Raw genomic sequence first — 142,163 nt, forward strand, 5'->3', positions numbered from 1 at the left:
TTTTTGCTTCTTCTTCATTTTTTTTTCCCCCCTCAATCTACCAGGGACAAAATCCTCCGTCCCCACAAGGTTAAAAGGAAAAGAAAAAGAAGAAAACAAGATTTTAGAGTTTTTTTTTTTAGGCGACGCAAAAGAAAACAATCAGCACATTCAACTGAAATAACTAGGATTGATGTGATTAATTAATAGGTTTAATCAATATAATTTTATTTTTTTGGAGATTTGTTTATTCTATTTTTTTACCACCTCCAATTGCTAGCCCCTGTAAAATTGGACCATTTTAATCTAACAGGTGCATGTCCTTGCCATCATGTTGCTCCCTCAATTGCGGTTATCGGTTAACACTATCGTTTTCTCGAATTTGAGTCCTATTATTTTTGGAATAACATTCAAATAATAGAAATGGTACAGAACCGTCTAATAGTTTAGTCCTTCAATTAAACTCATTGACTATGTTGTGTGTGTATATATATATATATATATATATATGCAGCATGACAAATACACATCCAGCAACAAAACATCACAAGCTAATTGAAATATTTTATTTTTAACACTCTGGTTCAGGGCATTTTTTTTATTTTCAAAGCAAACAAATGCTCAAATTACTAGTTATTTTCAGTAAACCTCAAAAGAAAGTAACAAAAAAAAGATGATGGAAGGATTATTGGTGACAGTAATATTATAATAACCATGAAGAGATTATATACATTTAGCCCATGGCATACTTCTGGGTCCAGCTCCGAGCTGTTAATTCATATTTGACCTTATTAGTCTTGAACATATGGGCTATCTCTGGAACAAGTGGATCATCTGGGTTTGGGTCTGTAAGCAGGGAACAAATGGACAACAACACCTTGGATATAGAAAGTGCTGGACTCCATTGCTCTTTCAATATGTCCAAGCAGATGTTTCCATTGCTGTTTATATTGGGATGAAACACCTTGGTCCTGAAGGCAACCTACAAAATTGCGTCCAATAAAAAAAAAAAAAAAAAAAAAAGAAAAATCCTATTATATATCTATAAACCTTCAATCTCTTATCAGGTCGGTATCATAATTTTATACCAAGCTCATATATCAAATCAGCCCAATGGCTGTGATAAGAGATGTTAGTTTAATATTATTTAAATCGACATGATAAAAGACTGATTATATCTGTATATAATGGTAGAAATGTTATCTCTATGTATATAATGGTAGAAAGAAGATGAGGAGTTAAAATTGTAGAAATTGGGTAAGAAGTATACCTTTGGAGGCTTGAAGGGATAATCAGGAGGAAAATGGATATTGACAAGGAAAACACCACCGGTATAGGGACTGTCATTAGGACCAATAATGGTAGCTTGCCAATGGAACATGTCCTCCGCTATTGGACCTGCACTGCATGAAGTTGGTGGGTCTCTTTGCAAGTCCTTGTGCTCCTTCAATATCCTCTTTAAAGCCATTCAACAACTTTTCACTTGCTCAAATGCAAACAGAAAAAGGGAAATATGGGCTGGCAAAATGAAAGAAAACCAATCTACGACACACCCCTGCAAAAATCTGAGACAGTGGTGCTATTTAAAAGAGGGGAAAAGAAGGTGTCGAGGATAAGAAATGGCTATTGAAGTAGAGGACCCTGAACTTCTTTGTACTGATGAAAGTGGGAACAGAATAAATTCTACAAGTAAACATACTATATAAATAAATAAATAATAAAATAAAAAAAAGATTGAAAATGAAGAATCAAAGAAATTTATAGATAATAAAACTCGAATATATTTGCGGTACTGAATTCTTTACCTAAGCAAATAAAATAGTCAATTGGGAGTTTTTATCATAATTTCAAGGTTGGAAACTATCTTTTGCACCATATGACCATTTATTTTCATCATGTAAATTTCATAGAGCAAAGAAAAAGATACTATTACAAATGCATAAGTGGTCATTTTGACAAAGAGACACTACAAGTCACTTTCATTTGGTGGCTGAAATTGAACCGAAAGTTCCCTCGAATACACAATTTTTTCATTTAAGTTCTAGAGACACTACTCCACCTAGGGCAAGTCAGTGGGTTATACCCATTTCCCCAAAAAAATAAAAAATAAAAAAAGAAAGATAATAAATTAAAGATATTCGAGCTTACCTCTAATGGTTGGCCCATCGAGAATCTGGGTCAATTCTGGAAAACTGACTCATTTAAAAATAACAAAAGGATTTATAAATTCTTCCACCAATAAAGTTATAAACCGAATATTCCTTCTACCATTTACATGGTTTTTAGCCCCATTTTATTCTTTTTGTGAGTTCTATGGAATTACCATATCGGTTCTTCATTCCTTTTAAAAGGTCTGTTTTGACCACGAATATTCATCTGTTTTTTACTCGGTTAAAGCTTTTGAATTTACAACTCATAAAAATGCAAAATATTATTCGACCGACTCCAAAGAAATGGACGAAATAGATTACAAATCTTTAGCTTTTGTTCAAATTACTAAAATCAGCTTCTAGAAAATGGTTACATAGAAACAATTTAAAAATTAGAGAGACATTTTCAAAGGGCTTCTTAAAAGCTGAATTTGTACTAACTCAGGTTGAGTATAGGTTGACCTACAGGAGTAAACAGTCTAGTACTTTCAGAGTGGATATATTAGGAAAATCCTAAACCCCAAAGAAATGCTATCAAATCCAATGTGGTGAATCCTTAATATACAATACAAATCATAAAACAGCCTGGAAAGAAGAAGCAGTTGATGCTGAAGGAGAGCCCCCTAGAATTGTCAGTCCAAAACTATGAAACCAAACTGCTGCATCCACGAGTCTATTCAGAATCACAATATGGAGCAGGCTTTCTGTGCCTTTCTCTTCTTTTTCTTTTTCTGCTTAGGCGGCTGCAGAACCACTTTAATCGCCGCATCAAAGACTGCTTTGACATTCTGCATTCACAAAGCAAAGATAACATAAACCTCAATAACAAAGCATCTTTAGAACTTACTACCAAAAAAATAAAAAGCATCATTAGAACTTTCACTCCATGGTTTCTTGTAATGTGGATAGAATTTAGGTACCTGCTGTGTTTTCGAACTGCATTCAATGTAAACTGGCGCCCCTATCAGCTTCCTCAACTCCTCCCCCTTTGAAAAGAAAAAGGAAAGAAAATCAGGCATATATCTTAGTGGATTGCAGCTTGGTGATGAGCAACAAAGAGAAGAGAGCAAGATATGACAAAGAACTTGAAATATGGTAGTTTTGAACTCAAAATGCAGTGGAAATTACCTGAGCTGTGGTGATGGGCACTGCCCCAGGATGATCTATAAAGAACTGCTTGTCATCCCGCAGATCTATAAGAAGAAAAATTTAGCTGTCATCAAAACTAGAAGGACTATTAATAGAGCCCAGATAAGAATAAATTCATTGGCCAAAATAACATGACAATGAACTACCATCAGACTTAACTATTAGACAACCAACATTAGACATGGCTCAATAATGTGATACTAATCATATCCAGACTCCAGAGTATGATGGTATAAGCAGAAGACTTCGAGTGAGCAAGTTGAATTACACAGCACTACGAGACTCTCTCATATAACAAGAATTTTGTAATTTTTTTTAGTAATAAGTCCATGGTAGAATAAAGGAAAATATATATACAGCTAATATTCAGCTCATGAGAAATTCAACAAGTTCATAGGTTCAAATAATTATCAAAAGTTAACCCAGTGATATTCAAATAGTTAACTGAAACAGTCTACAGACAAAAGTTGTAAAATGAAATTTATATATTGAAAAATTCATCAACAGGGTATTTGAAAATGCAAACAAATTGATAATCAAAATAGAGAACATTGTACATAACTATAGGCAATTAAAGCTACAAACCTAAGAAAAAAAATTTTCATTCATTTGACAACTAAAAACTACTGCAGCATAGAATAACAAAAACCACAGATAACTGAAAATATAATTTTACCAGAGAGAGAGAGAGAGAGAGAGGGAGAGAGTCTAACCAAGTTTAGTTCCAACAAGAATGATTGGAATACCAGGTGCATAATGCCTCAATTCAGGAACCCACTAAACAATGAAACAGAAAGACATATTATCAACACATCGATATAAATCAGGAATTATCATTACAAAAAGAATGAGAACAAAAAAGTTATGTGGATAATGCTGTTCTTACTTTCTTGGCCACATTTTCATAGCTAGCCTTGCTTATGAGAGAAAACGCAAGTAGGAAGACATCTGCTCCTCGATAGCTCAATGGCCTTAATCTATTGTAATCTTCCTGCCCTGTTTCATAATTTTTTAAGAAATACCCATGATGACACCAAAAACAAAAAAAAAAAAACAAAAAAAACTTTGACTAGGAGTAACCAAGGATTCTGAACATACCAGCAGTATCCCATAACCCCAAATTAACAGTGCTCCCGTCCACAACAACATTTGCACTGAAATTGTCAAATACTGTTGGCACATAATCCTGATTCCAAAAATTATTGGAAACAAAAAACAAAGATATTAAATTAGAATAAATTCTTCCAAAGTCAATTTCATACATAAGATAATATTTCTTAAAAAAAAAAAAAAAAAAATCAAAACAGTATACAATGACGATTTTGATGCAACTATCTACTAAGAAATTTCAATCAAACAAAAATTTCACCGTTTGCAGATTTTAATTGCAAAAAATCACAAAAACCATATTGGAGGCACCGTTAATATATTCTTATACTACGTAATTGGTATAAAGCAAAAAGCTTTCAGCATGGGATACTGAACCGCAAAAGAACAAAGTAAAGGGGGAAAGAAATTAGAAATATAATAACATAAAGTTTTCTTATTTCATACTCTAACTTATTTACTCGGATTAGTTAAGTGGGGTTCATCATAGGTTCTGTAAAGACTATGACAGCAAATCAAATCAACAGATTAACAGAAAAGATCCAGGAAAACACATTCCCATACAACTTACAGAGACATTGACCCATTCAAGTTTAGAAGAAAACATAGATTCATCTCAATTTATCTTGCAAAAACCAAATTAGATGGTAAGAAGACCAAAATAAAATCAAATGGGAAAGAAAATGAACCAGATAAAGATTTAACTTTTCTAGTCCTTTACTCAGTCCAGAAAGTGCCCCAAAAACCATCTGAAAAGCATACATATATTCTTCAAGAATGGTCGGCCACAACACAACTACGAATAAAGAAAAAGCTCTTAAATTTCTCTTTTTTCATACAAGCAAATTTAGCAATTGGCTCAAATTACGACAAAAACCATGGTAGTCAAAAGTTTTACATTTTAGATATTTCATTCTTTACTTCAGAACAGCCAATTATAAGGGATTCAAAGAAGAAAACAAAGATAAAAGAAACAACACTCAGAATTTTTTTTTTTTTTTTTAAAAAGGCCATATTTTCTACCCCACATTTTTTTGACACAACCAAACAAAAATAAAGCTTAGCAAAACCCATGTTGGGAAAACCTTAAAAGACGCGAAATTTCCAACTTTCTTCTCTTCATTTTCTCTCTTTCTATAAATTTTCTCGGAAAATCAATGCATCAAAAAAACAAACACAAAGACAAAAAATAATAATAATAGGAAAAAGAAAGGAACAAAAAGCCATTACCGTAGGGAAAGTGTTGCTGGTGTAGGAGATGAGCATGCAAGTCTTGCCGACGGCGCCGTCACCAACCGTGACGCACTTTATGAACCTCGAAGCGCTCATTTTTTCTTACTTCCCAAACACTAGACTAAGTCTTTCTTCCTTTCCTAGAAAGTTTCTAACTTTGCTTTCTGGACTACAAAAACCCTAATACGTACTGCACAAGAACCTGTCCTTGAACGCAGGGAAAGTAAATTGGTTAGTCCGAAGAAAGCGCATTGAGACAGAGAATGAGAAATTTCTGGAACTGGAAAGAGAAAAAACAGAGAGAAATACAGAGAGAGAGAGAGAGAGAGATTGGAAAGATTGGGGCATATAGCCAGCTCTTGCCAGCTACAATCATATAACATTGACTCATGAAGATATGTACCATTGTACCCATTAATCCCCAGGCCCCATTCCTCACCCCTCCAATCCCATGACCTTTTTTATTTATTTTTTTTTCAATTTGAAATAATTTTTTCCTAATTAAAAATCATTTTTTATTCAATTATTTTTATATAATATAATTGGTTTTTCATTTATTGCTCATTTGTCTTATTACTTTTTCGCTTTATCTTTGTTGGATTAACCTATAGTCAAAAGTAACAGATTATTGCCAAAACAAAAAACAAAAATGGTCAAAATAACAGAAAAAAAAAAAAAAGTTGAGTCAATTGGGTTAATTTCTTTCGAGTAATTAACAAAATGTTGTTGTAGTCATATTTTATTAATTTATTGAAGGCATCATAAGAATAAAGAAATATTGAGAAAAAGAGAATTGATATAAAACAGAGAAAATTTAAAGATGATATAAGTTCATATAATGTAAAAGAAAAATAAGTTATAACTATTGTAGATTAGTTGTTTTAGCACCCAAAAGCACAAAAAAAAAAAAAAAAAACTATTGTAGATTAGTTCTTTTGTAATGATTGACTGACAGAATGAATGTAACAAAAAATAAAATTCAGAATGAACATGTAAACTGAAATTCTATAATATATATACATATATATAGGAAAAGTACATAAAATATTTATTTAACATACAAAGAATAATAATTAGGAGAATGAAAAATAGAAGAAAAAAATATTTAATGAAAAATAGAAGAAAAAAAATATTTACCTACCTCTTTTTTGTTTTTTTTTTTTTGGGTTATATTATTGATCTACCTCTTCTCCACTTGCAAAGAGAGAATGTCTATATAATTTGATATAGAATATAATAATAATGAGAATGAAAAAGAAAAGAGATGTTGCCCTACCTCTTCTCAACTTGCAAATGTATAATAAAAATAGAGAATTTAAATGAGGTTGTTATTTTGTGTTGTAAAGTTCCAATATATCAACAAGTGGGTTCTTTTATTTTAATAAAATTTTCTAAAGTTGAATTCTTTAATTTACCTTAGAAATTAAACATCAAATATTTTATAAATATTACTCTGAAGCTCATAAACTGGCCCTGATATGAAAATCTAGCCAACACATAACCTATTTACAAATTAACCCTAACATATTTCACAGTGCTAGTCTTCCATTTTTCGTTGACCACAATGAGGATGATATTAGTTCAGGTTTCTAGTTTTTCTTTTTTTTTCCTTTCTCCTTTTTTTTTTTTTTTTTAATAAATGGTGAAGGAAGTTTCTAGTTTATTCGGCTCCACTAATTTCAAAATCTCACTTAAAATTTGTCCAAAAGTCAGAATAATTATGTTTCCGTTGGAGCCTGAAATATTATATTGCAAAATGATATACAATACAGACTGATATTACGAATTATTACTTCTTCTTCTTTTTTTCTGTTTAAAAAACGAATTATGTAACTTCCTTTTTTTTCGATAAATAACGAATTATGTAACTTCAAACATGCAGTAGTTGACCTAAAACATAATTAACAAATAAATTCTTCACTAATACGCATAGGCCCACTTGTTGTTATAGCCTTAAAAGTCAGCAAACAAAAACTGAAAAACAGTATTTATGAGTGAGATATACTCAATTCAGAAGTAGAAAAACTAACTTTCTTAGTCAGTAGCACGTCATAAGATAATTGAATCCAAAACGTGATACTTTAACAAAAATTGTAACAATCTATCACAAATAACAAATACAAGCGAATAATGAAAGCCAAAACAAATAGTGAATAATACATAAATTCTTAGATTATTATCACTGAGAACGATCCTTCAACTTCAAGAATACTTGTAAAATGGGTTTAATGGGATTACCTTCTTTTGTCCATTCCATCTCATTTTAAAAGCATTGGCAAAAAGACTAAGTACATTAAGTGTGAAAAAAGTAATGACTTTTTTAAATAAAGTAATATTATATATGTAACGGGTCAATAGAAAATTCCAATTAGTCATACATATAGTTTTGATCTCTTCTAAATTATAATATTAAATATAATGAGGTAATAACTAATAAGATTGTAATTCTTCCAATTAGATTTTTAATTTTGAATTATTTATCAAGTCTCACCCATATTTTGTATTGCGTCTTCATTACTTCTTATTATAATTTAGAAAATCATTTGTAGTATACGTATATATAACCAGGTTGACATAATACACCTTTCAACTAAGGACTATTATCACAACTTGTAGATTTGTTTGATTGTATTGAACCTTTATTTTAAAAAGTAAATTTAAAGTTGATATTCTAATTAATTTTTTAGTTTAAAATTACCAAAACAGTCGTATGAAAAATCGATCATATATATATATATATATAAAGGTAAATTAGCTAAAAAATACCTTAAAGATGGGTTGAGTAAAATATCTGAGAAGTCTAATATTAATAATGCCATTCCTAGAAGAAAAATTGGAAAGGGCTTGGCTTAAAGAGGAAGGAAATTTTGCAAAATCTAAGGGTGGGGAAGGATAGAGATCCTTGGGTTTGAAGGATATGTTGTACATAAATGATGGAAATGAATGACCTAGGAGATTGGTTAGCATGGCCCTTTAGGTATTTTCTTAGACCTATCCCTTTCACTCACTCTCTAACCACCTTTATCTTTTGGTGAATCAAATGGTGGTTGAGTTGTTCAATATTAATTCCACCCACCACATCATACTCGTATTCAATAACTAGACACATTTATAGGTTGGACACGTACTCACTCTTTAAATCTTTTTGTGAAGAAAACTTAAAGAGGACCAGATGGCATTTCATCATAACTTAAAAATAATTTATGCCCCTTCAAAAAAAATAATAAATTCTATCAATTATGAAATTGATGACACAAGAAATATCACTAGAATTAGAATGTTTAGAACAGTAAAACATTATCTTAAACCAATTTAGTTGTAGTAGACTATTCTGGAAGATATGAGGGATCCAAAATTTGAGTATACCAATTAATGTGGTAAAATAATTGAATATTATTCATAGGCTGAAAAATTAAAATAAATTAAATATGGATGAGTAAATTTTTAACAGGATAAATAAAACTTATTACAAGCCTATAAAGTGATAAAATATCATATATTTTTTCCATATCATTCATAAATAATTTGGTATTCATAGCATTTTTTTTTTTGAATTTTGGAATCTAATAAATTAATTGTCTGTTACTTTAACATATGATTAAAAACTAGAATTCATGATAGAATAGTAATTAGTAGTATTTACCATGTTAATTGGAAAAAATAAATTGAAATTTAAAATTTTGATACAGGACAGGCCTTATCAAGTTCGAAGTCAAGACCAGTCATATACCCTATGTCATTGATTAATCTAAACCAAAGCAAAATAGTGTGTAAGGCAATGATAACCTGTGGGACATAAAATGCAGAGGAAAAAGATAGAAATATATGGAGTTTAGCAAAATGCAAATTACCACAATGTTAAAAAATGATGAATATTCTGTAGTTTAATTAATCAAGAACCAAATTCGAGGAGAGACTATAAAATTTTTAAAACGAAAAATTATTTTCATGAAGCAGCTGAACCTGATTTATTTATTTATTCATTTGTCTATTATTATCATTATTATTTTTTGAAACAAGTAACTCAACCTAATTAAATTAATAAAGTTACCCAATAAAACCATATAATAATAAAAATAAAAATAAAACCAATCTATAAACTAACGATTTTATTATAGGGAAAATTTCATATTTAAATGTCTTCAGTTTTACTTACACTTAGATTATATGTTTTTGCAAAATTTAAACCTATTTACTAATTTTACTAGTTAATTTTAAACATTTAAAATCATAATTATATTTTCATAATATTATTTAATTATAAAATATTAATTTTTAATTCTATTTTGCATTTAACTATTAAAATAATCAGTAAAAATTACAAATTGTTTGTTTTAATATATATATATATATATATATATAAAACTACAAAAGCAGTTTAATAATAAATTTTTAAAAACATAAAATCTAAAAACCGAAGTATAATAAAATTAATAGGATTTAAATGAAATTTATCGTTATACTAGAAGATGTCCTGTTAAAGTCAACCCGTTAGCTGGTGATGTCGTTTTCATGACCAACAACAATAAACCTAACAATTTTGTCCTGCATGGAAACTCGTTTGTATTATATTCTCGTAAAAAGACATAATCTAAATTACAAAATCTGCTAAGGTTTTGGTGCCCAAGCCTCCGGGTCATCAGTCCCTGTCAGTGTTGTTTACGCACATGTCCTCCTTATTACTTCTGTCAATAAAGATTCTCTTTAAGTTTTTTTTCTTTGTGCTTATTATTATTATTATTATTTTTCCCTTCTTCTTTTGATTATTCAATGACAAAAACTTTGTGGAAAATAAGATTATTTTAAACATTATCTTTGTAATAGCCCCCCAATTGCCCTAGTTATCCTTGCTAAGCAATTAGTATTTTTGTCATAAACAAATATAACAAATATGAGAAGTTCTATAATCTATTAGACCTACTCCATGTGAATAGATGACCAAACCATCCTCTCAAAGCCAACTTGTTAATATTATACCTGGCGCTTTGTTCTGATACCAATTGGGTCCATATTCTACACGAATATTCATTTTATCCTCTTCTTCAAAGGGAAACTTTTTCTTCAAATTCCATGTCTCTTTTTCCCCAAAATGTCTACTTTTTCACATGGAGTAGACTTCCCACCAGCTGTTAATAGTGATAAAAAGTGTATCAATTGATTTTACAAGAAAAAGGAAAACAATAAAAGGACATTTGATCTGCTTAAATAACCAAGAAAAAACCAAAAAAAAAAAAAAAAAAAAGGGACTGTTACCGTCTGACCCTATAGAAATTAACAAAGTCATTATCATTTCTCATATAAATTATTTATCCCCCAAGTTATCTTGAGAGATTCGCAAAGTAAATACATAACTACAAAAATGGGAAAAAACCAAGTACGTAAGAAAAAACAAGTAAAGAAGAATATGGATTAAGCAAAACAATTCAAAATAATAACCACAGTTGATGCAAACCGTCCAGACAATTCTTATGTTAAACAATTTCAATTGTAATTATGAAATAAATAAATAAAGATTGTCATGTAGTGTACCAAGTCTAAAGCACGTTAAAAAGCCAAAGAAATAATCATCGGTTTGTGCGACATCCCACGTGCTATAACGAAAAACGTCTATCGAACAACATAGTATTAAAAAAATAGATATCACACACTCAGAAGAAGTCAGAAAAACCGACAAACATTTCGAAATGATTTTTGTAATTATTCTCTGAAAGAATAATACCGTACTTTAGCCTCATAAATTAAGAATGCCAGTTTACAGCACAATGTAAAAACATTTTCAATTCTAACATCGAATTAGTACAAACTTCAACGTCACATAGACAATTTCAAAACTTGAATGATTGTTGGTATGCATATTCTTTACACTTTTTCATTTATGTTAGAAGAACAACCAGAATCAGACCCGAGAACAGAAATTCTGGCTCACTAAATTTAGTCCTTGAAACTTTAAGCAAGAGGAGTGAAGTTGGTAGATACCGATGGACAATTTCCACAGCATCATGTAGGAGCTATAGTTCTCATCCGTAAAAGAACAAATGTCAACTGTATTTATGCACTGCTTAAAATGGAAGTTCGACCACATTTTCGCCAAGACAAATACGTCTAGTGCATAACAGCCTTAGAGCTCTTCATCCGAACTAACAAAATCTAATTCAATCATCTTTCCTGTCCCTTGCTTGGTTTTGTCAACCAAAGGTTGCTTCTTTTCGGTTTTGGTTCTTTTTCCGTTCAGTTGTTGGTTTCTGATTGCGGCAGATGAATCAATGTTCACACTAGGTGGTTTCCTGAAAATGATGCTTGGATATTCATGACAAAGGAAACAACTGAAGCAGCAATTGGCTGTCAAAGTTAACGGAAAAAGAACTCTTATACACAACTCACCTCTTCTCTAAATTAGTGCTTTGTCGGTTTTGTGTTGTTGGCTCCTTATTTGTATAATTTGGACAAGTTTTCCCTGGAAAAACAATAAAAAAGAAAGAAAAAGATTGCTCAAGCAGAAATTGCATAGGGCGCAACGTACAAGATAAAAGAAGAATTGCAATCTTTAACCTGTAATCTCAGTAAGAAATCTTATTCCTTGTGAGTGTGTATTTGTTGTCACTTTGCCTGCATTACTGTAAATAAAGCTTAATCAATATAAACTACGCTTTCCACTAAAGAAAAAACTGTGCATGTAATGCACACCCATATAAGAAATGTCCACTACAGATCCCAGCTTCTAAATAATCAGCAATAACTTGCAATTTTTATTACCTAAAAAAATAAAAAAAATAAAAAAACTAAAACGAAAAAGGCAATCTAGTTGCAATTTTATGTACACTCAAAACCAACTTTTTGGATTTTATTTTTGGTCAAGCATCTTGCAAGATATAAGCGAAAAGGACTTCTATTAACTAGAAGATAGTGGACAAATCAAATGGTGCTAAGTATATTTCTCAAGTCATCTATATATAACAAACCTTAATGCTTTTTTGAGTCCTTCGACAGACAATAATTTAATTGGCTGCTTGGGCTTCTTTAAATTTGTTTTGTCGGCCAGAGGATCAACCAAATAAATCCCTTCCGACATTAAAGGATCCCTAAATGCTGTTCTTATGTTCCTGTGAACAAGGAAAATATGACAGGTTACATTACCGTAATAGGAAGAAGTTAGAATGAATAAGAAAGAGAGATAACTTCCATATATTTCAAAAACGTGAATACTATATTATAGAAGTTCAAATAAAGCTGTACAATCATCACTTACCCTCCCTTGAGCTCAGTTCGCATTGTGGAATATCTCTGTGATTCTTTCTATTTAAATACAACAAAGAGGGAATGATCAGTAAGTTTCAACTGAAGACCAGATTTTTGGCACCAAACAAGATAGAGACAATGCAGAATCATGCTTACTGATTTATGATATTTGCAATATGTCCCACGGCGCCTGAAACAATGGAAGGAATGAATGTTAAAAAATGAAGAAAACCAATATGTAGTTAGAAGAATTCTACTTCTAACTCCCGTGGGTTATTGAAGCAACCATACTACATTGGTGAAACAAGGAGTTACAGAACAGAAAGAAGCAACCTTCTGATGGACAGAATCAACAAATAATTTTATCTTGATTTAAGCTATTTTCTTGTAAAAAGTATCAAATATTTTTCCTTCACTAGGTATGACAGGGAAACTTATTTCACTTTTTTCTTTCTGTCACCAAGCATTTTTAAGGTTAACATGAATATCCTCGGGTACAGTATATTAGACATGCTTGGCCCTTTTCAAAACTTGTATGTTCTACATACTATTAGTTCAACCAAAAACATATCAATATATTTCTGAAGCCCTTAGCTTAAGATATAACAAAATTATAAAACAGAACTTGGACAATTAACATGGCAATCGGTATAACAATCTGAGATTTAAATAAAGTATTGTGAGGCGTTCATATAGCATACTTGTTTATAACTGCTGTACAGACCATGCCATCCTTCCTTTTTCCCTTGCAAACACCATAGTCGATTGAAGTACCCATCTTTAGTAGTTGATTAGGTGCGTACACACTCAAAGAAAAACCTGAACCCTGCACAGAAAATAGAAAAGGTAACGTTTAATTTTTATGACAATCTACAGGAAAAAAGGAAAACAAAAACATCAGTGCATGAAAAGCTTATACCACAGCGTCTTTGCGCACATTGCAATTAAACAATGTAAATACGGTTCCAGCCTGCTCTTTGCAGTTCTTCTGATAAGCATCACCAAACAAGAATACAGATATAGTAGTTTCATCTAAGCAACCAATTTTCCAAATACAATAGCTCTTTCCATTAGAACTTGTCCTTGGAACTCCCTTCTCAGTCACCACTCCAACAGTTGCCCAACAGCCAGAAAGAGTATCCCCAACCAACAAATTCCTAAAAAGGCCAAGATGTGCAATATCACAACGCACATTAAAATGTGGCAAATCCAACCCTCATGTAGTTATCATTCTGGAAGTAAACTCTCTAAGAGAAATCTAACAATTTTGGTACTACTAATCCTAAACCATAGCCTATCAGAATCTTGAAGTTACAAAAAATTGTGAAGAGCATTTACATACTTTATAGCCGATAATCGAACGAAACGAATGTCCGAAAACCGCTCGCTGAGCTCTGCAGGAGTTACCAACTGATTCCTGACCAAAAAGAAAAAAATAACCCAAGTTCAACATAACTTGCAACTTTCATTTCTCCAAGTGAACCGAAGGGAAAAAGCATGGAATCTACCTTATTCGCAAACCCGAAAACCTCTCAACCTCAGGATCACTGGGGGCCCTGTGCCGGTTGGGTTTTGCAGCCTTTTCAATTACTGGGTTGGGCTCGTAATCGAGGCAGTCCTGAACAGCATCCTTAAAGACGGACATGTCCGCCTTCTCTCTTCTCCTTGGAGATTCCTCATCCGAAAGGTACCCTACAAATAAAATTGCATCGAATCGAAGAGAAGCCCAGATAAGTTTTCGAGATTTTGTTAGCACCCAGATCGAATTTCCACAAGAAAAAAAAAAATTGTGAGAAATGTGAGCAATGGCACTAGACAACAAATGAAATAATCAATTGCCAAAAATAAATAAAAAGCGTACCAGGTGAACGAGAGCGAAGAGTGGAGGGAATGGGAGAACCAGGAGGGGTTTCCAAAACTCGGTCTTGAAGAGAGAGAAGGAGATCGAGGTCGTCTTGGCGATTTGACATGGTGGTTGTCTCAGTCTCTCAGTCTCTCAGAGTCTCAGTCTCAGAGGTTTTGGGGGGTTTGTTTTCAAGGTTTCAACACTTCGTTTTGCCGCTTTTGGAGGGAGACTCTCAATTCTTTTGGAGGGAACACAAACAATAAGTAAGCTGAAATCACACGACGTCGCATCGTCAATGTTTTAAAATTTTAAATCAATAAATCAGCATCTACTCTCCCAAGTTTTTTATTCTAAAAACTATATAAATAAAGGCATCATATTTTTTTCCCCCAAATAGATATTTTCACATTTTCATAATTCAAATACAAATTTTGCATATATATATATATATATAATAATTATTATTTAACTAATAAAGTTTATTACCATTTAATTTTACAGAGATTTTTGAATAAAAATTTTAAGTTCGAATCTCCCTTTCATTTCTAGTACGTACAACATTATTTTTCTTGTTTAATTTTTTTTTCTATTTTTAAAGGTAGGCTGTGCTATTTTTATATCCTCTGATGGTCCGTAGCAACAGCAGATTTGCAGTTAATTTGTTTTAAGAAGATCTAGCTAGGTTTGACTCATTCTATATATCAAAAATTTTCCCTATCATAAATTAAAAATTTACAGCTCAATTTAAATTTTGTTTTACCTCTGTAATATGCAATGAATCTTACAAAATTTGTACTTTTTTTAATCTAATTAATATATTAGTGGCAACTTACATAATGAAAAGATAGTCAATATATAATTAGGAAATCACTGAAGAGGATATGATATAAATATATGTATGTGAAATGAGATTACATTGTAAATTTCCTTTTCTTCTTCTACGAGGAATATTCTATCCAAACAAACATGGAAAAAATTTTACAAAACAATCTCCTTTTACTACCAGTAGAATAGAGCTAAAAAAAAAAAAGATTGGATACCAATCATATCATATCAAATATATATATATATATATATATAATGGGAGAGGACAAAAAAAAATTATAAAGAGAAAAAGAGAAAATTGGAAAAATATATATGGTTAGGAAGATTGGTTACCGTTAAAGAAGCCAGCTAGAGCAATAGCAAAATTCCCGCGAGTATGGTCCATATTCAAAGCTCCTAAAGAATCGTCCTCCAAAGACCAAATATAGTTAAAAAAAAGAAGGTGCATATGACTAACAGAGAGACAAATAACACCAAGCTAATGCTCAGACCAACGACAGCCTTTAGATCCAAACTGAAATTACTCCAAAACCGTGTTCCTGTTTTCCCTCCCAACCCTTATATTTACCATTTCCATTTCCTCCATTACAGCAGTCTTTTATGGAGTCTGAAATTCCTCCTCCTTAACTCTGAAGGAGGCATCACACTACTGTTAAACAAAACAAAGAACAAAACATTCAGACTTTCACTCTCACAAACAATATATAGAAAAAGTGACCAAAATCAAAAAAGAACAAAAAAACATAAGCAAAGCAAACAAAGACACAAATGGGTTTACCTACTAGGCTTAAGCTTTTGATTACCCTTTTTTCCCTTTTTGTATGTTCTGCTTTGGGTCATGGTGGTGGTGGTGGTACTGCAGAGCAACTCAAGGGTGTGATCTATGATGGTAGATCTTTAATTATCAATGGCAAACGAGAGCTTCTCTTCTCTGGTTCTATCCATTATCCGCGTAGCACACCTGAAGTATATTTTACTTTTTATTTTTTTTTTCTTTTGGAATTTATTATTCATTTTTAGTGCATATGCATATGCTTTCATTTCTAATATATATATATATATATATCAAAACCCTTTTCAGTTTCATACTGTTTCTGTCACAATATGGATTCAATTAATATTTTGTGCAATTGGGTTTTTGTGTTTTTTTTTTTTTTAAATAATTCTTTGGTGGTTTTCAGATGTGGCCTGACATTATTTCCAAGGCCAAACATGGAGGTCTGAATGTGATTCAGACTTACGTTTTTTGGAATGTTCATGAGCCCGTACAAGGCCAGGTATTTTCCAACTATAAATACTTATACATAATTACCATATTAGTATATTCTAACTTTATTAAAGATGCTCATAAGTAATCAATCCATTTCTGTCGAAAAATGGATATCTTGACTGGTGGGAAGTGCATAATTTATTAAAGCCAGGATGTCAGTGATGTGTTCGGAACAGTATATAATGAATATATGTATGTACGGATTGGTTAGAAGGGTATGAAGAGCTTGTTGATTGTGGGGATTGATTGTATATGTTGTGTAATTTTTGTAGTTCAACTTCGAGGGAAACTATGATTTGGTGAAATTTATTAAGTTGATTGGAGATAATGGAATGTTTGTCACACTTAGGGTTGGGCCATTCATCCAAGCCGAATGGAACCATGGGTACAATTTTCGCTCTCATATTCTCTTAATTTGCTCATTATTGGCTTCAGCACTTGTCCTATTGCTTATAAGTAATTTATGTACATATAAATATGATCTTCAGAGGTCTTCCATATTGGTTGAGAGAGGTGCCAAACATCATCTACCGTTCTGATAATGCACCATTCAAGGTAACCAGATTATATGTTTCATATTAATTTTGTTACTTATGTATAAATGCTATGAGTTTTAGTGTTTAAGAGTTGTAAATTTTGCATGTTTGAAGTATCACATGAAAAAGTACGTGAAGATGATCATAGACAAGATGAAAGAAGAGAAACTATTTGCTTCACAAGGAGGCCCTATCATCTTGGCACAGGTTTATTTTTTTTTTTTTAATATAATTTTGTGATTTCCTTGTCATTTTCCTAGAACTAATTAATTTATGGACTTGTTTCCTTTTGTCCTTTTGATTGGTCTTTTTTTATGTTAATTATTTTTTTTTTTAAATTTCATTGTACAGATAGAGAACGAGTACAACCACATTCAACTTGCCTATAGAGAATTGGGAACCAAATATGTTCAATGGGCAGCAAATATGGCAGTTGGATTGAAAACCGGAGTTCCGTGGATCATGTGCAAGCAAAAGGATGCTCCAGATCCAGTTGTAAGTATACATACACGTCGATATGTTATTATCAGATTGATTTTATAAGAGATTTCTTGTATATAATATAGTTTCTTGTTAAGTCGGTCTAATAGATTTAAAATAAAAATTTCTGTTAAAATTTCTGAATTTGTTTTGAAAGGTAAGATCTGCCCAAATTTTCAAACTAGAAACTAAAAGCAAATCTATCATATATATAGCTTTTTTAGTGTAACAAATAAGAAAGAAGAAAAGAGAAAAGGAAGAGTTGGTATATTATGTTTTATTAGTAGGTAGGACCCTTAAAACTAAAAGGCATTGCATGCAACATTTTGCAGATCAATACATGCAATGGAAGACAATGTGGAGATACATTCATAGGCCCCAATAAGCCCTACAAGCCTTCTATATGGACTGAGAACTGGACTGCTCAGTGAGTATTAAATCATTTTTTGGGAATTAATTAATCATGTAATATTTTGTTTAAACCCCATTTTTGGTTCTTTTTTTTTTTTTTTTTTTTTTGTAATTACAGGTACAGAGTATTTGGAGACCCTCCTTCTCAAAGAGCAGCAGAAGATATTGCATTCTCAATTGCCCGTTTCTTCTCAAAGAATGGAACTCTTGCAAACTACTATATGGTATATCAAAGACAACCAACCTCTTCCTAACTGCTTGTTTAATTAGTCTGGTAAGCTATATTAACATAAATAAATAAATAAAAAGGAAATTCATACTTTATTTAACATCTCTGCAGTATCATGGAGGGACAAATTTTGGTAGAACAAGTGCTGTTTTCACAACTACTCGCTATTATGATGAAGCTCCTCTTGATGAATATGGTATAAGATTTTCTCTTTTTTATTTAAAGATTTCCATTTTCTTCCAGTGCATGCAAGATTACCGGAGAATTTACTCCGACAGCAATCTAAACTGGGTCTCTACTTTTATGCTGGGTTTCAGGTTTGCAAAGAGACCCAAAATGGAGTCATCTTAGGGACTTGCACAAGGCTTTGAATCTATGCAAGAAGGCTTTGCTTTGGGGGAATTCTGGAGTTCAAAGACTTGGAAAGGACACAGAGGTAATAATATTTTAGCAATTACACAGTAAATAAAATTACAACAAAACTCAGCTAGGAAGTTCATTGTTACATAATTAAGCTGTTGGGTTTATGCAGGTTCGGATCTATGAGAAGCCTGGATCCAATCTCTGCGCTGCTTTCTTGACAAACAATCATTCCAGAATAGCACAGACTTTATCCTTCAGGGGTCAAGAATATTACCTCCCTCCACACTCCATAAGTATCCTCCCTGACTGCAAAACCGTCGTCTACAATACTCAAACAGTAATTACTCATTTGTTACTTATTTCCACCAGTGGGAATTAGCTAAAAATCTTTGAATACTTTGAGGAACATTTACTAAGCATCTTTTGGCTTCTATATAAAAACAGATTGTATCCCAACACAATTCAAGAAACTTTGTTACATCATCGAATGATCTTAAATGGAAGATGTCACAAGAGCCCATTCTAACTGTTCAACAAGCTCCAGTCAGTAACAAAATACCAAACGAGCTCTATTCCCTGCTTAAAGATACTACGGACTATGGTTGGTATACCACTAGGTAAGATTAGTTCCAAAACTCCCACTGAAAGAAATTTCAAAATTTCTGCATGAATCAATTTTTTGACACCAAATATATATCACCTTCATAATTAAAACCTTTATCACAACAAATTATGCTTGTAATGGAAGCTATGTTCATTGATGAATTGGTTACGGCTACAAAATTCCGTACCTGGGTGTAATTCCAAAGTATTTGTGCAGTGCAGCTGCTTTTTTCTGATCACTGCTTGAATTTGACATAATTAATCTTTTTTTAATATTTTTATTTTCCAGCATTGATCTGGGTACTCGTGACTTGCCAATGAGACCTGATATCCTGCCAGTTCTTCGTGTTTCAAGTCTTGGTCATGCCATGCATGCATTCGTAAATGGTGAATATGTTGGTAAGCACACAGGAACGGAGGCATATATATGTGTGTGTATGTGTGCATGTGTGTGCGCTTGTACGTGTGTGTATTTAGCTTCCTCTGAACCAACCTAGTTTAAATAAATCCGCTATGTTTTTTCAGGATCTGCACATGGAAGCCATGACGAGAAGAGCTTCCTCTTCCAGCAAGCTGTTAAGCTCAAGCCTGGTACAAACCAGATAGCATTATTGTGCATGACAATTGGACTTCCGGTAAGGAGCTCATGACTTGAAAAGCTACTTTCTTACTAACCCTGATGGATATATCTTAAAAATGGGGCTGAAAATTACTTGTTTATCATTTTGAAGGATAGCGGAGCATACATGGAGCACAGGTATGCAGGGCCTAAAGCTGTCATGATCTTAGGTTTGAACACTGGAACAATAGATCTGACACAAAACGGTTGGGGTCATCAGGTTTGTGAGCATTCACATTGAAATCCAGGGATTGATATAAACGGAAAGAGAGTGATAGATTTTTTTTATTACTGTTTTGAAAGGTTGGCCTGACTGGAGAAAAGAATCAAGTTTACACCGAGGAGGGATCAAAAAAGATAACTTGGAGCGAGTCTAAAGGTGAAGCACCAGCTCTCACATGGTTCAAGGTAAATTTGATGCATAATGGAGATAAAAACACTTTCACTGATAGTTCATTATCAAATCTAGATACATTGAATTTGCATTTTTGTTGGGCAGGCACGTTTTAAGACTCCAGCAGGGAATGACCCTGTTGCTATCCGGATGACTGGCATGGGAAAAGGAATGATGTGGATAAATGGAAAATGCATTGGTCGTTACTGGATGTCCTACCTCTCTCCTCTTGGAAAACCCAGTCAATCAGAGTAAGAAGAAAACTCTCAAGTAGCAGATATGTACATATAGACTGCATGAAGAAAAGCAAAACTAAAATCGGTTTTTTTCCAACTCTGTGTTGTTTATCAGGTATCATATTCCAAGATCCTACTTACAGGAATCAGAGAATCTGCTTGTTGTGTTGGAAGAAGAGAAAGCAGACCCCAAAAACATTGAGATCCTGACCGTAAACAGAGATACAATCTGCAGTTACATAACAGAATATTATCCAGCACATGTTAAGTCATGGGCAAGGGAGAAAAGCAAGATCAGACCTGTTGTGGACATGGTGCAACCAGCAGCTCACCTTAAGTGTCCAAACCACAAGAAGATTGTCGCCGTCGAGTTTGCAAGCTTTGGCGACCCATTGGGAACCTGTGGAAACTTCATATTGGGAAAATGCAATGCTGCTTCATCTAAAGAAATTGTTGAACAGCAGTGCTTAGGGAAACCTAGCTGTGATGTCCCCATGAAAAGGGAGATTTTCGACAAGAACAATGATGGTTGCCCAGATATCCAGAAGACTCTTGCTATCCAAGTTAAGTGTGCTGCTCAGTGATGGATCAGAAAACGGAAAACAAAAGATGGTGGGGGTTTGATTGGGGGAATTGCAAACCATGAAACTGAAATGGGAGAGAGAAAGAGAAAGAGAAAGAGAGATAGAGATTGAAACTTGAAGGGCAATTAAAATAACAAAGTAAAATTTGATGGACCAAGGGGGTCAAGATTTGATTTTTTCATTTGTGGTAATATTGGTGCTTTAGATTCATGATTTGTATTCACCTTTTTTTGAGTACTTATCCAAGCATTTGGTCGATATAGCAATTTGATTTGTTACTGGAGTTGCAAGTTTTTCAGAAAGCTTATATTTTCTTAGTTTTCTTCTCGTAAAATTTTCACAATTTGGACTATGATAATTTGAAGAATCAAACTGCCAAAAATTTTACTAAGAAAGATGAAGATAATCTATATGGAAAAAAAAATAACAATAATAATAAAATAAAAAGAGCATGGGATTAATTAGCCAGGGCTGCCTCTAGATTCTAAGTTCACAAAATGGGTTTACAAACTTATTAAACTAAACAAAAATCAAATCCTTGAAGAAATTAAATATAAAATTTAGATGTAGATCAAAGTACATGTAAGCTTGATAAATCTATTTTCTTTTTAGAAAAATCCACAACATTTCCTTACACCACAAAAACTTTGGGGGTTTATTTTTATAGTATTTAATAGAAAAAAAAAAAAAAAAAAAAAAAACTCTAGTTTTGGTGGGTTTCTTAGCCAAAAAAAAAAAGAAAAAAAAAACTTCAATGCACCAGATGTACATACAACCTCACTCACATAGTTGTGGAATCCACAGTGTCCTGAAGTTTCTCGCGTTTCCATGAGGGATCAGGGTGAATTTATCAATTGCCAATGTGATTTTCTTGTATCATATTCCTGGCAAGTCCTTCCAATCTTTTAGTTCCTCAGTTGAAAAGTTGGTCATCCTTTGAAAATGATGGTTTTCATCGTCTATAAGGATTTTGTTTATTATCCCAAACATTTTACATTAAAAAAAAATAAAAAATAAAAAATAAAAAATAAAAAAAAAAAGAGAGAGAGAAAGAAAAACCAAAGTATATAACAAATAATGACTTTGTCACTAGATTGTTCACTCCCTACATGGTCAATTAATGTCAAGTGCATTAATTTGTAGTTTCATTTACTTTATCATATGTTATCCCAAAAAAATAAAAAAAAATAAAAAAGGAAAAAAGAACAAAATTCATTGAGTTTGCCAATATTTTGATTTATATAAAAGAAATTGCTTTTGTTGTTATTTTGTTGTGAATCTTAACCAATAAGTTAACTAAATAATTAAACAATAATACACTGCAATATTTGCTTATTAAATTAATGTTGAATATCAACAGAGGCATCGATTTTAATATACCTAAATTTTTATTTTTTTTTTATTATTATTATTATTATTTTTTTTTTGGTGAGAAGTTATTACCTATAAAAGTTAGAAAATAATATATATATATATATATATATCTAGTAACTGTAGCTTTGCTCAGAATTAGATAACACTTATACTCACTAATGTAAAAATGGCAATTCTAAATATGACTTATAAATTTTATAATAAAAAATAAATAAATAAAATTGATTCAGAACTATATTTGTAGATTGAATTCAATTAAAGAAAATTGATTGAAAGTTTAACAAGAAAGAAAACAACAGTTTCTTCACTAAGAAACAACCAAGTTATACAAATCTAACTGGATAATGTATAGGACACAATCAGGCCTTTCCTCCATCCATGATTCAAAAGATTCTAACAAAAAAGCATATCGAGCAAGCACATGACATGAGCAACTTGATTTGCTTCTCGATGGGTATAACTACATTTAAAATTAATAAAAACTAGCCAACAACTGTTTGATATCCTCCACTGACAAACAATTTACTCCCAAACCGAACCCATCATCCATAATCATCTGTATATAAGTCTCCACCTCACCGCCATCAATCCCAGCTTGAATACAAAACAATATATAGCTTCCTTAATAGCTCTCAACTCTGTATTAGCTTCATCTGGGAAAATAGGTGTGCTTTGGAGAATGTGTATGTGTTTATTTGGTGGGTTGGTGATGATTCTACCATTACGATTTGTGATGACCAGAGGTTGCCAAAGTATGGAATGCCTTCGAATTTTGTCTTTTGACTCCTACTGCTGGATGGAATTAATTTGAAGCCAATGATATTTCATTCAAAACATAATTCATAAAATAGTCTCATACAGACTTTTATGCATTTAGTCACTTATCATCATTGGTTGAATTTATTTTTTTTACCATTTAATTATAAGTCCTCAATTGATACTTTCTCCAGTTAGATTCAAGGCGGTGAAAATAAAAATTTCAAAAGATATTGAAAATTATTATAAAGTGTCTTGGCTTTTGTTTTTCACTCTTAACTTTTATTCTACACTTTTATTCATTCATTCATTTATTTATTTTTATATTTTATTTAGTTGTGAGTAAAGAGTTAATAGTTTGAAGCTTCTCCATGTTCGAAAGTTTCCCACCAAGTCGGGGAGTGACCCGTACCAAGAAACCACTTAAAAACTACTACATTGCCATTGTCCTGGAAAATCAAATTATAACCATCTGATCCGACTACATTTCATGGTTAAAACCATACAGAATATGGGGTTCTCATCATGCTGCACCATTCAGTGTACTTCTTTTGCAGTGCATTTTTCTTTCTTTCGCAAAAAGAGAAACACAGTACTGGTTTTTGTAGACAAAAATTCATGTAGAAAAGGTTAGAATCCACAACTTGAAAGTTGATTAAAGTATTGACACCGCCATGCAATCCACACACCAGAAAGATAACGAAAATGTTCAAGAAAAAATATCAATAATAATATTAATAACGACATGACCAAAATAACAAAAGGAATTTACTAGGAGGCAAAACAAATATTTCAATTGTTTGTTTTTCCCTTTTTATCATTTTATCGCATACATGTATATTCTAACAGAGCCAATGAGTAGATTGAAAAAAAGGTGAACAAAAAAATATATATATAAAAAATTTCCTATTTATTTACAAACCCCTGCATCTAGAAAAAAGAAATGTTCCTTTTCTGTCTCCTTTACAGCTTCTTCTTAAAAATGTGGCCACCCAACCTGTACAAAATTCAACCCATATTAACCAGAATTATTGAACAATACCCCAATGACTATCTAATAAAACTTAAACCCAAAAGAATATATTTTGGATCCTGTAAACTAACAATAACCAGATAAATTAATACTGACCTTCACAAAGCCACTAGCTTAGGCGGGCACCATCAGAAGCCTTTTATTTTGAGCAACAGCAGGCTACTTTCAACATCAAAATTATCAAAGGTAAAGACAAACGACCTTCATTGTTCTTCCGGTAGTATACACAGGTCCATCAGTTAGACCCAAACATCATGATAAATCAAAAGATCCCTGCCCTTCACTGATTGCATAAAGTAGTTTCTTGTACATGATTTCCTGTACAAAGAGTATCAATGATAAAAAGACTGAATATAAAATCTAAAAGCAAGCTCATAATCAACATATGGACATAAAACAGTACTTTGGTTGAGTACGGAGGAAGCTTCAGGTAATTAGCACATGTCATGACACTCGGCAAGTCATCATCTGCTGATTCTGAAGGCCCAGTACTATTGGTTGCTGTATTAACAGCAGTCGATGAATGCTGCATTGCCACAAGCAAACATTAATATCACAAATAAAAGAAAATCACAAGTCAAGAGCCAGCATTGCTGATGTGAGTGTCATTTGGTATTAAAAAATCCATCAACAAGATGCAATTTAAGTTAGATTTTGCTACACAGTAACTTACATTGATTTCTTAAATAAATCATTTTTAACAAAAAGCAGCAACAGTGAGGTTACATACAAATTTTCTCAAATAGTACAGTTTATTTTGCGAATATTGAATCCACCATCTAGAAGTATGAAAACAGGAAAACAGAAAACCCAAAAACCATGCGAAGTGCCGCAAGCCATCATTAGAAACAAAACCACTCAAGCAAGTCAAAATGAACCATTTTTTTTTTAAGGCGGGAGGGCTAGGGCAGAGAATGACAATATTTACAAGGAATTGCAGCTAGTACATATTTTCAACCCCAGATTACATAACAAAGCCTATCATGGGTGAGTGCATATATTTTCATATCCAACAATATAGAATGGCTCGTCAAAAGAACCTAGCCATAAGTAACACAGCCTCCATGCTACAATATGGATTAGCAATACAAATTCAGTAGACATCTAATGCTGGAAAACTTGTCATACCTTTCTCACTATCGTCAATTTTGGATTCAGGACTGCTAGACCACCAGGTGGAAGTCTAGGTGCACCAGTAACAAACTGGCAGAAGGCCCGCTGCTGTTCTGGTGAGAACTCACCCATAATCTCCAGTAACTAAAAACAGCACGAACAATAAACCACAAGATCTGTCATAAATAAAGCTAAATATCGTTTCCATATAATTTTATTAAATCCAAGAAAGAAACATACATTAACGATTGCAGGGCTCTTTGCAGTGTAACCATGATCAAATTTTATGTGATCAACAAGTGTCTCAGCCTGCATATTCCAGAATTACTCGTGAAGACATTAAATATTTAAGATAATTTGACAAGAGATTACACAAACAGAAGAAAAAATTACCTCCCACATCTCTCTACGACCACAAAGTAGATAGTCCAACTCATGTGGAGTGAAAATTTGTAAAGATGTGATGTCAAAGACCTGAGTGTGATGCAATATAAGTTAAGATTGATTTGAAAAATGAAAAAAAAACCAGCGTATTAAGAAAATAAAAGAAAGAGAAGAGGGAAACCACGCCATAAGTAACTATTAACCTAGTAATTCAAGCAAACAATAAACTCGGGTCACATGCCTGGTATTCCATCCTACCATAGTTGGGGACGTTAAAAACTTCCCAACATAAGAGAGAAACCCCACTTTGTTTTCTCAACCAATGCTTCATAATATTCTTCTCCAAAAAAATACACAGTTGTTCCTTTATTTCTTACCAAATATACACTATTGTTCCTTTATTTCTTATCTCCACAATTGATTCACTTGTCAAAATGCCAATCCTACATCCTACTTTAGCAATCACATCTTCAGATCCAATGACCAGCAAACAACTGTGCTGGCCAGCTCCAGATACATATAAGCCACACTCATTACATGGCATCACCCAAACAACAAGAGACACATCAACAACACCATCAGCAACTAAGGCAAATTTCAGCCTTAATTTTCCAAATTGCGGGAGCTCAAAGCGAGAGGAGTAAGAACGGAAATTACAAGCAAGTTCAAGATGCAACAATTCTTAACGTGTAACAAACTATAAAACATTTCAGATTCCATTGTTACGCAAAAATTAATAAATAAATAAATAAAAGGGTGAAACCTAGCTTAGTGCCATATGCAGCTTCAACTCAACAACAGAAATAACGCAACTAATTGCTGTGCTATGTTGTCAACAGAAGGATTTGCAAAAGTAGCTAATTAGAATCCTAGGAGAAATTCATTTTGCATACATGCACATACAGCAGCATAACTAACACATCATAGCAGAACATAGAGTGAAACTCATAGAGCATCAACAACAAAATAAATAAATTGGAATACTGCAGGAAACAATAAAAGAAGCGTAATCTTTTCCATATTAGAACCTCAACAAAGATAGAAGAGATACTTAACCTGATTGAAACCTGCCCTAAATGCTTCCATCTGCCGCAATATTCCAGTCTTGACAGTTCCATCAACAACTAAGGATATGTACTCCTCCAAGTTGTTAATGTCAACCTGAAAATTTATAAGAACACATCTTTAATCATTAGGATGACAAAAGCAAAGGTTCATAGCAAAATAGTGAAATTAGAAAGTGCTTTATATACATTATCGTCTCCTGGTTTCAAAATGTAGTCCGGATAACCAGGAAGCGTGAAATCTAAGCAGAGATCTTCAAATGGAGCCCCACGGAAATGCAAATCAGCAATGGCATTAGAATTGTCACCATTTGATTCTAAATATTGTTTCCGGCAAACAAGAACATGTAACTCTTGCAAAGTCTTCCCAAGCTCAGCATCAAAGGAAAGAATATCATGTAAATCAAGCTCCTGAAATAGATCAAACATTTAATTTCTAAATCTAAGTAAAACTCAAAACCACATTAACCAAAAGACAACACTCTTAGGCCCAAAATTTTTATTAACTGAAAGACAAAACTCTTTAGGCCCAATAATAATACTACTACTACTACTACTACTACTACTAACAATAATAATAATAATATAAAAGTTCCATTATTCAAATAGCTTACTTGACCCAGCACCAATTTGTAAAATGCTGTTGACAGTGGTAGGTCCAATAGCCGCCCATCCTGAAGAGCCTTGGCCGTTACACGCCCAACCAGCCGGAAATACTCAATTACTTTAGAAAATTGGCTGCCATCAGAAGTATCTGCATATGGAGACCATGGACGAGGGAATAACCCAAGAGGTGCATGGACAAGATCACCACTACCAGCACCAAATCTGAGGTCAGAGCCATTATTGCTTTTGCCATCTTTTTGTTCGTTTCCATCAATTTCCATTGAAGATTTCTCAAACGATGAATTTGACCTCCACATATCAAGTCCAACTTTTTGTAAATCATGACTCAAAAGTGTGTAAAACTCAAGGGTGGGACCCAACCCAGTGCCTACTTCACCAAAATATTCAACTTCAAGCACAGCCTTTTGGCTGGAATACATCTCCATTACTTTTGCAGCAGAATCCAAAATTCGATTTCTTGAAACCCGAACCTTTTGGCGCTGCAATCTACCAACCCTTACCTCTCTTTCACTTGCTGATCCATGACCATCAGCACCTTGCTGTTGCTGAAGACGATATAATGCACGAGATAATCCAAAGGCTGTTGAATAAAAATACTGTCTTCGGGTTTCAAATGGAAATAAGAAAGGACATGCTTTTGTCAACTGGTAGCACCATGAAGGAAGACTTCCACTGCACAATGCAAGGGCATCTTGAATTTGTCTGGCTAACTTCGGAGTGAGCTTACTGTTAAGAAATTCCTCAGGAGTAACCCTAGAACCCATTGTGCTCAAGTCATCTAGACTCAGAACTTTCCCCTCAGCAAAATTGTCTGAAACTATCTGGGCCCTTAACCGAGGTGCAAGTTGGTTCAAGCCCTCTAGTACACGAAGTAGAGCCAATATATTATATGTAGGATTAGATTTTTCCAAATCACAAGGAAGTTCCCCCTGCAAAATGCTGTCCAAAAGTGACATCCGATGCAATTGTGCATCAGAGTTTGAGTTGGAAGCAGATACCAATTTAGTAGATTTAGATGTGGTAACAGAACTTGATCCTCCACCAGAAGCCCTATCAGCTTGACTGTCTGCCCTCTGGTATGTGATGGTGTATATATCAGCCCATAACCTGCTCCCATCACTAGAAACAAAGTCACTACCAGCAAAACGCTCATCATCATCCTCATCCACCACAAGTTGTCGTTGAATGGCCTGATAGATGGTCAAATGCCTATTAAGCTGCTTCCCACCTGAAGTGAATATCAATTTTGGAGGATCACTTGAACTATTAAATAGAGGGCGTCCATGTCGATCTCGGCCTCCCCTGATACCTCTGCCATTAGCAGATCCAAGCCCAGCCATGGCAGCAGCCGCAAATGACATTGCACCCCTCGAACCATAAGAATTACCACTCCTATGGTCAGTTGAATCCGATCCCCTAACCGTTGCAGCTCTGCTACTAGAGCCAGAAGCTGGGTTAGACTGACTATCACTAGTTGCTTGAGCTGCACTACCATCCTCAGCCGAGTCACCCAATTTAACATCATGTACTTTGTCAGGCATGCAAACAGGAAGAGAATCATCTCTTAGGACCTATAAGAGCAGATCCAAGAATGAGAAAATGCCATATAAAAGTGGGCATCATTAAATGCTAATGGGCATATTATGATATCTTATTTTTGTCCTACTACCCTCCAGACCACAAAATGAAAAGGAAATAGATGCCAGAAGAACTTAAATTACTTACATCATCATGGTCATCATCTTCATCATCCGAAATATCATCATCCTCAATTACCAATGCATCATCAATCTCAACAGGTGATATATCCAATTCCTCATCCTACGAAAGAAAACATGATACATAAGTATCTAACAAAAATTACAAACAATAGAAGAGGGAAGACAGCCAACAAGAAACTAAATTTAGATTATCTAAAATGAGAATAAAAGTAAACAAATAGACCACTTTAATAATACCTAAACTACAGTTATTTAACAATTAGAACACCCCTTTTTTAAACCAATCAATTATCAGAATTACATATGACAAAGGAACGTCCACAATAAAACATAACACAGAACATGGTAAAAAAAGAGAGTTGATTGCATTTGCACTTGATCAACACGACATCACATGAAACAAAAATGTATAATGAAACACTAATATTAACAATCATCTTAATTGTGGTGACAGATGCAATTTTCAATAACTGTAATCTAGTCTCCTGTCAGTTATAATTAAACTTAGTGGCATATTGCAGCATTAATTTGGTGTCAATAATCATGGTGCCCGATGCAATGTTCAATATATATCTTCACAAACCTCAGAAGTAGTATCCCCATTTACAGGTTTCATTTGGGCATCTTTATCTACAGCTGCTCTTCTTCGTGCTGCATTTCTTGTTTGAGGTCCCCGTGCCTCCTCTTGAGAAGGCTTCAAAACAGCTTTACCCTTTCCTTTTGATAAGCTGGCACTTTTCTCTGATGGTGGTTCTTTTCTAGCTGCATCTCCTATATTCACAGATGTTCTCGATCGAGAAGAATGACGACGAGTGCCAGAAGCAGGAGTTGATGTAGAAGGAGATGAGGCACCAGCTCCTAAAGGTGTGGTTCCAGATTCTGAGTTCCCACCAGATGCTGAAGGCTTCTGACCAGATTCACCACGCTGAACTCGAGGCCAAAGAAATTCTTCCACGGCAGCTAAGCTTGCCAATGGATCAATCAGCACAACATTTGATGAATAATCGCGTAGTGATTTATCTCCTTGAGCACGACAAAGTCGCAACTTAAATGGTTGAGATAATGCACTAAGTCCAGAAGAGAGCCGTGCACTTCCACCTGATGATCTTGCCGAATGGCTTAGCACAACAGGGAAACGTTCCAATGAAGACAAAGCATTTTGAAGCTTCTGTACTAAAACAGTCATAGGAGCTGTAGTCCCCTCATTAATACTGAAAGGAAGAGCAACAGCAACAAATGCCTTAAATCTTCTAAGCGCTTGTTGGCGAAGCTTGGGAAGGTTAGCTTCTGAAATTCTATCCTTGGAGAAATGCCCACAAGAAAAATAGTTCAGCAATGCAGCAACAACACCACTACCAATAAACTCAAAAGTGGATACACCATCCCCTTTGCTTAGTTCAGCAAGCATCTCAGATACAACCCCAATCAAATATTCTTCCTTATTGGCAGAACTATCGAGCGTGCGAGGTCCAGAAGCTTTTGATTTTCCCTTTGCCTTAGTCTTTTGGTCATCAACACCAGCATTCAACTTCAAGCAGAGACTCTTTAAATGTAATAGATCATCTGTAACTCCAACTTCAACAGACCCAGAATCTGAAGGGAAATATTTGTCTTTAAAAGTTTTAGCACATGCACTGACTGCCGTACGAAGATTAGAATTAACAGATGGAATCTCCACAGAACTAGGAGGTGAACCAATATTTACTGGTGCAGAATTTTTGGATTCATCCAACGAATTTCCATCAGGATTAGAGTTACCACTACGTCGTCGATAACGCCTAGAACGTGACGAAATTCCAGTTGCAGAATCATTATCCTTCTCAGCAGAAGAAACTTGGGAAGGAACTGTGTTTGGTGTACCAGTTATAATAAGCTGGTCCACAGCATGAACCACCCCTTCTCTAACAAACATCTTAGAGAAAGTCCCAGGAAGCTTTTCCATGAGAATCTCAGCAATTTGGAGAGCAGGAACCAAAACATGTGGATCTTTCCATGCTAAAACACCAGCTAGAAAGCTACGGGATCAAATAATAATAGCGTAAGTATATTCACATTCTTATCTTTGAAGCAAACTACGTGACAAAAACTAGTCTATGATTGAATACCTTGATATGTTTGTCACACCTAACAAAGACTGGATCATCTCTGCGGTACTGAAGTACATCAGTTTCCCAATAACAGAGAGACACTTATGGCGAACAGGGCCATTTACACTAGAACCATATATCTGCTTGAGAGGTTGAAAAGACAATCATTTAATAACCAAACCGAAACTAGAAATTAGAAATGTTGGTGCACCAAGAACTGACCTGTATCAAAACTGGAAGCAAATCCATTCCAAATTGCTGAAGAAGCTCAGGCTGATCATTCAATAACTTCTCACGAGCTGAAACCTCAGGGATATTTCCATTTGAATCTTCTGATTTCCCAGAACTGCTAGCTGAAGACTTCTTTATGACAGGCCCTTTCATAAATAAATGGAAGCTAGCTGGAAGGGAGATGGTTCCTTGTGGCAGTGGGGGAAGAAGCTCATTCGCAAGGTTGACTATCTCAAAAATCTACACAGTTGAATAAAAATCAGCGGAATTAAAATCCATAAACAAATAATTGGAAGATTCAAAGACTAGCACCGCAACCCATCAACATGCTTATGAAAAAGCAAAGTTTTGGCATCAATTCAAAACATCCAATCTCGAATTATAGTAAATGTCCAAATCTCAAACATATGATCACGACAAATAAAGTGAAGCACATGCGTTAACAAATATGAAAACCTAATACCCCCAAAAAAAGGGGCAAAAACATAGCTAGCCTACCATCACTTACTAAGATGACAACCAACCATTCATCATTATATCAGCCAGCAAATAACCTCAAATCTAGTCATCTATGGACCACAATATGAAACCTACTCAAAACTGTTATGCTTTTCTAGCTTCCAAGACCCAATCCCTTAAGCAATGATAGCACTAGATACTTTGGATAAAATTCTATGCAAGTACATATGTCCACTACAACACAAATTAGATTGCCTTATAAAGAACTAAAGCCAACATAAGGATGCACTGATTATTGATACAACATTTTCATATTATTCATCAAATTCAAAATAAAGAAATAAACAAAATAAAATAATTGTATTCTACTTATTTGTAAAGGTGTAAAATGCATAAGGAATTTGAAATAGTCTCTGTCCGAAAAGCATATCTAACCTGGAAAGAAGAAGAAATATGAATATTTGTATATGTACTACCACTTAAGTTGGTTTAAAGAATTGGCATTTAAAATGAAGATTGAAGAAGATGCTCTTTCGACTGGCATATTTATTGGAACAATAAAAGGAGAAAACAGTGAGACGTAAACCTAACATAGGCTAATGCTCTTATGATATCAAACAGTCCAAGCACAATGAGTTGACCAAAGTTTAATGTGAATAAAGAAATCTAGGTCAACACATAAATAATCTATAACTACTGATTTTATGGGATTACCACTAAAAAAAAAATACTCAGAGATAACACAGTTACTGATGAGATGGTGAACATTGTTTACTCAAGTTGGCAATAGAGAGCGAGCAATGAGGTGTGTCATTGTAAAGTTTTTCTTTGAATCATAAGGCATTGAAAACCCCTTAAAACAACAATAGTATTAAATGAATTTGAAGTAAAGGTTTCAAAATAGAATGCAGAATCAGCTTAAATTATATAGCTTGCCCACAGCACTAAGTAAGCCATCCATAATAATAGGTACATATTCCGGAGCACCAAAATGTCATTTTTATGACCTCTTAGTTATCATGATTTATACTCGTAAGAGATTTACAAGCCTTTCCTAAAAGAACTTTCCTTTATGCAAGCTTATAGCAGGTAACGAAATAAGCACCCTCGCTTGAGGAACAAACAAAACTTAGTTCAGAGTAAAAGTAATATAGTCTCAATGAACTTAGCCAGCCAATTTTACACTACTTCCAACACAAAAAAAAAAAAAAAAAGAGACAGCATGGTTTTACCAAGTCATTCTCTAACCTACCAGAGACACAAAACCTGTTTATTCACATTGGAAACATCTAAAAATTTTCTTCCAACCATGCATCAGTACACATCAAACTGAAAAATTACATAACATCAGATTGACAGATAAAAGTTGGTTTCTGCCTATATCACCCATTGTAGATTCATTCTTCTGATATATGAGAAAAGCACCCCATATACAAGATAAAAGACATTAACATAAAAGTAATTCAACCTTAACTATTTATACAAAAAATAATTACTAACTAGCAACGTGCAGCAAGAGAGTGAACAAACACTCAAAACCCAATATTTTCTAAAAAACCACCCAGACAAGACAGCAAATACCTGCTCTGGCGGTCTACTTAATGCAGGTGAAACTGACGAAGTAGCAGCAATGCCTGAACCAGCGAGAATATCTTTAAGAATGCCACTGATTCCGAGGAGAAGCAACGTTTTGGTTCCCAACGGAGACCCACTTGCACAAGTGGAAAGAAGTCGGATTAAGCCCTGGATAGATGCAAATGTCAATACTTGAAAACCTTCTCAAAATATAAGCATCAGTTTAGGATGCAAAGCTTGGGCTTACAGTATAAGTAGGAGTACTAAGAGATGACTGTCCACCACCAGAATTGCTGGTGGATATAAGAGATGCGGCTTGGGTAACTAGTCCATGATTACATAGCTCATCTAGTTTATCAGGAGAGGCTGCAAAGGCTTCAGCAATTCGAGTTAAACAAACAGAAGCGTGCTCCAAAACCTATAAAAAAAACGAAGCATACATGATGAAGATGAACAATGCCTGTTGCTAGCTCAACACGCTTAGTTGAAATATTAAACGCCAATGACATTACCTTTGAATCATGATACTGAAGAAGGTTTGTCAACAGTGGTACAGCTTCCATCACAAAGTCAGCTGCATCTGAGGGAAGTTTCTTGCACATATTTGCAGCAGTGGATAACGCAACACGCTGAAAATTTCGTCACTCAATAAGGTCCAGAAAATAATAAAAGGGTCCTGTCTCATGATCTATGATGAACTTATACATTTTCAAAATTCACTAAAATTGGACTACCTGAACTCCAGTAGAGAAGAAATCCAAATAAGAAAGCACTGCCATGAGAGCACCGGCTCGTAGACAAGCAGTTGGATGTTCCTGAGATATTTTCTTTAAAGCTTGCAGAGACTGTTTAAATCATAACCACAAAATCAGAATGCAAGAGGTAAAATGCTGCATAAGCTAACTAAATTTAAATTTAAAAGAGATTACATAGACCATTTTACAGTCTGTGATTATACACACTAGCAAATTTTACAGTCTGTGATTATACACACTAGCAAATGAGAAGTCCACTACAACTCTTTCAGAAATAAAGTTGCAACAATTTAACATTGAATAAATCTATACAAGTTAACATTTTCCTCCCCTTTCAATCAATAAAAATATCAAAGCACGCCAAAGGACCAACCTGTTCTGCCAAGTCCATATACTCTATGGTAAGCAATCTCGCACAAAAGCAAGAAACTGCACCGTAATGAACCACAGCAGCACAAGATGAAGGGAGCACATCACATAGATGAGTAAGCGCCCTGGCAGCAAGTAGCATTATATCGGGATTGCTCTCGTGATTAAGAAGCCCCACGAGCACAGGAACAAATGAATCCACAGAAAACGTACTTAGGGATTCCTCAGTCCCGATGGAAAGCATCTCACAAAGCTGAGTGAGAGCCTCGACCTGCCTACCTTCTTCCCCATCAGCTCGCAACCCAGATAGTATTTTCTTAAGCCGCCCACTCTGGTGCGAAGAAGAAGCCGACCCAATTGCCGAAGAAGGCAGAAGGTCATCCAATCCAGCCCCGATCTTCCGAAGAAGCCCTTGAAGGGCACTACTAGCCGAAGTCAAATTCTGATGTAAAATACCCCCACCACCTTCACTGTCATTATCATCGTCGTCACCACCACCACCACCACCATTACCGCCTCCACTCTCCATATTCAATCCCAAGTTCCGCTCTGCATCTCTATCCCTATCCCTATCCCTAACCCTAACCTCATGCTCCTTCTCTTTCCCTTTATCGGAGCCATCCTTATCGGAATTCTTCGAACGGCGATGATCACGGCATCCTCGAGACCCAGATGATTCGTTGGCAGAAGAGTCCATCAGAGCGGCGGCTGAAGGCAAAGAAGGTTCAGGGACAGTACTAGAGGCGCGAGAACGTGTGGAAATCTGAGCGGATGATACGGTGGCAGGGATGGAGGACGAAGACGAAGACACAGAGAGACGAGCACGCTTGCTGGCACGTGTGGTGGGACCTGACGAAGACGATGAAGGGGCTGCTGAGGAAGCCTCCGCCCGCTTCCGACTCCGAGTTTCCATACAAGAACCCCAACCCCCTCAATTCGATTACTCGGCTCGCCACCGAGCGGCGATCACACCGTTCCCGATCCGATTATATCCTGCATCGGCCAGAACGATGAAAACAGAAGATCCACCAGCTAACTGAGCAACAAAAAACCACCCCTTCCCCCAAAAATTCGAAACCCTAGATTGATTCTTTTTCTTTTTACTCCACAGCCAACATTGAAAAAAAAATAAACAACCAGCCAGAAAAAGAAAAATTACCCAAATGCGCAATCGAAAAAAAGATAGAAAGAAAGTAGAAAAAAGAATTTAAAGAAACGTAGAATCCGCACGGGTCAAAAAAAATTTTCAAAAAAAAAAATAGAACACTGTAATTTCAGTGAGCAATTGTTGATTAAAAATTCCAATTTTCAGAGAGGAAGAGAGAGGAGAGAGAAGTTGAATTGGAAAACCCTAAAATGTGAAGACAGAATAAAAGGGAGAGAGGAGGAGACCTTTATATAAATATTCCTTTTTATCTTTTTCTTTTTTTTTTTTCTTTTTTTTTTGGGGTTTCTTTCATAATATTTAAGACGGTGAGATTTTTAAATTTTAATAATGTGAAATTACACAAATTGCAAAGAAAAGGAAATTTTGCCAGGTAGATGCTTAAATATATATATTATTCCAACGTGGGAATTGGTTCAGTTTCTGGATCTATGCCTTGGGCTTTGCCTTTCGTTGGATTGTACCTTTTTGCTGTTTCCACACGCTAGTTGCTGAAGCCCACCCATTTCACCTTTTGGACTTTTTTTTTTCCATAATAATATAAGTTTTTCTTTTCTTTCCTTTTCTTTTTTTCAAAGCATTTGATTTTTCAGTGTAAATTTTTATTTTTTCCTTTTCTTTCAAATGGGATTTGACGTAAATTCAATACTTCATTTGGATACGTAATGATAATTCTATCTACACCTGTATTGTATTGATTCCTACTTTTATTTTTTATTTTTTAATTATAAGGTGGAAAATTCAACTTCAAGAATTTTTGTTTAGGTATTCGATTTTAACATCTTACACAAACAAAAAATAGTTTAGACACTAGCTTATTTTTAAGTAAGGTGTTTGTGTTGTTTTGAATCGGTTTCATGATAGATGCATGTATGCAGATATGCCTATTAGATATCCCAAAATACATATACTATATATAATATATTAGGTTTGTTATTTTTCATTGTTAAAAAAAAATAAAAATAAAAATTGAAGGTCACACCAAACATTTAAACCAATTAGTAATTAACATGTAGATTTAGATTTTATTAGTAATGATTTTTAATGATAATAAATAGCATTGTCAATAAAAAGTTACTATAACATTTAAACTTTAATCAATATGATAAAAATTTCCATGATAATGATATTCTAAAAACATGTATGTCTATTAAATTGAAATTCAAAAATTTTTAAAATACTCTTTGTTTTCATAATATGTTGAAAAATGACAACATAAGATCTCTTTTAGGAATGACAAAGTCACTGCTAAGATAGCCAATACAATCACTCTATTTTTGTATGATCAACTTTGTACAACTTATACATAATAAACAAAATTATGGTTGGATTGTACTAATTGAGTCAAAATTGATTACTTAGTTAACAATTTCAATATAATAATTAAATAATAATATTCTTATCAGAAGTAATCTGATTAGTAACTATCCATAAAATGACATAGCAATAATAAGCAAAAATTCCACTAATTGTGAAAAGGACTAATAATAATGATAAATTATTATTAACAAGCATAATATGATGTAATATAATTATAACAAATAGTTGATAGATAACAAAGAATAATAATTATAATACAATAATCATATATAATAATGATGACGATGAAAATAAAATAATAATAATAAGATATGTTATTATAAATTTATTTGTATTATTTTATTTTTATACTCAATTTTTTCTACATTTATTGTTGTAGCTATTTACTGTAAAATATTGTATATATAATACGAAAATCAAAACAGTATGGTGTTGGTACTCACAGACTCGATCCAGTGATAAAACCGTCAATAATACATCTCGTGACAAAGAAGAAAAGAAAAACAATATCCAACTCCGTACAAGGCCAATTTAGGAAATTGAACTATATTAGATTGAATCAGACTATCATAGATTTTTATTTTGACCAAACTTAGAATACTTCAATCGAATATAAGCTTTATTTGGGATTGCTTTGGAAACCTTAAAAATTCATTATGAAATAATCAAAAGCTAATTTAGATATTTTGTCAAATTAAAAAAAAAAAATCCAATTCTTCAAAGAATTTAAATGCTATGGAAGTTGATTTTAAGAAATAGTAGGAGATAAGGTTTAGTTTGGTAGTGATTCTGAGAGTTATAAGATCAATGATAAAAGAATTTTTGATTATTTAGGTGTTTTAGAAAAGTACAATAATGTTGATTATTTAAAAAATTTGGTAGCTACGAAGCTGCTTATAGGTCTTCGAGTGACTTTAAAAATATATGATTTTCTCATAATCAATATTGATATATTTAAATTTTTAAAACTCTTAATTAATTGATGTAATATTACATATTTATATTTTATTCTATCAAATAATCATACTTAAATTAAAACTCTTTTAATTAAAATTACTGCCCTCGTTAAGTATCCATTGTTGAGGAAATCATCCGAAACTTAGATCCCAACTACAAGCTTCATCTTTCTCTTCTATACTTGGCACCCAAAGTAAATTAATCCTCATGTTGAAGGAATCATTTCTTCCAGTGTGTGGTGCTGCGATTTTATTTATTTGTTTTTTCCTTTTCATTCTCTCTCTTTCTCTCTCTCTCGTTGTTGGGCTGTTTCTGAATAGTTACAACCAATAATTGATGTCTATCATGTACATCGTTGTATGATAATCTTTTTCTTTATATATTACTTTCATTTTCTCTACAAATTCTAACATGAATCAACTAGTTTAATATCTAAATTAAATGTAATACATATATTGCCTATCTTATTTTATTAAACTGGGGTTTACATTTGAAAATCATTGGATCATATTAAAAGTTAAAATTTAAAATTTAAAAAGTAATATAATATAAATTTAATAATATATTAAAATTTTATTTAGAAAAAATAAAATTAATAAAATATAATGATTAATTATAATTTTATAATTTAACATTTGATACAATCTAAAAGTTAAAAAATAAATATATATATTAAGAATTTTATTTAAATCTGTCTATACATATATATATATATATATATATATATATAAACAAATAATATTTTGACTGTTAAGTATTTATTTTAAAATGGAGATTTGAACAAAAAAATAAAATAAAAATCATATGTTTTAATACAACACTTTCTACCATTCATCAAAACAAAAAAATTTCAAAAATATTTTAAGTTAAGCATTTTTAAAATTGAGATTTGAATATAAAAAATCTTAAAATCAAATTTAATATAATTATTGATCATTTATCGTATATTATTTAATTTAAGTTAAAAAGTATCATAACATAATTACATTAAAATTTATTATTATTATTTTTTTAAAATAACTTATATACACTATGTCTATTTTAATAATTATAAAATTTACATCAATTCAATTTAATAAGTTATTAAACATTTATTTATAACTTTTGCACCTTATAATATTTTTATTAATATAAGTTACTAAATATTTTACTGATTATTTTTTCAGTACAATAGAATTTGATTCTTTATTAAGCACAATTACAGTTTATTCTTTTAAATTCTAAGTATTATCAAACTAAACTTGAATATTATATTCTAATTCTTGCTTCTTCTATTGGCTACAATTAAAGTACCAATTTTTCCCTTGTTCATGAAGCTCATATATATATATATATATATATATACTTTTTTTCAATTTCTATTTTAAATAAATGAGCTTTGGGACATTAACTAATTTTCCCTTTGATATAATTATAGTGAATAAAAAATTATTATATTAAATAAATATTTAATAATATTACTTATAGAAATAAAAATTAAAAAAATTACAATATCATTTTTATTCATTATATATAGTTACATAGTTAAACATTGTTATTCATAAAATGATTAAATTTTGATTTTAGAACTGACAAATTTTAAACACTTATTTACCAAATACTTTATCTTTTTTTTTCTACAACTATTTTTTATTCAACACAGTTAAAGTTGATTTTTTAATAAGTTATAACAACACCAAACTAAGTCTTAGTATGGTTTAACATTTTAAATAGGCCCTAATACAATGCAACGCAATATGATAATTTTTTTATATAATAAAAGTAAAAGATTTGAACTTAGATCATTTTTCAATAAAATAATAAATTTTAACACTAAATTGTCGTTACTAAAACACAGTATAAGCAACATGGTATGCTACAAATATTTTTTATTTTTTATTTTTGGTGGAATCAAGGTACAAACCAGCTATGGACTTATTTTTTGATGGTTTTGAAATGATACTAAAAAATAAATATCACTTTATTATCCCCTGTTTCTCTCTCAATTTTTACATTTGCATCAAACTTGAAAAACGACGGAGAGTTTCATTTAGAACCCTCAAGTTGACGGGGCCTCTCAAAAGAATTAGTTTTAGAGTATTTTTAAAGGATTTTTTTAAAAATAAAAAGTATATTATCTACAATCAAGAATATATTTTTAAATAGGTAGTGAAATTTTAAAGGGAACTTCAATAATACTTTTTTTTTTTTTGTCTTTATCTCTAAACATTTATTACTTTGTTTATATTTTATCCTTGTTTTTTTTTTTTTAAATTCTCTTTAACATTTAATATGATAGTATTATGGAAACTTATACTATATTAAATTAAAATAATATAATATTAAAATATAAAAAACGGATTTAACTCTCCATATTTGAAAAACTAAAACCACTTTTAAATTAAAAAGTGAATATAAAAAACTTAATAAAATCCTCCATTTTTAGAAGTTCTTTTCAAAACAAATAGTTTAAGGTAAATAAAAATCTATTAGAAATACTCTTATTTAGTATTTCATTACTATTTTCTAATCAACCTGCAAACATACAAAGGAAAAAAACATATGAATCCAAAATTACATATTTTTAATTAACATATTCAATCTAATTAATTTATAAATTCATTATATATATATATATATATATATATATATTTGTTTTTGGAAATTATCGCCGCCGTGGAAGTTGTGAACATGTCAAGGGTCATCTTTTGAGGTGGTGAAGTGGGCAGCTTAGCGTGGTGTGAATTACGATGGAGGCACCCCACAATTGACCGTGCTCCTCAGGGGCTCCCAAGAACACAACTCTTTGCCTCTCATAAATTGGTGGGATCTATGTGGATCACTCTTAGAAGCACAATTCCTGCTTCTCACAAATTGATGGGATACTGTGGGATTTACTTGTATGAGTTTTACCAATTTTATGAGAGGCAGAAATTTGTGCTCCAGAGAGGATTGAAATTTTGTTCCCATCTAAAATAGTTTGACATGTCAATGACCATCACCTTAAATGGGTATATTGTTTTTTAAACCAAACATAATGGTATCTCCTGGCTAGGAGATGGTCCTTTTTAAGACATAAATTTGTATTTTGAATTTTTTTTTTTTAACAATAATTTCAATATCAAAAAAATAAAATAAAAAACAACATTGTTCGGTATAAATTTGTTATAGGTAAAGCGAATACCAACCCAATCTGCAACAGCTTCTCCATGGAGTCACTTGTCGTAAGCATATCCAAATTCTATTGCCTAAATATATCACATCAATGGTGCTTCATTTACCTAAGGGATGCCAGAATGTTGAAAAGTGATATCTTAATAAAGTAGGACCAAATTTTCAATATTCCTAAAAGTAGGTACTCTAATCACAATAGAATGGATTCCATGTCTATTTGTTAGAAGAGTAGTATGTACGAACAACATTTTACTGAAGTCCTGTACAAGTTCAGCATGTCTCTATCATTGAAATTTTGCATGTATAAAATATTCTTTGTAAAATATTCTTGATGCAAGTGGGTAAGTAACTTTCAAAGAAAAATCATAAATTCAACCCCAAAAAAAAGGTCCAACAAAAATTATAAAAAGGCAAAAGAAATGGAAAAGCCCAACAAGTTATATAGTAAGAAATTAAATTCACGGGACCAAATGTATGACCCAGTTCTTTTTTTTTTGGGGGAAGAATTTATGACCCATGTTCAAAGTGGCCCTTATTCGGTTTTCCTTCCCATCTAAACCAACGATGAGGATCACCCTTAAAAATAATTTCACACGAATGTTTTACGGCATGAGTCACTTGCAAGTTGCAACGGAGTTTACGCACAACTAAAACAAAATCTTATTAATTATTATTTATTTATTTATTTAATATTCCCATAACTAGCTAATTATGTGTCTCTGCAGGATAGCTAGTGACAAAAATTACTATTTTCTTATATAATAACCCTAATTGGAATCGCCAAAGATAAACACACACACACATATATATTGCTAAACATATAAAAAGAACACCATATATCTCACACAAGCAAGCCAACCAGGGAATGCTTGTGGGTTCTTATTTATTGGACTACTAGAATATTCGAACTGGGATATTCTTTTATTGTTTTGACAACAATATATGATATAAATGAATTGAGATAATCAATTTACATATTTAATACAATAAATTATTGAAGACATTTTTCATATATGTATTAAAGACAATTTAAGCTGGAGTTCAATGCAATTGTTAGAAATTAAAAAATCACATGCAAATTTGTTAAGTATCTTACTTTTATGTCCAAATATATATACATATATGAGTAATATATCAAGTATTAAAATATTTATCATCTATCAAATGCAATATGCTTAAAATACTATTGATTAACATATTCATATAATTTAAACATAAAAAAAAAAAACCGTTAATAAGTGAATTAAAAAAATAAATCAATTAGATACTATCACATCATTTGAAAAATAAATTTAATAAACATTTTAGTAAGTCTAACTTTATTGTGCATATATATGTACTTTATCATATATATGTATATGCATATGTACATATATATATTCATATAACTTAAACTTAGAAAAGTGAACTTTTAAATGAATAAGTCAATTAGAAAAATAAACCAATAAGATGTTATCATATCATTTGGTAAATAAATTTGATGAACATTTTGATATTTTTAACGTTATTGCATATATATATATATATATATATATATAGATAGATAGAGAGTGTCTAGGATAAGGACCGACCGCATGACTTTCATCAAGATAAAAAACGTGATAAAATAAGGATCATTGGATTTTAACACCTGGCATCAACAGTCCAGCTTCAATTGCAACTTTCATGTGAGAATTTTGGCCAAATCTGACAAAAAACCCTTTCATGATGTGTATTTTTTTTTTTAAGAATATACTCAAAGAAAATATGGAAATTACCCAGTTGCTAAAAGAGTGTATTTCCCAAACAATTTCTTTCACATCTCCAAAAGAGGCTTGCAGGTTGTCTTTGTTTGTCCTCTGTTAGCCACTAATTCTGATTTGGTTTGTAGAAAGTTTCTTCCCTATGACCATCACCAAATCCTTTAAATTCATTAATAAAGTCATCATCCATGGATTCCCTTTCCACAAAGCAACTCTTTTTCCATCTTTCCCATCATCCAGTTCTTGTAGATGATGGAATTATGGTAAGAAAAAAAAAAAAAAAAGGAAGAAAAAAGAAAAAAATAAAATCCTTTGTTGCTTCCTCTAAATAATTGTTTTTCCAATTTACATTCATTATTTTAGTTTCTGTTAGTAGTCATTGTCAAAGTTCATCAATTGGAATTTGGATTCATGTTTTTTTAAATTTTATTATTTTTGATGCTTGGTAGAATTGAGGGAGAACATATTTTATGGAAACAAAAAAAAAAAAATAATTTAAACATAGAGTAACATTATTATTATTAATATTATTATTATTATTATTTTCGTTAGAGGTGGAGGGATTCAGATCATTGATGGAGAAAACAATGATTTTTCAAACCAGGCTGTCACTATTCCTCAATTTTAGAATATCTTAATTTCAAAACTTTCAATATTTATATAATTGTAATTTTCATACAATTGTGTTAAAAGAAGAGGTCAATAAAATTATCGTCTCACGTTTAAAACAACCAAACTGAAGTGAAGTCAAAACATAAAACTAGAATGAAAAAAAAAAATTACAAAACATAAAATCACCATCAAAGGACAGAGGTCAAGTCAAAATGAAGAAGTGGAATGAAGCAATGGCAATGAACGGTCGTTGGAACGGTTGGGCTGGAACTAGAAGAGGAGAAGAGGAGTGAGCGGGTGCATTCGCAAAGGTGACAATGGTGGTGCGAGCTGGTGGATTCGCAAAGGTGACAATGGTGGTGTGAGTTGGTGGGTTTGCAAGGATGGTGCGAGTTGGTGCAATTGGGAATTTTGGCAAAAGTGTTTCGAGTTGGTGAGAGCAGGAATGTGAGCTGCTGCAAGTGGGAATGTTAGATTTGGTCAAAATTCTAAAGTGAGAGTTGCAATTGAAGCTGAGTCACTGATGCCAGGTGTTACAATCCAATGGTCCTTATTCTATCACGTTTTTTGTCTTGATGAAAGCCATATGGTCGATCCTTATCCTAGACACTTTATATATATATATATATATAAGAATTTCCTACTACGTTCTTTTCTCTTTGATGATATAAGTGAGTTGAAAATTTTGTAGTCATTAAAAAAAACTAATATAATGATACCTCATATGAAAGGAAAAAAAAATAATTATCTCCAATTAAAACCACCCCCAATAACTATAAACGTACATTTTTTATCCAAATTGAACTCAAATGGCTTTATTTAGGACCTTCAATAGTATATCCTATGGATAAAAAATGCAGGAATATTGGAGTTTCCCGAAGTTAGAGCTCTCTCATAACTTTCTCAAGGGATAGTAGGGCCATTCTAGTATTAGAATTACATTTTAAAAACAATTTAAATTATAATTTGGATCAACAATGAATAAATTCAAATTTGGATTATAATTCAGAAAATGGATTGTCCCTGTATAAATCAAATATGATCAAATTTAAGTATTTAATTCAACATGAATCAGGTCTAAGGCTTAGAGAGAGTGGGAGTTTCTTACCAACAAATGGTTCTTTCATATTTTTTGGAGTACCTTTAAAAATAACACAAAACAATTTTAATTTGTTTTTGGAGTAAAATGTATTTTAGTACCTTCTATTTTTAGTTTTTTTTAGTTGAGGGTCTGTAAAATTTTTTTTTACAGATAATACCCTCTACTATCTAAATCATTAAAATCAAACGGTTTTTGTTAAAAAATTGATCACGTGAGTATCACGTGACAAATAAATTAATTTTTTAATAATTTTTTTAATGGGCTTAAAAACCCAAAAAAATAATCAAATTTATTGTGAGTCAAATCCTCCCTCACTGACCGGCTGAAGACCACCACCAGCCATGGCGACTTCTCCTAAGCTTCGTTCTTTGTTTCTTTTTTTCTTTGAGTTTGGGCTTCCATTAATTGTTGCGAAAAGCTTAAACGAACTCGATTAAAGACTAATTTTAGATGACAAGCAGAGGAAGATGAAAGAGAACTCTCCGGCAACATCAACACTCCTACAAAATGTGTGATGATGAGGAATCTTGGGGTGGATGGGGTGCTTATGAATGTACTAAAAATTCTTCCTTCCTTGTAATCTTTTCTTGATGTCTTCCATTTGTAAATTTTCTACTAAAATTTAGGAAAAAAAAATTGATAGTGAGTGGATCTTCTGAGATGGATGTAAAGTGAAGATTAGAAATTCGGTCAATGCTATGTGATGAGGTGGCACTACAAACTTCTGAGATCTAAAAAATAAAATCCCAAATGTTGCACAAAACATAAATTGTTTCCCCCAACTCTACACTCTGAGCAAGGAAGTTTTTGCACCATTGTCAAAGGTCTTACTAGGGATTTAAAAACTTTAGAAAAAAAAATGCAAAATGATGAGCAATCTTTGGAGAAGAGGCTCGGAATCTTATTCGTCGGATCCTCTAACATCGGCAAGCGAAGCCTCTTTTCTGTATGTTGTTTCTTTCATGTTCTCTTTCTCTTCGTCTTTCTTAAATTCCAATATGTGTTTTTTTGAATCTCTATAGGTTTTCAATTGGTTTTTTGTCTATATAGCTTAAAATTTATTTCAAATAATTGAAGAAAAAGGTATGTTAATTTGTATGTACTATATAGGACTAGTTAGTGTGGATTTTGAAGATGCACTGATCAAATTTAGTCCAAAGGGGATTATATTCTACAAAACTGTTAATCCAATTTATTGTGATTCTTTTTTTTTTGGTTTTTAAGCCCATTAAAAAATTATTAAAAAATATAAAATAAAAAAATTATTAAAAAAATATAAAATTATTAAAAAATTATTTTATTTGTCACGTGATACTCACGTAATTAATTTTTTAACAGAAACCATTTGATTTTAACGATTTAAGTAATAGATGGTATTATCTGTGAAACTTATTTTTACATACCCATAATTAAAAAAGGCTAAAAGTAAAAGGTACTAAAATGTATTTTGTCATTTGTTTTTGTTTCAGTCATATTTGCATAATAAATGAAAATTAAAAAGGGAAAAGTAAGCCTTGGACTTTACATGGGAGTGGGATACAATATGATAAAGATGATACTTGCCTTCATATTACTTTCTTATCAAGTTTAGATTTTATTTTTTGTTTCTAGTTTGCATCGCTGCTCACAATTGAATAGCTACAACATTTTTTAAAAATATTAGCAAATAAATAAAATAAACTAAGTAAATTTTTTTTAAGATAATGTAGATTCTATCATTGATAAGATAGAAATGGAAATGGAAAAAAAAATAACACAAGATCTTCATCTTTAGTAATCATATATGACATTTTATAAGTAGTTTTAATTTAGGATTGTAAATAGACTCGAATATCATGTGATCAGTTCAATTTTAACTTGCTCGAAATTGACTTATAAAAAAGAAAAAGAAAGGAGAAGCTAATCTTGAGTAAAAAGAATTTTGTTATTTGAGCAATGAATCATGCTCTTGAATAGCTTAGAAGCAGCTCAAATTTGTTATTGGTATATATCTATATAAAAATTATATTGAGAATTTAATCAGAAAAATATTTCTTATGCATAAATAATATTTGTTATATTTTGAATTTATTAATTATTAATGTTAAAATTTTTTATTTTGAGAAAAAAATTTAGGAATGGTGTTTTCAATTTAGAATTTGAAGGGTTTTAAAATTGTTTAAAAGTTTAGAGATATTCGATTTAGATTTTAAAGAAGTTTATATGTGTTCAATGATATTTAATTCAAATTTTAATAGATTTTATAAAAGTGTGTTAAAATTCAGATGTATTCAATTAGGACTTTATAATTTTTTAAAAAAATCTAATTTAAAAGATTTTAAAAAATGATGAATTTTAATGGATTTGAAATGATTTTAATAGTGAAATTGTGAAAAAAAATTGTTAATATAAAATCCAGCCTTAATCCCAAAGGTTTTGTTTGATTTTTATAATTTTTTTATGAAATTTATGAAATTTCATAAAAATTCATCAAATCTTTTAAAATCTATAACTCATTTTAAATTCACTAAACTCTAAATTGAATACATTTCTTTAAATTTTTATATTGTAACGAACCAAGTCGAATTAAATTGAAGTTTTTCATGAACAAATAGAGCTGAATTTAAATAAATTATTTCAAAAATTTTCAAGCTTAAGTTGAGGTTAAGCACTTTTAAAATCATATAAGTTGAGCTTAAAAATGCTAACATTAAACTCGACTAATTCATTTACACCTCCATTTGCGGTTATCATAAAATAGATTATAATCTTTCATTAATATGATCCATAGTTAATTTTTTGCTTTTTAAATAATTACTTTTAGGTTTTTTAGATTGTTAAACACCAAAGTGGTAGAATTCATTATTTATTTATTTATTTTTTTATAATGATCCAAGTTTGATCCTTTCCACATCTAGTATGACAGTATAATATTTTCAGGTTACATATAATTATCTTTATGTTAATATGTGGGTACTGTTTTAGGTTCTGTGAATGAAGTTAAGATGCATTTAAATGCAATAAAGGTTTAAAAGACCCAATTGAATACTGTTCACACCTAGCTCAATGAACTAAAACCCTAAAACCAATTGAATATTATTCACATCAAACTCAGTGAACTAAAACCATCAAGCTGACTCTAGCCAAAAAAAAAAAAAAAAAAAACATCAAGCTGAAGAAATGGATTCTCTAATCAAGTCGACTCAACTACAAATCTCTCATGCTTCAGGTATATCTATAAATTGTTAATGTTTGTTATATAACATTAATGGACTTTTGAGCTGTATCCTTCTCATTATTGAAAGAAACATAATTAATCATGGATCCCATAGTATTAATTAGAGATTTTAATTGATTATAACTTTTATTATGACAACCATATATATAAATAACTCGTAAAATACCATATAATAACATAAGGAGAAATGCATTCATATTACTTAGATATTAATTACATGGTGGAAAAAGTCTACACCTCCAAAATGCACTAGAACCACCTAATCAAACTTCAATTACAAAATTATTAATATTTTCTTAAATAATAATTTAAAATTCAAAATTTTCAACTTCAATATAGGAAAAAATGGTCAAAACACTTTTCCTCATTTATAGATTAAAAATTCAATCTTCCTTGAATAAAGAAGAAAAGATTGCTATCAACCAAGAAAAGAAAACATAGTCAAAAAAGAAAATTAAAGTATATTACAAATAATTGTTTATCTTGTTATATCAAAAAGGATGACTACTTTTATTTTTTATTTTTTTTCTCAAATAAAAAATACTACAATAGGAAATAAATAAGCCATCTATTTTGACTTACATTTAGCAGTGGATTGTATATCTATCATGGAAAGCACCTGGAAAGGTTTTTTTATTTTATTTTTATTTTTTAATACGTATATTGATATAAAAAGACAAAAAAATATTTTCCATGCACATTCTATTCTCAAACCTGAAGAGGCTGACATCGAAAATTCGACCACAACAGCAACTTCAAGTCATGTGGCAGTTTTTTAAAGATCCAATGGGCCCCGAATCCAAATCCACTTTACCAAAAAAGGCCTATTGTTAATGTGCCTGTCAGTCAAATTACTATGTACTTGAACGCACTACATAAGTGCTCACAGTAAGAACCTTCCCTAGACTGCCATGTGTCATTTCTGCTAGTTTTCTTCGTCGTTACCAAGATTACGGGTTGCATCAATGATGTTAACCCCTGCGACCGCCACGTGTACTAATCTCTCTAAACCTGATCCGTTTGATTGTTTCCCAGGCGGCTGCCCAAACTATTAACCAAGGAATAGCGTGTTTAAATCGAAATCCACCACATAAACCCACCTGTTTTACACGTCTCCAAAGAAAAAAAAAAAAAAAAAAAAGAGAAGAAAAAAAAGAAAAAAAAAAGAAAACTACCTTCCTTTTTATTTTTTATTTATTTCCTCTGAACCTTATTTCCCCATTTTTATTTTATTTATTTATTTTGTAAAATTATTGGCATTGTTTTCTTTGTTTTTCTTTCATCATAGCTGTACTTACATCATATATATATATATATATTTTTTTTTGACATTCTTTTTTTTTTCCCTTTTTTATAATAGTTGTACTTCCTTCGCTAAATTTTTTTTGACATTTGACTTCTGAATTTCGTTTTAATGGTTTAGGTTGGTCTTTAATCATTTTTTTTTTAATTTAATAACATTTTTGTCTTTAAATTCTATTTTTCTATCATACTTTGTTTTTTAAACTATTTTATAGTTTATTGGACCCTTTTAGAGACCAAAGTAGGCACTTTAATGTTTAAAATTTTAACAGTTAAGAAACATGCAATATATTTAGTATAATAAAATATTGAAATTATGATTATTGAATTAGACAATTCCATAAAGCTCGTACATGTTGCATTTGTATATTACAAAACAGTTAAAAAGTATTGCAAAAGTAGTTTAAAAAAAATTAAAATTTAAAGATCAGAATGCAAATAAACAATAATTTAAATACCAAAGTTCTTTCTTCCAAAAAAAATAAAAATAAATAAATAATACCAAAGTTCTGTAAAAATTCAAATTAAAGGATCAAAATAAAAAAAATTAAAAAATCAAAGTGGAATTATAAATATGGTTTAAAGATTTTTTTCTTTTTGAAAAAATTATAGTTTAATGGATAATAGGATTAATAATCCTATTATTTATTTTTACAAAGAAATAGTTAATCAAATTTTATACTTGGCGTTCTTTCACCGTCAGTGTCTGAAAGTGCAGCGTCTTGTTGGCTTGTTTCTCATTTTCTCTATATTCGGTCGCCATAGATACTTCCAAAATGGTCGAGGAGGACAAATAAATCAATTTCTAATCTATTTTTTTTAATAGAAAAGGAAAAAAACAATTTCCATTTGCCTTTTTTTTTTTTTTTTTTTTACCGTTTTGTTTATTTAATGTTATCTTTATTTGTTTGATTAATTTTCCAAGTGATCTGAGAGGTCGAGGCGATTGGAAGACAGGGGGTTTCAGGAATATTTTTGGAACAGGAAGGAAGGGAGAGAGAAGCTTGATTTGGGGTTTGTTTTGGTTTCCTGGGGGAATTGGAAGTGATATTCGAGATGGGTTTTTTTAGTACTGTATTGGGTTTTTGTGGATTTGGAGTGGGAATTTCTATTGGTGTTGTTGCTGGATATTTCCTGTTCATCTACTTCCAACCCACCGATGTCAAGGTCTGTCCCTTTCTCTTGCATTGTATTTGTATACCATCATTTTCTTTTTCTTTTTTTTTTCAGTTACTTTGTGATAATTACTATGTTTGTTCATATTCTATTTTATCTGTTTATCTGGGTTTTGTTTAATTTTTTGTTTGGTTGCCGAGAAAGTGAAATAGAGCAATACGAATACATAAGTGACGGGATGAAATCAAAGATGGTGCAATTTAATTTGTTTGCTTTGTTTTCTTACCAAACGAACTGTCTGATTTTGAGTATATGCGTTTCTTGTCAAATATTATGTAGTCTTGTAAAAGTGATTGGTTCTGCTGGGTCATTTTGTTTGTTTGTTGTAGACTAGGCAACGCAGTCTGCAAAAAACAGAGTAACTTACAAAATCTGGAAATGAAATGTCAACGATTTTAAGGATGATGCATATAAAATTCTTCATACATTGTTAGCCTCCTTGATCCTATTTAGAAAATATTGTTGAGTATATATTTGCACAAAGGCGTCTCATGTCCTCTTTTTGTTATTATTATTATTATTTTTTAATGTAAAAAATTCAAGTTCCTAGTTGTGCATTTTAAAGCATTGTTTTCATCTCTATGCGGTCGCCTTGTAGTAAATTTATCTTGGCTACGTGATTTTAGATGGTCAAAATATCAAGTATTTTATGCGCCTAGAGACTGGAGTGTAGAAAAGAATCAGCTATGCAATGAGCAACAATTTAAGGTGGCTCATACACTACGTGGCTTCATTTATGCCCAACTTACAGAGGATTGAAACCTGCGCATGGCATGTATGGAGTGGTTTTACAGGAAAAGAACAATCCTTAGCATATCATTCATAATTTACTGAGCTATATGCGCACACTTGGGAAAATCTTGAATAGATGTTATGTGAAGTTTTTCATTTTCTTAAGAAAATTTCAGAGTTATCGTCTGACAATCCAGATAAATTACAATAATTCGCATAAAAGTTTCTTACTAAGAAAGCAAATTATCTCATGCTAAGAATGAGTTATTGTAAGTGTTCAAAACGATAAAGAGAAATAAAAAAAACATTAGACTTGCTGTATTTTGCCAATTTTCAAGAATGATGACATCTGCATTTATTAAAGTTTGATTGGTTGCCTGCGAACTGGTCAGGATCCTGAAATTCGTCCATTGGTTGAACAAGACTCAGAGACTTTGCAGCGGATGCTCCCTGAAATACCTCTTTGGGTGAAGAGTCCTGACTATGACCGTGTATGTAACTACCTTTTTCTATTGCACATTCTTGAGCTTGATGCATTGTATTTGAGATTTTCATTCTTGTTGCTTCCTTTATTTTATTCTTTTTTGGTTTCAAGGTTGACTGGCTAAACAAGTTTATTGGATATATGTGGCCTTATCTAGACAAGGTAATCTTTACGACAGATTACTTCTGAAATTTATTCCTTGATTATTGATTTTCATCAATTTTGATGGATGTTTTTTATTGTTATTTTGTCGTTTGCATTTCCTTACACAGGCAATTTGCAAGACTGCAAGGGATATTGCAAAACCCATAATTGCTGAGCAAATTCCGAAGTACAAGATAGAGTCAGTTGAATTTGAAACATTAACCTTAGGGTCCTTACCACCTACTTTTCAAGGTTAGACATCTGATAAACCTGTTTTCATAGTTTTCTTGTTTCTGGAAACTTACTCTGTGTGCAGCTTGATTTCTATATATGAAAATCTTGTAAATGAGAGCATGATAAATTAATTTTGTAGATGAGCATTGAGTATAGAAGATGGTTTAATGTCCATTAAAGTTTAAATTAGTAGTATTCATAAAATCATAGCTGTACAATGTATACAAGACAGAAAGATTGGGTAAAATTATGAACAGATACATATGACTAGAAATTGCACTTTAAGTTAGTAGTAACTGAAAACTATTGTTTTGCAATCCATATAAGGTGGAAAGAGCTGTAATATTGTTTACATATATATATATATATATATATATATATATAAACTATACCTAGACATCACACTATCTGAAGAAGGTAAATGGTTGGTCAATAGGACATTTTTGTATGTTTTATTTATTTATTTCATAAACACAGAACTATGTATATTTCACTTATAATACTTTTTCAGCCAACTGTCAAACAAGAAAGTTTAATATATGTCATCCCTGCTGCTTTTTTCTCTTTCTAATATGTGACTCAATTTCCCTGATTATTTTCAGTATTCTGTTTCTTTCATAGAATGACAAGAGTACATAAGTGATGCATTTTGATTTGATATGGTTGTAGAGCTAATAGACCTTCAAAAGTTGGTTTTATTTTGTAGGGAAATTTACATTAACATTCCCTTTGGTTATTTATTTATTTATTTTATATTTACCTTTCTTGTTTTTGAAATTATCTCGTTAGATTTGAAATATTTTGTATAGGCACTCCCTCTGTCAGTTGAACAGTGCCACTTTGGCTGTTCAATGCATTTTTTTTTTCTCTAAATGAAATATTACCTTTTTCTTTTCTGTATTAAGGAAAAAAAAAAAAATCCAATTTTTATATGTTTAATGTTGATTAAATTAAATGTAAATATGGTGCTTTCTTTTAATGTAAAAAGTTTTGTTATATAACAGTACAGAGGGGGTTTCAGTACACTTGCATGTAATTGTTGTTCAAGTTGGTCAATATGTTTAATAATGTTAGCTTAACCTATAGCATTGTACAGCTTCTTAGAGACTTGCATCTTCCCAGATGTATATACACTAGGGTGCATTGTTCAAGGTAATGGCCATTATGCTTGTTTCATATTGGAGGTTTCTTAGGGACTCTTGTTTCTACTTGATTTATTTAAATCTTCATTATTTGTAGATCAAAGCTGTTTTGTACTAAAATTTATATGGTTGATTTTATGTATTGTGTATCTTGTAATATTTCTACATATAAGGTTTTTTGGAACTTGACATTCAATTCTTCTGCTCATTTTGTTCTTGCCAGGCATGAAAGTTTATGTCACTGATGAGAAGGAGCTGATTATGGAACCTTCCATAAAGTGGGCAGGAAATCCTAACATCACTGTTGCTGTAAAAGCATTTGGATTGAAAGCAACTGCACAGGTTATTGATTGTTCTGCTGTGGAAGAAAAATGTTTTAATATGGTTTACTTATATTTTGCATTAGAGGGAGAGAGATTCTGCCTGTTGATGCTCACTGTTTTGTTTTAATTTCAGGTGGTGGATTTGCAAGTTTTTGCCTCTCCGCGTATTACTCTAAAACCATTGGTTCCAAGCTTTCCTTGCTTTGCAAAGATTTATGTGTCTCTCATGGATAAGGTATGTAAGACGGATAAAATTAAATAGTAATTTAATTACGTTTTAGTTGCATGATTGCTTAAGGATAGAAAAAGTATCATTTGTAGATATAATATATATGGTTTGTCCTGCTGCATATCTTATGTATCGGTTGTTGGATATTTGCTTTCTTAGGGTGGACATTGAGGGCCAAAGCCCACAAACAAAAGTTGTGGGATAATGTTCCTTGTCTAGGAGTACCTTATTCAAGTAATATGAGTGTTAGAGAAATGATATTTTGGTCCATGATTTTGTGGCTGATTTCAAAATTTTCAAAAATTAGTTTCATAAGAAAGAAGACTTACAGAAATTAGTTGTCACTCAGTGTTCTTGCTTTTGCACATTGGAACTTAACGCATAACCAGACTTCAAACCTGGTACTGGGGTCCTTGAGATATGAAGTTAAATTTAATTTGATCAAATTTATTGTGAGCACTGCCAATGTTTTCAAACATTAGTAAGTGCCCTTGTTAATCAACAGGACATTGTCAATCACTTTCTTAGGACTATAAGATCAATACTTTACATCATGTGACTCAGTTTTGAAACTGTGAGCTTATTTAGATGGCATTCTAAATCAGCTAAATCGTTTCTTTCTATGGTAAATTTGATGCATTTTGTCATTATAACTTGTCAACCCTACATTTAAAACTAAGATATTTTGTATTAAAAAATAAAATAAAATTGTTAAGATGTCTGGATCCTTCTTTGGTTGGAACCTTTTGGTGATAATTCATAGAACACTAATATGAGAGTTCCTTCGCTTATGACTAATTCTTGTATCTTCTTTATTGACTACTTTGTCTTTTGTTTCGCAGCCACATGTTGATTTTGGGTTAAAGCTTCTAGGGGCTGATCTTATGTCAATACCTGGCCTCTACAGATTTGTCCAGGTATGATGCATTGCTGTATTTCTGTTCTATGTGCTACCCCTGCTCTCTCTCTCTCTCCAACAACCCCCCAATGCGCCCCCCCTCTCTCTTTCTCCCCCCTCACCCCCTCTTCCTCTCTTCTTTTCTGATTTCCAAGTGGATATGGAACTGCATAAAAGTTTTTCTTTCCAGTGAGGGAGTTTTATAAATTTTTTCTGCATGGAATTTTATGAAGATACTTTTTTATGACCTAGCAATTCTTCAAATATCAAATCTAATCATGGAGACCATGTGGTTTGCATTCTGCTTCTCTTCACATCAGCTTTGCTGTTGCAATAATTTTTTTTTTGAGCTGCATTGCTGCTTATTGTTGTAGTCTTGTGTGGCACCTACCATTCTAGAGGAATTTTGTTGTTGAACAAAATAGTCTTCTGCAGCTTGCTTAGCACAACATAATGCCGGATTATACATGAATGCAAAAGAATGTTTGATAATTGCAGTGAATATAATTGATGCATTTATTGTATGGTTGTTTTTCCATTTGTTTGAGTGTAACAGTTCAAGTACAAAGATCTGTGGGCGAATGGTCTATGCGTTGGGTATAAGCTCCTTGTTGATTTTGAATATTGGTCATTTTATAATGTGAAGTGATTGCTGTTAAGTTGGATAATAGTATCGAGAATTTAAGGTGTTTCTGTATTTGTATTATGTTCTAGCCCCGTCATTTGAGGAGCTAGTTTAATGATTTGGTCCTGGTGTTGCTGGTTATGTTTTCAGTTTAATTATGATTGTTGTTTAAATTTGTCTAAAAGGGTTTTCCTGCAGGAGCTTATCAAGGATCAGGTTGCCAACATGTATCTCTGGCCCAAAACCCTCGAAGTACCAATTCTAGATCCTGCGAAGTATGTTTTGCATTCCTCTAAAAGATTGATGGTAAAATGAAAGTTACTTACAAGGTTTGGCTGACAAAATTGATTGATGTGTTAGAGCCTTGAAGAGGCCTGTAGGAATCCTGACTGTGAAGGTGGTAAGGGCAACAAAGCTGAAAAAGAAAGATTTTCTAGGTGCATCAGACCCTTATGTGAAAGTCAAACTCACTGAGGATAAGCTTCCATCGAAGAAGACAACTGTCAAGCACAAGAACTTGAACCCTGAATGGAATGAGGTATTTAACTTGGTTGTAAAGGATCCAGAGAGCCAGGCTGTGGAGCTTCTTGTTTATGACTGGGAACAGGTGCTTATCCAGTTTTATAGTAAAAGCTTGTCTTCCTTTTTTTAATATTGTAAATCTGAAGCTGTGTACCCCTTTTTAAGGTTGGCAAACATGACAAAATGGGTATGAATGTAGTTCCTTTGAAAGAACTCCCTCCTGAAGAGACCAAAGTTATGACTCTTGACCTCCTTAAAAATATGGACTTAAATGATGTTCAAAATGAGAAGTCACGTGGGCAGCTTGTTGTCGAATTGACATATAAGCCTTTTAAGGAGGAGGACATGCCAAAAGAATTGGAAGAAACGCAGAGTCTACAGAAGGCCCCTGAAGGCACTCCAGCTGGTGGAGGTCTACTTGTGGTCATTGTTCATGAAGGTCAAGATCTTGAAGGAAAGCACCATACCAACCCTCATGTGAGAATTCTTTTCAGAGGGGAGGAGAAAAGAACCAAGGTATGAAGATAGCCTTAATTTAAATATTTCGCATTCTAAAACTTTTGGTCTGCTAAAATTTGGATGCTCTGGATAGAGAATCTGTTCTCTATCTGTGGGCGGATAAAAGAAACAAGTTATGGAGATAGCTATAGTTAAATATTTCTTTTAAAACCTCCAGTCTGGTTAAGTCTTTGGATGTTCTGGATGGAGAATTTGTTGTCCATCTTTGCTCAATATGATTAGTGTTAAGTTATCACTGTTTTCATAAGCTTTAATCTGTTAGGAAATGGCTTCAACTACGTATATAATGCTATCAGTTGTGAAGTGTGAGTAAAGAGTGATAATTCTACCAACATAGACTAAAAAGAAAAGGTAAAATTTGTTTTTGTTTAAGAATTATAGTTGCCTTTCTGTAATTTTGGTCATTCTCTGTTATCAGCAAAATAAAACTCAAAAGTTATATAGTCATTGTAACCTCTAATGGATGAAAAAGAAAGTAACAATGAAATTATAGACATCCAGAATTCATAAGCAAACATTTTGTAAATATTTTCACTCTTATGTAAAGAGGGAATAAATAAAAACTTCATATTCGTTGATATTGTGATATGTTAAATTGTTTACGAATAACAACTTTTTGCTGCTACAGCATGTAAAAAAGAACAGAGATCCGAGATGGGAAGAGGAGTTCCAATTTATGCTTGATGAGCCTCCTAAAAATGAGAAACTACATGTGGAAGTTGTCAGCACCTCATCAAGAATAGGCCTCCTGCATCCAAAGGTATATAACACATGGCGTGCACCTTTTATTTATCGTAGCATCAAAGAACAGTGCATTAGAATGGATCACATTTCATTGGTCGTTATCATGGATCTTATGGTATACTCCACTAATTTTACAACTGCATGTCTTTGCTGCCTCGAGAATATTATAGGTTATATGTGTGTCACATGCTGTAGGAGGAAAAAGGGTAGTGAAGCTACAAGATTATGGGTAGTGTCTGGTGTGCAAACCCTATCCTCAGGATCATAATGCAAATGATAGTACTTCTTATTGACCAAACTTATTTTATTTTCAATGAAATGACCGTGCTAGAGAAGGGATTTGCAATTAAGGTTTAGGTTAATGCATCAGACACTTGTTATCCATTTTCTTTGCTTTGATTTTTATTCTAATCTTTGAGTGATTTCATGAGAGAAAGGAGTTTTTAGTTTTGGGCCGCTGCATAACTGATCATCTGAGTATAGTATTCTTGTGCTTTTGATGCATGAATTGTGTGCAGTAAAAATAATAGTGATTTTCAGGTCCAGATGTTGGGATGAAATGAAACTTCTCATTCAGACCTGAAAGACCGATTGAAAGAAATCAGATATTGTCAGAAAAAAGAAAAAAAAATAGTGATAAATATCAATAGTTGTGAGTTGGGAAATATTGTCATGTCAAAACAAAGAAACTGGAACAAGAAAATTTAATGAAAATGTTGTAAAAATATTTAATGAAAAACTTAGGAACTGAAAAAAAAAAAAAAAAAAAAAAGGAAATTTTTCTTAATGTACCTTTGAATTGAATTTGACATATACAGTACAGTCATGCAGCCATTGGTGCGTTCTATTGCATAGAATGCAGTTCTTGTTAGGTTGGGAATAAAAGTTAATTGTGGGATATAATTAGTGGTATAATAAAATAGTAGTCGTACATGTTTGGAACTTGTTTCCAAATATATTCTTTTTTGGAATATAAGAAGGAATTTTCCATGACAGCGATTAGCGAGAGGTCAAGAATTACTTTGTGAAATTATGGTTGGTTGGTAGTAATTCTAGAATTGTTTGTGGCTTCTTGTCAGCTGATTTATACAGAAGGTTTAGAAAATGAATCAATAGTTTGCATTCTTATGTAGCTTCTTTTCTTCCGGGGTACGTAAACTGTGTATGTTTCTTATGTAACAGGAAAGTCTGGGTTATGTTGATATCAGTCTTTCAGACGTAGTTGCCAACAAGCGAATCAATGAGAAGTACCATCTTATAGACTCGAAGAATGGCCGGATCCAAGTTGAGTTGCAGTGGAGAACTTCATGAGCTTACAATATGTTCCTTTTTCTTCAATGTCTACTATATCGATACCAATCTGAGAATAAGATAGTGCATCACAGAAGATAACTTTCATCTTTATTAAAGTACATTGATTTGTTTGTTTGTTTTGTGTACATGAGTGCAGTAATCAAACTGATTCAATTCTGTAACTTTTCCTCGTCTTCAAAGATTTTTTATTTTATTTTATTTTTTAAAAGATAACAATACAGAATGATTTGTTTAGCTTCTGCTTGTTGGTTGCAGTCTATTTGGATCAATTGCTTAGTTGTTTTCAAAAGCCTAGTGTTTTCCTGGTCTTTCACATAAAAAATTATCGGTTATGTGATACTTGCTAACGATGGCCACTAGTGGTATTTATATTGGTATGACAGTAATTATTTGAGTATCATATAAATATATTTCTTTTTTGTTAAGAACAAAAATCCTTTTTTCCTTTTTTTTTTTTTTTTTTAAAGTGCAACAAAAATCTATTTGGAAAGTGCACCTTTAATTAGTATGTTAGCAAATTATATTGCTTCTAGGTTTCACTGGAGCTATATGACATTTAATTGCTCATTAACAAAAAAAAAAATATGACATTTAATTGCTAAGATTAAATTTTTAGTATTAATATATTTTAAAAACTTAAATGTTGGAAAAAAAAATGTTTTAGCTACCATCAGTGCAATTTATTTGTAATCGGACAATTTAAAAACTGTTCAAAACTACTTACAAATTAGAAATTTACAATAAAAAATAATAATATCAATATATAACAAAATACAATTAATTAGCAAATTGTTGTGCAGGGTAACAACAAATTATATAATTTTGACATTTTGTGCTTGCTTGGAATTCAAATCGAGGAGGACCGTTGGATGACAATGCAAGCAAAATTGTAGGAACAAAAGGATGACACGTTGCGATTTGATTCAATCAAATCCGTTAAAATCCAGTAATTTGTGGGGTCCATTTAGGACAAGAGAAAGCTGAGTAGTCTAACAAAACCCATTAATGGGGTTGTTTTTTGGGTACTGCTGCGTGGGTGTTACCAATATGCCAAGCCAGTAAGTCCTCCAATTGAATTCAAGCAGAGAGTGAGAGAGAGAGAGAGAGTCTCATATAATTTGGTCTCTGTAACAGAGTCACAGCCCGCAGCTTCGGCGTCGTTTTTCCGATGGCGTTTCCGGTGGTTGACAACGACTATCTCAGCCATGTTGACAAAGCTCGTCGCGATCTCCGTGCTCTTATCTCCAGCAGAAACTGCGCTCCTATCATGCTCCGCTTGGCGTACTCTCTCTCTCTCTCTTTATATATATATATATATATATATTTATCTGTTTGTTTCTCGAGAACTTCCTAGAAAGCCGGAAGAAGAATGTCTTTATCTATTTTATTTTGGAATGCTTGACTTTTTTGTAGGTGGCACGATGCTGGAACGTATGATGCGAGCACGAAGACTGGCGGGCCTAATGGGTCGATTAGGAACGAGGAAGAGTACACTCATGGTTCTAACAGTGGCTTGAAGAAAGCCATTGATTTTTGCGGTATATTTTTCTCTCAATTTGAATAATAGTAAAAAAGTTTTCCCAAACAACCACGCTAACCTATAAATTATAAACCGTCGGTATTTATTAGCTACTATACTCAGCTCTTAGGTAATGCAATGTAGTTTGTGATTGTTGTGGATGAATGCTAATACTATTTGCAGGTTTTAGATACTTAGATGTTCGTTGCTCGTGTCACGCTTTTTTTTTCCCCCCCTTCTCCTCCCCCCCAAAAAAAAAAAAAAATTGTGCATGCATATTTTAGGAATTTGTATGCCCGGCATTTGGAACATTTCCCTGTGTGTTGGGTGGATTTATGCACTACTGATTTGGTTTGCAAGTTAAATCCGCGGTCATTTGGAGTTTGGAGGCAGCAAGTAGTCTAGATGAAGACGGTAGTAATTGTGTTGAAGTCTTCTTATATGTGACAGAGAATATTCAGGTGTTGAGTTCAGGTTTAGGGCTCCGGTTATCCTAGCTTTTAACTCAAAGAAAATGGATTATGGAACTCTAAATGAGATGCGTGCATTAGCAAGCTTGTCTCTGACAATTGTTAATCTGATGTGCATTGATTCCACAACTTGTATACTCTGGTTCACCACCTTTGCGTGATGGTGGGCTATACATGGTTGCCACAAGTGATCTCCCAATCTTGGGTAGTTATTATGTAGTGAGTAATCATTTTTGAGATTCTATTTCTCTTTAAATAAATATATGTATTATTAATAAATCTCAAGAGCTTGTCAAAGTAAAGAGAGAAACTATACATGTTATTATGTAAATACTAGCAATAAATGTTGATGATCTCAAACTGGTTCAATCTTCTTGGTAATTATGTACATTTTGGAAATTTTGAACGCTAAATGGCTTTTGGTATTAATGATGTGGCATCAACATTGTGGAAAAATTCCAAGATATTGAAGTTGAGTTTAAAGTTTATCTCCATTCATTTGGTTCATTCTTATCTAAAGTCTTCCATACATCACGGAGGGACAAATAGAAACCTTGCTGACATAAATTTGTCAATAAATTTAATTCATAGGCATATTGACTGTAATCATTTAATTTAATTTTGCATGAATATGAGTCAATGGATTATTATGATATTCAAGAAATGCAAGGAAGATGCTTGAGATTGTCAAAAGTCAAAACTATTTTTATCTTGACTTACTTATTGTATTATGCAAACATATATGACATCGATTTAAAACTATATATTCTTTCTTTAATTCTTAATTTGGGTTCTTCTTCTTATATATTTGACCAGTGCTTTTCTTTTTGATTTCAGAGGAGGTGAAGTCTAAACATCCAAAAATCACATATGCAGACCTATACCAGGTGACTATAGTGTTCAAAGACTGGTTTTTGATTCTTAAAGCTTGAAAGATAGGAATTAGTGATAGTGTAGGGCTTAACATATAACTGTTGACCAACTATTTCTTATGGGTATTATCAATTATTTATTTTTTTTATATTGAATTAAATATATAGATGTTTCCATACTTTTTGCTTGAAGGGGCAGAAAAAATAGTATTTTATGAAATATTCTCTGTTATAAATCCAAAGGATATATTATATATATGTGTATATATATATATATATATATATGGATATTTGAATGAATTTGTAGATGGAAAGTTTTAGAGAATATTTTAATGAATTTGTAGATGGAAAGTTTTAGCAAGTTTTAGTGAGTCTATTATGTAAGTCACTAAAAGATTTAATTTGTGAAATGGAAGGTCATTTATATTGGGAATGGAGGAAATTTTAAACTGAATTGGTCAAATAACTAATAACCTTATAAAACTACCTTCTTGATTGAGTATTCTCTTCCGCTTTCACTTAAATTACATGATTATATGTTTAATTATAAAATCTGTTTAGTTTCTCTGTTCTAAAGCTTTAGCTGTTGGGACGGACTTGATTATGAATTTATTATACATCACACTTAACGCCCTCACTCAAGTATAGATTCATCCAATATTGAAAAACGTATTGTTCTTATACATGCAAAACAAAAAATTAATAGAAACATTACAAGAAATGGGGGTCACCAGGATTTAACACAAGATCAAACTAACAATCTGACATGTGATACCGTGTCAAGTTTTTAAGAATTTCATAAGCATAAACTATTTGGAAGTGGACTCAATTATGATATCAGAAAACAAAACCCAATGGACTCCTTGAGTGCCTAATCATGAACGTGCACACAGAAGGAGGATCATTCCTGTATAAATACATATCTAAAATGAGCAAACACTACTGCTTCCAAAAGTCTTACATATTGACATCTCGTTTTTCAGCTTGCTGGTGTTGTGGCAGTTGAGGTCACCGGAGGTCCTACGATTGACTTTGTGCCAGGAAGAAAGGTATGTCATTGTGGCTCATTTCAAGAGCATAACTAATATTGTTGTTTCCTTTGGTTTAAAAATTTGAACGATTTTATTAGGATTCAAAAATTTCTCCAAAAGAAGGGCGACTGCCAGATGCTAAACTAGGTGTGTTAAGTACTTAAAATATACTTCTAACTCTGTAGACACCCTATATGAACAATATGTATTTTAGTATTTTGTGGCAAACTAGTTGTAATATGTTATTTTTCCCTTCCATATGCAGAGCAGAGTTTACTTCCATGTATAGGTTCATATTTATAGATTGATATAGCATTGATAATGTAATTACATTTGCTTTATTTTAATGAGAGTTGCATTCAACATGTGTGGAGGACACTTGCATGGATAGTGGGCTAACATCGTTAGTGTAAATTTCGGAGTCTTCTTGGCCAAAGCCTGCCTGTTTTCTGCAGATTCTGTAAAGAAACAAATATATTTTCGAGCGCTTCATGTTGAAGCTTATGAAATAATGTTTGTGCATCTAAAATACATATTTGTCTTTCAGTGTCAGGGTTGTTGCTAAAGATTTGTCCCTTATAGGTGCACTATTTCGTAGAATCTCACATTATGCAGAAACTATGCCTTGGTATGGTATGTGAGGTTGATGTCCATCCTATTTCAGGATTGGGCTGTGGCATTTCTTCTGCTTGAAAGTACGTAAACTTGCCACAGCATATTCAGGCACCAAATCTTAAAGTCTAGGCATTTTACATGGAGACTACATTTATATATTATATATTCATACAGTCAGGCTCAAATAAGGTACAGCTTACTTTTATAAAGTATGTTCCACCCTTATAGCCCTTGAATTCTATCAATGACTGGGCCTCATCTTTTAAATGAGAATCTAAAGGCTATGAAGGGTAGACGATACTTTAAAAAAATAAGATGCACCTTTTTTGAGCCTGTTCCTATGTGTATATAAATGCTATGGTGAGAGACGGTGCTTACCGCTTGGTGAGCGCCTAACACTTATCCTTCATTTGATCCACGGATAAATAAATTAACTCGCATATCTAATGAAAGATACATGTTAGGCGCTCACCCAGTGGTAAGCACCTTCGCTCACAATAGGACTATATATATATATATATATATATTTATATATAAGGATACTGTCAAATGCTTATAGGCAAGTATGTATTGTATATGTACTCATATTGCTTCAATATATATGTATGTGTATATTTTGATAAATCACCCGATTAGCATCGACCGTGGCTGAGAATCTACACTCTTGTGTATATTTTGATAAATCACATTATTAGCATCGACTGTGGCTGAGAACTATAATCTTTTCTACTGGTAACTAGAGCTTCATGGCGGTGAGATAGTTAAACAACTTTTAAGTTATTTAATCTTATGGATGATTGTTGGTCCAATAAATGGTTCTTATTCATGTAAAAGATTGTCTAACATAGGGCAATATCAGGCAATCGTGCATGAATTAATTAGGATTGTAAATTTCTTGAAACAGGTGTATGTAGGTATGTCCCTTTGTCTGGATTTTTTAGTGGCTATCTACTGTCTTATTTCCCAAGTGAAAAACAAGGCAGTTGTCTACATTCCCATAAGCCATACTTCCACGCTGTGGCCATGAGCTCAGTGTACAAATTGATCTAGTCATTAAGGCTTCTTTATGTTGCTCCATTTATGCATACCTTCATCCCTCTTCTTCTTGCTTTAATAACTTGTATCAATTGTATCAGTGTACCAGAGCCAATGTGTTTCTGCGGTTTGCATGTGTACCGTTCATGTATTAAGTCTGAAATCTGTTTTCCTTTTTGGTGGGGGAATTGTTTTGGTAGGTGCACCACATCTTAGGGACATCTTTTACCGCATGGGCTTGTCTGACCAGGACATTGTTGCACTATCAGGTGGCCATACACTGGTAAGTATCTTTTTCAGTTTGATGTAAATATGGTGTTCTTCTATTGGACACATTGTTTTTCCCCATTTGATTTGTCCTGCTATATAGGGAAGGGCTCATCCAGAAAGATCTGGTTTTGATGGTCCTTGGACTGAGGAACCTCTGAAGTTTGATAACTCATACTTTGTGTAAGATTTAAAATTGGTTTCCAAGTTATTGGCTTTAAAATAGATCTTTTTAATGCCTTATCTGATGCTGCCTTCACTTTCACTATTTATACCAGGGAATTGTTGAAAGGTGAATCTGAGGGTCTTTTGAAACTTCCAACGGACAGGGCTCTATTGGATGATCCTAAGTTCCTCCATTATGTTGAGCTGTATGCAAGGGTAATATGAGTTCTTTTTCTTCTTCCTTTTATTTTCTCTCCATTATTTTGCTGCTCAACAGTTAGGTGAGTTCATGCATACCTGGTGATTTCAACTGTATCCATTTAGAACTCATTTGAGTCTATGGTTTATAAATTTTGGCACTTCATTTAGGGCCTATCAAATATTGTAAATACCCATTTGATAGTGGTTACAAAATCTGACCAATCCTGACCTGCCAACCACCTTGGATTAGTAATCAGGTTGAGCCACTGATTAAATCGGTCGCTTCTTTTATTGCCTTGTATCTACTCTTATACTGGTAGGTTGCTTTGGAGCCATTTTATTTTGCCAACTTCAAACCACTAGTGCAATACTGCTTTCTCTTTTCTACAAATCTATTGAGCTGTTAAAGATTTTTCTATGAACTTTTGTGTTTCGTTCCTTATTTTTAAATGAATTTAGGTTGGTTCTTTAGATAATCAATTTAGTCTGTAATGAACCCTAATATTAATGTAGGTAGCCTAAATGCTAGTTTCGTTGCCCAACTTATTTTTGGACAAAAGTCATTTGCAATAAATATTCAACTTCTAAAGTCGGTTAATAGTTGAATTGGTGTCATCTTAGAGTTCCATTATTTGCTTTCTTGAAATAATCTTTAGCTTCAATGCATCTTTACCCACTTCCGTGCCTCGTTTTTTTTTTTTTTTTTTTTTTTTTTTCCTCTTAAATTTATTTCCTCAATAATTTGACTTGTTAGGATGAGGATGTATTCTTCAAAGATTATGCCGAATCACATAAGAAACTTTCCGAGCTTGGATTTACACCTCGTTCCTCTGGCTCAAAGATAATAGTAAAGGATAGCACAATACTGGCACAAAGTGCCGTTGGAGTTGCAGTTGCTGCTGCAGTGGTGATCTTTAGCTGTATTTACGAAGTTCGCAAAAAAATGAAGTAGACATGGCCGGTTACTTTTTAATCCAGTATGAATCAGCAGCATTTGAGTCTCTAATGTGGACGCTAAGGCTAAGAGATACATTACTTACTGATAATAACAAAAATTTCAACATGCCTTAATGGTTTTTGGCAGCTAGATGAACGACTAGAAAGACCCAAGTGAACATTTTTCTCCGTTTTGAAGTAAATATTATAAATGCATGCCTGCCATATTTGTTATATATATAGATATTCTTCTGTTTGGTGGGATCTTGTAAGCTCTCTCTCTCTCTCTCTCTCTCTCTCATATGCGTGTGTATATATATATATATATATATATATCTATGTATATATATATATATATATCTGAAATGGGTGCATGAATCACGGTATACGTGAACCAAAATAGTGGAAAATATTAATGTCGGAGAAGGCATTTTGGAAGCTTTATCCAGCAGCAGGTGGGTCACGAAAAGAGACACGAGGGCTAAAGATGAGAGAACCCCACATGGGGAAGGACAGCCAAAGTGGTAGGTAAGAGTTTATAGGACTGCCCCCACGAGACTTCCTCAATACCTAAGCACATGACATACACGTGATGATGATGTGCTGGCTGTCAACCACACACTTTCAGATAATTGCTAATGCGTACCCACATCCCTCAACTCCTTCTAAGTCCCTTAACCAACCGATTACGTAATTTAGATTTTGATTCCTTCTGCACATTTGTTCTCTCTCTCTCTCTCTCTCTCTCTCTCTCTGTGGTTCTTCCATGTGATTGTGTTTGTGTGTGTGGATTTTTCCACAAGGAAGAAGACCGGTTTGGATAGAGACCATTGTGATAATCACTAGTGTCAAAACGACCTAACTGATTGTGATGATGAGTGCCGTTTGATTTCAACACAGGCACAACTAAATTAATGCGCCCACTTAAATGTTTAAACTCATCAATTCTCAATTAATCTAATCTCAATCTCAACCAAATTTTCTTTTTGCTTCCTTTTCTCTCCGAGTTTCATGTAACCTTAAATGTTTTTTTTTTTTTTTTTTTTTCCTTCCGTTGTGTCTAAATTTCTGGTAAACATAATGGAGAAGAGTCAAAAGAGGATTTTTATTTTTTATTTTTTTAAAGTAAAGTTAATAATACCTTTGTGGGAATAAAATCATAAATTTGTGGCATAGTTCAACATCAAAGTGAAGGTAGAGTTTGGACTGGAGCTAGGAGAGCCAGAAAGGATGAAAAGGTAGGTGAAATACACATTAAAAAAAGAAAGGGAAAAAAAAACATATAATGACATAAGTGGACCTTCTCTCATTGACAACAACTTCTTGTGCCCGTGATCCTTTAACTCCTACCATCCACTTGATTTTCATGATGAGAGAGAGTGCATGTGTGGTGGTGGGTAACAAATTATATGGGCAAATTGGAAAGAGATAACAACAAAAAGGTGAATCAACTTCCCAGTCCCTAACCCTACCCTCTCTGTTTGCCTAAACTTGCACCACAAGGTTGGGGAAAAAAAGAAAAGTGGAAGGTGAACCAAAGCCCACATTACAACCACAACCACAACCACACTCACACTCATTATCTTTCTTTTCCTATTCTCTCCTTTTCTTTCATCATCTTGCCTTGAAACCCAACTTCCCACTCTTCTAGAAACCTTTCTTCTCTCTCTCTCTCTTCCTCTATTGCTTGATTGTGTACCAATAGAATAAAGATCCACAACTACCATCTCTATACTAATGCATAGTAATAGCCAAACCACTTGTGACATTTCTTTCTCAAATACCCACTACAACTAACTTACTAAAATAACCAAAATTTTATATTTACTGTTTTAATCCTTGGATCTGATTCAGGTCATCATCCTAAGCTTAAATTTAGTTCATGAGGATTGATTTTGTAAGCTTCTCTCTCCCTCCAACAACTTCTTCTTGGCTAAGTGATGACACTTGGTAGAAAAAAAATCATAAAAAAAAAACAAAAAACAAATATATATTTTACAAAATTAAACCAACCCAAAATTGGGGAAACAAAGAGGTAAAATTGAACAACACCCTTTCCGTGTAATCACTTAATTTTAGTACAGCATCAACAAAGTTAAAAAGGAAAAAATAAAAAAAAATTTACTTGTATTGGAGTACATGTACCTAAATGGGTTGGGAATGATTTTGAGAGTTAGCTACAAAACTTTTTAAATTATGAATCTAAAAGTTGCCTACAGTTTAGACAGAAAGTGGAAAAAAAAAAAAATATATATATATATATATATATATATATAAAACAGAGAAATCACACCTTGTCTCTTACCTATACTTTAATATACCTTACTTTATACCTACCTGGAGCCCTGGAGGTTACCTCCATAGTTAATGTCCCTTTAACTTATTATATGATTGATGCCTATTATCATCAACTCTCTCACATAGAAAGAGAAGAAAAAAAAAAGAGAGAGAGTCCACCACCAGCCACTCCCCTCTAACCTGTCTCACCAACTCGCATCTAGAAGCAATTAGGCTCTTTCTTTCTCTCTCCTATCTCTCTCTCCTCTCTCTCTCTCTCTCTCTCTCTCTAATAGTCAAAAGCCTATATAATCAAATCCTCCAATTCCTCTCAAGGGCCGGCCTTAATGTTCCAGCAACACAAAAAACAAGGCCACCACTTCCCACACCACCGCTAGTTCTCCTCCAATTTTTTCCCCCTAAAAGCTTAGAAAACCAGAAAAAAAAAAAAAGAGGGAGAAAACAGAAAGCAAAAATATATATATATATATATATATATATATATATATATATCTGTTTATTTTTAAAACAACAATCTCTCATCCCATCTAGCTACTACTTTGTTATTATATCCTACAACTCAAAATGGGAAGGTCTCCATGTTGTGAAAAAGCTCATACAAATAAAGGAGCTTGGACCAAAGAAGAAGACGATCGGCTTATTACTTATATTCGTGCTCACGGTGAAGGTTGCTGGCGTTCACTTCCCAAAGCTGCTGGTCTTCTCCGCTGTGGAAAAAGTTGCAGGTTGCGTTGGATTAACTATCTCAGACCTGACCTCAAACGTGGCAATTTCACAGAGGAAGAAGACGAGCTCATCATCAAGCTCCATAGCCTTCTTGGAAACAAGTAAGCTCTCTCTCTCTCTCTTTATTCATATATATATATACACACTACTTCAAATCGAAATCCGTAACTGGGGTTTTGTTTTTGAGTTCGTTTGCATTGATGGGTTTTCTTAAATTTTAAATTATTATTATTTTTTTTTCCTATAGGTGGTCTTTGATTGCTGGAAGATTACCAGGAAGAACAGACAATGAGATAAAGAACTACTGGAACACCCACATAAGAAGAAAGCTCTTGAACAGAGGAATAGACCCTGCAACTCACAGACCACTCAACGAAACAACAACAACACCACCACCTCAGGAAACATCAACGACGATTTCTTTCGCTGCCTCTGCTGTTAAAGAAGAAGACAAAACGACCACAACAACAACGACGACGACGACAACTAGCACAAGTGGTGGTTCGGTTGGAAAGGACCTCGTCGTTTTGAACCCCCAAATTGTTGTTAAAGAGAGTTGTCCAGATTTGAACCTCGAGCTCAGAATCAGCCCACCTTACCAGAATCAGACTGCTGCTGATCAGCCATTGAAGAGTGGCGGAAGAAGATTATCAAGTGGTAGTGGTGGTCTTTGCTTTTCTTGCAGTTTGGGTTTGCAGAACAGCAAAGATTGTAGCTGTGGGATTATTATTGCTGGTACCAGTACTACTACTGCTACGGGAAACAGCAATATTAATGGTTATGATTTCTTGGGTTTAAAAAGTAATGTTTTGGATTATAGAGGCTTGGAAATGAAATAATAATCATGAACATATATTATTACTATTATATGAGAAAAGAAAATGAGATAAAAAAGAGATTATTGCTATAAAAAAAAAAATTCGTAATTTTGAAGGCTGATCTCTTTGTTTTTCTCATTTTTCTTTTTCTTTCTCTAATTTGTATGACAAAATTAGTTTATACTATAGTATAGTTCAGGTACAGTTGATAAATACTATTTTTTTCCTTTTTTCTTTGAGGCTAAGTTGATAATTACTATTGGTGAATGCCTTTCTTTTTATTTTTCTTTTTTATTTGCCCCTTACAATTATTAGACTATTGATTTTTTGTATTTTTTATTTTTGGGTCTGCAAAAGTCTTTATTTATTTATTTATTTATTTATTTATTATTTTTCCCTTCCATTTTTCTTTTCCTCCCAACACAAAGTTGGGATTCGTCTGACTCTCTTCTGCCAGATCTTCAAAAGCATACGTGTTTTGGTTAAATTGTTAAATTCAAAGCAAATGGAAAGAAAGGTAAACATGTTAAACTAGTAAATATATATTATATATATACTGGCATTAGGGTTCAGGCTGAGTATACAAGAGGAAGAAGAAGAAGAAGGGGGAAGAGAGGGTCGGTGGAAGGTGGAGTTTTTAGAGATTCTTCAGAATCTCCTGTCAACAAAAATTATATACGATGCACTTCTTGCATGAATAACACAAAATAAACTCTTTTTCTAAGATCCCATTATTAGCCATTTTACCTAAAAACAAAAATAATAACAAAAAATAAAAATCTTCTTTGATTGTCAGAAAACCTCTAAATAAATCAAAAGTTGATGTCATCAAATATTCATTCTATCTGAAGGAGGAGATTTGCATGATCTATATTTTCTTCCAATTATTGATTTTTTTTTTTTTTGCTCTTTTTGTTTTAAAAAAGTAATTAATTAAAAATTAGATTCTTTTTGGATTATTTTGTCTCTTGCTGAAAGAGGGGATTGATTTTTGATGAGGAGGCAATGGATAAGCTCTCAGAGGAGGAGAAATAAGGAGGAATGGAGTGGTGGGTAACCAATCTCTTCTTCTTGGTTAAGGCCAAAAAAGAGGGAAAAAAAAAAATAGTTAGTATTATTTAAAAAGCGTGAAGGAACTAACAACTGTCCGTAGTACCATTCTTCTACCAACCTCCAAACATTTATTATGTAAACTACGAACCAACCTACCCATATTTATAGAAATATACTATTTATTTTAGAAAGTAAAAAAAACCCTAACTAGATTTCATTCTTTTGTTTCTTTTCCCTTCTACATAAAAACCATTATGCTAGCTACTATCTAGGTTGCTGGTTTTAATCCATTTTAATTTAATTAGGTTTGGAAGAGCATGCATCGCTTATGCAACTCCATGCTATACTGTTTGTGGAGAAAAATGGCTTTAGTTGTGCACTGATTTTTGAAATTTCGACCAACCACCCTTTTTGGCCCCAAAACTATCTTGGCTTAATTACTTTTTATAGCAAGCAGATATTACTTAAGTTCAAGAGATCAATTTACTTTTGTACTTAATGAAATGAGAATATATAATAGTTGAGTTTGTACCCTAAGTCCTAACTAGCGAGTTTCTTCAATTTTTGTAAGTTCTCAATGTAATTCACATTTTAGTGTGAACTACTAATTCTTCTTCTTCTCTTTGAGTGTCAAGTTAATGAGTATGAATAGTGTTTGTACTCTGCACAACCGATGATTTAGAAGAGGGCATTCTTGTTGACTTCCATGTATTAAAAAATTAGCACTGTGTTACTACATTGGGATAAATTATATAGTTCAGTTGATCATAGAGTTCAAGGAATCTAAACCAAGAAAAAAAAGGCACTTGGTTTAATTAATCAATTTATCTTTCATTTACTTCATTTTTATTAATTTTCTTTTCTTTTCAGAATAACAAGAAGCATAAATCTTTTATCCACATAAATATTTTATTCTAATAAATTTAGAGTTTACCCACACCATATAGAATATTGCCTAGCACATATATATATATATATGGTTGGCAATAACAAGAAGGGATGTACCTAATTAAATTGCAAACATTTAATGATGAAATGGAATTGATCAATCAAATAATATATACCTTATATACTTTTTTTTTTTTTTGGCTGGAAATATATACCATATATACTCTACTAAATATTATACGCATGTTAAATATGCTTTGACTTGGAATTATGTTGAGAGGACATTATATATTTTCTTGGTAATATTGAGAGTATATTATTTAGGTTAAGAAATCTAAAACAGCTTCAACTACTTGCACCTATTTTTTTTTTTTTTACTGTTTGGACCTTTTTAAAGCTGTCAGTAACTACTGTAAAATCTAAATGTAATTTACCAAAGTTAATAAATTAGACAACAGAGTTTTGAAACTTTGCCAAATGATTTTGAAATTGACCAAATTGGGGTCAATGGGGTCACACCCACCACCAAATTTTTATCTACCAGCAATTAATTCATGGTTTTATGTCACTGGGGTCAGAAAGACCATACAAGGACCAACCTAATTGGTGCCTGTGCCTGGTCCTTCAATAGCTAGCTACTTTTGGCTCAATGGCCATGCACCACCAAAGTATTTTAATTAAATTATTTTGAAAATAATAATAATGCATGACAAATAACAATAAGGATATGTTACCAACCTAATCTCAGAAATAATAATTAAAGTTTTTTTAATTGGCTAGCTTGGATCAATATATATATATATATTATAACATTAATATAAAAGAGGGAAGACAAAATGGTTAAAAAGAATCTCCAAAAGAAGAAAGATGAATTTCCATTGCCCCAAAAGCAATCTAAGACACAGATGGGCATGATCAAAAAGGACACATCAATGGGGTATAGCTACTTTGAAACAAGATCCAGATAAAAACAATGCCTCTTCCCACATAGATATATATTAAAAAAAAAAAGTGGGTCACTTTTCAACCTTTCTTTTTCTTCTTCAAAGGTGTTAGGTAGAGACATTGGAAGCTTCCATAAGATATTTTTATCTCTTTTTTCTCTCTCTCTTTCTCTCTAGCTAGAAAAAGAATAGAAAAGAAAAAGAAAAAAAATTGTTTGGCAGGCTTATACTTTCCCATATTAATAATTTTGTATATTGCTTCTCTCTCTATCAATGGTCTAATTATTGTTCTACCTTAAATTGTTAATGGGGTTTCAACCTCCACCAACATCACATGCAAAAGACCTTTGGTGGTGGGGTCCTCGCTGCCTCTGCTTCTATTGTATTTTCTTCTGGATCCATTTCTTTTCCTTTCTCTTCTCCTACCTTACTTAAATGACTTTATAGTAGAGAGAGTTTTCAATTACTAAATTATTACCTTCCAACTTATCTATTTTTTGTTTGGTAGAAAAAAGTACTTCTATCCAAACTATTCTTGGATCACAGTTTGTCCAACTGGATATAGATGACAAAAATGTGTTATACCAAACATTATGGCCAGGGCCAAACCTTTCTTTTCTTTTATCATTATTATTATTATTATTTTTGGAGATGGGGGGTCCATCTATGTGTTAGCTACCTACATTAATAATTGTAAGTTTTGCCTCCATCATGTTTCTTTTATTATTTTTCTCTGCCATTGTTCTTGTCTGGTTATTTACAATTTGTTCTTTTCCTTAGTGACCCCAATGCAATCCGTTTAATTTAACCCTTAAAAAAAAAAAAGGGTTGGATACATATGTATGAGAATTTCATTTTTGTTAACTATTTCTCAATTTATATAATGAAATGTACATGAGTAATATAATGAGGATTAAAAATTATATTACTATGTTGTTCATTATAAATTGAAAATTTAGTTATGTTTCTCTTAAATATTCCGTGATTTTTCTTTGTAGTAAAATTATTTTTAAATGCTTAGACATTTTATGATTCAATATTTGGGTGCAGTTGTCTGAATCATACTTGGGTGCAGTTGTCTTTTTTTGCATTTCACATGTCTAAAAGATAAACAATATTTGTAAGAAACACCTTATCTTTTTTTTTTTTTTTTTCCCCTTCTACGAAAAGAAAAATAAGACATGCAAGGATATCATATAGGTGATAATGATAAAATAAAGAGATAGAATTATTAGATAATTAGGATGGTATCATATATATCCAAAAATAAAAATAAAAATTAGGATGGTATCATGGGAGCACATGATCATGTATTTTGAAAATGAATTATTGGTGTGGGGAAAAACATATTTAAATTGCATTTTAAATAATAATAATGTGTTAGAGTATGTGAAAGAGAAAAGAGCTTTGAGTTTGTGTCCCAAAAGATGGGTAGCACAAGCTCAAGGAAGTAGCTGTTCCTTCTTTTCACAGGAACTACCTCAAATCAAATGGGACCTTTGCTTTACTTAAATTTTTATTTATTTATTTTAATTAATTATTATTATTATTATTATTTTTGGCCCATTTTCATGGATTTCTCAATGATGAGTCAGAAAGTGAAGAAACAAGAGAAACATGCTGTGTATGTATGGATGGTTGGGGTGGGGGAGGAGGAGAGTATACAAGATTGGATACCGATGAGGAATGAGAGGGTGAATGGTAGGATGGTAAATAATGGGAGACAGGAATGGCAAAACGATAAAAAAGGGAATGGACAGGGTGTATGTCCCACACGCTACCAACTCCGCTCTTTTTGGGCGGTAGTTGGCAGCCGTCCGACGTAGGCTCATGTGCGCGGTTGCGGCGCTGGGTCCCAACCCCCTGTCACCTTCCACGCCACGTGGGTCCCTCCTCTCTCCCACCTGGACCCCACACTCACTTCAATTGGATACTTACGGCTACACTGTAGCTCCTCTACGTCTTCATCCCCAACAGCCTCCTTACCCCTTTTTTTACTTAAAACACAAACACTTCTTTTGCTGATTATTAATTGCTTATCCCAAAATAAAATAAAAATAAAAAAAGCAAACAACATTTGCATACCAAACTATAAAATATCTGTCCTTTTTTTTAAAAAAAAAAATTTCTTAATTTTATATGTGGGATAATTACATAATACCTTCCTCAACTTTAGTAATGTCCCCCTTTGACATAATATCAATTTGTTTTCTTTCTAATTTTTTTATTTATTGGAATTTGACAAAATTCATTGGCTAATATTGAAATTGCATACTTATATTAATAAAATATGTGTTTAACAAAATTCTTTTAAAAAAAAGGTTGCTAAATAAATAAACCAAAAACACTATGCACTACAAGTATTATCTTTTTATTATTATTATTAAATTTGACCTAAACAAAGTTTTGTTTAGATACATTTTATTAAATGTAAGCAAGCAATTTCAATATTAACCAATCATTTTAGCCAAATTCTAACCAAACATAAATAGATAAATAAATAAATAAAGCTGGAGCAAAATTGACACTGTGTCAAAATTTAGGGAGGAAATTGTACTAAAATAAGTTCAAGGAGCAAATTGAAACTTTAGTAAAAATTTAAGATGGTGTTAAGTATTTTCTCCTTTATATTTCTATCTCCCTTTTCTTTTATATACCTTTTTTTTTTTTTTCAATTTCTACTTTGTAACCAATATATTTTAAAAAAATATATATATTCCCACTACTTGCACATTTGAAAAAATATAGGATCTTGATTTGATTTGATTTTTTTTTTTTTTCTTTTCCAGCTGAGAAGTGAGAACATTAAAAACCACGAAGAAGTATACTTTTTCTGCTTTTTGTCTTTCTTTTTTATTAATTTTTATTTTGTTTTATATTTTTTGGAGGGTCGGAGTTTCTCATTTATGTAATAAATAATAAATTTGAAATCAGCCGAGGATCTCATTTCCAAATTCCAAGTTCAAAAGTGTCGGTTTTTAATAATGGATTTGTTATATTTAAGGTTAGGACTTCAATTTACACGGCGACCATGTGTTGGTTAATTAGGACTGTTAGTCAGACTCTTAAAAGTTTTCCATTACAAAAAAACCTTTAAGAAGTTAACAAAATACTATACTTTATCTATTTAATAAAATATTCTGAAAAAAGATTTCCTAGAAAGAAAAAGCATGTTTGTGTAAAGATTTTTTCTTATTAAAATGATAATTTGTCATTTGATGTTATACAGATTACATAGAATAAAACAATGTACTAAACTGTACAAGAGTTCAAATTTAACCAAATGTTACATTGTATTTAGCACAATAATAAAATAAATATCTTCCAATAAATTGGTAAAGTGATTTTTTTAGGGACAATTTAGTCGATAATCACTAGTAATGATAATTTCGAATACTATTTTCAATCCAGTCTCGTGCTAAATCTCCTTCCTGGACTTAATAAAATGAACTTTAGGTTTCCCAATCTTGTTTTATTCAAATGTTCATTGACATTTGGTCTACACATTTAAATACAACTTTAAAAAACCAGATGAATGAAAAATAATTTGCATTTATATTATTTCATGTAACTAGGTTACTACTAATTAATTGATACTATATATATATATATATATCAAGTTTATATAAAATAATTAATAACATAAAAATTTATATAGATCTTAAAAATTTTAACTTGTATCTTTTATTTTCCCTTAAGTAGTTTTAATATATACTGCTAGTAGAATTAAAGACCACCTTTGCTGATCTGTTACAAAATTTTAGAACAAATACAACTCTTGTTTATGTGAATACCTATAAAGAAAAAATAAGATGGTGGATTTCAAAAAGCGAAAATAATTTTTTTTAATTATGTAGTTAAAAGAAAATAACATTTACTTTATGTAATTGATTCTAATATCCAAAAGAAAGGCTGATAATTAATTTGAAGTGACTATGTAGATGAATAGTAGTTACATACAGGAGATATCACATAGAACATGTAAGTCATAAGTGTGTGTATATATATATATATGCACAAAAGTAAACAAAACTGTCTTTACAAAGATGATTGAACAATCATTTGAACCGACTTTAAAAAAAAAAAAAAAAAAAAGTTACACAATATTAAGTTTGTATAAAAGCAAATAAATCATATAAAAACTTCATTTTTAATTTGCAAAATAAAGGAATAAAACGCTCAAATAAGTTCAACTTATTGAAGACAGCGTTACTATTTGTAAAACTACTCCGCTTTTTTTAACAACAATAAAGCCGGGTTCGAACATAGGGTTACCTTTTATGAGCAAAGTCACATTTTATGCTAAAATGCTTTGAAATGATTTTCCTGATTTCCCCCCCAAAAAAAAAAAAAAAATATATATATATATATATATGCTTTCGAAAATAAATAAAACAAAGTGCTGTATAATGTAAAAGTCATAAAAACGAGTACAAAGTAAGAATCTGTCCCAAGTCCCAAGACTCCAAACCACTCCAAAACCTTTGGTAGGTTCACACACAAAGCAAAAGAACGTATAACAAAAAGACAAGACAGAAGACAGGAGAGAAGAGGGACAAAGGTGTTTTGGGTGGGCGCAGGTTAAGAAGAAAGCGCAAGATAGCAAAAGTAGAGCTGGTAGGAAAAGTAACAAAGTTTGGTGAGACATAATATATATTATATTTTAATAATAATAATAATAATATAAAAAATGGAAGATAAGATCAAGTGCACGAAGCACAGCATTAGGGGCATAGGATAGGATGCCAAACAAAGGATGTGATAATGTGTGGCTGAGATGCATGGGGAGGGGGAGTATGGGGGATATAGCTTTCAAGTGGTTAGGTGGTGGTCGCTTTGATGACGTTGACGGATCCCCCCAAAGTCAGTCAACTCTCTATATGTCCCTCTCACCTCTCTCACCCATTTCTTCAATAACCCTTTCTTTTTTTATTTTTTTATTTTTTAATTTAATTTTATTTTTCCTCTTTTAATTTTCTCAAAACTAATAATTATGGTGGCTGAATGTGGGGCCTCACTCTTTCTTTCGCTATCCAAGCCACCTCTCTCCCCCCATTCCATGCCATACTTCATCCACATTCATAAATCTCCCTACCTGCCCAACATCTCCTACCATTATCTTCTACACACTTTTATTATAGAATATTTTATATCATTCTGCTACTGTAAATTTGCACGCCTATCATATAATTTATATAATTTTGCTACAGTAAATTATGTAGTAGATCTTACTCAGTTATATTCAGAATCATTGGGATATAAAATTGTTAGATATCATTTGTTAGATTGATATGAATTGTGTAATCTAATGGTTTTAAATGATTGTCCTCTATCAAATAATGAACAATTTCTACACACATATAATTAAATACTTCTATTTTAACTTACATATACAAATTCACTTATATAAGTTCTCTATATCAGAATTAATATTTTATATATAATATATATATATATATATATCTATGGATTTGAATGTCTGTTTTAGGTAGTCTAAATAACAATTGCAATTGATGGTAATCCTCAGTTTTGGTTCAATCAAATTAATTTGAAGCTAAAAAAAAAAAAAAAAATCTATTTCTTCAATTATAATGCATGACTTGTGATACGAGAAAACATTTCATTGGATAACTAACAATTTTTAGCCTTGCATATCAAAGTTGTGTATGCGTGTATATGCACAACTATTGGGTAACAAAGTTTTTCTTGAATAATGGTGATTTTTGGGGTGGGCCAAAAGTTTGTAGAGAGAAAGTTGAAGATTGTTCAATTGGGTGATAATGATGGATATGTTGCGGTGACGACGATGATAAATCATCTTAGCCGTCCATTGGGGTTTGCCAATTTTTTTTTTTTCTGTTTTTTGATGGAGGTTGATGTACCATGTGAGGCATGAGTCAACTTGAATATGACATATCATGTAACATAATGTGCATTATCTTTCCCCCTTGAACAATCGTAAAATTAAATAAATAAATAAAGTGTATAAGAGAGAGAGGATTAGGTGATGGTAACTTGATTGCATCGTTGAAGATAGAGGGCAAAAAATTTTGGAAGAAGTAGGGATATATTGGTGTGTTTTAATTAAAGCACATAAAAGGTGGGTTTTGTGTGGAAATTGTTAACTAATAGGAAATTAGATGTCTAACGTTGTTGAAATATTCTATATATGAAGTGAAATTTAACTTCACTTTTTTTCTCATATTCCATGTCTAAATGTCCATGCATCACACATTTGTAAAAATGTTTCCAACCATGTCTCATATTCAATATAGTTGAATTTTGTGTGGTGGTATTTACAAACTCTTTGGATTTCCTCTATTGCGATAGATTATATTTTGTTTGGTAGGAAGGAAAAAGTGGACGAGAGGAATGGCCAAGACGAAAAGGAAAAAGGATAAAACTTTCATTTTTTGTTTGGTAGGAAAAAGTGAAGAAAGAAAAGGAGAATTAAATAGTGAATCCACATGCACTTTCTCTTCAAATCCCCGAAACCAATCTTTTGAAAATGGAGTGAGTAGATAGTGAAAAGTTAGTTTTGGCTATAGAAAGATACTAATTTTTAAAAATTTTAGTCAAAAGATAAATTTATAACTAATAGTACTAATGTCTAAAATTCCAAAAATACTATTTAACATCTAAAATTTTGTCTTTTTTAATTTTTCTCCTTTCATCCTACACTTATCAACAAGAGAAATAAAACATACAATCTTTTCTCCTTATCATACCAAACAACATTAAGAACTTTATTTCGTTACTACTTAGTTTCCATCTCTGGTATCCTATTCGTCCTCCCTATTTTATATCTTTTCTGTTAAATATAAATTAAGTCTAGAATTATCCTATACTTAGAAAAAAAAAAAAAAAAGCTTAAAAACATCAATCTAAGCAAAGTGATTTTAAAAAAGTATTCAAGAAACAACAATTAGACCAATAAACAAATTTTCATATGGTCAATCAGAAGAATAATAGTGTTAGAGAAAGAGGCATTTAAAGGATAAGTAAAGGTAAAGCGAAAAAACTTGACAATAGTAAAGAATGGTAGTCTTTTAACGCTTGCTTGTTAAGTGATTCATTCTCCTCCTAAAGATAGAGTTATTTTATACATTCTTTTCCCATATGCGGTTAAAACCACTTTTTCTTTCAAGAACTTTTTTTAAATAATTTAAAAAGCACTCTCAAACCATGCTTTAATCAGTCACATGTCAAAAAGAGTCAATGAAACTTAATAGGAAAAAATCAGTTTGTTACCAAAAACATAGTCCATAGCTTCATTTTGGGATTTTCAAAAGGTATATATAGTTATTTCTTCCTTTTTTATTTTTTTTTTTTTAATGACCATAAATAGATTTGAGCTTAGGTTGATTAAATTTCACAAACAGGGACAGTCAATCTATAAAGGAGAGAAACGAGGGAGAGGATGTGCTGGTAAAACAGGAAGAAAATATGTTTGTGAATGACAGGTGGGTTCTGTTTTATTTGTTTATTTATTTTTTAGATATTGAAGGCAGGAGGAATCTAGTTGGAGCTCAATATATGAGAAAACAGTGGTTTTACCACTGGCAGTAAATCAGGTGGATTGAGTGAGAGAGAGAGAGAGAGAGAGAGAGAGAGAGAGAGAGGTATTTATAGAATTTTCCGAAGGACTATTTCGCAGATTTTGACGTTCATGAACATGAATATGAAACATATGAAATGTTTTCCCATGGCTTACATTCAAATTTTAAGCTGTTGTTCATATATATTAATTTCCAACAGAGGCATTTATTTTCGTAATTATTCAACGACTGAAACACCCTGAGATTTCCGCATCATATACTACAACCACTGCTACTATTATTATTATTATTATTATAAAGTATGCTTTGCTTGACCTTGTCATATGGGTAAAAACCAAGTCGTCTTCAAGATCTTTCCGATGATATAGGGACCGGATAGGAATAACTTCTTAGAGTCCCTTTTCCAAACCTGTATAATCATATTTTGTTGATCAAATTATGCAGTCATCTAAGACTTTTTTGTGGTATGGGGCAATACCCAGAAAAGTTTCTTTTACGGAAAATATTTTGGAAAAGTATTTGTTTCTATTCTGCACAATCCGTTCAGAAAAAGACCCCCTGACTTCTGGGTTCATTTTATTTTATTTATTTATTTATTTTTTTGGGAAGGCACTAAACAGTTAATCTTCAATATTGAGGCACCTAGTCAGCAACCAGTCAGCTCTGCTGAGTTTCTAAAATTTCTTACAAACTTCTAGCATTCCTCCTTAAAAATCAAAATTTTCCGCCAAAATTTTCTTATTCAAATCTTTTACCAAAATTTCAGAGCATATATTTGCTTATTATTTTACTTTTGAAGGTTCTTTCACACTGCTTTTCAAGCATGCCATGTGCGAAAAAGGACAAAAAGAAAGATGGAAATTATGTAATAAATTCATTGCGACTTTTCCAATTAATCAACGTGATTTAGAAGATCAAAGAAACTAATTTTGATACGTCTAAATCATTGAAGAGATGAGACTAGAAACTGCCAAGGGCCAACCTAGTTGCGTATTTTCCCTAATATAATTTTTAGGCATGCCAGTATGCAAGAAATCAGTTCAAAGTATAATGTAATATCAGGCATGCCAATATGCCAATATCAAAGCTAACTCCATACAAAGTCAAGCCACCGACACTTTCCATTTGATTTCTCACATTTTCTCAAGGAAATGGTTTTTCTCATTTGCAATTCAACGCAATGAACGATCATGATGAAGACTCAAACCTGATAGTAGGTAACAATGTAGCAAACCAATAACAATCCACCTGAATGACATTTAAGAAAACAGACCATCATACTTATATAAGTTTAGGTATGATATATCATTACTCTGTTTCCATTTTAACCATGTAGTTATAAAGAAATCTCTTTCATTTAGGACAGAACAAACCGGATAAAGGAACTATTCTCCTACTTGTAAGTACTTTCCCAACTTCAATCCATAAGAATCGAATGATATGATGAGTAGGTCCTGCTATCACCCTCAACGACTTCATGTTTCTTATGTTCAAAACATCAGTACTTACTGCCAAACCATAATTTGTCAAGTAAAAACTAGCACGTCGCTTTGATAAATGAGAAAAGAGAAGAACCAAACCTGGGGTCTCTTTGATAAATGAGAAAAGAGAAGAACCAAACCTGGGGAAGCGATGTTTAACACAAAAAGCACTGCACCCGGATCAGTTTTTAACAAATTATTAATGCCTAAAATGTTATATAAATGAACAAACATAGGTGAAAAATACAATGTCAGAAAACTCGAACTGGGTTACTTTTGTTTGGGCCTTCTTGGCAGCCTCAGTAGCTGCCTTCTCTGCTTCAACCTCAGCAACAATGGCGTCAATTTCAGCCTCTCCAAGCTGGCGCTGTCCATGTTCTTTAGTCACCACAGCAGTCTCAAACTTTTAACCCCTGCTCTTGACAAACTAATCAAGTATTAGGGTAAAAATAGAAAGTGGGTTTATTATTGTAGATAAAATAAAGCATGAACACATCCCTTGTCATGACCATATACAAATTAAAGTTGTCAGAGAAATTTGACAAGTAACGGCAATGAAATAGTTTTCCTAGAGTTCCACAAATATGATATCCCTCTTATAGCAAAAATAAAATATCCATCATTGGTAAAAAAAACAAGCACACTATCAAGTCAACTGATGAAGATATGTGCCAAATTCACGGACTTTCTATCCAAAATCCACTTGCTCAATTAGTTGGATCCCTGGATATAGAAAGAAAGCAGCTCATATTTTGTGTAAATGGGCTTTGAAATGTAATGTTGAAGGCTTTTTCTTTTTGAACTCTTGTCATTTTTTTTTTTCTTTTTCTTTTTCTTTTTGAACTCTGTCAATAAATTTTTTTTTTTTTCTTTCTTTCTTTTTGCACCACAATTGCCCTAGACTCTTACTTAGTTAAGTTGGTCTCGGTTTATGTATCCTAACTCCTTACTTGGGCTTTGGTTCTTTTTTTGGGTTCAACGAAATCCTTTTGATTGACAAAAAATATCATAGCATAAGGTCAACCGCCTTGGTTATGTTAGCTACAATCCTAGATAACTTAATATGTGATTGAATTGGGTAAAAAAACTACTGCCATGATCAGTGAATTTTAAACCAGAAAATAATCATTGTCAATAGAGGAAGAATAAATGCTTACATTGTGAAACAGGATGAACCAACAGTTTTTCCCCTTCTCTGAGGTGAAGTGGGCAGTGGGTTAACATTTTTTCCATTTGTAAATTAAGACCTCGCATGTGGGATACATGGCACTTTCTAGACTATATATAGTTCATGTATTAAAAGCTACATATGTAAGCTAAATATTCGGCATATTAAGAGGTTTTAAGTTTTACATGCATTACCACTTAAGAACACAGAAAAGTTTATCCAAAAAGAACTTAAGCTTCCTAGATGGTTCATATACAAAACATACAGCAAGTGAAAATAAGGCCATGCTAAATATGCTCTGCTGTCATTTGTGCTAAGCATTATATCCATATGGAACTAATTTAGCATATTGACCCCACACAAGCATAGACTAAGGGGTATGCTCGGCTTAAACAATAGACAGCACTTTAATTGAGGTCTCACCAATCCATTTAACACGAACTTGAGGTTCATATTTAATTGTCTTAAAAAGTGCTTACACAATTAACGAATTCTATGTGTTATTATAACTCATATGGATAACCAAACAAGACAATATGCAAATTTATGTCAAGGTAGGGTACAAAGCCCACATATAGACTTCTATGAACCCCACATGGAACAATTTCTATTTAAGTTCCTTTGGCTTTCTTGTACTGATATATTACTTTTGAAAAAAGAAAAAGAAAAAAAAAAGACATCTTTTTATACCTTTTTAGGCACTCCATTTCACCATGATAATCAATATAGCACAACTACAGTCAAGCATCAAGACTTGAAGACCACATTAAGATGTTCTCATTATCTACTCCACAAAAATAGTAAAAATAAAGGACAAAAGGGATGCAATTATCACAAAGATATTGGCACACAAATTTGGTGTAGAATCGTTTTGAAATGCTAGTATAAGATAATAACGTGATCCATTATTTCCGTTATCATTAACCAAAAGAATTAGGAAATGGACATAAAAACAACCAAATATTTTCAAAGATTGAGCCACTTCCCATCATTAAAGTATTTAAATTTCATGTCCTAGGGGACCATATAAAACTATATTATAATGTAATTTGCAGAACGGAAACAAAATCAGTCAATTGGGTGCCTCACCTAGATGCATATTAAACTTAGAAAGCCTAAATACTTATTTAGTTTTTATTTAAAGTCACATTACAAATCCAAGCCCAAAACAGTGACAAAAAAGAAGCAATTAGCAACTTATACTTTAAGCAAATCAACGAATTGGTTACCCCGAAAGTTTCTTCCGAAAACCCGCATTAGGAAATTGGGGAATTTCTTCGAGTTGCATTAGCTTCCAAAGTCGGAAAACTTCCAGTCTGAGAAAGATTAACAACGAAGTGTTATAAATCCATTCCATTCCCGATTAATTAAAAATCAAGGTTCAGTGAACCAAATGTGCGAACGTTGTACCTGGAGTAGTGGAGTTCTTCTGCAGCGCACTTGTCGACGACGTCGTTGCAGAGCCACTCCTACGAAACACAAACACCGTGATTGCACCGTCGCAATAGTAAACGGCCATCCTTCTTCTTCTTCTTTTTTCTTCCTTGCGATCGATACTGTACCAGGCAATGAAACTGAAAGCAACAGAACGGGAGCCAAGCCGCAACGTTTTTCACCTTTCAGTCGAAACCCTGGGCTTCGTAGACAACGGAAAACTGGGCTGGGCTGGGCTCTACTAAGCTACTACATTCGTTCACCTTTTTTTTTTTTTTTTTTTTTTTTTTTACAACGTTCATCCACACGACCAGACTTAAAATGGGTTTCATAATTTCTTTTTTGCATCTTTCGGATCAAAAAATGTATTTAACGTTATATCTGATATATTTAATTATTTTTTAAATTTTAAATTATAATATTTAATATAATTTAAGAGCTAAATAGATAGAAAGATGAGATATTAAAATTATCACAACGTTTTAAAATTCACAAATTTCGAACTCTATCTTTTTTCTATAATTTTATATTAAAATAAAGAAATATATGGATTATTTCACCTTATGAATTTTCAATGATCAAATATGTAGGAATAGGAGAAGATTGGTTTGCAAAATGACATACATCAATGAGAATTGGCTAGAAATATTTTTAATGGTTCTGTTTATTAGTAAATCTATTTGACCATATTAGAAAAATAACAATTATTCAAAAAAAATCTTTTCAATAGGTTTGTCTAAACATTCTATCAAATTATTGTGAAAATAAAAATAGGCATTATTAAAGAGATTTTTTTTTTTTTTTTGGGATGCTTTATCAGGTAGATACTATGAAGTTTATTTAAAACAATATTTTTCTTAAAAATTATTTTTTCATTAAAAAAAAAATTTAATATAACATATATAATTAATTAATAAGTATAAATATCCTTTTACACATTCTCATTGGAAAACAATTTTAAAATTAACTATATATTTATACTATCTAGATTTAGACGATATCAATTTTATGCGTTTAAAAGCATGTCTAATGGTTTTGTTTGTTATTAAATTTTTTTTACTATATTAGAAAAATAGCAACCATTCAAAAAATGCTTCTTCAATAAATTTGTTTAAACACCCTAACAAGCTCAAGATGATATATCAAGGAAAAATAAATAAATAAATAATGTCGAGGTAATCTTCTACATTTACAGGATTTCTGTAAAGTAAGTTAAAATTTTCTAAAATATAATTTTTTTAAAAAAATTCAATTTTAAAAAATAAAATAAAATAAAAATTTAAAACATTTAATTAATTAATAGCAATATATGACTTTTATGCACACCACTATTAAATAATAATTTTAAAATTAATTAGATATTTATGTCACATATATTTAGATAATGTTAATTATTATACCATATAAATAAAAATTTACATTAATCATTAGAAATATTCTAAATAGAAATTCACATTCATCACTCGATATACTCTAATATTTTGATTAATCATATTTTTGATATTTAGATAATAATTTTAAATTTGAATTTTTCATCAACTGTTTTTGTCGAATACAAAATCCCACTTTGATGACAATTTCGTTGGCTGTGTGCTCTTTATCTCTTATGCCGGCAACTGGTTCGGGCAAAGTTTAAAACAAAAGGCTAGATTTATAGGGCTGTATTATCTCCGACCAAGTGGATTTTTTTTTGAAAACCCATTGCAATTTATTGGTATAAAACAATTTGCAATGCTGTCCCAATGACAGTGAGCATGGGAAATGAGAGAGTGGTAGGACCAATCCACCTTTGAGGGTGCGTGGACTTGGGTCAAATCTCCTTCAAAGATTTTTGAACATATTGTTTACTTGTCGATTCTTACCAAATTTATAACTGTTTCATTATTTATTTTCACCAGTTGCATAATTCCAATCATGAATTATTATTATGTAATTACTTACAATTTCCACTAGCGACTCATAAATATGCCACACACAGCCAAAGTGCTAAGCATGCTTCACGGGTCAATAAGTACTACTCATTTCCTTTAGCCAAAAATAAATAAATAAATTTCCATTGGCCAGTCAATAATTATTATTATATATAGGTATTATATTGGTTATAATTTTATTTTGTTCTCTTTCCATACGGTAATGAAACATTGCTCAAAAGAAAAAGAAAAAAAAAAAAATTGATAATTGCATAGTGTTTACACTGGAACACTTTATTTGATAAAGTAGAAAAAGTAAAGTAAGAAAAGTAGAAAAGAAGAATCTAAACAAACTATTTGTTCTTCATTGACACTGAACTTGTTTTTACTGAGCAAAAATGGAGAGAAGTTGTAAAAATCTATATTCTCTTTTCGGGAGTTGTACTTCCTTCTCGAAGAAATGGATGGGATCCATGTGGAATCCGTATGTGTAGGTTTCATCCGTTTGTGAGCGATGATGTAACTATCAAATAGCTAGAGTGGGCTCAAGGGCACTCAACCCCTTTTTTTTTTTTTTTTTGTTAGTATTTATATTTATATAGAAAAAAAGGGTGAAAATAAGAAAATTAGAAAAAAGGACTGGAAGAAAAATTGGATAATGCCTAAAACATAGACAATTTTGGATTTTTAAGTGGTTTTCTTAATTTCTTGTTGGATATAAAAAAATTATTTTGGATTTTTTAAGGAAAAAAATATGGGTAGTTAGGGGTTAGAACTATGAAATTTTATCTTTTTTAATTAAAATTAGTTTCATATTAAAATTGTGATCATGAGTTAGGATGTGTGCCCGTTTGATTAGATAAATTGTAGATTAAGAAATGATTGTGATGATATTTTTGGCCAGTTTAAATGAATTAGTTAGAGACTTGATTATTATAATAAGTATATTTTATGTTTTCCTTAATATTGCAAATTTTTATTGTTTCTTTTTGTAGATCAAAGTGTTTTGTTATATTTATTCTGTTTAAATTTAACATATTTTACTCTCATATATATTTTTTTAAAAGTGTTTTTTTTATTATATATTTTTTAAAAGTTAATGTAGTATTGTAGCTATATGAATATTAAGAGAATATGACTCATTATGTCTCATTTTAACTAGGTAGAGCTTTACTTCTCAATTAATAAAATTTTCCCATATCATTGAAATTCCTTTAACCCAAAAAAAAAAAAAAAAACCCAAATACGGAATCCTAGCTACGTCCCTGTATGTGAGTGAAAAGCGTATAACTCCTGAGAGCATTAAAAATTTGCTTGAGACATAGAAATAATTGAGGAATTAAGAATGTTAAAATTTATATATAGCTAGCTTTAATTTAAGAGGATTTGGCCTGCGCCCAATTCAGAGATCTTAATTCCCGTATGATCCCATTGGGTATCTGTATCTAATAACTACACTTTTTACTGTCGCAAAAAGAAAATGAAGTGCTTAGTATACACACACACACACACACACACACACTTAATTGTCAACTAAACTCATATATATATATATATACACAATTAACGTGTTATAAAAACAGTAACATTACTGATGAGTATAATTGAGTTCCATTCCACCAGCATATTGCACCAACCTCTATTTACAATGAGAAGGCCTGTATGGTTCTAGGCGCCAACTAAAGGATTCTAATTAAAAGCAAGATAAAAATAACCAGGATGGGCATTGTTTCGTTTTTTTTTTTTTTTTTTTTTTTAAGCTTCTCTCTATCAGTAAAAACAAATATAAAACCAATTTTTCTGCAAACTATATAATGGTCAACATAGTGACTTTATAAGTATATGATCGACTTAGAATGTGAAAAGTAAATCTTTAGCATTTGTTTTCTTACTATATATATATATATATATATGTTATTCTAATTACAAATTGAAGGTGAAATTTGATGTATCTAAGTCAGAAAGTAAATCTTTAGTATTTTTTACCTTACTTTATATATATATATATATTAGAAATTGAAGGTCAAATCTGATGTACTGAGTAAGTGTCTATAGGGCTTTAATTATAGGAGTCGTATATGATGGTAGGAGACTCAGCAAGCATTAGGCACATGAATAATTGGAAGTTGAACCTTTGAAATGCTTCCGTTGAGATGTCTAAGTCGTGGACACGAGATCATGGGACTCCACTTTTCCACTTCAAGAATAGAGATTTGGCTGGTTTGGCTTTGGGAATGTATCTAACCTGTCCCGTTTTTATCAAACTTTAAGTTCCAGAGTCGTTGGCCTTGAGGAAAAGGAAAAAAAAAAATAAAAAAAATTATACTATATCAATCATTTATGTCATGATATCTCAATATATTATTATTAATAAATACATAATGAAGCCTCTTGTCACCATATCCACTAAGGGAAAAGAACCAACATAATTAATTGTAAATGATCTCTTTCTTTCATTATGAAATTGCACTGCTCTATGGAATATGAGTTTGTGGTTATCTGTTTCTTTAACCATTCACACTACAGTGTGGAATTCCTTGTTAACATAGTATTCAAGGGATGTAATTACATTAGTTTCCTTTCTAGTAATTTTTCTTTCTTTTTGAAAAATTTTCGTTTATTGTAATCTATCATATATATATATATATATATATATTTCTTACATAAATATACATAATACTAATTCCTTTGAATTGCATTTCATTTACAATTTATCTTTCTCTTAGCATAAAATATAAAAATTTAGTGAAAATTTATGAGCTAAAGAATTAAAAGTCCCAATTAATAAAGGCATAATTTCATTCGAAATTTAAAGTAAAATTCAATAAACATTGAAAAACTGATATTCTCGAGGACTCAATGTTTCCCTAGCTATCTAATGAGCATTGGAAATTCTAATTATTTTTCATTTAATTTATCAATGAAAACTGTGCATTTTTTCAGCTATATATCAATGAAAAAAACACGCAACATGTATCACTATGTATCTTGGTAAAAAGTGATCAAAATCTAGGATTTTCTCTATAAATGCTAGGCTTGTTTGATCGTTTACATGCTGTGGTTACCAATCACTATCAGGGTTCTTTTATTATAATGTATTAATAATTAATTAGTGTCTTCATTGATTGTTAACTTTTGGGGATTGCATATATACTATCCTACTAATGCAACATAAACAACTTATTTTATGTAGCCAATTTATACACCTCATGATCATAACTTAAAAGGATGAAAAAGACTTAGAATCCACCAAGAATATTCCATGAAACACAAACAAATTTTACATTATCTCTATAAGCATTTTATGATATTTGATAATATTGTTTTTTATCTATCAATCTATGTATTAATGGATTTTGATTAACCTTGTTTAATTAAGTTTATCTTAATGAGGGAACAGGTGTAGTGCTTACTTTTGATTAACATGAAGATGATCTTGTCTTCACACACCGCACGAATGGGAACCGTGGGCCGTGAAAGCAGAAAGTCATCTTGTTGATATCATGCATGAAGAAGGGGATTTTTCTTTTTTCACTTTTTCGTTTGCAACCAAAAAAAGAAAAAAAAGGAAAAAAAAAAAAAACTATTTGTAAGTGAGAATCATTATACTAACTTCATATGATGTCGATTAACATCAATCCCATAATTAAGGAAATACGGAAAATGCACTAGGAGTTTACAGTAATGCACTCGGAGTACTTTTTCTAATTAACAAAAGGGCTAGTATAATTTTATACCTTCCAAATTATGGCATGTTTGCATTCTCTCCTAAAAAAAAACTATAAAAATTGTCATATTGTGCACCAATCTATTTGTTTTTGTTTTTCTTTAGGCCTCATTTAGAAAGTTTTAAAATTTAAAGAGAAACTTATTCCTATAATTTAGTTTTTTAAAAATTAATTTATTGGAAATTAATTTTCATATTTAGTAAAAATCAGAAAAATTAGAAATTATACATAATTAAATTTAATATTATATAATAAATTAATAGTAAGTTTGTATTTTTAAAAAAATTCTAAAACTATATTTTTGAGATCTTAAAATGACACATCTATAATTGAGAATAACTTTTTCATATATTTTCTCACATAGGAGGGAATCTAATTTCTTGGATCTATACTTTTCTACCTAAAAGGTTATCATTTTTTTAAAGTAATTAAATTCCCACAAACTTTACTAGCTCTTAATCCAATCATGAATTTCTCTGTGATGAATTTGGTCAAATTAGATGCAGATATTGCACAAAAATAAAATAAAATCAAAATGTTTCCAAACAAAGTTACATGGATTATTTATGACTAATTTTAGGGATAATTGCTATAAAATTTTTGGCACTTACTCTCTATACTATCAAACTCCTCACATTACCGTCTAAACTATTACTTTCCTGTTACTAAGTCCAATCATGTATTTTAAATCTTCAAAGATGAATTTAATGAAATTAAATATATACAAAACTCATGTAACTATGTTTTGAAACTATTTAGTATATTGGGATAACTGCATTTCACTACTCTCTAAATTTATGATGTTGCAATTTAAACCCTTAATTTTAAACTCACCAAATTAAGCCCTTTATTTTTCTATTTGGTGCACATTGATCTTTCTATAAGCTTAATACTTACGGTTTTTAATTCCTAATGCAATTGTGGAATATTGAATGTGACCTTACAAACTGAATGGGATATGTTTTAGACTTTACTAACTTATGTGGAGCATCCTAATTATAATTTTTTGTTCGTTGATATTGAAGTACATGATTATAATTGGATCAATATGCACTAAATAAAAAATGGAGGACTCAATGTGGTCTATATTGCAACATTCTAAAACTAGAGGCTACTAGAGTTAATTATCCTTATTATATACTATATTTTAGTTTGGACATTATGCATGACTAATTTTGCCAAATTTACTAGGAAAAATTGTACAATTGGACTAAAATGATAGAAAAATGATAATTCATGAGCAATGAGGTCTTTTGTAGTTTGAAGGGCAGAGTGTAAAAGGTAGAAAAGTTAGAGGGGTTAATTGTAGTTACTCCTTAGTTTTATCAAATTCAATGGTAAAAAATGTTTGATTGGCCTAAAATAATGGAAAAAACAATAGTTTTGAATAGCAATATTGTGAGGGTTTTGTATAGATTGGAGAGTAAATTGCAAAATGTACGATTGTTTAGAGAGCAAAAGATATTAACCTTTTACGAAAACGATAGACTTTAGTCTTGGACCTCTCTTTGCTTCCCTCCAAATCAAAAGGAAAGAGTTGTTCATTGGAATAGTACTATTTTTGTTTTGGGTTCTTACATGAAATTATTCAAATTTGGTGGCATAAGATACTAATCGAAATAGTTGCATTTGGTAACAATTTTGATTACCAAACATTTGAAGATAATGTAGATTGTAGAAACTGTTAAAAATTTATAATGACTAAAAATTATTTCTAAAACATTATAACTTTTGACAGAAAATTACAACTTACATCGTTTCATCACTAACAGTTGTAATGTTTTCCATGTATCTGTCTATATTCCAATCAATGTGTCTTTTTCCAATCAATATGTCTTCTTGAAATAGTGTATCTTTTCTTGAAACAGTGCGTCCTCTCTTGGAACAATATATCTTCTCTTAAAACAATATATATGTCTGAATCATCATGTCCCTTCTTAATATCCTTCTGAAGTTTATAAATATCATATGAGACTATTGTTGAAGGTATTGAATAATTAATAAACGTGTGAGTGTAGAGAATTGAAACTTTATCTAGTTCGTGGTTCTTTGAATTTGAAGTGTTATTATTCAGAGAAGAGATCGTTGTATCCTGGGAGACAATCACTGTAAAACTGTGAGTACTATAACAAAGCGAATATTGTCTTAAAAAAAAAGAGTTCAACTCTTGCCTCGATTATTATATAAATATAAACTTTATTTGGAATATAATACAAACACAACACATGTGAATTCTTTTTCTTTATCGTACTATAATTATTTATATATTGTTTTATATATTTAATATACATGGAAAGATTTATATTTATATTTATTTTGTAGATATAAATATAATATATATATATATATATATACACTTTGGTTTTTAGATTTATTAATTTCCTAACAGAAACTAAACAAGAAATAATGTTTCCTACACTATCTCTATTTTCTTAACATTTCCCTCAGAGCGATGGACAGTTTGCACGCATGGTGTTAAAATCGTTCTAATTAAGATTGCAGATCCATATATGCTGGCTAACTCCCTACTCAACAACACCAAATAATTTACAATAAATTGACTAATTAATTCGATCGGATTCCTTTCCCGATTGTCTATTCACATACCATGCATTCTAAAATTTTCACAGTTCACAATGTACAGAATCATGTACACTCTCTGTTTAAAAGTTGCACTTTCAATTTTGGCTTTGGAAAGAAAAAATGAAAGAAAAAAAAATTTTAAAAAAAAGAAAAAAAAAAGAAGAAAGTTAATTTGGAGGCACCGCGTCTATCTAATGATTATGTATATGTACCTTTTTCTTATAGATATTTTATTTAGACATTTGTTTTTTATTCTAGCTATCACGTTATTGTGCCAACATGTACCCATTTTTGTGGCGTTAATTAGCAGTGTGGCATGTGTACCCATAAACTTTTTGTAGAACTTTGGATCGAACAGCCTCCATTTTCCTTGAAATGGAGGATCTCAATTTGGTTTAAACAAAACTGTGGCATATCCATCATTTAGATTTAGTGGCTAAAATGTTTGATATCATCGTTATTAATTTGGAAATAATTATATTAGTCATTGATTGGTGTTAGTTTCTTTATATAGTTTAGAATTAATAAAATATGTATAATTGATTACTCTTAAGGGAAAAAGATCAAAATATCATATAATATATTTATAATTACTTTTTAATAATATTTATAATTAAATAATAATATAAATTAAGAACAAAGAAATTTAAAACAAAGTTGGTTATTAAAACAAAACATTTTATTCAATCATAACTCTCACTCAAGTTCTTGAATATATAACAAATCAATTTCAGCAGCTTGGCTTTAGACATTTTCCTTTGTGATGGCATCATATGTGCTGTTATTATCTGTTCCAGGATGAAGATTATGATTATGCTGATACACAAAATCAATCACAATATGTTTTCCACCGTCTCGATTAAGAACAATCACAAAGCATGCATGACAACTGGTCTTTGTTTCTGCTCGACCTCTCTTTATATTATAATTCTGCTTATCTTTATCCCGAATTCATTTTTTACAAATCTTCTTGAAGTGATTATTATTCCAGTCCTTTCTGATTTATTGGCATACTCTTTTTTAACACGAAAACCAGCTCTTCTTCCATCATATGCAATTTGTTCTGATTCAAAAATCTTATATATTGATGGTGTAAACTTTACAGGCACTTTTGGAATGACGACCAACATCTTCATAGCCTCCTCCATTATCGAAACTCTTTCTTTATATCCAACTGTGTTTTTAATTTCTTTGCTCTTAATTTATTTTATTATTTAAATATAAATATTATTAAAAGGTAATTATCATGTAATGTAAATATACTAAGAGTAATCAATTAACAATTCAATTTTGAATAGACATATTTTATTAATTAACTTTTAATTTTAAATCATATAAAGAAATTAGCATCAATCAATAACTAATGCGATTGTTTCTAAGTTGATAGTGATACATGTAACAATAATAGTCCTTTGGATCTAAACAGCTCATGTGGCATAATTTTGTTAAGGCAGATTGAGATCCTTTATTTCCTTTAAAATGGAAAGAATCTTTATTCCATTGGATAAACATTATTAGTCATTATCATCTAAACTATTTAGAAAGGAATATAAATTTTGTCATTAAAATGTCATTTGTTAACGTGTTTGTCTTTTGTTTGTATTTTTATTTTTACTAAATTATATATAGTTTGCTTATTTTAATTGATTATTAATATTAATGATAATTAAAATTTATTATACATATCAATTAAGTAGAAATGCAAAGAAAAAAAAAAAAAAACTAAGACAACTTTAAATTATGTTTCATTTGGTATTTTCTTTAAAATTTTGATTAATTAAGGTGTCTAATTACTATTAACTAACATTAACCAATAATAGGAACTATTAGAAAAAAAAATTAAAGTTAACAAATTACACACAATTTAACCCAAAAAAAAAAAAAAAAATCAAACCCTTTAATCATCTGCATCTAATAATAGTATTTTAGAACTCCGGCCTATAGCATACACGTGAGGTGGTGCAATTCAAACTTGGAGGTGGAGAGGATATTTGAAACAGAGAAACAAAGCACTAAAAGGGAGGGCCGTGTGTGACACACGGCTGATTATGACATCACTAATACGCGTCCACAGCCATTTCTCACCCCATTAGCTACTCTCTATCTTCACTTATAAAATCCCCCATACCAATTTTTTCAACCATATTGTATACCATCTTTGCCTTCTTCAGAGCCTTAATAACTGCCTCCTACTCTCTCTGTCTCTAACAATACCAATCTGCTATTTACTTCAAACCCATCATGTTGTCCAGGAGTCGAACTCTTCCAAGCAGAATCCACCATGGGGCTGTAATATTTCACTTTAGCTACTTCTTTTTGCTGTTGTTGATGTTATTGTTGTTGCTTATCTTCTTGTTTTGATATTGAACTTAGACGTGCAATTTTCACTTCAGGTAGAAGAGCGACATGATATCAGGCACTACTTGCAAGTTGAAGCCCAGCCTAAAGCCAATAGTGAAGCTGAAGCAATAATAAATCCTCAGTCCAACTATTCCAAGTGCTTCGATGATGATGGCCGTCTCAAAAGAACTGGTACTATTAATAGGATTATATCATAGATGGTAAAAATGATTAATCATTTGATCTTGTGTTTATATCTTATCATGTAAATTGACATTAAAAAAAAAAAAAATGGTGGGGTTTGCAGGAACATTTTGGACGGCCTCATCGCACATCATCACAGCAGTGATAGGATCAGGAGTGCTATCTCTTGCGTGGGCAGTAGCACAGCTTGGTTGGGTTACAGGACCAACTGTCATGCTCCTTTTTGCCATTGTCAGTCTCTATACTTCTAACCTACTGGCTCAGTGCTACAGGGCAGGTGACCCTGTCACGGGCCAGAGAAATTACACTTACATGGATGCTGTCAAGTCCAACTTAGGTACACTTAATCCATGCTTATATTCACATGATCTCATGCTCTCATCACTCAACAATCTCAAATCTCAATCGTTTTCCCATTTATACAAACACTACTACTCGTTTTGATTTCTGCTTCAATTACCAATTTGAAGATCATCACCATGTGTGTATATATATATATATATATTGCTGCAGGAGGAAAAAAAGTGGTGCTATGCGGCTTAATCCAGTACTTGAATCTGTTTGGAACTGCCATTGGCTACACTATTGCAGCATCAGTCAGCATGATGTCAGTATTCTGACCACAAAATCTAACTAATTATGTATTTTGCTATCTGTATTAATTAATTCACTCCATTGAATTGTACTTTTATGCCTAGTACTTTTAGTTTGATCATTTTCAATTCATGATCTATATGTGTACGAGTAATAATTGCATTTTGGTCCTTTTTTTATTTTTATTCTTTTATTTTTCATATCATATGTACAGGGCTATAAAAAGATCAAACTGTTTTCATAAAAGTGGAGGCAAAGATCCATGCCATATGTCAAGCAATGGCTACATGATAACATTTGGAATCTCGGAAGTAATATTTTCTCAGATCCAAGATTTTAGTCATGTATCGTGGCTCTCCATTGTTGCAGCTATTATGTCCTTCACGTACTCCACTGTGGGTCTCAGTCTTGGCATAGGCAAAGTTGCAGGTGTATATATATATATATATGTGTGTGCGTGTGTGTGTAAAATTTTTCTTGGATGGGCCTTTAACCGCCTACAAAGCGTTAATAGGCAGTTAGACACAACGATCAATGCACATCATAGCAGGACTATATACATATACAAACACTACTAATTAGTTAATAATTTGCGAAATATTTGTAATTTGTGATAATTTCTTGCAGGAAATGGAACCATCAAAGGAAGCCTGCTGGGTATCAGCATAGGAACAGTAACTAAGGCAGGAACAGTCACTCCAACACAGAAGATGTGGAGGAGTATGCAAGCACTGGGAGCTATTGCCTTTGCATACTCATTTTCCTTGGTCCTTGTTGAAATTCAGGTACTTCCAAAATGGATTCCCAAACACACACACACACACAAAAAAAAAAAAAAGAAAAAAAAGAAAGGTATTGTTCATGATTATTTATGGTTCAGAAAGTGAAAGCCGAGTCTTTTGCAGGACACAATAAAATCTCCTCCAGCTGAACATAAAACAATGAAGAAGGCAACTTTATTCAGTGTGGTTGTCACTACAGTGTTCTACATGCTCTGTGGATGCTTTGGCTATGCAGCTTTTGGCGATGATTCACCAGGAAACCTCCTGACCGGCTTTGGATTCTACAACCCCTACTGGCTGCTTGACATTGCTAATGTTGCAATTGTTGTTCACCTCATCGGTGCATACCAGGTATATACATATACACACATGCACATATACAGATATAGTTCACAGAGAACCAGACACAACTGGGTTAAACTCAAAAAACTCTGTAACTTGTGAATTCACTCTGCAGGTGTACTGCCAGCCATTGTTTGCGTTTGTGGAGAAATGGAGTGCTCAGAAATGGCCAAAAAGGGACTTCATAACGGCGGAATATGAAATACCAATTCCCTTATGCGGCGTCTACCAATTCAACTTCTTCAGGTTGGTATGGAGGACAGTGTTTGTAATTATGACGACCCTCATAGCCATGCTCTTGCCTTTCTTCAATGATGTGGTTGGAATAATTGGAGCTTTTGGATTCTGGCCTCTGACTGTATATTTCCCAGTGGAGATGTACATTTCACAGAAGAAGATTGCGAGATGGAGTAGCAGATGGGTTGGTCTTCAAATAATTAGTATTACTTGTCTTGCTATTTCCATAGCAGCTGCTGTTGGGTCTTTTGCTGGTGTTGCTCTGGATCTTAAAACTTATAAGCCTTTCAAAACTAGTTATTGAGGGAAACCCCCATTTATGTATTCGAAAGCTTTATACCTAAATAGAATTTAATGGAATTTCACTAAATAAGATGTGTTAATTATCGTAAAATCTGCACTTTTACCCACAAAATCATTGAGAAAATAGTATAACAGCAAAATTTTACATAAACATCAAAGTTGTTTGTCCTCAAGTTTACAATGTTTTTGTTGGCGAATATATATGGCTCTTAATCTCAAAGCAGGAGTGATTAACTGTACATTTTGCGTATCCAATCAAAAACTTGTGTTTACAAATGTTGTGGCTGTCCAATGGTTTCCACACCTACTTTGATGGCAATTGTTGAAGGGACTACCACAGCCGTGAAACACAGAATACAATCGACATAATTATGTAAATATATGGACATATTCAAGATAATATGTCTATCGTACTTCCACTATGCAGATGCAGCAAAACAAACTGAACATAAAACTTGTATTGCTCTTTTCAACAGCTTAGGCAGCCAACGAGTTGCATTTATATATCAGGTTCATTTGTATTTATCCACTAAGAACGTACTGGAATATAAATTGGTATAAAAAAAATTGATAAAGCAAATTTGGTGACGGCAGTATTCTCCCAGCACATTTCAGGTAAAGCAGAATCTAAATAGCTGAAAAACATTTTCCACTCAAATATCCACAATAAATTATAAATGAACATATGAGTACGCTCACAACTACAAAGAGTAAAAGCTCAATACAAACTTTAGCATATAACATACATCTTTTCCTATATCAGCTATTCATTCACAGCTTCAATAACAGGAGAGATGAAGAAAAAGGGGGTCCCGCTTTCACTTTTTGTGTTTAGCCTTCAACTTGGAAGAATTTGCTTCCGCAGCAACTTTGGCTAAAGTTGTAGGTTTAATGACACTCTTCGGGTTGAGAGCCTTTCTTATTTTGAACACGGCCCATGCAGTTCCAATAGCATACCCTGCTGCATCGAACCCTTCGTTTGTCAACTTTGCTGCTTGTTCTCCATACCTGCAAGAGAAAAATAGAATGTTAGAAGCTAAAAAAATTGAGTTTTGAACATTTCAGCCAAAAGCAATGTTCAGGTCAGGAAAACACTAAAACACAGCTGAAATAAGTTTTCTCAAATAAGTGGGAATCTGTTTTCGCATTTGGAAGCCCATCAAATCAAGCTTCATGAGTACAGATTGTGAAAATGGCACTTGATTCAAGATAAGGTTTTGCATACTCCATTAAAGGCAGCAACCGATTAATTGAGGTAAGGAGATTCCACTAGAATAAAACAGTAACACCACTAAAATTATGCCAACTGCCAACAAGTTGCTATTGATGTAGAAACAGAATGTTGTTAACAGCAAGTCTAATAAGTATTATCACAATATTAGGTATCAAGTGACCGCTAGTTTTTACTATCAAATTGAGAATTACCTCTGTGAAACAAGTCCAGTTGTCACCGTTGATGAGGTTGACATCACGTTCCTTCCAGCAACTTCAACAGCATCACATACCTTGCCTGTCCATAACAATCAAGACACATTTGAGAACAAGAGAACGCTGGTCTACCTATGCAGAGGAATATATTTTTGGGACAAAAAGGAATGAACTCAGAGGAAGATGAGAACTCATATCCCAGCCGAATACTCATATCCCATAATCTTTGGGTTTTATGCTGTTAGGGAATTTCTGTTTCATCTTCTATGTTTTCTTAACCTCCATATTGCTATAAAACACACTTTCTGAAAAAACTTTTAAAGACATCTTGTTCTACATTTCAGCTCCTTTGGCCTCAAAGATCAGTAAAAGGAAAGCGGAAGGCCAAAAAAAGGACACCCAAGGCTTGAGCACTTCATATTCCAATAGGAAGATTTATTTGTAAAAGTTAGCCACCAATCTATATACTGAACTTCTATTAATCAACTCCATATTTTTTTTAAGGTAAGGTAAGAAGACAGAGGCGGAGAAGCTTATATGGATAAAAAAGCTAGGCCACGTAAAGTAACAAACTTGTACAGGCAGCTTTGAATGGTCACAAATTGCAATAGCAGGTAAAGAGACCAAACAAAATATAGATGGAAAAAAAAAAAAAAGGATAAAACTCCAAAGAATGTAATGGCTGACAGACTACCAATTTGTTGCAGCCAAGGTTATAATATACAAAACAGGACGCAAATTTATAAAACACCAAAGCGAATTTGGGAAGTTTAGTTGTTTAAGTGGACTTACTAAATCCATCCAAGGAAGCAAGGACAACTTCTCCAGGCAGGAGGCTAAAGAACTTCTTGCCCACCGTAGAGTTTACTATTGAACTTGTGAAGAATCCAGATACTTTGACAACCCCAGAAAGGATTCCTGAGGCCACTTTTTCCGACATCTTCGTTAGCTTCTTAACCCTGAAATGTCACAGATTGAAGTTATATGTTGTTACTGCATCATATGAGGTGCCTAGAGGCAAACAAGAGTCTGATAAATTATAATACCAACAAATTCAAAATTCTACACATCTATCCCAGATTGATGTTGGTAAAAGTAACTACAAAATAAGATACCATGTTGAAAAATGGGAAACCAACTGCTTGACAATCAAAACAATGAAACCAAACGAGAAGAAGAAGACAAAAAAAAAAAAAAAGAAAAAAAAAAGAAAAAAGGGAGGAAAGATAACAATATCAACTCCATCACATTTCTAACTAGTGCTGCAATGAAAAAAAAAAAAAGAAGCACCAAACCGTGATGGAAGGTTGTGTCTCTACAATCTGTCAAAAAATAAGTGGACGTACAGTCATTTTTATTAACCAGGCAACAAGATTAAAATAAAAAAATATTAAAAAAATAAAAAATAAAAAATAAATTTGCATTGCAAGCACATATTCATCTGACTGCATAGGACAAAACAGGTAGGATAATAGCCTAAGACACGGACATACTAATAGTAGAGAAACAATTTTCCTCAGGAGGATGGATTATAACAAAAAACAAAATATAGATAAAATCAAATCCAGCTTAAAAACATCATATTTAATATCAAAACACTTTTTTTGTTTCTTAATGAAAGAGAGTTTATATATATATATATATATATATATATATATATATTACACTTTGTTTCTTAATATATATATACACTTTGTTTCTTAATGAAAGACAAAGTTTATAAATATATATACCTTTTAATTCTCTTCAAGGCTTCTGGACTAATCTCCGAATTGGAACACGGACCCATCCTTATCTTCAAGAATTCATTTCCCCAATTCAACCTATCCACCGTAACATCACCGCACCACAAAATCCCTCTGATCAGCTGCCCTGACCCAGCAGCAATCAACCTCGCCACACTTCCACTGTAATCCTCCACATTCGGAGCCAAAGTCGACCAGTACGCAGCCGAGCTCTTCCTTATCAACTCCTTCTTCTCCTTCGACTTCAACTCCTCCGGTGAAGTTTCCCTCGCCAAAGACCCATCCAGTCCCTTCCAATTCCCCTCCAAACCCTTCACTTTCTGCACGGAGAAACAGCTATACGTTTCCAAAATCCTATCCAATTCCTTCAACAGACCCTCTTGTCCTTTCGACGCGATCGTCAATCCGTAATTCAACAAATCGCACTGATGATCCTTATTATCAGTGACCGAGATCCCGTCATTATCGTCGTCATTTTCCAGCGACCCATTTACCGGAACACGAAGAGTGAAGAAATAGTGAGAATAGTCGAGCTTCACAGCAGCCTCGTCTTTAGCCAACGGCCACTGAATCTCATCCCCGACACGGGCAAGAACGGCGACGATATTATCGCCTTGTCGGAGTCCGACTATGATGAGGTCGCCGGAAGCGAGCTCGACGCTGTTTTCTTTCTCGATAAGGTGGACTATTGTTCCGGGAATCTTGATCAGAACTTGTTCGGAAGATTGGAGATTCGTGGGGTGCGGCGAAACGACATCGTCGGTATCGGGGAAAAGTTTCTCGGCGAGCTCTTTCATGTCGAGGGAAGGGTATGAGGACGACGAAGAAGAAGTGGGTTTTGAAGTGGGAAGAGAAACAGCTTCTGGGTTGGTAAGAATGACTTCTGGGTAGAGAGATTTTCGGGAGGACTCAGACATGGCGGGGGATAAATTAGGAAGTTGATTTGCATATATATATATATATATATATAAATATTGTATGAGAATACGTAGGGTTTAAGGAAAGGAAAATGGTGAAGGTGTTGAAGGAATGAAGAATATTGATGACAGGTGGCACGCCATGGATTGGCCGCGTATGAACCGTGGAGGAGCTGAAGGAGTTACTCAGCAAATGTCTTTAACTGTTTGAAAGTTGTATGAACGGAGTAGAATCTCGTCCCGCGCTTTTATTGGGACACGACAAGAATTCATTATTATTATTACTATTATTTTTCTTTTGGTAAATGACTAGAATTCATTATGTTTTTAGAGAATCTTTATTTGTTTTTTTTTTTTTTTTTGGGTAAAGTTTTAGACAATCTTTATCTCTTCCAGCTCCTTACCGTTTTCTCAAATTCTCCGTCAAGGGTTGACCCAATTTTTTCAATTGTTTTTCTACAACATTTTTCTTTTATTTTATGTAATTTTTTTTTAATTTTTTTTTTTGAAGCCGTTTCTATGGGATTCCTATATTAAGCAACATTCGACTACTTTAATTTTGTTTTTTTTTTTAAAAAAAATTACATAGAAAATTGGATATTAATTTGAATAATATTATAACACCAACATCAATTTATTTAATTGGAATGTTGACTGATGAAACAATAATATTATTAGCTATATTAAAGAATAGAATTTAAAATTAACAATTCTTCTTCTTTTTTTATTTTTTTCCTGAAAGATACAATTAAGATTTAAGTGATGTAAAATGCAAAAATAAACGAAATAGTCATGCTTATTTAGAAGTTTAATTATAAAAGTTTAAACCAAAGTTCAAAAAATGAATAGAAATGGAAATATTAAAAATTTAAAATACCAAAATATTCATGAAAACATTAAAAATTAACGAATATCAATAAAAATTTATAAAAAATTATAAAAATTAATTTTAAAAAATGAAAATTTTTATTAAAATTTTAAAATTATCTTATTTAATCAATTAATTATCAAAATAATTAAAAAATACAAAAATATTGAATAGATTTTATGTTTCTCTTAATCAATCCATGTATATTAAAGGTTAATAAATCATAAATATAATATTATCAATAAAACATATTATAGGTATTATCTAACCTATCAATATATTTATAAAAAGGCACATATTATTATTTAATTAATTTATATTTAATAATATTTATATTTTTAAAAATTTACTTTTCCATCTTTTGATTTCTTTTTATTATTATTATACTAAGATGCTAACGAATTAAATAATAGTATTTATATTCTTATTAAATCTATATAATATATAAAAGAAAAAGCGTATGCCATGTATCAGCATATTTTTTTTTCAAATTCCCTTTAACAAATTTTTTTTTTATTTTTTTTATTTATTATTATTTATTATTCATTATTCATAATATTATCTTTTAATATAATCAAATATATATAGAATTAATTTTTGATATAACTATCCATAACGATTAAATAATTGATAAAATTACATATGATAATAATTTTGAAATAAATTAAAAATAAATAAAATATTTCATTTTATCTTATTTACCAAGTATATATCTTTATCATTTTTAAATTATATATAAATATATATATATATATATATATTATTAAATAATATTACATTATATAATTTAAAAAGAGGTCATCTATATAATATATAAAAGTAAAAGAATCAGTGAAAATTTTTACCATGTGTCATTCTCATGTTCATTCTGTTCCTTCTAAAATCATTAAAAAATTAAAATTCAAAAATAAAATTACCTTAAAAATTCTACAATCTCAAAATCATTATCATATATTTTCTTTATATTCATTTTATTTCCTTTCAAATGCATTATAAATAATTAAAATCCAGAAATATAATTGTTTAAAAAATTTCACAATCTTAATAAAATTTGAAAGGAATAATTTGATCTTAATTTTTTGAAAATTTTCATAATAAATAGGCATTATCATGACTTTTGTTCTAAATCTTTGCAATAACATGTACAACGATTTTAACATGATTTATATAAATAATATTTTCATTAATAATTTATATAAATAATATTTTTAAAAATAAAAAATTATACAATCTTCTTAAAACTTGGAACAAAAAATTTGATCTTAATTTTTGAAAATTTCCATAATATGTGGGTATGAATATTTTATTTTTGGTGATGGAATAAAGCTTGGCAAGAGAAATTTTTTTCTCTCCTTATTTGGTTAGTTTTTCAATTTTTTAAAGATTAGGTAAAAAAACATATATATAACAAAAGATATTTTTATTATTAAATATATTTCACACAAAAACTCTATACACATACATATTTATACATGGATATGCAATAAATAGAATTTTAAAATAATAAGATTAATATATGGTAATTATTAATGAAATTGATCTACTTATCATAAATTTAAAATTGATAAAGCATTTTTTTCAATATTTTTCAAAAATTGCTCAAAATATACTTATATATATATATATATATGTACACACATGACAAGATTGAATTAATATGGAGTAATATAAAATCAATTTTACATAAAAGATGGATTTCGTATTTAAAAGTCTAACTGAATACTTATAATGTAATAAAAATTATAAAAAACTAATGATCATTAATTTGATTTGTAATTATAACTGAGTTGATTTTTATGATCTTATTCAGTTTCAAATCTTAATTGCTATCTCATGCGGATTTTATATTATTAACAAAAATGATAATATTATTAAATAATTATTCTACTATTTGATTTTTTTTATAATTACATTGTTATGTTCTTAAATATAAAAAATGAATAAATTCAATTTGGAATGATAATTATTAAATTTAAATTTAAATTGAAAAATTAATAATTATCTATAATTTTAATATTTAATATTCGATATTAAATTATCTAATATCTAATATAAAACAAAATTGAAGATTTTTCAAAAATATCTTAAGGCATGAATTTTATTAATCATAAATATATATATATATATATATATATATATATATATATATTTGTACAGGACTTAACTAATATTTACAAGATAAAATGTTCCATATATGGTATAAATAATTATAAGCAGAAACAATGAGTTATTAAATTTAATGAAAATAATTATTTTACAAAAAATATTTTAAAATATATATAAGAGGAAAGATCCCTAAAATCAGAATATATATATATATATATATATATCATATAATGGAAGAGATATAGAGGATAATATCATTTCATTTAAATTAATTTCTTTATCTAATAAAATTAAATATAAGGATTTAATATACAAAAATTAATTATTTACAAAGAATAAGAAATATATTTTAATTTTATAGATAGAAAATATTATATAAATACATTTGAGTTTGACTTAAATCATATAAATACATTTAGATTTGGATTTGAATTTGTAATTTTGTATTTTATAGATGGAAAAAATTAAATAGTAAATATTTTTTAATTGAATTCCATAAATAATTTATCTTATAAGGTAAAAATATATTTATAGGATAAATAATAATAAATAAATAAATAATATTAAATTATATTATTAGTATTTAATATATGGAAATTAATTATTTGCAAGAAACCAAAAAAATACATTTGAATTGGAATTTGAATTCTACAGATAGAAAATATTATTTAAATACATTTGAATTTAAATTTAAATTATATATATGAAAAAATTAAATAAAAAAATTCCATAAATGAAAAAAATTATATAGGTAATTTATATGGGTAATTTTTAAATTTGAATTTCATAATTAAATAATATAATATATAAGTCAAATTTATAGTTCTTATAGTATATATTTAAAAAAAGATTCAAATATACTTATTAGTAATAAAATTTTTAAATATAATTAATTATTATATATTATATTTACCATCATCTATTATGGTGATTATATATACTTTGCGATGCATGGGAATGAATCTAATATATTATTAAATTAAATGGTGTACAGTATTATACACTTTTTAATAACCAATTAAAATATTATATCTACGGCCTCAATCAATAATAATTAATAATGATAAATAATATTTTTATATTTTTTAATATATAAATTAAACTCCTATACAGTGAGGTTAATCTAGTAAGCCTTTGGTTAACACCTCTCTCTAAAATAGAAATTATTATAATTGATTTCAAAAAAATTCGTACACTACAAATATGACCATCATTAATGTCTTTGTCATATCGAATTTGGATGGAGCAAAATAACTAATGATAATGTTATTTATTTATTTTTCTGTTTTGTTATAAAATAACTTATCTTTTATCCATAATTTCCCTGAATCACTTGTTTTTTTTCCCCCCAGACCCTGAAAATTGAATTAATTGTTTGATAATAAAACATGTAATTAAATTAAATTGTAAGAATAATGGCATAAGTATATATATATATATATATTTTTTTTTTGAAGAAGTATAACCTTATTAAATCAATAAAAGAAGATAATTAGAATTATCACTAATGTAATTATGGTGGTGCAAAAAATTAGTATTATTAATTTGATTCTGATATTGGAGATGAGAGACCTGAAATCGAAATCAAATACAAATGATCATCAGAAATGTGCTCCAGTTCTTTTCTGCTTTTTTTTTTTTTTTTTTTTTTTTTGGTTCTTTTAACAATTCCACATTGAATTATGACAATGGTGCCTATCAAAAGAAATAAAAATGAAAATGACATAGCGACAAATAGATTTTTTTTTTTTTCCCCTTTTGGTAACATCTTTTAAATTTAAATTGATTTTTGAAATCAGAATGTTAAGAATAATGATTATAAAAATCAATTACAAATTAATAAAAGATGTATTCATGGGTTATTTTTATAATTTGATTCCTATGAAATTGTTAGTTATTGAAACAACTATTCGTTAAGGGGCCCAAGGCAAAAAAACTGTGGGGAAGAACCTGTTTATCAAGCCCAGTGCCTCAAGCATGATAAGGAGCCCCTGTGCTGTTTACCTGAGAAGTTCGTCATCCTGCAATTTCTATGTTTTCACAGAAGATTAAGCGTGGCCCATTTGGTCTTGTGGGTCTCAAAAACTTCTCTGTTTCATCAAACTGTCCTCCTTTATGCATTAACTTGTATGACTCTTCCAAAATATTGAGCAATTACTTTAAATCCGGAAGGGTTGAAGATGCTGAGAAGTTGTTCGAAGAAATTCCCCAGAAGAACGTTGTTACTTATTCTATCATGATTCATGGGTATGCCAAAAATGGGTTTCACTAGAAGTCAATGAAATCGTTTTCCCAAATGCAAAAATGGGGCTTGCTTCCTAATTCTTTCACCATAGTTGGTCTTCTTGTTAGTGTTGTAGTACCACAATCAGTTCATGGACTAATTGTTAAGAGTGGGTTGGAGTCTGATTTGATTGTGAGCACTGCATTATTAGATGCATATGCGAAGTATGGAAATATTTTTTGTTCTTATAAATTGTTCCAGAGATTGGATAACCCAAGTTTAGTTTCATGCAACGCGATTATTGCTGGCTTTGTATATAATGAGCTCTTTGAAGAGGCAGTCTCATTGTTTAATCGATTTAGGAAGTCTGGTATGGTACCTAATGTTGCAACAATATTGACTCTAATTCAGGGTCTTGTTGCTTTGGGGTTGAGAACACTTTGTGAATCCATCCATGGTTTAGTTGTAAAGTTTGGTCTTTCAGACATATCTGTGAATAATTCAATTCTTGATATGTATTCAAGTTTGAAGGACTTAAGTGCCACTAAAAAAACTTTTGACATGATGGGATGCAAAGATATTATCAGCTGGACTACTTTGATCGGTTTGTATGTTCGCCTTGATTATGCTTCTGATGCTTTTCAGCTCTTTGGTAAAATGAGAGAAAGTGGAATCAAATACGATGTAGTAGTCATTATGTGTCTGTGTTCTGCATGTGGGATTCTGGGAGATTTGAAGAAAGGAAAACAAATCCACGCACAAGCTGTAATTGGTGGATTTGGATCAGAAGTTGCTTTCACAAATTCTCTTATTTCAATGTACTGCAAGTGTGGTGACTTGGGGTCTTCAAGAAATGTTTTTTATCAAACACCGGTGAAGAGTTCAATTTCATGGTCCGCAATTATTTCTGCATATCTGCAAAACGGATGCCCAGGAAAGGGTTTGGATCTATGGATTAAAGTGAGACTGGAAGAAAACTTCTGTCTTGATTCAATAATGTTGGTGAGTGGCTTAATTACTTCAGGGGAACTTGCTGCTCTAGAGCTTTGCCTGCAGCTCCACAGCTATGCTTTTCAAGCTGGTTTCTCTCAATACAGGTCTGTCCAGAATACTCTCATATCAGCATACTCGAAGTGTGGGAATATAGAGCTTGCCTACTATGTCTTTAAGGAGATGGCTTACCTTCGTGACATTGTATCTTGGAATATCATTTTATATGGCTGTGGAATAAATGGTCGTGGAGAAGCTGCTCTTGCTCTTTACCATGAGATGAGAAGTAGCGAGGAAGATCCTGATGGCACAACCTACTTATGCGTTTTAAATGCTTGTAGTCACTCAGGTTTGGTAGATGATGGTTTGATGCTGTTAAGTTGTCTAGTGGAAGAGAATAAAATAAGGCTGAGCCAAGAGCACTATGGATGTGTGGCTGATTTGCTTGCACGAGCTGGCTGCTTGCAAGAGGCTAGTGAGTTTGCTAACAAATTATTAGAAGGCACAGGTCCAAATGTTTGGAGAGCATTGCTTAGTGGATGTCAGCTTCATCATAATGTGGCCCTTGCAGAACTTGCTGCAAGAAAGGTGTTTGAGGAGGATCCACAAAAATCTGGTCAAGTTGTGCTTCTCTCAAATATATATGCATCAAGTGGAAGGTTTGAGGATGCTGAATCATTAAGATGGAATCTGAGGTTGAGTGGATTGGTAAAAGATCCAGGAATTAGCTTTTTCAATGGGATCCCTTATGACTTTGGTTGAGAATTGATAAGTTCAGACTAAAAACTTAACCAAGGTGTTGAAATTACTAGAGAATTGGCCAATGAGCTCTGGCAAAGGCATGTTGGGCTTAGACTTGAATCAGAGAATAAGTGATAAGCGGATGGATTTGCCAAAAGTTCCTGTTCATTCCAGCATTTCCAATCCCGCAGCAAGACGAATAACAATTTTTTACTTCCAATGGTTCCTCGGCTGAATAAAGGAACTATAAGGTCAACGGGTTAATCTTGTAACCATCATTCTAGAACATCAAAAAAGAAGTCCAGATGGTTATTTGAAAGTGCCAGTTAAAGGAAGGTTCAGCACTTTATAATGTAGATTTGATACTTGAGTTTGATCTCAACATGATTGATAGTGTTCTTGATGGAGCTGCCATTATGATATTGGCTGAGCAGATTACAATTTCATCTGGTACACTTGCCCTAAAAGATATGTCCTGCAGTTTAAGTTGAAGCAGAGATAACAATGAATCAGGTCAAGTGGGTAGAAAGAGTAGACAAATTCTTGAGATTAAAATGAACACCATCCTAAACGTAGTAAAAAGATACTTATAGACAGTGGATTTTGCAAAATGGTTATCCAATAAATCATTTTTCTTGTTTATTTCCAATGCAATACATTCTAGTTCTTCAGTTACCGACTACATGAAGATGAGCAATGAAAAATGGGAATCAAGGTCTTGCCGATCGATGGTTGTAAACAATAATCAATCTCAGTAAACTTGGTCCTGCTTTGAGGTATATTGCTTTGGTTAAGCTGATTTTGGAGGATATAGGAGAACTGATTTCTAATCCAATTAATGGTCATCTGATATTTAAATGAGAGTTAATTAAATTTCAGATCTTTAACCAACCAAAAGCTGATTCTTTGTTGTTTTTGTTTCTGTGAATGTTACAAAGTGAAAGAAGTTCCTTGCTCTCTCTTTCTCAACTTTAGCAAAATGGGAGTAATGGCAAGTACAAGGGCAAAGGCAGGGGGGTCGAGGGCCTACCGCTTGATTCGGTTTGTAGACCATACCACATTGATTGGAGATTGGCATGTTGATGTACTGATGACTCAGACTTAGAGCCAGAAAATATCTTAATATTCAATCTACCAGTTGATATCACTTGTGATACTCACTGTTGGATGGATCTTGTTTATGAGAAGAACTTTAAGTGCAACCTAGTGGGGCAAGCTGCGGCAATCTGATTGGACTATATTCAAGTTGCTAGATCTGTTCTCCTCCATTTTCGATGAATCAGAAGAAAGGATTTATATCTTTTCAGAGATGGCGGGGGACCTTGCATGGTAATGGATTGGACAGCACCCACCAAACTTAGGTATATCTTGCTTTAAATGTGACTTAATATTTATTGCCAAGACAGAACCTCCTCTCCACCTTTAAATTCTGAATTCATTAACAAGTTGTCATCCAGTGAGCTTGTTCTTTCCTATCTACATCAGCTTCTCACCCTCCCTAGATCTACATTCTTCCAAAAACTGAGTTTTATTTATTTATTTATTTTCCAAATTGATCTCTCATTTTTTATTCTGTCTATCTCAGCCAAGAAAGGAGTCATTCCTCTTTCTGAGCTTCTTTTGTAACGCCGAAGTCATGAGGATATCAGATAATCTGGCATCCAACTGGAATTACATCTGGTCTTCTAGCTTCTGGATCATCAAGTTCTTAGAAGTTGGTGGTTTTTTCTCTCCATTCCAAGGGTACTCTAACCTCACCCTTTGGATTCTCTCTGCAACAATCTCTTTCTTTCTAATATTCGTTGCTCTTCTCGTAGAGGCCGTAGCAACGCTTGGATCCAAAGTTGTATTTGTTCACGAGAAGACATGCAAAGGAGGAATATGTTGTCATGGTTACCATCATTGTCCCATTGATTGTGAAGAATACTTGAAAGAATTCATGTGGGCAATATAGCTTGGCTTTGGAAAAGATGGTGACAATTGAATTTATGATTTTGACCCTTGTTTTTTATATTCTCAAGGACATAAAACATTGGTTATTGGTTTAGTGATGGCCAATTTTTATATTCCCAGTTTGGTATAGAAGTGTAACGTAGATGGAAACCAAATCTATATTTGTTCTGCTCTAGTTCACAAGGAATTGACTTGTTACTAGTTTGCTAATTTGTCCATGTTATTTTGCAGGATTTTATGGTAATCTGATCAAATTCTTTGTTTAAAATTAATTGAATGTATATCAAAATGCAAGTGAAGTAGTGCATATGCTGTTCCATGGCTTTTAGCTGTGTTAAGGTTCAACTTTTTCCCCAGGTGCTAATTTCCTGGATTAGCCAACAGATTTTGGACCTGATGAAATTTTTTTTATGGGCTGCGTAGGACAAGGCCTCTCCGAACAATTCTCTTTCCAGCCCACCCATTTTGCTACTTATTGGGCTTTTCCCTTTCAATGAAAAGGTCTTTTTCAATGCTTGGATGGCTATTCAACAAAGGAAAAAAAATAAAAAAATAAAAAAGTATAAAATGGACAATTTTACAATTTCCTTGCATGAAAGTTCCTAATTTTTTTTTCTTTTTTCCTGTAAACAATGCAACTAATATTTATTCGAAATGCAGTCTCATCAATATCTAATACCACCGTGGAGGATTTTAGTTCAAATCTGTTAAATGGGAATATGATATTTCTCATATCCAAACTCTTCCCTAAAGGACAACTGGACAAGGTGACATTAATTGAAATTACTGACGGAACAGGTAGAGATAATGAATTAAAGTGAGTGTTAATATACATAGAAAACAACTTTCTTCTACTTGATTCCTTGAATGTTAATCAAAGCTGATTAGAGTGGTATAAGTACATCTTCCAAAACCATCAGCTTCCAGGAAATGGCCTTATCTATTTGGCAATTTCCTATTTCTCAGCTTGTTTTTTATCTTTTCATTGCTTATGAATCATGTTTTTAATCCTCTGTTTTAAAACTCACAATTTCATATCTTAAATTTTTTAAACAATTTAACCTAATTTCCTTTTATCTAAGTGAAGTGTTAACGGCCATCTCAATTAAATCCATAACCAAAAAATTATCCTATTCCTTTTCAACTTGGCTAAAAAACTCAGTCCATAACCCCAAAACAAAAAAGATGGTCTACCTTACAAGTACACACTGGCTCACATAAAAACATCCAGAATTTTTTTGTTCAGTGGGTAGGACATACTATATGGTCCCTAAAACAACACCAACTAATTTAGAAGCTAAATTCTTAAAATTATAAAAGCTTGGTATCAAATTAAATAACCTTTCATCTTAAAAGCAAAAGATTCAGAGATTTACTTTTAGTAGGTGAGATTTGTTACAAGACAACATTTTGTGGGTCCCATACCTAAATTCAACCTCATTAACTTTTCAAAGTATTTATTATTTCTTGGACTTCTTGTCGGAGTGATGTGGACTGTTTTTTTATTTTTTTGTCCTTCCTACAACGGTTTGAACAGTTTATCCTGGCAGGAGTGGATTAATAAGTTCCAACTTCAAAAAATTACATATATAGTCCACAGAATTGGTTATTCTTGGAGCGAAAAATAAATATAAGCTTTTTCATGAAATAAGAAATCTGTTCATTTGGAACGGTGAATATTTTTACAAATTCATGTATAACGTTCAATAATAACTTACAACGTAAACCCCCTTTTTTTTTTTTAATCAAATTTACAACGTAAAAAAAATGGTTTACGTTGTAAATTTTTAACATTATTTGTTACACGTATTAACATTAACAACCTGTGTATTTAAATTTTTAGCCATGAGAAGTCCAAAAAAATCATCTAAGCTAGCAACCAAATAGAATTGTCCAGCTTAACTATATATTTCATCAAGTTGGATAGTATTAATTGCTCTCCATAAAAATGGGTTCCACAAAAAATAAAAAAATAATGTCAATAATAAAAAAAAGGATATTATTATTATAATTTATAATAAAATAATAATAAAACTTACAACGGAATAAGGGTTAGTAAAAGCTGAAGTGAGAGGCTTGAAAACCAATTCTTGACATGGCCTCTACTCGCTTTACAGCAAAACCAACAGAGCAATGTCTCTATCGTACAGCATCTAAAACAAAACCTCTCAATAAAAAATTAAAGCAACGTGATTCCCATCGGTTTTCTTCCTTTTTTTTTTTTTTTTGGGTGAATATTTCCTGGACAACCCATAGACAACAAATAAAGGATTGAGGTATTTTACTCTAGAAATAATGGATGAATACTGGGTACACATAGCTTAATTTGCATGATGTACTATTTATTAATATTGCTTATCAAATTTCTTTCAGCTTTTCTTCACCAAGAAAATCTCTGTCCCTCTCTTTTGCATATGTGCTCGATTGAATCAAGCAACCACAACTAATTTTAGTAGTTGGGTCCTCTTTCTTTTGTGACATATGAGAAGCTAATTAATAAAGACCACAGAAATTTTTGAGGATTATTATTATTATTATTATTATTTTGGAAGGAAACTATAAGATCACAGAAATTACGTATAAAAGTAAAGGATTATTTTTTATTAGGAGGTCCCTACTATCTCAATCAAACTTAAAGACTAAAAAAATAGTAAAACTAGCACTTTATAAAAATTAAAGTATATTTGGAAAGTTTAAAAGCGATAAAATAAAAATAAAAATAAAAAAAGAAAGATAAAACCATGCTTGCTTTTTCTTTTTCTTTTTTCTTTTTTTTCCAAAAGATAATATTTATCAAATGCAACTTTTTTTTTTCTTTTTTTTGGTTCTATAATTGTTGAACAAGTGTGGAACTCGTTCTCAAGTTTATTAATGGTAAAAAGGTGAGAATGACAATAGAAAATAAATCTAAAAGATTAAGAACAACAAAATAAATTAAAATTTAAAAGATTGAAGTTATAAGGATCGAGCTAGCACTATGAACGAGACAAGAGAAAGAAGTGCAACGGCTAGTGCTTCTTTCACATACATTTAATTGAAAAAACAAAGACAGACAAAGCTAGAGGTTCCTTTCCATTCCCCTATAATATCTTTGTAATTATATTAATGAGTAGGTAGGATTAGGAATATTAAAAATCTATATCATGAATATCTTTATAATACCACCATTATCAACATAGGATAGGACTTTATAGGATCCAAAAAATAAAATAAAATAAGCTACTTTGTCTTTTTGTTTCTGTTCATTTATGCCTACAACTACTATTTCCCACTACTAAATTTATATATACATATATATATATATATATATATATATATATATATATATATATATATATCTTGCATTATAAAGTATTTGCAGCTTAAACAGGCAAGATCATGTTTTAGATTCCTATGATTGATGAATATTTATGTTTGGAATATAAATTTGTTTAAATGTCTCACTGCGTCATAATGAATTAAATTGAATTCCATTTGACTGTTTTGGACCAGAGAAATACAAGACCAGATAAAAAAGAAAAGAAAATGATTTTTTTTATTAACAAAAAGGTAATAATAATAATAATTAATAAAACATGAAAAATAACCCAAAAAAGAAAAATGAAAATAGAAAAATATTGGAAGTTATATAGGATGGACATTCTCTTCAAGTGAAGCCCAGGTCTTGCGGCCACTTTTTCCTAGAAAAAAATGGAGGATCCTATACTGTATAATATAATTTTTTGACCTGCAACAAATTATTGATGAAATTCCGTATATAAGGACAATGCTATTATTGTTCCTGCAAAACCTAACGGTCAAAGAAAATTGGGTTCGGTAAGTTTTTCAAAGATTTCTGCCTCTCCAAACAATCAAAATTTTATCAGCCAAAACTTCAAGGCCATTTCAGATTGTCCCACCAAAAGAACACTCAGGCAAAAGAACCAAAGCATGAAAGTCAAATTATATCTGAAATGCCTAGCTGCTACTAGCATTTGGTCAAAAAACCCAATTTATTGCTTTAAACACCATCAATGTTGGTCCAAAGTGCTTGAAGACCAACATCAACACCCTGCTTCTAAAAGCACTCTTCCCCTTCTTTTCACATTTCTAGCAAAAATAAAACAAGCACTCTCTATTATTTGCTATCGCATGGATTTTTTTTTTTTTTTTTTTTTTTTAGGATAAAGATATGAAAATTTATAACATTGAGTATATATATAGACGTCTGAAAAGTCTATAATACACCTTTTAATACATTTAAAAAGGAAAAAAGAAAATTAAGCCCTCCCAAAAAAAAAAAAAAAAGAAAATAAATTATCACAGAGAACTCCAAACCAAAAAAAAAAAAAAGGATTTTGGAAGCAGTCCTTTTGGTAGTCCATTGTTTTTTTCAGACATAGGCTGCATAATCCAAACCATGGAACAAAGGCGTAACACTCATTTAAACAAAAAAAAACAAAAAACAAAAAAAAAAAAGTTAAAAACCTCTATTACTCGTAGCGGCTTCTAACCTACCCTGATCGATCAAAACCACATGATCGTTATTCTATTTCGCGAGTTTACAATGGGTCAATTTGGGTAACCACAATGGGGCTCCGAACCACATGCTTTCCATCCGTCCAAGAAAACGACCCGAACACCGCCCCTGTATCTCCCAGCGCCAGATTCCGACTATCCGCCGTTACCGTCGCGAAGAAACTCCGTTTCTTAACGGCGGGAGAGAACACCAATTTCGACGGCTTCACCGTCACCGTTACACCTTTCGGAGCCTGAACTCCGACCCGATACACCGCATTCGTCTCGCCCACATTCGTCACCGTCCTAATGAACGTCTTGCTCGATTTACCCACCGCAGCGCTCGAGAACAAAGCGCCAATAGATGGGTAATTGAGATTCTCCGGCAACGGCCTTTTCGCCGGGCAATGCACCGGTGATCGAGTAATCACCTGGATCACTTTGGGTCCGTATCCGATGGAGCAGAGGAAGTTTACGTAATCGTCATTCGTGATGTCGTAGACCAGACCCGGATCCATTGCAAGGTCCAGATTGACATGTCCGGCTCCGAAATCATACGGCGTTGCAGGTTTGCCGGTGGACTCCTCCGTCATCATCTGGTTTTGGTTGTTGACCGTGCTAGCGGTGGTCATCATGGCAGATCTTATCGCTGCTGGGCTCCAATCTGGGTGAGCAGATTTCAGTAGAGCCGCCGCACCGCTCACATGTGGGCACGCCATGGAAGTTCCAGACAAAATGTTGAACTCCGTCTTCCTCAAATCAGAATCCAAACCAGTTGGGCCAACGGCGTCGGTCCAAGCTGCGAGAATATTAACCCCCGGCGCGATCAAATCGGGTTTGAGAATCTCCGGGTTCAACCCGTTTGGTCCTCGGCCAGAGAACGAAGCCACCACCGGAGCCGGTTTGATTCCGATCACCGTGCCTTGGAAATCAATGGTAGCCGTTGGACTCGAAGTGGAAGATAGGTAAGCTTTAAGGGCATCGCCTTCATCAGAACCAATTGCGCAAGCGGCGATGATATGAGCATCGCCGACTAACCCCTCGCCGTTGGAAGCTCCATTAGCGAGAATCATACCCACACCGCCTGCTTTTTTCACCACCAAGCCTTTCGCAACTCTCGGACTGCTTCCCCTATCGCAAATCACGATTTTGCCCCTCACGAGTTTGGGATCCAGCGAATTTTCCATGCACAGTGAAGCAGAGAGCAATCCCGATTTCCCCGGATAAACCAGCGGGTACATTTTCCCCTTTAATGGAGCTCCGGCGTAGAGAGAGACTCCTGTGAGCTTGCGACCGTCGCCGAGAATCACCACCGCGGGGAAATTCCTGTCTATCGTGCCAGCTCCGACTGTGGTCAGCCACGGAGCTAAGTTGGTCACTGACATTCCAGTGGGTCCATCATTTCCAGCGGAAGATGAAACAAATACTCCTCTAGAATTAGCACCGTAAGCTCCGATTGCAATAGGGTCGAGATAATACGGCGATGAGATTCCGTCACCACCTCCGATGGATATGGATATGACATCGACGCCGTCATGAACGGCGGCATCGAATGCTGCCAATATATCGGAATCGAAGCAACCGGAATTCTTCCAGCAGACCTTGTAGATGGCCAATCGCGCTTTCGGAGCCACACCCTTTGCGATTCCCGAAGCATAACCCTCCATACTCGCCTTGAAAGCGTACCTTCCAGCGGCAGTCGATGCCGTGTGGGTCCCATGTCCGTCGGCATCTCTCGGTGACCGGAACTCCACCGTCTCGTTGATTCCGGATATCGGGCCGCCGATGGAATTAACCGCCGCCGCCGCCGCTTCGTGTCCTCTGGCGAAAAATCGGGCTCCGACTATCTTCCTGTTACAGTTCTTGGCTGTGAATTTTACACCGGTCTCGCAGACTCCTTTCCAACGAGCCGGCACGGGACCAAGATTCAAATCCGAGAAGCTCCTCCTCTCGGGCGAAATTCCGGTATCAAAAACTCCGACGATAACATCGGAGCCGTAATCGGAGTCGGACCAGAGACCTCTCTGGTTTCTGAGACCGAGAAACTGCGGCGAGCGAGTAGTATGGAGCTGACGGCGTTGATCCTCGAATACGGCCAGGACGGAAGGATGCTTAGTGATGGCGGCAACTTGGTCAGGGTTGAGAGTGGCTGAGAATCCATGGAAAACGGTGTCGTATACATGTAGGATTTGAGGTGGGTCGGCGAACTCGGTAGTGTACCAGTGGTAGTGGGTGGGGAAAACAGAGGGTTTAGAGTGGCTGTCGACCCGAAAAATGAAGGTCTTGAGGTTCTGATCGGAGGACAACGACAGCGTTTGGGGTACGAAATTGCAGAAGAAGAACAAGAAGAAAAAGGATAGGGAAGCAGAGAGTAAAGCAGCCATGGGTTTTAGAGAGCGGAGAGAGTGGGAGTGTGTGATAGTAGCACCAAAACAGAGGAGTATCTGATATAAAGAAAAAAAAAGACTTGGGATTAAGTATTATTATATTAAGTCTGTTTACCGTTGTAGTAATTATAAATTAGATTAAGCTAAAATTTTTTAATTCAAAATTAAATTTTTATTTCCAATTTTTTTATTAAAAAAAAAAAAGGTTGCTTTTTGGGGTGAGTAAAATTTTTGTTGAGAGAAACAGAGAGGGGATGATGAGTCAGCCATTTTGCTGTGCGGGGGGACCTAAATTTTAGATTTATAGATGTTCCCGAGGGGATGCTGTTTCCCGTTTGTCTCAAATCAAATCCACATGCGCATAAAAACGACGTCGGCTATTTGGAATTTTGCCAGAGAAAATTGGAAAACAACTTTCATTTTGTTTTCCAAAATTAACCAAAATTATCGTGGGGTTGAAAGAGGCAGATTATGGAGGAAAAAATCAAAAAATAAAAAAAAGAAGAAAAAGGAGAAAGAGAGTATAAATAAAAGTGACCGATGGGAGTATTGAGGTGGGGTATTTGCCGTTTTGGTTTTTGCTTGTGAGAATTGCAAAAAGGGAAGTTAATTGAGACCGAGACTTGCGGTGTGAAAATGCGACCTTGATATTATTTGGATGATTTGAGGACCGTTTGATTGGTAGAAGTCAAAACATGTTTGTTGGTAATTGGAAAAGTGAAAAATTGATGGGAGTGGGGGATGGGGAATAATTGTGATACCTCCTATAAAGTCTCCCTGTCTGCATTGGCTTTTTAGTTTTTGTTTGTTTAAACCAAGTTACCCAAAAAAAAAAAAAAAGGAGTTTGATAAGGTACAAATCCCACGCGTTTTCCTCACAACATTCTCAGTCGCTTCAATTCTTAGATGCTAATTTCCACTTTTCCTATTGATTTTCAAAAAATGTTCTCTCTATTCTTTTTTTCTTTTTTTTTTTTTTTTTCTTTTATGTTGTAAATTGTAACATATAAGGGGAGAAAAACAAATATATATATATATATATATATATATATATATATATAATTAGTGAATTATCACAAAAATTCCTTTCTTGTTGAAATCATCGAGGAATTCTTGTTTCAAACTTCCAAATAGACTGAGACAGAAAAAAAATTAGTGATTGGTTACATAGATAGTTAAGATAAAGATATTCATGCATTGATCATAACCTTGCTCACACGTGCCATCTTGTATCTTCATGCATTAAATGATCGAGCAACACGAATAAGGGCTTTCATAAGTTGCATGCACATTGAGAGATTTACCTACTGGTATCGTGACAGATTTCATGATGCATATGGATTAATTCTGTTTCACATTTCTCCTTTCGTATTTTTAGTTTGTTTGTTAAGATAGGACACAAGAGAAGTCATAATCAACAGACTCGACCTGGCAGCAACAGGTGGTGTATAAACGAACTAGTGTCGTATTTGTATTAAAATTCACTAGTTCAAACAAGATGTGCTTGATTAAAAGGTGAAAATATTTATATTCAAATTTATTTGTTAACTTGATAGATCATTCATTACATTAACTTATTTACATATTAAATGGATACAAATTAGCCACCATCACTTTATATGTTTGACTCATCGGACCATTATATTTTATATAATATTCTATAAAATATTTTGCATTAAAAGAAGAAAAGAGAAAAAAATAACATTAACCATCAAAATATATAAATATATATTTTAGCAAAAACTACATATATTTTTCATTTTTAGTTGTCTTAACAATATTATATTATAAACCAAAAATAGAGAAATTAGAAACATCTTTTTCTTTTTAGGAAAAGGAAAATTGAAAATATAAATTATTTAAAATCGCTACAATTATAATCATAAAACTAGGTTTACTTTTCACTTATAGTACAACTATTAAAATGTCCCTCTTAAAGGGTAAAATGGATCATTTGTGGATTTCACTCATTATGATTTGTTATTATAACAGGTGTTAATATGTTGATCTGTTATCAATCCAATATTTATTAGTCAAACATGAATATTGAATTATTCATGCAGATTTATATCATATTAATAAAGTATGTGAAATTTTACCAGTTTAATCAACACAGTTACGTTGTTAAATGATCTATTTTCTTTTATTTTTTGCTTTTCTTCTTTGTTTCATTTTTAATTAATCATTGTATGGCCCTAATATAGGAGGATGCAAAATGCAACCACTTTTAAGGTCTAAAATTGCATTCATTGAGCTATGCTCTTTAATCAAATTAACATCTTCAAAGTAAATCAAACTTTAAAAGTCCTCGTAAAAGACCAATTTGACATCCAACATATGTTCACCCATATATTCAATAATAGACTTGCTTGTAGCTCTCAATACAAACTAAGAGGTTCTTTAAACATATAAACAAAAGAATGAAATAGGTACTAGATTAGAGAAGTGTTTTATTACTATTCAATTTATACTTTTCTTTTCATCCATAAACAAGCAGGAATGATACTTTTATCAATAATGGTAAATTGGTAACAAATTTTTGGTATCGTTAAGAGGAAAATTGTTTATGAGGTAAATTGAAACATGGATAAAACTTAGAAGATAACTTATTATTTTTGCGATATTAATCTTTAAAAAAAAATATTATGTTATAGATTTAAAGCTTCTATCACAAAAAATTTCTTTTGACATAATGTAGAACCTGCTCTATACAATAATTTACAGTTTTATATTTATATTGGAATTTGATAAGGTAGATTTCATGAGCGACTTATAAAAAGAGATTCCTATGTGGTTTCTATATGTGCATCGATATTATCCAAATGATAACAGGTCATTGTAATATTTTTTTATCTTTTAAAATTAAAACCTAAATAGGAAGGAAGCAATTGTAAAATGTGTGTAAAACATATATTTATTAGTGATTAATTTATATGATAAATTTTAATTAAAATATTTAATTTTATTATTTTTATAATTTTAAAAGTAAAACTTTTACTTATAACTATTTAAATTGTTATAAAATGTATAAATTCCATTGATGATGGTTGATGACTATGTCTAATAGTATTTTTCAAAGATTTTAACAATTGATTAAAAAAATAAATGCCTGCAATTGATATGACATATGTCCTTTTTCATAAATCCATGGTAAAGTTTTCCCATGTTAATACCCTAACTATGATTATTATAGATACAGATAGATAGTGATAAATGCACAACAGAGTTAACACACAAATTGGATACGAAAAAAACATGACTAGCAATAACTCAGGGTCTGAATTTACAACTTCAAATATCAAGGAGCATCTTAGCCTATTCTTCTACTGCTAAGATAAAAAAATTAATAATATACATATATAAACATAAATTTGTAGGGTATATTTTATCTTGTCTTACTAGGTTTACCCTAATTATAGTTCAATCGATTAAATTTTGAAAATTGTAGCGTGATATTTATAAGGGGTGTGAATAAATCCAATGGTATGTATGAAACAATAGGACAGTAAAATGATTATTTGTTGAAACTTGAAAAAAGATTATTAATATTTTCCAAAACATAATGATTAAAATGTATTTGAGACAAATTTAAAATTAGATAAGATGATATTATACCTAAATATTCATATAACTAACTAGTCCTCCATAACCAGCCTGATCAAATTTATCTTTTGACATGGAGCAAGGTGTGAGACGAGGAAAAGGTACAGGTTTGCAAGATGTATACAACGATTATATATATATATATATAAGATTCTATTTGATATACAGTTTGTAGAAAATTAAAAAGCTAAAAATAGTTTTCAAAGCATAAAAACTGTTTCAGTAAACATTTAATAATTTTAAAAAAATACTTTTAAAAATTAAAAATATTTCTAAAAGGGTTGATAAAATTGGAATGTTCAAGGTAAAATAGGCTGGTAAGGTAAAACCATGAGGCAGAGGACATTTGGCGTTGGATCACAGGTGGATGGGGAGTCATGGGACAGTGAAGGGGGCTGCTTGGGAGCGTGGGATAGCAGTCCTTGCAGAAGAGGGTGTGGTTTTTTCTTTTTGGTAACAGAGAAAAAGCAGAGCAGGACCATGTTACAGTAGAGTGCTCGGCAGGTAGATTACTGTTCCATTCCCAACCCTCCTCATCCAACGGTTATCAGTGGACCGTCATACGTGAATCCATCATTTTGACTGGGCCACCATTTGCCGGAATTGACGGTTCAGATTTGACACCCCCGGATCTTCATTGTCACGTCCCGTGGCAGACATGCAATCATTCCACTCTTTCTTTAGATTTTACATTTTAGAGTTAAGAGAGAGATCTTTTTATTATTAGGGATTCATAAACTAAATATTTGTATTTAATTTTTTTAAAAAAGTATATTTAATTTCATAAAATATCTCAATTTTTTTAAAAAAAATATTATATTGTATTAATAAATATGAGAGAGAATGTGCCAAGTGTAAAAGGATGATTCATCATGTCATAAATTAAGGAAGATGATTTTGATATATATTTTACAGGTGGAAGGTTGTCGGCTGTGAGATGCTGCACTTGTACGGCCATGCCGAGTTGGGATTTTGACTCGGAAACTCCCAAACTCAGTCAAAATGTCACACGCGGCATAATTGCCGCGATTCTAGCTTATTCAAGCTACATGTCAAATCTTTTTCACTCATCCTCCTCGATAAGTTTACATCAAGTGTATTGGTCATATAATTATAAATTATCGGTATTTTTTTTATTTTTCTTACATTTTAATCTCTCTTATTAAATAGTTTTTTTCTACCAATAAAGCTGTAAAACAAAATCTATGAAAATTATTAGTTTTTGAAATTAACAATATGCTTAATACTTATAAGTTTTAAGTATATAACTAAATATGCGTTTTAATATTATCTTTAGATTCAAACTAAAAAGAATATTATTTTTATATTTAATAATTAAAAAAATGGGTTTTATATCATTTTTTATCCTCTACTATGATATTTTTCTTACATTGTTTGTCAACTTATTACTTTTGTGTTGCTTTAATCCAATATAAATTGATAAATAAATTTGATGAAAATTAATTATGTAACTTTGTTTTGAAACAATTTTTTAATATTTTATTTTACTTTTGTGCAGCCCTATATGACTAATTTGACAGGAGATATCAAAATAATCGTCTCACAGGTAATATAACAAAATTTATAATTTAGTTTGGAGGATAAAATGAAAAACATATTATAGTTTGAGGGTACATTATTATTAACCCAAAAGAATATTTATTGTCTTTAGATTTTTCCCATAGTGATATAATAGTTTTTTTTTTTTTTTAACTGGAAAACACAAGTTTCTTATTTAATTTTATTAATTTATTTTTATCAACTAAATTTTTACATAATTTGAGTGTTGAAAGTAATATAAATTGAAAAACCGACCATGATTACAAGCATAGAAAGATTTCACTATAAAAGTTTATAGATTCTTTTTTTTTTTTTTGGGTAATAATTACAAAGTTAATAAAGTGCAAAACAATAATACAACGAGTTCATTATTATTTATTTGTTTTTCCTTTATGAAAGGGGATATTTTCATAGTATGATTGACATAAAAACAAAACCTGAAGAGATAAGGGTTACTGCTTTCGTATCAAATAATTGTTATTTTTTTCCTTTAAATAATTGTTGATGGCAAGGGGTACGAAACGAAGTCAATGTCAATTAAAGGTCAAAAATCAAATAGAAAATAGCATAAAACAAAAATAATTAAGGTTCTCGTAGTCGTTTCACACCATTTTCAGTCCCTAGTGGGTACTGGGTGCACTCAGCAGACCGAACTCAAATGGACCATTGCTCATTGGGCTTAAGTACACCGATGCAACACAAACCCAATATATCCTTCTCTAGTATCGTTTTTTTATTTTTATTTATTATTATTTTTTAATATTGAAGTAGAAATTTGAATAATTGTTTTAAAAAACAATGAATTTTATCACTTGGCTTTTCAGATTGAATTCCTATTTCTGGGTTTTATCACATGGCTGAGTCCAAATGGACCATTGCACATCGCGCTTAGGATTACCGATGCAACACAAACCCAATGTATCGTGGTCTAGTATCGTTTGGTTTTATTTATTTATTTGATGTTAAAATTGTGAGGATTCTTGGTATTGTACTTTTAAGAAGCAATGGCTTTTATTAGTTGGCTGTCAGATTGAACTCCAATTTTTGAACACGGTTGGACTGAATATTAAACATTTGACTTATCTTATTGATGGAATTTTTAGATTGAATTAAATATTGATAAGTTCTTAATCTATAATTGATTTGAAAAAAATTAGCATCTCTAACATCTTTTTATAATATTGTGTCGTTGAATAGCCGTATAAGTAATATTCTTGTGTTGGACTTTTTTTTTTTCTTTTTTGGGATAAATCATATCTTGAATTCAAAACATAACTCTTACCACTATTTGTTATCGTCAATTGAATTATCCCCAATAAACTTTTATTTGGCTACTTAATTTTTTATTTTTTTGTATAAAGTCAATGTATTAATATTATGGTTCTTTTTACTTCAAGGAAAAATGTTTAAAGAAAACCACTTTACTAAATTACATATACTTCGGACATACATTACAAACATTAGTGGGCATAATAAGTTGTCATTAATTGGTACAGTCATTGCAAACATTAGTATATATATAATTTTTCTTTTTTTCGTTTTAAAAGTGAAAAAATTCAAATTCAAAATTATTATCCGATAAAATAATGATTTTAATAGTAAATTGTCTTCAAAATAACTCACAAACTTTCATTCACAAATAAAGAATCTGATTTGAGCAATGAAATATGTTTGTCTTATGCTTTTATCACCATTTCATTTACATGAGATACTATGAAAGTAATTATTTTGTGAAAGATATGTTAGGATATTAACTTTGAATAATAAAATCTAAGAACTATAATTTTATTAGTCACATGATGATGAAGGAAAAAATTGTACCTTAAACTTGACTAATTTGATTACTTTTCCTTGCTAAAAAAAAAAAAAAAAACACCACACTAATCAGACATCTCTAAAGGGACAACTCATTTGGATAAAGTGATGATGCCTTCAATATCATTTATTTTTTATTTTTTATATTGGAAATTTAGAATACATAAAATCAAAATTGGAATCATTCTCTAAAAAATAAAAATAATAACAGGGGATTGTCTTCTAATGATTTTGTGGGTTGCTAAATTTATCTCCTATCAAAAGGTACGATAAATAATACCTTTTATAAAGGAGAAATAGATAAATACATTATTTTTAATTGCTATTATTATACTAAAATAAGGGAAAAATAAATATACATGTTATTAAATTAAAGAGAATTATTAGAAACTATTTTTGAGTTGAGTGTCAATCAACTAAATATTCATAATGTATACAATCTGTTTGGGAATATATATTTTTTATAAATACTTATTTTTTGTATTGTTATTGATCAATGCTTCATAAAATAAGTGCTTTAAAATGGAAAAAAAATGCATTTATTGCTTTAATTAAAAAAATATATATAAAAAATAAATTTAAATGTGTTTCGTATTATGTATAATTAAATATATGCATTTATTGCTTTAATTAAAAAATAAAAATATCAAAAATAAATTTAAAAGTGTTTTGTATTACGTATAATCAAATATTTGAGCACTTATTCAATACTTCTTTTAAAAGCACCTTTAATGCTCATTTAACTTTTTTTACCAAAAAAATACTTATTAATTTTTTATTAAACATGATCATATATACTATATATTTTTTCTGAAGCTTTTACTGAAGCTTGGAAAACACTAATAAACATATGCTCGTAGAGTGCAAAGTCTTCCAACTTGTGTGCCACATGAATAGCAATTTTCCATTAAAATTGCTCTTATGTTTCAATCATGATATAGGATATATTTTTTACATTCAAAATCCCCAATTTAATACATATATAATATGTGAAGAATAAGAAAAAACGTAAAACACTCACATAAAATACTTCAACAAAATTAGTCCTAAGACATTCCAATTAACAATTAATAGAAGGCATTATGTAAATGATAAAACTAAGGTTCCATCAATTTTAAGTCAAAAGGTTTAGAGTTCGAATTTTAAGTGATGTTTCACACCATCAATTCACTAATAAAATATATATATATATATATATATATTAACCAAAAGCAAAATCTCTCACCATCAATGTCAAAAAGAAAATTGAATTGAATTTCTAAAATTTTTATTTTCAGGAAGAATCCTTATCCAATATTTCTTTTGGCTCTACATGATATGTAACGAAATTTCATGGAAGATGACAAGCTGTCATCCTCATCCTGTTTTTGAATAGTACGAGTGGTACAAGACTGTCTCCTAGGGATATTTTTGGGCCCTTGTACAGAATGATGGGAGTCAATGGTGAAAAGTAATAAAGTTGAACATCAACGAATAAAAAATGGACCATTATGGTTAACGCCAATGTATGAGAGAGGGAGAGAGTGGGATGAGGAAGGGAAAATGGGTATATGAAAATTTTTTTTTCTTTCTATTTTTATGAAAACTAATCTAATTTGGTAAGTTTATGCTTTTGGTTTTATATTTTTGTTTTTTAATAAAATATATGAATGACAAATACGTAGTGTGATAATTTGAAGGCAATAAAAGAAAGTATTATGATAGTCATTTGCAATCACAAGAAAACGTTATTTGTCAAAATAAATTTAATTTTAGGGTAAATAACACAAATCGCTCCCCCCCCCCCCCCCAAAAAAAAAAGAAAACTATTTGGCACTTACAAATAATAACAAATAAACCCCTTAACTATGATTATGTATAACACATTGCCCTTTTCAAACCAATTAATTGCTAAAAATTATTTTGATTTGACAAAAATATCCTTTTAGCATATCCATTATACTGATTTTGCAGATAATTAATCCAATTTTTTAATTTTAAATATTAAAAATAATATTTTTTAATAAAAATAGTAGAAATAAATTTTTTTTCAAAATGAATATTAAAAATAATATTTTTTTCAAAAAATAAAAGTAAAATTTTCTTCACAGAATATTAAAAATACTATTTTCTTCACAAAAATATTAAAAATATTAAAAATAATATTTTCTTCAAAAAATAAAATATGGAAAATAAAGATTTTATTAAAAAAGATTAAAAATTAATATCAAAATTAATTAATTGAGCATTATTGTTGAATTAATATCATAATTAATTAATTTATAAAATTTTATAGTTCTCTTTTTAAGTGTAAGTTTTAATACGTTTTCTTTAAGATGTAAGTTTTTAATATTTTAATAAATTTTTTGGTAACATTAGAGGGTTATTTGTAAGTGTTAAATAATTCAAGTTGGTTTGTATAATTTACCCATTAAACTATGTTATAGGTCATCTTTGGAACTACAAATCATAAATAAGAAATTGAAAAAAGAAGAAGAAAGAATTGGGTTTTGACTTTTGAGTCATAATTACGAACAAAGGAGTCCGAAAGAGAAAACTAGCCTAATGGGCCTTGTAGCCAACCACCACATCTGTGTTGCTTCAGAAAACAGGCCTGGATCACTTCTGCTCAAATCAAACCATGATTTTGGGTTCTCTTCCTATTCAAGGCCCATGTTTTACAATAAGTACAACTTACTTGTAACACCACCCACCACAATTTAAGTGAATGAAATCAACCCCAAAAAAAAAAAAAAAAAAGGTACAAAGTGAATGAATCCATGCATATAATTAGAGGTTTTTTACTTGTAACACCACCCACCACAATTTAAGTGAATGAAATCAACCCCAAAAAAAAAAAAAAAGGTACAAAGTGAATGAATCCATGCATATAATTAGAGGTTTTTTCCTTTCTCTATCATGAATAACAATATTGGCGCCAAACCCATGTTAAAATTACTATTAGAGGCAATTGCACAGCATCAGCATATGCATATTACAAGGTAACTAAATTCCGAAATGGCAAAAAGGTATCATTGATGTTTATTCTCCAATAATGTGGACTTTGTGTTCGGCATCATCATCACCATGGTGGGTGAAACACAAATCGAAAAGCTATCATTTTGTGTTTCTTTTCCCTCCAGAAAAAAGAAGAAAGTAATATGGGAATTTGTTACAGAATTGGGTAATAAAAAAAGTTGTATATATCAGCTAAAATTACCCATTATATGTTATATCTATAGACATTATAATGATTTTGTAAGAAGGAGAAGTGGAACCAAACTCGTGTAAATAACAGTTGGATAAACCAGTAGAAAGCGCCTGTGGTGGGAATGATGTTAATATGTGAGTGAGAGTTAGGTGCCGAAACATCATTGACTTTTCAGAGGGTGGGCCATAATATTATTCTTGATTACCCCTTTTGATGCTATTTACATATACATATACATACATATATATATATATATATATATAAGCATTCTCAAAGAATCTTAGGTCCTGCATGTTAGATCCTCAAATTTTTTGTCTTGCTTGTGAAACTGTGATCCAAAAGGACCCAGCATTCTAGCTGTAAGAGAGTTTCAATTATTCATGATATTTTTATTCGTATGTCCCTTGTTATATTATATTATTATATTGTACTTAATCTTATAAATGTAAACCTTTGAATGATATTTATTTTTAGAATCTTGATTGAAGTTTTAATTTGAGACTCAAAACCACATGAATTGAGCAACAAAACATTATTTTTGTAAGTAAAAGATTTTTATATTCTAGGTGAATCATTCACTTTAAAAGAAATTTTATTAGAGCATTCTAAAAAAATTTTATTTTAAAGAGTTATATTTCAAAAAAAGCTTCTAACATGTTCTTTGTATCAGTATTTATTTTGATTTCTAATATAAAAAGTTGATTTAATTTTCTAAGTATAAAAATTCAAAACCATTTTTTATTTGTATTTTATATATATTTTTAATTACGGTTGCACAAGTTTTTACACCACTAACACAATTCTTTATAGAAAAAATCTGTTTATTATTTTATTTTATAATATACACTAATAAATGCTTGTAAAAAAGTTACGAGTACGGTAAAGAGTTTTGTTGGAGCACCAAATAAAATTTCACTTTTTATCTCTGAAAATGCTCTCTAATTTTTTTTTTTTTAAAAAATAGTTTTCAATATAAAGAGACCCTTACCATTGGGATGAGCTTAGTCCATTAAACACTAGCTTAGATTTCACTTAGATTTGCACCCAAATCTACCAATTCCATTTAATGGTACTAGCAACGTTGAGTAGGATCGATATCCTAAGTTGTAAACTGAATTAATGTCTTTTGGCTTAAATAATATCTTTTCCTAAATTTAATCCAAAGGTGCTAAACTTAACGTGCTGTCTTCGCCAGTAAGATTATCACCGAATAGTTCCGTTTGATTGAGTAACAAATTTTGACTATCTTGGTATACCATATGGCTAGACTTAGACTAGTACCAAGCTAAATGAAAATATATTGGAAATAGTAATTTAATTAGTTAATTATTAAGCTTTATCATGAGCCATGACTAATCGGTGCATGCCTTCATAATTGATAATACTAATAATTGATTCTAAAGCATCCAAATCGAGTCGTTTCTACTTAAAATCATATGAGATTATAGGTTACCCATCAAATCATATGCGTACGTACGTGTGGAATTGATGGTAGTATCCAGGTCTTCCATTGTACCTAAATTATGCCAATGATGTTAACACGTTAACCTTCTTCTTACTTTTGTTTTTCTCTTTTGAATTTTCTTTTAAATATTGAGTGCAAATAGGCTATATGTGAAAGACTAACATGTCCAATGCCAAGAAGAAATAGCACAAAATTCACCAAAAAAGAGGAAATAGCATAAATTAAATGATAATTTGTAATAATAAGATCCTTGCATAAAAAATGTGATAATGTCACAAAATAATAAGATGTTTTTTTTTTTTTTTTGGGGTCAACAATGTTTGATGACTATCAATTTGTTATACTATAGTACAACCCTTGTACCATAAAGATTATAGAAGAGTTACCTTATTATTGAATCATCACTAGTTATTTTCAAAAAAAAAAAAAAAAAATCACCAGTCAAAAACATCACTTACTTAAACAGTATGCAATAGAAGTCAAGAAAATTGATAATTATCAATTTACTTGTCAAACTATATGAACTTAAATGATTCATAAAAAAAAAATAAAAAATCAATATGAACTTAAAGTCTTTCTTGTTATATTTCTATGCAATTTAAACTTTTTAAGTACTCTTGCTAGCAAAACTAAACCTAATTATGAATTTCTTAAAAGTGATATATTTTTGAATTTTTTCCCATTAAGTTAATTTGGAGTTTGTTATTAAGAATTAACTGAAGTATGATTATACAAAAGAGGGCAATTCTATCTTAATTAATAAAAGATTGTGATAAAATTCCAATGACAAAAGAAGAAGATCAGGAGCATGTTTATGATGATGAACCATATATAAGTAAGCAGAACAGGTTTAAGGTCACTTATAAGTACAAAGGTGCACTTTGGAAAGTCCCATTAATTTCCCCTTTTTCATCACCTCATAAATGACTAAGGAAGTTACATGAAGATGTGCCTTTTTTCTTTTTCACTAGATTAGCAAACAACCACCATAGTTAAATATTATTACAAATTAGAGGATTGACTTTGCCTTAAATTACTACCAAAAACCTAGAAACCATTAAAAGGGTCACATTAACAACAAAGAAGTGACAAAAAAAAAGCACATCTTGATGGAGTTATTAACCAAAAAGTAAAAGTAAAAGAAAAAAAGGAAGGCATATAAAGGATAGAACATAAATAAAACTTGTCTAATCACATTTCCACATCTCTATTTGGCTCTATCCTTGATCACATCCATTCCCATCTCATCTGGATCGGTGGCCTGCACTTCATAGTGAATCCCATCCAAAACTCTCCTCAACCCATCTTTGGAGGTTGCATAAAGCATTTTTGCTCTGATTCTTGATGCCGTTGGAGCCCTGTTAATGATACAAATTAAACCACCCATTTCATTTTTTTTTTAACCAAAATATTGATGCTTGTGCAAAATTTCCATGATGCATATTATATGCATAATTTTACTATGATAGGAGTCTAACATTCTATTATAAATAATTCTAGTAATATGGTCCATAAATTATATATATAATCTGACAATAAGCTTAAATATCGTCTACGGTACTGTATATATATATATATATAAATAGAATATAGATGAGGGTATATATTAGTAAATAAAATAAAAAAAGTGACTTACCATGCAATGAAGAAGATCTTGCTCTTCCGGCAATTATCAACGGTGACAAAATCGAAATCGAACACCGCATATCGACAATCGTCGGTGGGCAAAGATGCTGCCAGATCGTCGTAGCTCTCGCCGGGACCACCGACCTTATCGACGGTGACTAACTTGGATCCCTCGTCGATCTTGAAAACGATGTACTTGTGAACCTTCTTCCATTTCATCTCATGGAACGAGTTCTTGCACTCGTCTGTCACCCACATTCCGGTAGTCGCCTGTTTTTAACGTGTACATAAGTTGCAGCAGCAACCAGGTCAGCCAAAAAATACATGATATTTCTCGAAAATTAAATTAGAATATATATATATATATATATTAAAATGAAACTGTACCATCTTGAAAGCCATAGCCATGGTTGGATGGAAGGTTGCTTGTTGATGCTGGAGGTGGTTTTTAATTTCCCTGAATTTTTGAGTGTGGGTATGTTTGCACTTTGGTCTTTTTTTATAAAGGACTAAAATAATGAAATGCCATTATTGTTCATTTATATTACAACTTTAACCACACTAGATCTATGCTGTATTATCATATTATCATTTGCAGTGACCAAGTTGCCCTTTATTATTATTATTTTTTTTTGGGAAAGTTTGTTTGTCTTTGAGTTGGAAGCAAGCACCAGAACTTAAATTAGTTACTATCCTCTAATAAAGTATTGATCTAGAATAATATGTTCATGCTTGATAAATCAATGTTCGGCAACTATAAGTAGGTGTTTTGTTCAATCATCTGTACAGGGTTTGATTAGAAAAAAAGTGATTTGTAAACCATGAGTTCGTTTTGAGAATACTATTAATACGATTAAAAGTCTTTTTGAAAGGATAAAAAGGCTTTCAATAATGTTTTATTGAGTCCTAATTAGGTCTCTCAGCATAGCATAATTATATTTTCATCCGTCTCAATGCCAATTAGAGAAAAAAAAGGGTTGGCTTTTTATTTTTATTGTTTTCCCTTTTCCCTGCAATAAGAAAAAAAGGTTTGCTTAATAAATGTGAATTTAATTTTCCAAGTTAATGAAGGTTAGCTGGACTATGTGATAGATTACCTTATATGTGTTTGTTCAATTTTATTTCCTGTTTAGCAAGCCATATTAAGAGTGGTGCTTATCAAGATCCTAATAAATTATCCCACCCATGTCCATTACTTATGCAGTACCTTCTTTGTCCTCTATAATTAGTTCTATTCAATTTTTTTTAATTAAATTTTATTTTGGGGCTTTAGAAAAAAAACTATGAAATTGAAATTCCACCTGCTGAAATTCTGATCGATCAGAGATCCGGATATAGACTTGTTATCCTCACTTTAAACCCAATTGAAGTTCAGGATCAGCTTATTTTTTTTCTTTTGATTCAACTTTTTCTTGCTATAAAATTATAATATATGTTCCAGTTTATGATGGCCATAAGGTAAACAGAAGCACTCTGGGCCCTGCTAGATGCTGATCAATAAGGCTTGGGCGGTGGTACGTATAAGAAAACCTACACCAGAGGGTAAATGTGTGCATAGGTACTTTTGCTTAGCCGGTTTTTAGAGAGTATATATATATATATATATATGATAATTTCATCAATTACTGACCAAATGGTAAAAATGAATATTGAAGAAGAAAGTGACAGAAAACATAAAAAGAAATATCTTAGTCTTAAATAGAAGGTGTAAAATAACAGTTTTGTGCATGTTTTAGTAGGTTAATCAAGATTTTACCATATCAACGTCGTGTACATATATATATATATATATGGATTTATATTATTATTAGGTGCACATAATTGTTATTAAAATAAATCATGCATTTTCATGAACACGAACTAAACCGATAAAAAAGGTGGTCCCATCTCGGATCGCACACCCACATCCCAAATCCCTATCTTCGTGTTCCTCAAAAAGTCTTTGCGTGAAAGCAAAGTAGAAAAAGAGAAATTTTTATCATGCAGGGTAAAAAAAAAAAAAAAAAAAAAGCAAAAGCTTTTCTTGGTATAAATGAGTCGATGTTTAATATCTTTATTAACCCACTTTTTGAGTGGCATTCTGTTTGTTTTATTTTTATATGGAAAACATCATAGCTATTCATTCAGTCATAGCCTCCAGTTCTTCCGCAAATTTGTCTGAGAAGTTGGTTGTGATAAACTGGGGCAACATCCCGACATTTATCCTATAAAATAATAATATTCTATATGAATAATTGAAAATCACAACCCAATTTCCGAGATATGAAATAAACCAGACCACCAGAATAAAAAGAAGAAAACAAAGACTAAGATCCAGCAAAAACAGTAAGCCTAATTGAGAATGCATGGATGTGTGTATGGGGAAACATGCCTTTCTCATGTGAAATGACCCAACCTCCAGACAACAAACTTCACCACCAGCCCCACTACTTGTCAAGGCCATAGCGGTGCTTGCATTGCATCTATATCTTTATCTATATTATATATTACCGTATAATGTACATATATGCTGAAGATTTTGTCATGAATGATGTGAAGCTGCTTTGGACACCACCCAACGAATCCCGGCGTTAGTTCCCAGCTTCTTCTTCATGTCAGTATTTTATTGTGGGAAACACTTGGAGATCCATCTGATATGGACAGGTGGAAAAGAGTGCATATTTTTCTGGCCTTGAAGAAATTCCATTTACATTGGCCACTTAAAATTGACTTGTGGGTGAGAATAATTGCGACTTGTTTTTGACAAATCAAGATCATTTTGTTAATGAGAAAGACCCCAACCAAAAAGAGACAAATTACAATTTGCGGTGGGCCAAATTAGTGGGGAATTGTACAAGGAACGCTTTGGGGCATTGGCAACTGGTATAACTTATGTTGTGAACAATAATTGATCAGAAAAAAATGCTGATCTCTAGAGCAAACTAAATTCTATCTGTATATGGTATTGCCATCAATAAGACAAGGCCAAATTTGTGTTATTCTTTACGAGCTAAGACGGAGGCATTAACGCTCAGATTGCAGGGCAGCCTCTGACAATGGTAATTTTGCGGTTCCCATTAGTAAGTCACCCAAAAAGGCAAAATGGTAATCGAATTTGCTTGAAAATTTTTTAGGCTTTTACTTCGCTTTTGAAAAGATAACCAACCGAAAATCGAATTACACAGCAAATGCAGGCCTACAGTGCAAACTAAAAAGCTTCCAGGTCATGATTATAAGAAGCTATAGTGCAAGATTTAGATTGGAGTAACAATGGCTTCGGATAGGAAACTCAACTAAAAAGACTCTACGCATAGATAATCAAAACCATTCTCACTATGACTGCATAAGCAATTTCATCTGTGTTAGCGTCAACCGATGGCTAATCACTTGGGAGACAATAGCAACCCATTTACCTACTAGAAATACAGGCCCATTCCATGAGAGAACACATTTCTTTACGTTAAACTGTAAGAATGGATGGAAAGCACCACTATATTGCGTTGCATCACACAGAAACAAGAGAGGTAAAAAGGAAAAAAGTAGAAACAGACCAACAAAATTAGTTGTTAAAGCTATCGTAAATTATGCGGAGAACGCCAGAATTCATCCCATTCTACAATGTCTTGAATTTTAACTATGCCACTCACTACAACCTTGTAACATCCAACACAATGTCAATAGAAGAGCAGATAGCATGAAAGTTCAACTTAACTTCCATTACAAACAGTAGAAGCTAATTCTGAATCCAGTCTTGCATCATTCTTCCGAGATATTATGAGCCTTTCTTGTAGATAAAGAACTCAGAGATCAGAAAACTGGGTCAAGTGCAAGAAAACCACCCAATGTTATTTTAAAAAGAAAAAGTTTATCTAGATTAAAACAATCAAGAAATCATCATGAAAAGGTGGAACCAGATATGGAATTTGATAATACCTTGAACATTCAGCACCGCTATATTTAAATGTTCACTTGTTCTCATTTGATGGTTCATCTTCGCTCTTCTTTTGTTCATCTTCGCTCTTCTTTTGCTGAGACTAGAAAGTACAGGGGAAAAACGATTACGATTTGCAAACTTCAATTTAAAAAGTTGGCATAGATAATGAATCAGATATCAACACCATGAGTGAAAAATAAGTTTTACAAACAGGCACAATGGTAGATCCAGTCACAGAATGAGGTTTCACTGTGTAAGGCTCATGAACACACCTCAGATTGATTTTGCAGCGCTGCAAGAATATCTTTTACTGCAGGATCATTGGGGTCAACTCCTGGAAGCTGAGAGAGTGAACATGTCAGACAATAAGAAATATATGCTGAAATTGACCATATTTAGAGTTCAATATTGCAGAATGCAGATTCGACAAGACTTACAGATGCAAGGACAGATGAGACAAAAGATTGATCCTCTAATACTTTGCTTTCATCTGCTTGGGAGGATGGGTTGCTTGTACTTTCTTGCATGGACATTTGAAGAGCTGCAGCAAGATAGTGTAATAAACCATCATGTGCCAAAATTTGATATATTATACCTGTTAATCTATATTTCATTTTTTCAAATTGAATGCAAGAAATAACAAGATAAAATGGAGATTGATATCATCCTTTTAGCTACCTAGCTAGTCTAAGAAATTTCAAAAATTAATCTCTCAATTATTTGGAGAATTAAGACGGCAATCCCAAAAACAAGAAAGAACATCCAACAAGGCAAGTACCAAAACAATTGGGCATGTTCTTGCGACAGCTTGTCTAGAAGTATTAATCAGTCACAAAAATGGAAGGGGAAAAAAAAAATTCTAGTGGACAAAATTAGTTCAGGTAAATTAAAAAATAAAATAAAAAACAAAGCATATGCCTATAAAACAGCTATTCTTCAACCACCGTGATTCTGAAAAAGTTATATATGAACACTATCATAGATTTTCCGTACTTAAAACTTAAAAAAAAAAAAAAAGAAAAAAGAAGAAGAAAAAGAAAAAAGCAACACAAAAAGTTTAATTCAAAGGAAGAAAAGAACTTACCTAAGGCCAACTCCTGATCCTCACTAGTTGTGTCTAACATCTCAGCATCACCCACTGAGTGACTAGAACCAGAGATATTCATTGACATTTGAAGAGCCTGCTTGAGCAAAGCATTTGCATCACCCTATCACAGTATCACGATGTCAAGTGTCAAAGTCAATTCTAATTACAATGATCTTTCAATTTGGATTTTTGAATATGACAAAAAGCAAACTAATAAAACACTCCAAAAACTGTGAAAGGTTAAACACATAGACACAAATCAAGTTGAAAGTTCAACTCACATCATTTGTAATTTTCTTATTCTCTTCAGGAGCTGAAACATTAGCATCACTCATAGTTGCATCTTCTGCTTTGGATGATGGCTCCTCTCCTTTTTCTTGTCTAGAAGCATCCTCAGCGGCCCTTTTGGCAGCAGCTTCCTGCCTCGCTCTTTCCTCTTCCATAGAAACTCTGAGGGCAAGAGCCAGCTCTGGATCCAGGTTGGGATCCACTCCAAAATCAAATCCAGAAGCACCACCAACCGCAGCAGCAGCTGCTGCTGCTGCAAAGCCACTTCCTCCATCCCCATCCCCGGTAAACACAGGTGTACTGCCATTGAAATTGAAAATTTTGAAATAATTACAGAGACAAAACTAAAAGGTTTTCATCTAAACAAGGTATAAGAAACAATTGTACCTTATCAACACATCAGAGAGAGCACTTTGACCTGCAGGAACATGAACTATATGACTGCTGTCATTATTATTAACAGCACCAAGAAGCGCCTCCAATTTGTCTGACTTCCCATCATCATCTTCACCAAAATCAACAATATCAAGAGCAACACTGTTCTTCTTTAGTTTCTTTCCAATCATCTCCAACATTTTCTTGTCATAATTGACAGGACTTAAGACAGAAAGAAGAACCGAGTTAGATGTCAGCAAAAAGGAATCAAAATGATTTAAAAAAATAAAAATAAAAAATCTACCTTCCAGCAAAAACTATAATCCTTTGTTGCTGATTTTTGTTCTGGCGATGCTTAAGAGCTAATTGAGCTACCTGGATCCCAGCAGCTATGTTCATCTCACCACCCATCTCAAGACCTTACATAGAATGGTATTAAAGAGATAGATAAAAAAATGGAGAATGTTAGTACAGATAAAAAAATGCTTGCTGAAATTAACCACTCTAAAGGCTCCGTTTGGTTAATGGTAAAGTATGTGGAATTTGAAAAATCCTGTGAAATTGTTATTTCTAAGTGTATACCCAGTCTAAGGGTCCAATATGCAAACCCAAATACGCACTGAAGCCAAATGTTGATACCTCCTTACACCCAATCTCGCTCAAGATGGTCATATTTTATTTCAAAATTAATCTATTTCAAATTCTTTTCACAATCCCTATGAATTTCAACTTCCATTGGCTATAGAAGAGGATAAACAGCATTTGGGTATAACCAAAATTGTATAAAAACATTCACAAAATAAGCAAATAAATATAAATTGGGATTACCATGCATGCAAGCCAAAATCTTGCCGAGATCAGGAGTGGGAGTGGCTAATACGCGAACCCCTTTGCCTGCCATTGTCAAAATTCCGACTGTGTTCTCCGGGTTTGACTATCAATTTTCAAATGACATTATATAAATTTATGAACCAAAAAAGAAAAAATAACCCCAAAAAAAAAAAAATTCATAAAAAAAAAATAATAATAATTAAAAGGATGAAAAAAAACGAAATAGAAAACCTGGGTTTTGGCACCGCAGATGAGATTAACAGCGTCAGCCTGAGCTTGAAATCGAGAAGGTGAATAATCGCCGTTCCGCATCCATTCGGAATTGTCGATACAGATCATAGTCGCCTGATTAACAAACCAAAAAAAAGAAAAAAAGAAAAACCCTAATTATATTGGAAACTCTACGTTTAAATATGAATAAGAAAAGTTGCAATTTCTAAGATCAAAAATAACTAAGAAGAAGGAAGAGAGGGGATAGGGTTGTAACCTCGAGAACCATGGTTGGTTGCAGAGTAGAGATTCGAAGTGCAGTTGAACAAGTAAAAGGGACTGCTTTTGCTCTTCGTGCTCCTTGGAAATTTGAACTTTAATTCTTATTATTAGTTTTCTTTTCCAGCAAGAAAAAAAGAGAAAAATAAAAAAAATTCGCTCGGTAATTTATTTTATACACCTAAATGATTTATTTTATTTTATTTTAAATGATAACGTTAAGCAATTTTATTTTATTTTTTCATTGGCATTAATCAATTAGAATCGATTTTTAATTTCTTTTTGACAATGCATCAACTCTTTATTTTCCACCTTCAGTTATAATATTTATAATACGCCCCTATTACAATAAATGTATATGTTTAAAAGAAAAGAAACTCAAAAGTCGACAGTTTTCCATAAATAAATATATATATATATATATATATATTGTTTTTATATTGATACAATACAAATAAAATACAACATAAATAAATAAAAGTGGTTTCTTGTCAAGTAAAATATACTTAAACTATAATATCGAGAATATATATTTACAAATTATGAATTCGAAATATTGAGTTCAAGAGAAATGTTATAAATGTAAAATTGTATTATTATTAAAGGCAAAAAAAATAAAATAAAAATGATTCTAGAGGATAGTATCCAAATATTGTACTCAAGTTCATCATCTTATAACTCTTCACAATATTAGAAAAACATGAAGCTTATTTGATCAAAGTTTATTTGAAAACATCTTAAACACTCCTGCTAATCAATATTTTTTGCAAGTGAAAATTTTATTTAAACTTTCTCAATTTTGTGTGTTTTGAAAAATCATATTCAAAATTTATCCGTCAATTTTTTTAATAAATTTTTAAATTAAAAATTATAAATGTACTCATGACATAATTGAAAAAATCTAAATGAAATTTACTCTTTTGTAAAATCTAAGAGAAGAATTAAGATGGTTTATTATGTAATTAATTCATGGACTATCATATCAAATGAGTTCTCCTTTTAAGGTCTGTCCTTTTGTATGGATCTGCATAATATCTATCTGTTTTTTTTTTTTTTTTTTGGGCTATGCCCCCTGGCATCCCCTTCCCCCCCAAGACTCGAACCCAGCTTCCACTGGCCAAGGCTGTGGTGTGCAGCCAAAAGCGTAAGAAACAGTCTACCACTCTTGTCAAAGGAAAACTAAGTGGATCATAAATATGACAGTTTAGATTTGCCAAGGATTGAGAAGTCTCGAGGGCAAGGCACCCTTCTCCACTTTCAGTATCTCAACTTGTTGGACAACCTATTCTTTGACTTCCCCCAACTGTTAAAAGTGTCTAGCTGAAATTTCATACCCAAAAATAAAAATTTGCTGCTCAACCTGCCCCCAAAAATTAGCATCATTTTATTGCAAAAACCTCAAATTGTACAAAATGCAACTTCTCAAAAGTTTATGCACAATCTAACAACAGGCAATCCTAAATTCGTTCGTACAGACAACAAATCAGTGGTCAATAACTAACACAACAATTTAATCAAAGCATCATTTATACACCCAGAGTTCTGGTAACAACATTTGATCTATGGTTCCTGCTAATAGGTAGGTGAACATAAACTTCATGGACTTCCTGTTTACACACCTCCCCTCTGTCCCTGTCTATGGCATAGCACACATAGACGGTGTCAATCACATTATCCATCATGTGAACAAAAAATGCCAGAACCAAGATCAGCAGTGCCCAGGCCAGTAAGGCCACAAAGTATGATTCAAGCCCAAGATCACTTACGGCATTAAGAACAGCACAGACCTGCTTATACACATTACAATCAGTAAACATTAGCAAAAGTGGAGAGGAAAGGGTGAAGAAACCTTAATAAGATTTAGAAAAGCAAGAAAAAACGAAAAATAAAGATGCTAATTGCTAAAATTTTTGTATATCTCTAATAATCACCCTTCCTCCCCCTCTTTCTCTCTGATGGGACACCAGAAGGGGTAGATGCTAATTAATAAAATTATCATCATCTAGTGCAACCGCATCTGTTTGGGGTATCTGAATATCTGATGTGCAAAATATGAATAGTTTCTAACATACCAAATGACAAAAAGGCCATCTAAAACAGTAATTAGCAGAGAGAAAAGTGAATAGAGATTTGAAACACCAACATACCGCAATTGCATATATTGCTGAGACTACGAAAACAATTCCACCCAATAGGCGAGTTGAAATGGTTTCCACAAACACAGCAGAGAGAAGATTACGTTTTAAAAGCTCATAAGTCATCCTTGCAGATGAGCAGTAAGCTTCACCAGTTATTGCAGCAAAGTTAATTGTAAACTTGTTAAGAAAATCTATGGCCGACAGTAAGACATTGACACAGCACCGTAATACAAGGTTCACAATCCCAGGAACCTCTTCTTGTCTTGCAGTATCAACAACAGCACGCACCATTCGAACAACACAAATAAGTAAGCCAGATAGGCAAACTGTGCCAGAAGAAGGGCCAAAAGCATTTCTGCAAAATGTTTAGTTACACATGAGAGATATATACAAATTGTAATCACCATAGAATCCCTCTTTGCAAAGCATTCATCATACTTAGTACTTTTGGTTATCTGTATTTGTATTTCCATTGACTAGAAAATTGGAAAGTACTTTTGGTTATCTGTCTTTGTATTTCCATTGACTAGAAAATTGGAAACATGGTCAAAGGTATAAATAGCAAGTATGGCAACGTGCAAATATAAATACACAATGTTTAAAATAATTCTCATTTTTTAGCTGTGATTATCGTCCATTTCCATTCCCCATGACTGAAAGAAAAAGAAAATCATATACAGGGTTCAATACATATGCCCTAGAAAACGACAACATTCTAAATCTTGATTCTTTAAGTCCTCAACCAGACATTCATCATGGAATAATCACATGTCGCTAGACAAAACAAGGTCAAAGGATACTTCGGGAAAAAAGAAAAAGTCAAGGTCCAAGCGACATTACCAAATGGACAATGTTCTCATACATGCTGCTTAGGTGCCAAAGTTTAACATAACAAGAGAGAAGCGGCCCCTAAATCTAATGTAATCACATCTTTCACAGTGATCCCAAGTTAAAATAACTGAATTATGCTACAGTAAAGCAGATGGTTTTATCGTTGATCGCTGAAAATATCATAGCATATGCTTCAATGATGGCTGACAGATTAGCTTAACAGGATACTTTACTCAGTAGCAAACATCAATATTAAAGACGCCACTAACAGCATTTTGATTATGCATATCACAGTAAAATAACATAACAAGAGAGAAGTTGCCCCTAAATCTAATGTAGTCACATTTTTCTTAGTATCCCAAGTGAAAATTACTGAACTATGCTACAGCAAAGCAGAAGCTTCAATCACTGATCACTGGAAATATCATATGCTTCAACAATGGCTGACAGATTAGCTTAACAAGATGCTTTACTCAGTGGCAAACATTAATACTAGAGAGTAAAGAGGCCACTAACAGCATTTTGATCATGCATATTAGGGTAAAATGGCTGCTATCTACATTCTCAATCTTTAAACTTTAATCCATGTGCTATTCATGAAGTTTAACACCCACCACAACTCAATATATTATAAATTAAAACATGCTACACTAGAAGCACCCATAAGAGACAACGTAAAAAAGACAAGTGGTGTCCCAATAGCGGCGAGCTCCATTATATCTTATCCAATCTGCCCTTCCAAGGACAATCTATTAGCACAACTCATTGTGAATTTCGAACAACATGGACCTTCACGTCTATTTGAAATCAAACTTTATTCACTATGTTCTAGATGTAGGACTACAGAGTAAAGATCAACTTTTTTCCATAATTAATAGTAGCTATAAACGAAGTTAGATGAACAATCCCAAACAGAAAAGAAGAGCAAGAACTAACCTCAACGAACTTCTAATACTCCGCTTAGGAGTTGAATCATCCTCCTTCCGAAAGTACCACTGTGAAATAGTTCCACTGATCACAAACACCTGCGCCTCCACCATTGCAGTAGCAGACCACAACATAGTAAGAATTGCCAATGCGAAATAGGCAGGCACCCAACTATCTTGCTTCCACACACAAGTATATTCTCCCTTGGATTCCCGTGGCACAATCTTCCCATTCAACCTGGAAAACACCAAGAACACAACAATGGGAGCATAATAGACAACCAACCCCAATATCAAACTGGGCAGAACCACGAACAAACCCAGGTTCTTAGAAAGAGCATCAGATGCAACCCCGATTATGCTCACAGTCAGCTCAATTCTATGCCAGTTAGCCACAATTATCCACAAAAGAACCCCAATAACCAAAAACACAAAAACCAGCACCAAAATCCTATAAACCATTGGGAAGGAATCGCTACAGGACGAGCTAACCGTGCAGGCCACGAACCAATAAACGTTGAAGAAAATGGGTATCAAAATGAAAAACGGAAGCGAAGCGTAGACGATATGTTTGGTGTAACGCTTGAGCAGCAAGAGCAAGAGGAAGCAAATGGGTACAGTAAAAAGCAGAGTAACCACCAAAGTCCACATCAAATCCTTTAGAAAATGCGAACCAGAAGAAACATTAAACAAAACCCAGTTAGGAGGAGAAGAAACAGAGTCTTTCACGCAAGAAGTGGAGGTGGAATTGTAAACGTAGGAAGAGAGACTGGAGTAATTGGTATTCCGATGGAGGACGGAGAAGATACCGAAACCATATGTGCAGAGGACGAAGATGAGGAAGAGGATTAGAAAAGGTAGGTCCCTAAAAGATCTGGGACCATAATTATAGGAGATCTGGAGGTACAGTGAGGCATCGGATTCAGGTGGATCGCCGTAAGGAGGTGGAACACGAGGTGGGTCGTCATGGGGAGGAGAAGGCTTGGAAAGCAGGGGATGGGAAGGTGAAGAGGAGTCGTAGAGGGAGATGGGTTTCTCGGGTTCTTCGGGATTGCCCATTAGAAATCAGAGAGAGAGAGAGAGAGAGAGATGGAAGCTGAGGGTTCGGGGGTTTTAGGATTCAGAGGCAAGAAAGAAAAGTTGACTGTTAAACCAGAGTGGTGGTGCTGGTAGATGATGATGAGACTCGCTGAGTTGGAACTTTTGGTCGGTT

General features: G+C 32.0%; 15 protein-coding genes and 1 long non-coding RNA gene across 22 annotated transcripts in view; 6 read left to right on the forward strand and 10 right to left on the reverse strand.

Annotated features, from left to right (window-relative positions):
- Positions 1 to 531: 531 nt before the first annotated feature.
- Positions 532 to 1,636, reverse strand: LOC107427499 (ubiquitin-conjugating enzyme E2-17 kDa). The gene is made up of 2 exons (XM_016037877.4): positions 1,250 to 1,636; positions 532 to 961 (listed from the first exon to the last, which is right to left on the reverse strand). Exons 1-2 carry the CDS (start codon positions 1,445 to 1,447, stop codon positions 713 to 715), a joined length of 447 nt encoding a protein of 148 aa, XP_015893363.1. The 5' UTR covers positions 1,448 to 1,636; the 3' UTR covers positions 532 to 712.
- Positions 1,637 to 2,392: 756 nt separating this feature from the next.
- Positions 2,393 to 5,999, reverse strand: LOC107427496 (rac-like GTP-binding protein 5). The gene is made up of 7 exons (XM_016037873.4): positions 5,616 to 5,999; positions 4,377 to 4,464; positions 4,165 to 4,274; positions 3,992 to 4,055; positions 3,258 to 3,322; positions 3,050 to 3,115; positions 2,393 to 2,917 (listed from the first exon to the last, which is right to left on the reverse strand). Exons 1-7 carry the CDS (start codon positions 5,712 to 5,714, stop codon positions 2,813 to 2,815), a joined length of 597 nt encoding a protein of 198 aa, XP_015893359.1. The 5' UTR covers positions 5,715 to 5,999; the 3' UTR covers positions 2,393 to 2,812.
- Positions 6,000 to 11,212: 5,213 nt separating this feature from the next.
- LOC107427508 (uncharacterized) lies at positions 11,213 to 14,913 on the reverse strand. 2 transcript variants are annotated; one of them, XM_048481349.2, is made up of 11 exons: positions 14,716 to 14,913; positions 14,363 to 14,546; positions 14,197 to 14,271; positions 13,777 to 14,011; positions 13,556 to 13,680; positions 13,011 to 13,044; positions 12,865 to 12,911; positions 12,578 to 12,718; positions 12,168 to 12,232; positions 12,000 to 12,072; positions 11,213 to 11,902 (listed from the first exon to the last, which is right to left on the reverse strand). In XM_048481349.2, the coding sequence occupies exons 1-11, from the start codon at positions 14,822 to 14,824 to the stop codon at positions 11,737 to 11,739; spliced, it is 1,254 nt and encodes a 417-aa protein (XP_048337306.2). In that variant the 5' UTR covers positions 14,825 to 14,913; the 3' UTR covers positions 11,213 to 11,736. The 2 variants fall into 2 exon arrangements, with proteins under 2 accessions (XP_048337306.2, XP_015893372.2); XM_016037886.4 differs by having other exon boundaries at positions 13,774 to 14,011.
- Positions 14,914 to 16,105: 1,192 nt separating this feature from the next.
- Positions 16,106 to 21,533, forward strand: LOC107427502 (beta-galactosidase 11-like). The gene is made up of 18 exons (XM_048480316.2): positions 16,106 to 16,491; positions 16,707 to 16,802; positions 17,068 to 17,180; positions 17,284 to 17,350; positions 17,446 to 17,538; positions 17,683 to 17,826; positions 18,144 to 18,238; positions 18,341 to 18,446; positions 18,563 to 18,647; positions 18,769 to 18,887; positions 18,984 to 19,151; positions 19,259 to 19,431; positions 19,707 to 19,816; positions 19,943 to 20,052; positions 20,149 to 20,256; positions 20,340 to 20,444; positions 20,536 to 20,681; positions 20,782 to 21,533. The coding sequence occupies exons 1-18, from the start codon at positions 16,294 to 16,296 to the stop codon at positions 21,248 to 21,250; spliced, it is 2,505 nt and encodes an 834-aa protein (XP_048336273.1). The 5' UTR covers positions 16,106 to 16,293; the 3' UTR covers positions 21,251 to 21,533.
- Positions 21,534 to 24,088: 2,555 nt separating this feature from the next.
- On the reverse strand, positions 24,089 to 36,182 carry LOC107427509 (E3 ubiquitin-protein ligase UPL3). The gene is made up of 18 exons (XM_016037887.4): positions 34,803 to 36,182; positions 34,409 to 34,519; positions 34,187 to 34,303; positions 33,922 to 34,092; positions 33,681 to 33,842; positions 31,632 to 31,880; positions 31,428 to 31,549; positions 29,906 to 31,337; positions 29,327 to 29,422; positions 27,589 to 29,172; positions 27,164 to 27,385; positions 26,967 to 27,071; positions 25,920 to 26,000; positions 25,767 to 25,835; positions 25,542 to 25,670; positions 24,817 to 24,939; positions 24,510 to 24,731; positions 24,089 to 24,377 (listed from the first exon to the last, which is right to left on the reverse strand). Exons 1-17 carry the CDS (start codon positions 35,709 to 35,711, stop codon positions 24,666 to 24,668), a joined length of 5,748 nt encoding a protein of 1,915 aa, XP_015893373.2. The 5' UTR covers positions 35,712 to 36,182; the 3' UTR covers positions 24,089 to 24,377; positions 24,510 to 24,665.
- A 13,875-nt stretch (positions 36,183 to 50,057) lies between these two features.
- On the forward strand, positions 50,058 to 58,688 carry LOC107404480 (synaptotagmin-1). Of its 2 annotated transcripts, XM_048481334.2 has the most exons (13): positions 50,058 to 50,535; positions 51,171 to 51,319; positions 51,669 to 51,767; positions 51,872 to 51,922; positions 52,033 to 52,156; positions 53,504 to 53,622; positions 53,737 to 53,838; positions 54,675 to 54,749; positions 55,554 to 55,630; positions 55,716 to 55,962; positions 56,043 to 56,393; positions 57,025 to 57,156; positions 58,323 to 58,688. In XM_048481334.2, the coding sequence occupies exons 2-13, from the start codon at positions 51,236 to 51,238 to the stop codon at positions 58,449 to 58,451; spliced, it is 1,590 nt and encodes a 529-aa protein (XP_048337291.1). In that variant the 5' UTR covers positions 50,058 to 50,535; positions 51,171 to 51,235; the 3' UTR covers positions 58,452 to 58,688. The 2 variants fall into 2 exon arrangements, with proteins under 2 accessions (XP_048337291.1, XP_015866917.2); XM_016011431.4 differs by lacking the exon at positions 51,171 to 51,319 and having other exon boundaries at positions 50,059 to 50,535.
- Positions 58,689 to 59,466: 778 nt separating this feature from the next.
- On the forward strand, positions 59,467 to 65,822 carry LOC107404477 (L-ascorbate peroxidase 3). The gene is made up of 9 exons (XM_016011428.4): positions 59,467 to 59,735; positions 59,868 to 59,992; positions 61,281 to 61,330; positions 62,299 to 62,364; positions 62,445 to 62,493; positions 64,197 to 64,279; positions 64,367 to 64,446; positions 64,542 to 64,644; positions 65,384 to 65,822. Exons 1-9 carry the CDS (start codon positions 59,623 to 59,625, stop codon positions 65,579 to 65,581), a joined length of 867 nt encoding a protein of 288 aa, XP_015866914.2. The 5' UTR covers positions 59,467 to 59,622; the 3' UTR covers positions 65,582 to 65,822.
- A 2,124-nt stretch (positions 65,823 to 67,946) lies between these two features.
- On the forward strand, positions 67,947 to 69,652 carry LOC107404478 (myb-related protein 308). The gene is made up of 2 exons (XM_016011429.4): positions 67,947 to 68,690; positions 68,837 to 69,652. The coding sequence occupies exons 1-2, from the start codon at positions 68,428 to 68,430 to the stop codon at positions 69,426 to 69,428; spliced, it is 855 nt and encodes a 284-aa protein (XP_015866915.1). The 5' UTR covers positions 67,947 to 68,427; the 3' UTR covers positions 69,429 to 69,652.
- An 11,574-nt stretch (positions 69,653 to 81,226) lies between these two features.
- LOC107427507 (uncharacterized) lies at positions 81,227 to 84,187 on the reverse strand. Of its 3 annotated transcripts, none has more exons than XR_003057223.3 (4): positions 83,911 to 84,187; positions 83,730 to 83,816; positions 81,473 to 81,745; positions 81,227 to 81,359 (listed from the first exon to the last, which is right to left on the reverse strand). It is a non-coding gene; the product is annotated as an uncharacterized LOC107427507 (long non-coding RNA). The 3 variants fall into 3 exon arrangements; XR_003057224.3 differs by lacking the exon at positions 81,227 to 81,359 and having other exon boundaries at positions 81,412 to 81,502; positions 81,607 to 81,745; positions 83,911 to 84,181; XR_001582292.4 differs by lacking the exon at positions 81,227 to 81,359 and having other exon boundaries at positions 81,412 to 81,745; positions 83,911 to 84,167.
- Positions 84,188 to 94,145: 9,958 nt separating this feature from the next.
- LOC107427503 (amino acid permease 3) lies at positions 94,146 to 97,048 on the forward strand. Its single transcript, XM_016037882.4, has 8 exons — positions 94,146 to 94,444; positions 94,549 to 94,687; positions 94,803 to 95,036; positions 95,213 to 95,306; positions 95,508 to 95,722; positions 95,921 to 96,078; positions 96,199 to 96,426; positions 96,533 to 97,048. Exons 1-8 carry the CDS (start codon positions 94,397 to 94,399, stop codon positions 96,956 to 96,958), a joined length of 1,542 nt encoding a protein of 513 aa, XP_015893368.3. The 5' UTR covers positions 94,146 to 94,396; the 3' UTR covers positions 96,959 to 97,048.
- A 541-nt stretch (positions 97,049 to 97,589) lies between these two features.
- On the reverse strand, positions 97,590 to 101,131 carry LOC107427515 (protein EARLY-RESPONSIVE TO DEHYDRATION 7, chloroplastic). The gene is made up of 4 exons (XM_016037894.4): positions 100,119 to 101,131; positions 99,178 to 99,344; positions 98,383 to 98,467; positions 97,590 to 97,965 (listed from the first exon to the last, which is right to left on the reverse strand). Exons 1-4 carry the CDS (start codon positions 101,045 to 101,047, stop codon positions 97,776 to 97,778), a joined length of 1,371 nt encoding a protein of 456 aa, XP_015893380.2. The 5' UTR covers positions 101,048 to 101,131; the 3' UTR covers positions 97,590 to 97,775.
- A 4,680-nt stretch (positions 101,132 to 105,811) lies between these two features.
- Positions 105,812 to 110,139, forward strand: LOC107404476 (pentatricopeptide repeat-containing protein DOT4, chloroplastic). Of its 3 annotated transcripts, none has more exons than XM_060820119.1 (3): positions 105,812 to 109,337; positions 109,562 to 109,719; positions 109,794 to 110,139. In XM_060820119.1, exon 1 carries the CDS (start codon positions 106,300 to 106,302, stop codon positions 107,995 to 107,997), a length of 1,698 nt encoding a protein of 565 aa, XP_060676102.1. In that variant the 5' UTR covers positions 105,812 to 106,299; the 3' UTR covers positions 107,998 to 109,337; positions 109,562 to 109,719; positions 109,794 to 110,139. The 3 variants fall into 3 exon arrangements, with proteins under 3 accessions (XP_060676102.1, XP_024924427.3, XP_024924426.3); XM_025068659.3 differs by having other exon boundaries at positions 105,812 to 108,752; positions 108,915 to 109,337; positions 109,562 to 110,139; XM_025068658.3 differs by having other exon boundaries at positions 109,562 to 110,139.
- A 3,960-nt stretch (positions 110,140 to 114,099) lies between these two features.
- LOC107404479 (subtilisin-like protease SBT1.6) lies at positions 114,100 to 116,882 on the reverse strand. The gene has a single exon (XM_016011430.4). It carries the CDS (start codon positions 116,808 to 116,810, stop codon positions 114,471 to 114,473), a length of 2,340 nt encoding a protein of 779 aa, XP_015866916.3. The 5' UTR covers positions 116,811 to 116,882; the 3' UTR covers positions 114,100 to 114,470.
- A 12,348-nt stretch (positions 116,883 to 129,230) lies between these two features.
- LOC107427506 (actin-depolymerizing factor 5) lies at positions 129,231 to 130,617 on the reverse strand. The gene is made up of 3 exons (XM_016037885.4): positions 130,460 to 130,617; positions 130,083 to 130,342; positions 129,231 to 129,804 (listed from the first exon to the last, which is right to left on the reverse strand). Exons 1-3 carry the CDS (start codon positions 130,478 to 130,480, stop codon positions 129,654 to 129,656), a joined length of 432 nt encoding a protein of 143 aa, XP_015893371.1. The 5' UTR covers positions 130,481 to 130,617; the 3' UTR covers positions 129,231 to 129,653.
- Positions 130,618 to 133,610: 2,993 nt separating this feature from the next.
- On the reverse strand, positions 133,611 to 137,213 carry LOC107427495 (26S proteasome non-ATPase regulatory subunit 4 homolog). The gene is made up of 11 exons (XM_016037872.4): positions 137,054 to 137,213; positions 136,798 to 136,911; positions 136,564 to 136,669; positions 136,040 to 136,154; positions 135,748 to 135,957; positions 135,354 to 135,660; positions 135,070 to 135,193; positions 134,423 to 134,526; positions 134,258 to 134,326; positions 133,985 to 134,085; positions 133,611 to 133,866 (listed from the first exon to the last, which is right to left on the reverse strand). The coding sequence occupies exons 1-10, from the start codon at positions 137,063 to 137,065 to the stop codon at positions 134,017 to 134,019; spliced, it is 1,230 nt and encodes a 409-aa protein (XP_015893358.3). The 5' UTR covers positions 137,066 to 137,213; the 3' UTR covers positions 133,611 to 133,866; positions 133,985 to 134,016.
- Positions 137,214 to 138,416: 1,203 nt separating this feature from the next.
- Positions 138,417 to 142,163, reverse strand: part of LOC107427518 (uncharacterized) — a 3,751-nt gene continuing 4 nt past the window's right edge. Inside the window, exons 1-3 of the mRNA XM_016037897.4 lie at positions 140,961 to 142,163; positions 139,203 to 139,548; positions 138,417 to 138,842 (exon numbers count right to left, since the gene is read on the reverse strand). The exon at positions 140,961 to 142,163 is cut by the window's right edge and continues 4 nt beyond it. Of these exons, the coding sequence (XP_015893383.2) occupies positions 138,582 to 138,842; positions 139,203 to 139,548; positions 140,961 to 142,009 (1,656 nt within the window). The 5' untranslated portion in view covers positions 142,010 to 142,163 and the 3' untranslated portion in view covers positions 138,417 to 138,581. The remainder of the gene's footprint in view (positions 138,843 to 139,202; positions 139,549 to 140,960) is intronic.

The sequence above is a fragment of the Ziziphus jujuba genome, chromosome 9 (genome assembly GCF_031755915.1).
Source record: "Ziziphus jujuba cultivar Dongzao chromosome 9, ASM3175591v1".
NCBI classification, from domain to species: Eukaryota; Viridiplantae; Streptophyta; class Magnoliopsida; order Rosales; family Rhamnaceae; genus Ziziphus; species Ziziphus jujuba.

Excerpts from the sequence above, each read along its gene's own strand:
- LOC107427499 (XM_016037877.4), bottom strand. The coding sequence starts at position 1,447 with ATGGCTTTAAAGAGGATATTGAAGGAGCACAAGGACTTGCAAAGAGAC. Across the intron at positions 962-1,249 it reads ATCCCTTCAAGCCTCCAAAG|GTTGCCTTCAGGACCAAGGT; the intron begins GTATACTTCTTA and ends GCAATTTTGTAG.
- LOC107427496 (XM_016037873.4), bottom strand. The coding sequence starts at position 5,714 with ATGAGCGCTTCGAGGTTCATAAAGTGCGTCACGGTTGGTGACGGCGCC. Across the intron at positions 4,465-5,615 it reads CCAGCAACACTTTCCCTACG|GATTATGTGCCAACAGTATT; the intron begins GTAATGGCTTTT and ends TTTTGGAATCAG. Across the intron at positions 3,116-3,257 it reads TGCCCATCACCACAGCTCAG|GGGGAGGAGTTGAGGAAGCT; the intron begins GTAATTTCCACT and ends TTCTTTTCAAAG.
- LOC107427508 (XM_016037886.4), bottom strand. The coding sequence starts at position 14,824 with ATGTCAAATCGCCAAGACGACCTCGATCTCCTTCTCTCTCTTCAAGAC. Across the intron at positions 13,681-13,773 it reads ATGTGCGCAAAGACGCTGTG|GGTTCAGGTTTTTCTTTGAG; the intron begins GTATAAGCTTTT and ends TTTTCTGTGCAG. Across the intron at positions 12,719-12,864 it reads CGAACTGAGCTCAAGGGAGG|GAACATAAGAACAGCATTTA; the intron begins GTAAGTGATGAT and ends CCTTGTTCACAG.
- LOC107427502 (XM_048480316.2), top strand. The coding sequence starts at position 16,294 with ATGGGTTTACCTACTAGGCTTAAGCTTTTGATTACCCTTTTTTCCCTT. Across the intron at positions 17,539-17,682 it reads GCCCTATCATCTTGGCACAG|ATAGAGAACGAGTACAACCA; the intron begins GTTTATTTTTTT and ends TTCATTGTACAG. Across the intron at positions 20,682-20,781 it reads GGAAAACCCAGTCAATCAGA|GTATCATATTCCAAGATCCT; the intron begins GTAAGAAGAAAA and ends GTTGTTTATCAG.
- LOC107427509 (XM_016037887.4), bottom strand. The coding sequence starts at position 35,711 with ATGGAAACTCGGAGTCGGAAGCGGGCGGAGGCTTCCTCAGCAGCCCCT. Across the intron at positions 31,550-31,631 it reads TGCTTCCAGTTTTGATACAG|ATATATGGTTCTAGTGTAAA; the intron begins GTCAGTTCTTGG and ends CCTCTCAAGCAG. Across the intron at positions 29,173-29,326 it reads AAGATGATGACCATGATGAT|GTCCTAAGAGATGATTCTCT; the intron begins GTAAGTAATTTA and ends CTGCTCTTATAG.
- LOC107404480 (XM_016011431.4), top strand. The coding sequence starts at position 50,425 with ATGGGTTTTTTTAGTACTGTATTGGGTTTTTGTGGATTTGGAGTGGGA. Across the intron at positions 50,536-51,668 it reads TCCAACCCACCGATGTCAAG|GATCCTGAAATTCGTCCATT; the intron begins GTCTGTCCCTTT and ends CGAACTGGTCAG. Across the intron at positions 53,839-54,674 it reads ATGTGTCTCTCATGGATAAG|CCACATGTTGATTTTGGGTT; the intron begins GTATGTAAGACG and ends TTTGTTTCGCAG.
- LOC107404477 (XM_016011428.4), top strand. The coding sequence starts at position 59,623 with ATGGCGTTTCCGGTGGTTGACAACGACTATCTCAGCCATGTTGACAAA. Across the intron at positions 59,736-59,867 it reads CCTATCATGCTCCGCTTGGC|GTGGCACGATGCTGGAACGT; the intron begins GTACTCTCTCTC and ends ACTTTTTTGTAG. Across the intron at positions 61,331-62,298 it reads CATATGCAGACCTATACCAG|CTTGCTGGTGTTGTGGCAGT; the intron begins GTGACTATAGTG and ends CTCGTTTTTCAG.
- LOC107404478 (XM_016011429.4), top strand. The coding sequence starts at position 68,428 with ATGGGAAGGTCTCCATGTTGTGAAAAAGCTCATACAAATAAAGGAGCT. Across the intron at positions 68,691-68,836 it reads CATAGCCTTCTTGGAAACAA|GTGGTCTTTGATTGCTGGAA; the intron begins GTAAGCTCTCTC and ends TTTTTCCTATAG.
- LOC107427503 (XM_016037882.4), top strand. The coding sequence starts at position 94,397 with ATGTTGTCCAGGAGTCGAACTCTTCCAAGCAGAATCCACCATGGGGCT. Across the intron at positions 95,307-95,507 it reads GCAGCATCAGTCAGCATGAT|GGCTATAAAAAGATCAAACT; the intron begins GTCAGTATTCTG and ends TCATATGTACAG. Across the intron at positions 96,427-96,532 it reads ACCTCATCGGTGCATACCAG|GTGTACTGCCAGCCATTGTT; the intron begins GTATATACATAT and ends TTCACTCTGCAG.
- LOC107427515 (XM_016037894.4), bottom strand. The coding sequence starts at position 101,047 with ATGTCTGAGTCCTCCCGAAAATCTCTCTACCCAGAAGTCATTCTTACC. Across the intron at positions 99,345-100,118 it reads GCCTTGAAGAGAATTAAAAG|GGTTAAGAAGCTAACGAAGA; the intron begins GTATATATATTT and ends GTGACATTTCAG. Across the intron at positions 98,468-99,177 it reads TGCTTCCTTGGATGGATTTA|GCAAGGTATGTGATGCTGTT; the intron begins GTAAGTCCACTT and ends TGTTATGGACAG.
- LOC107404476 (XM_025068658.3), top strand. The coding sequence starts at position 106,300 with ATGAAATCGTTTTCCCAAATGCAAAAATGGGGCTTGCTTCCTAATTCT.
- LOC107404479 (XM_016011430.4), bottom strand. The coding sequence starts at position 116,810 with ATGGCTGCTTTACTCTCTGCTTCCCTATCCTTTTTCTTCTTGTTCTTC.
- LOC107427506 (XM_016037885.4), bottom strand. The coding sequence starts at position 130,480 with ATGGCTATGGCTTTCAAGATG. Across the intron at positions 130,343-130,459 it reads TGGCTATGGCTTTCAAGATG|GCGACTACCGGAATGTGGGT; the intron begins GTACAGTTTCAT and ends CGTTAAAAACAG. Across the intron at positions 129,805-130,082 it reads AAGATCTTCTTCATTGCATG|GGCTCCAACGGCATCAAGAA; the intron begins GTAAGTCACTTT and ends TATCATTAACAG.
- LOC107427495 (XM_016037872.4), bottom strand. Across the intron at positions 135,661-135,747 it reads CTCTCTGATGTGTTGATAAG|TACACCTGTGTTTACCGGGG; the intron begins GTACAATTGTTT and ends TTTCAATGGCAG. Across the intron at positions 134,327-134,422 it reads TCTCATCTGTCCTTGCATCT|CTTCCAGGAGTTGACCCCAA; the intron begins GTAAGTCTTGTC and ends TCACTCTCTCAG.